This window comes from Gossypium hirsutum, chromosome D08 (assembly GCF_007990345.1).
Source record: "Gossypium hirsutum isolate 1008001.06 chromosome D08, Gossypium_hirsutum_v2.1, whole genome shotgun sequence".
In the NCBI taxonomy this organism is placed as follows: Eukaryota; Viridiplantae; Streptophyta; class Magnoliopsida; order Malvales; family Malvaceae; genus Gossypium; species Gossypium hirsutum.
The window spans coordinates 31,860,222-32,004,400 of NC_053444.1; the positions used below are offsets into that span (position 1 = coordinate 31,860,222).

The 144,179-nt window shown below is 36.3% G+C and overlaps 1 protein-coding gene and 4 pseudogenes across 1 annotated transcript; 1 reads left to right on the forward strand and 4 right to left on the reverse strand.

The window, feature by feature from the left end:
- Positions 1-19,966: 19,966 nt before the first annotated feature.
- LOC107909018 (glutamate synthase [NADH], amyloplastic-like) lies at positions 19,967-99,524 on the forward strand (annotated as a pseudogene).
- A 56-nt stretch (positions 99,525-99,580) lies between these two features.
- LOC107909025 (uncharacterized) lies at positions 99,581-101,840 on the reverse strand. Its single transcript, XM_016836392.2, has 3 exons — positions 101,504-101,840; positions 99,981-100,159; positions 99,581-99,801 (listed from the first exon to the last, which is right to left on the reverse strand). The coding sequence occupies exons 1-3, from the start codon at positions 101,577-101,579 to the stop codon at positions 99,784-99,786; spliced, it is 273 nt and encodes a 90-aa protein (XP_016691881.2). The 5' UTR covers positions 101,580-101,840; the 3' UTR covers positions 99,581-99,783.
- A 3,776-nt stretch (positions 101,841-105,616) lies between these two features.
- LOC121220045 (ATP synthase subunit alpha, chloroplastic-like) lies at positions 105,617-107,346 on the reverse strand (annotated as a pseudogene).
- Positions 107,347-113,139: 5,793 nt separating this feature from the next.
- On the reverse strand, positions 113,140-114,137 carry LOC121220324 (ATP synthase subunit a, chloroplastic-like; annotated as a pseudogene).
- Positions 114,115-115,063, reverse strand: LOC121220046 (30S ribosomal protein S2, chloroplastic-like; annotated as a pseudogene).
- Positions 115,064-144,179: the final 29,116 nt, after the last annotated feature.

Consider the following 144,179-nt stretch of genomic DNA (forward strand, 5'->3'; position numbering starts at 1 on the left):
TATATGGTATGACCCCTAATTATCTCTGGTAAATTTATAGTGAATTTCCAAATGCGGAACAGGGAATCCAGAAACTGTTCTGGCCCCGTTCCACAAGAACCCGAATATCTCTTACTGTACTGTTCATATGATTGTTTCGTTACTTCCATATGAAAGTAGGTTCATCAAGGTTCGATTACATAATTTATTCACTATTTAATTCCACTCCTACGAATTTATGTGATTTTTCAATTCTACACCACTGTTGCTGTCAAAATCTGTTTTCAAGGTAAACTTTACCTATTTTGTGGTTACCATGGACCAACTAGGGTTTTGCCATACATAGGTCCACATGTGATCATATTTAGCCATTCCAATGGCTGATCATTAGCCCAACACTTCCATTTCAAACCATAGTCACATCGTGAAACCATATATATACATACATAAACACAAATGGTCTAATGCCATACTCCACTTCTACAAGCCATTTTCGCATGGCTTTACACACATACATCACAAAAGAACTTAAACAACAGGGGGTAGTCCTATACATGCCATATCCAGAGTTCAACTAAAAGAGTACCAAAAGAGCTTGATAGTGTAGATGACTTCGACTTCGCTGATCCCGAGTCCGATAGCTAACGAACAAAATCTATAAAACAGAGAGCCAAAGCAACCGGGTAAGCATTTTAAGCTTAGTAAGTCTCAAGTAATGAAATCGGCTTTGACTACAGTATTACATTCACATAGCTACTAAGTCACTTTAATAACACACATTCTCATAATCATACTTACTTCACACTTCATCAACATATATACACAAGGTATCAACCTTTCTAAAAGCCGAAAATTCGTTAGCCGATCGCACGAATACTATTTAAAACGAATCGACTTTTCCAATGCACATGCAAACATACCTTATCGTTCGGGTTGGTTGAGCATATTTATTGAATTAGTTACAGCACAAAACGCTCACATTCAAACCCAAGTTTCTTCGGTATTTAACCGAATACAGCCGCAAACACATTTGCCTTCGGGTCTTAACCCGGACATATCAACTTGCATAATTGCCTTCGGGTCTTAGCCCGGATATATATCATCTCGCATAATTGCCTTCGGGTCTTAGCCCGGATATATCAACTCGCATAATTGCCTTCGGGTCTTAGCCCGGATATATCAACTCGCATAATTGCCTTCGGGTCTTAGCCCGGACATATCAACTTGCATAATTGCCTTCGGGTTTTAGCCCGGTTATATCAACTTGCATAATTGCCTTCGGGTCTTAGCCCGGATATATTCCAATGCTCATGCACGCATATATCAATAATCATAACACATCCATATCATTTCTTCGTTACTAAGGCTCAAACACAAAACATTTATTAAACCTTTCAATTTCGGCTCGGTAGCCACACACAAAGAGCATAATTTCAATTGGCTTTATAACATAGTCTCTAAGCACATTCGACTATCCGTCATAGTATGACTATTCATTTCAATATAATTCAAGTAGGGTCATTACTCGAAGACTTACCTCAAATGTCGTCGAACGACTTCAACGGCTATTCAATTACTTTTTCCTTCCCTTTATCGGATCTAGTTCCCCTTTGCTCTTGAGCTTAAGTTCAACAAAATTTAAAATAGTCATTAATCGACTATTCAAGTATTACTTTCAGAAATATATATATATTGATCCGACTTTCACACACATAGATTATAGTAAGCTTTATAATAATCAATAAATAATTCATTGGCAAACTTTCATTAATGTTTACAACAAAATCACATATTCACTACGAGCTGTTTTCATGAGCAGTAGTTACTAAATTATTTATAACTGGAGCTACTAAACTCCAAATCACTTGCCGTTAATTTTCCCTGAATATAGACTCATATATCTTCCATCCATAAAATTTTCAGAATTTTAGGCTTGGCCAATCAATACCAGATTTTTCTTAAAGTTTCCCCTGTTCACTGTTTGACTATTCTGACCACTCTTCACTACGAATCCAATTTCTCACTTTACAGAATTCAAAATGTGTTGTATTTGATCTCATTAGAAACTAGACTCATTAAGGAGTCTAAGCATATAAATTTTATCTTATAATCATTTTTGTACAATTTATAATGATTTTCTAAAAACAGAACAGGGAATCCAGCAGTCATTATGACTCAGCCCCACAATACTTCAAATATCTCAAGATCGGTAACTCTTTTGTTTTTATAGTTTCTTTTGTTTTTATAGTTTCTTTTGTAAGAAAATAGACTCTTCAAGCTTTAATGACATAATTCACTCAGCTTCTAATTCAACTCCTACAATTTATGGCGATTTTCCAAAATCACCTTACTGCTGCTGTCTCCAAACAGATTATTACCAAATCAAATACTAACATTAGCATTTCACCTTAATAGCTAGCTTACCAAGCCTTGATTTAACATATAATTCACACATATCACATTCAGCTATATATATATACATTTATCATATTTATCATTAACAAAATATGCTCATGACAAATTTACTCCCAATCGCATCTCAAAATTCATCAAGCTGAGAACACATTTAATAATTAAATTCGGTAGTTTAATCACTTTGCTAACTACTTATACATATAATTCAATTCAACATTATAAACCATTATCACTCATTTAGCCGATTATAGAGAATTTAAACATAATATCTCTAGGATATACTCTACATGGCCGAATACACTACATTAATTTCCAACATTACCTATGTAATTACCTATAGGTTCTTATACCTTAAATTCACACATTTAGCCTTTTAATGCCTATTGATCATTCCTTTGGTCCTATCAAGAACCATTTAACATGCAAGGAACATAATCATAGAGGAAGAAATTTACATTCTAAATAGACTCAATCTTTGACCGAATGTACTAGGCTCCTCTAAGCCACTCATCCAAAAATCTTTACCCCATTCTAGTCATTCTCCCATTGTTCCATACAACATGAAATAACCCCTAATTCCAACACTTAATCATTCGGCATATTGCTCAATTCACCCTAAGAAATCTCAACTTTCTTGACATTACCAAGAGTGCATCCACCATTTAACTTAGCATATTATAAAGCCAAATCAACAAATTCAAAGCTTACCTCCTAATAGCTAAAGATGAATGCCGAATTGCTCTAGGTAAGTTTTTCCCTTCCTTTTTTTCCTCCTTGTTTCGGCTTGAGGGAGGTATGAGAAGAAGATGAACACCATCCTCCTTCTTCTCTTTTATTTAATTCCTTTTATTTCAATTATTAAATCATTTGTTAATACAAAATTATTTTAATTTTTGAATTAGTGGAGCATATTCTTTCCTTGGCCGGCCACTATGTTTAACATGGGTAAATTGACATGCAAAACCACTCCTTTCAATGCATGTACTATTAGACCATTGTAAAATTAGCCTCTCACTTTCCAACAAAGTTTCATATAAGTCCATATTAATAAATTCACATAAAGATGATCAAATTAATGCATGAAACTTTCACACATGCATTTACTCACATCATAAACACAGAATATAACTTTTAATTATTTATAAGACTCGGTTTCGTGGTCCCGAAACCACTTTTCGACTAGGGTCAACTTTGGGCTGTCACATTAGTCGATTCTAGGACTACGGTAATGCGTTGGGTCTAGCTATACATGCCATTTTATGTGATTACTTGATAGTGTGGTGATTTCTGACAATTGTAAATGTGTTTATTTATAGTAATGGATCCCGATCCCGACCGAGAGGTAGCTGATGATCTTGAGAGTGTAGCGCCTGCTCCCGCACAAGGGACAGCGCCGGCGGACTCTCAACCTAATGCTAGTAACCCGAATGAGGAAGCTAGACAAGCTTTCTATAGCGTGATGAATGATTGGTTCAACCAATACATTCGAACTAATACGGCTGTTCCACAACCTCCCTTCCCGACTAATACAACCCCCGCACCTACAATACCTCCGGTAACTGACCAAATAAGGTCAAATAAGCCCCCAGTTGACAAAATCCGAAAACATGGGGCTACTGAATTTAAAGCTACGGATAGCGACGATGCCGAGCAAGCTGAATTTTGGTTGGACAACACTATCCGGGTACTCGATGAGCTATCTTGTACACCCGATGAATGCCTAAAGTGTACTATCTCCTTGCTACGTGATTCTGCCTACTATTGGTGGAGTACTCTGACTTCTGTTGTGCCCCGAGAGCAAGTAACTTGGGAGTTTTTCCAAACTGAGTTTCGGAAAAAGTATATCAGTCAGAGATTTGTTGATCAAAAACGGAAGGAATTTCTTGAGCTTAAGCAAGGTTCCATGTCGGTTACTGATTACGAGCGAAAATTTGTTAGACTTAGCAAATACGCTCGGGAATGTGTTTCGTCCGAGGCTATTATGTGTAAACGCTTCGAGGATGGGCTGAATGAAGATATAAAAATGTTCGTTGGCGTTCTTGAAATACGAGAGTTCGTAGTACTTGTCGAGCGAGCTTGTAAAGCCGAAGAGCTTAGAAAAGAAAAACAAAAAGTTGATGAGGGAACTGGAGAGTTTCGTAAAAGATCTTCGGGAAAGTCTCTTCAACAGGCATCGAAGAAATTTTGAGATGATGCGGGCCAGTTTAGAGGCACTTCGGGCCTTTTTAGACGAGATCGTGATCGACCCCCTGTGGGTACACAAGGCATTTCGGTCGCCAGTGTTGGGAATGAACGTCGAGACAGAACGAAATGTCGATATTGCGGTAAATGGCATTCGGGGAGTTGTAGATTCCCTGACCGCTCCTGTTACAAGTGCGGATCAGTTGACCACTTCATTAAAGATTGCCCGAGGTTGTTTGAACAGAATGAAAATCAGAGTGGGAAACCGGGTGCTACCACTGCTCGAGGTAGACCATCTGGAAATACGGGCAATGCTAGTGGTGGCCAGAGAGGATCTAGAGATGCTACGACCAGATCCGAGGCTCGTGCGCCTGCTAGAGCTTATGCTATACGTGCCCGCGAGGATGCTTCTTCGCCTGATGTTATTACCGTACTTTTACTCTCTTTGATACTAATGTAATTGCTTTGATTGACCCCGGTTCTACTCATTCTTACATATGTGAAACCTTAGCATCCAGTAAGACTTTACCTATTGAGTCTACTGAGTTCGTAATTCGGGTGTCAAATCCCTTGGGTCGTTACGTGCTTGTCGACAAAGTGTGTAAGAAATGTCCCCTAGAAATTCGAGGTTCCTGTTTTCCGGTGGACTTGATGCTTTTGCCGTTTGATGAATTTGATGTTATTCTTGGTTTGGATTGGTTGACCGCGCATGATGCGGTTGTGAATTGCAAAAGCAAGACTATTGATTTGAGGTGCGCAAATAACGAAGTAATCCGAGTTGAGTCTACGGACTTGGAGGGGATGCCAGCTGTAATATCAGCAATGTTGGCCCAGAAATATGTAAGAAAAGGGTGCGAAGCATACCTTGCGTATGTACTGGATGACAAAGAATTAGACAAGAAACTCGAATCTGTGAATACCCAGATGTTTTTCCTGAAGGATTACCGGGTTTACCACCTGTTCGGGAGGTAGAGTTTGGTATTGAGCTTGTACCTGGGACTACGCCGATTTCGATAGCTCCGTATCGTATGGCACCAACCGAGTTAAAAGAGTTGAAAGCTCAGTTGCAAGAATTGACGGATAGAGGTTTTGCTTGACCAAGTTTCTCACCTTGGGGTGCACCAGTATTGTTCGTGAAAAAGAAGGACAGAACCATGAGGTTGTGCATTGACTATCGTCAACTGAATAAAGTGACGATAAAGAACAAATATCCGTTACCGCGTATCGATGATTTGTTCGACCAACTGAAGGGAGCCTCAATGTTCTCAAAAATAGATTTGAGATCGGGCTATTATCAGTTGCAAATTCGAGATTCGGACATACCCAAAACTGCCTTCAGGACGAGATATGGTCACTACGAGTTCTTAGTGATGCCGTTTGGGCTCACTAATGCCCCTGTGGTATTTATGGATTTGATGAATCGGATCTTCAGACCATATTTGGATCGGTTCATAGTTGTGTTCATTGATGACATCTTGGTCTATTCAAGAGATGAGACCGAACATGCTGAGCACCTGAGACTGGTGTTGCAAATTTTGCGGGATAAGCAGTTATATGCTAAGTTCAGTAAGTGTGAGTTCTGGTTAAGAGAGGTTAGCTTCTTGGGTCATGTGGTATCCGCATCGGGTATTCGAGTTGACCCGAATAAAATTTCAGTCATACTTAACTGGAAACCTCCGAGAAATATTACTGAGGTTCGGAGCTTTTTGGGACTCGCCGGTTATTACCGACGATTTGTCAAAGGTTTCTCGATGATAGCCACACCAATGATGAAGCTACTTCAAAAGGATGTTAAGATCGAATGGACGGAGAAATGTCAGAAAAGTTTTGATCAACTAAAAACTTATTTGACTGAAGCTCCAATTTTAGTGCAACCCGAATCAGGCAAAGAGTTTGTCATTTATAGTGACGCATCCCTACTTGGGTTGGGTTGCGTATTGATGCAAGAAGGTCGAGTGGTGGCCTATGCGTCGAGACAATTAAAGCCACATGAGAAAAATTATCCGACCCATGATCTTGAACTAACTGCCATCGTATTTGCTTTAAAAATATGGCGACATTACTTATTTGGTGAGAAGTGCCATGTATTTTCGGATCACAAAAGTCTCAAAAATTTGATGACTCAAAGAGACTTAAATCTGCGACAAAGACGTTGGCTTGAGTTGTTGAAAGATTACGAGCTTGTCATTGATTACCACCCGGGAAAGGCTAATATGGTTGCGGACGCCTTAAGCCGGAAATCATTGTTTGCTTTACGAGCGATGAATGTGCACTTGTCTATTCTACCCGACAATGTGTTAGTAGCTGAATTAAAAGCCAAATCATTATTGATTCATCAAATTCGTGAAGCCCAGAAAGTTGATGATGAATTGGTTGCAAAACGGGCTGAGTGTGCTCCGAACAAGGAATCGGAGTTTCAAATTGATGATGATGATTGTTTGAGGTTCAGAAGTCGTTTGTGTGTTCCAAGGAATTCAGAACTCATTTCGATGATTCTGAACGAAGCCCATTGTAGCCGAATGTCAATTCACCAGGGGAGTACGAAAATGTACAACGATTTGAAATGTTGGTTTTGGTGGCATGGTATGAAACGAGACATCTCCGACTTTGTTTCGAGATGTTTAATATGTCAACAAGTGAAAGCGGAACATCAAGTGCCTTCAGGATTACTTCAGCCGATCATGATACCCGAATGGAAATGGGATCGAGTCACAATGGACTTTGTGTCCGGACTGCCATTGTCAACAAGTAAGAAGGATGCGATTTGGGTTGTTGTTGATAGACTGACTAAGTCGGCTCACTTTATCCCCGTGCGTACGGATTTTTCATTGGATAAACTAGCCGAATTGTATGTTTCTCAGATTGTGAGATTTCACGGGGTACCTATTTCTATCGTGTCGGATAGAGATCCGAGATTCACCTCGCGATTTTGGAGGAAATTGCAAGAAGCTTTGGGTACCAAGCTGCATTTTAGCACTGCTTTTCATCCCCAAACCGATGGTCAATCTGAATGGATAATTCAGATACTTGAGGATATGTTGAGATGTTGCATCCTCGAGTTCAGTAGTTCATGAGAACGGTATTTACCTTTGATTGAATTCGCTTACAACAATAGTTTTCAATCAAGTATTAAGATGGCACCTTACGAGGCTTTGTACGGTTGTAAATGCCGTACACCATTGTTTTGGACCGAGCTCGGTGAAAGTAAAATTTTCGGAGTTGATTTGATTAAGGATGCTGAACAGGAAGTAAAGGTAATCCATGAAAGTCTGAAAGCAGCCACAGATCGTCAAAAAAATCGTATGCGGATTTGAAACGAAGGGACATTGAATATCAGGTGGGAGATAAAGTGTTCCTTAAAGTTTCGCCTTGGAAAAAGGTACTCAGGATTGGCCGTAAGGGCAAGTTGAGCCCGAGATTCATTGGGCCGTACGAAATCTCCGAACGAGTTGGTCTGGTTGCGTATAGATTGATTTTGCCCCCTGAGCTTGAAAAGATTCACGATGTCCTTCATGTTTCGATGCTTCGACGCTATCGATCTGATCCATCGCACATAATTAGCCAATCAGAGGTTGAAATTCAAGCCGATATGAATTATGAAGAAGAACCGATGCGTATCCTAGCTTGTGAAGTGAAGGAGTTGCGAAACAAAAGGGTTCCGTTAGTGAAGGTGTTATGGCTCAAACACGGGATCGAGGAAGCTACTTGGGAAACCGAGAGCTCGATGAAAGAACGATACCCAAACCTATTTACCGGTAAGATTTTCGGGGACGAAAATTTCTTAAGTGGGGGAGAGTTGTGATAGCCCAAAATTGACCCTAGTCGGGAAGTGGTTTCGGGACCGCTAAACCGAGTCACCGAAATGTTTGAATGTGATATTTATTGTCTAGAATATGTAATTATGAATGTGTGAAAATTTCAAGCTTCGAATTAGTCGATTGCATGTGAATTTAGTCAATAGGACTTATGTGAGAAAATTTTAAAATGTGATAGGTCAATGCGTAAGGACCTATTAGTGCATGTGGAAAAAGGGGGGACTTGCATGTCAAATTCCCCCCCTACTAGTAGTGGCCGACCATGACAAGCATGGTAGACCAAGTGTGATGGGCAAGACATGTCATGAGATGCATGCATATTTTAGTTGTTAGCTTGAGTTCTACCTAGCCCATGGTCTAAATCTTGCTATGTGATGGAAATGACACTCGGCCATGGATGCATCATTCTTGGTTGATGTTTGATGTTGTGGTGATGAGGCATGAAGATGAGTTAAGATTCGGCCTAGGTGGATTTTGTGTTAATGCCATTGCATGCTAAATATGAAGCTTGTTAATGATGCATGTGATGGTGGATTGATGATTCTTGACTCTCCTTTTTAGCATTTTTGAGTGAGCACATATGTGCATTGGTTGCTAGATGGGGAAGAATCGGCTAGCAAGTTGTGTGCTAAGGCCGAATATAACTTTTGTATGTTAATGAGCAATGCATGTGTTAAATTGATGGAAAGGGAGAGGATGCTTTACTAGTGTATATATGTGCGTATTAGCCAAGTTTTGAACTTGAAACAAAAGGGTGTTTAGTCAATACAAGTGACCATACTTGTAGAATGTATTAAGTGTTGAAATCGGCCCCAAAATGGACATGCATATTCGGCCAAGGGGAAAAATTAGCTAAAATGTTGAGTTTGATTCATGATTCCGTACATATGTGACTTTAATGTCTAATGTATAAATATGGGCTAAGTGCCTTGTGTTCCTCTTTTCGATGCTCAAATGATTAAATCAATTTATTTGTTTAATTAAGCTCAAGAGCAAAGGGGAAATAAATCCGATAAAGGGAAGGAAAAAGTGGTCGAATAGCCATCGGAATCGTTCGACGACATCCGAGGTAAGTTCTTGAGTAAGAGAGCTTAAATTAAGATTTGATTAGATCATGTTTTAAGCAAATCAAAATCATGCTCTTTGTGTGTGGCTATTGAGCCGAAATCACAAGAATGATAAGTGTCTTGTGTTTGAGTTTTGCTAACGAAAATGAAACACGAATGTGCTATGATTTATTGTTAAATGTGCATGGTTATTTGAATGATGTCCGGGCTAAGTCCCGAAGGCTTTGTGCTAAGTGTCATTATCCGGACTAAGACCCGAAGGCATTTGTGCGAGTTACTAAATCCGGGTTAAGTCCCGAAGGCATTTGTGGGAGTTACAAAATCCGGGTTAAGTCCCGAAGGCATTTGTGCGAGTTACTATAACCGGGCTATGTCCCGAAGGCATTTGAACGAGGAGCTATATCCGGTTAAATTCCGAAGGTACGTGATTTGGGAATGAATGATCTTGCTGTAAAAATTTCAGTTAATGCTCTAGAAACATCCCAACATTGAGGTATGTTTCGTATGTGCTTGAATTTAGTTGAGCCCTTACAAATAAGTATTCGCTCAGTTGATAAACGAGCTACCGGCCTTTGGCTGAGTTGATCTTTTGTGTATGTACATAAGGGTTGGTATGTGAAGCAAGTATGATATCGAAAATTTGCGCATATGAAATTATCCGTTTAGCTATATGAATGCTATACTTTTGTTGTGCTGGAATTCCTTGCTCAAAACTTACTAAGCATAAATTGCTTACTCCGTTTCATTGCTCCTCTGTTTTATAGATTTGGTTCTCCAGCTATCGGACTCGGGATCTTGAGGTCAAAGTCACCCACACTATCAAAGCCCCCTTTTGGTACAATTTTGGTTGAACTTCGAAATGGCATGTATAGGACTACCCGGTTGTTGTGGGTCGTGGACCCTTTGGACTTGTATAATTTTGGATAGCCATGCGAAAATGGCTTATATGTGTTTGAGTATAATGTTATAATCATTTGGTGTGGATATGCTTGACAAGGATTGGCCATGGGAATAGTTAATCACTTTCATAAATTGTGCTATTTATGCAAAAAGGGCTAGTTGAATCATGGAAACCATGAAATAGGTAAAGTCTACCTTAAAGGCAGATGCTGACAGCAGCAGTGATGTAGATTTGGAAAATCACTAAAAATAGTAGGAATGGAATTAAATAGTGAATAAATTATGTAAACAAACCTTGAAGAATCTACTTTCATAGGAAAGTAACGCAACAATCATACGGACAGTATGTTAAGAGATATTCAGGTTCTCGTGAGACAGGTCCAGAACGGTTTCTGGATTTTCTGTTCCGACTTTGGAAATTCATTACAAATTAACCATAGATAATTAGGAGTAATACCATATATGTATAGATTCCTCTCTGAGTCTAGTTTCTATAGAAACAAACGGCATCAGTATTGAAGCTCTGTGCAGGGAGATATCCAGGTCGTAATGTGCAAAGGTCTGTGTAGTCGATCCCTGTAACATGGGATACTTTGACTAATAAACTGTACTAATTGGCCCAACCAAAAATTCTAGAAAAAAATATGTAGATGGGAACATGAGTCTAGTTTCAGGGAAAAATCACAAAACTGATTTTCGAGTTGTGAAACTCAAGATATGATTTTTAAAGCGACTGGTACGCAGATTGGCAGTATCTGGGAAATATTTTTATAAGGGGTTTAAAGTCTGTTAACACCTCGTGTTCGACTCCGGTGTCGGTCTCGGGTTCGGGGTGTTACATAGATACATTTTAAACCACACAATTAAACAAATTTTCATGGCATTACATGATTGTCACATATCAAAGACAAATGTTCTTGACATTTCCATCACCTAAACCGAACCACTAAATGTAACACCCCAAACCCGACCTAAACATTAGGGCCAAATCTGGTAATGTCACATTGTAACACCTCTTACCCGAATCAACGCTAGACTAGGGTACAAGGCATTACCAGAATAAATACACTTATAGACATATTAATCCGAGTTATAAAATTTTATCCAAATTAAAACTTTCAAATTGTTATTCTTGGGTCGTTAATTAGGGTTTACTTGGCTAAATATACTCACAATCTTTCTCTTCCTCGTTGTATGAATTTATAAATTTTCACTTACTTGTTCAATTCGTCCTGAGTACCTTAATTGATCCGTATAATAACATATTCTCATATCGTCAAATTTTCCTTTTTAACTATTGTAGTATATCAATAGTTCACTATCTCGTAAGCTAATTGTCACATACATTCATTAACCATTCATCTCCCATACAGCTAAAAAATTTAGCCACAAAGATAATACAAATTTTCTCGGTTCGATATAAACCAAAACCTGTTATTTCTTTTCCAACAAACCTTACTAAATATACACTTTATACTAACCCAAGTATTTAACGATTCACCCACGACATAAATGTATTTTATCCATTATTGCCGAATATAGATATGCTTCACAAATCATAATTCACTTCACATAAAAACCAAATTATTTTTTATCATTTGTCAAATAGATTAAAAAATAAGTAATATAACAAAGTATAGATACATTTTAAACCACACAATTAAACAAATTTTCATGGCATTACATGATCATCACATATCAAAGACAAATGTTCGTGACATTTCCATCACCTAAACTGAACCATTAAATGTAACACCCCAAATCAGGCCTAAACATTAGGGCGGAATCTGGTGATGTCACATTGTAACACCTCTTACCCGTATCAACACTAGAATAGGGTACGAGGCATTACCAGAATAAATACACTTATAGACATTAATCCGAGTTATAAAATTTTATCCAAATTAAAACTTTCAAATTGTTATTCTTGGGTCGTTAATTAGGGTTACTTGGCTGAATATAGTCACAATTTTTCACTTCCTCGTCGTATGAATTTACAAATTTTCACTTACTTGTTGAATTTGTCTTGAGTACCTAAATTGATCTGTATCATTACATATTCTCATATCATCAAATATTCCTTTTTAACTATTTTAGTATATCAATAGTTCACTATCTGGTAAGCTAATTGTCACATACATACATTAACCATTCATCTCCCATACACCTAACAAAATTAGCCACAAAGATAGTACAAATTTTCTCTGTTCGATGTAAACCAAAACCTGTTATTTCTTTTCCAACAAACCTTACTAAATGTACACTTTATACTAACCCAAGTATTTAACCATTCACCCATGACATAAATGTATTTTATCCATTATTGACGAATGTAGATATGCTCCACAAATCATAATTCACCTTAGATAGTAACCGAATTAATTTTTATCATTTGTCAAATAGATTACAAAATAAGTTATATAACAAAATATAGATACATTTTAAACCACACAATTAAACAAATTTTCATGGCATTACATGATAATCACATATCATAGACAAATGTTCTTGACATTTCCATCACCTAAACTGAACCACTAAATGTAACACCCCAAACCCAGCCTAAACATTAGGGCCAAATCTTGTGACGTCACATTGTAACACCTTTTACCCGTATCAACGCTGGAATAGAGTACGAGGCATTACCAGAATAAATACATTTATGGACATATTAATCCGAGTTATAAAATTTTATCCAAATTAAAACTTTCCAATTCTTATTCTTGGTTCGTTAATTAGGGTTTACTTGGCTAAATATACTCACAATCTTTCATTTCCTCATCGTATGAATTTATAAATTTTCACTTACTTGTTGAATTCATCCTCAGTACCTGAATTGATCCGTATCATTACATATTCTCATATCGTCAGATTTTCCATTTTAACTATTTTAGTATATCAATAGTTCACTATCTGGTAAGCTAATTCTCACATACATACATTACCCATTCATCTCCTATACAGCTAACAAAATTAGCCACAAAGATATTACAAATTTTCTCTATTCGATATAAACCAAAACCTGATATTTCTTTTCCAACAAACCTTACTAAATATAAAATTTTTACTAACCCAAGTGTTTAACCATTCACCCATGACATAAATGTATTTTATCCATTATTGCCGAATATTGATATGCTTCACAAATCATAATTCACCTCATATAGTAACCGAATTAATTTTTATCATTTGTCAAATAGATTACAAAATAGGTTACATAACAAAATATAGATACATTTTAAACCACACAATTAAACATTTTTTCTTGGCATTACATGATCATCACATATCAAAGACAAATGTTCTTGACATTTCCATCACCTAAACCGAATTAATCAATGCAACTCAATAATATAATCATCCATACATTATTATTATCACACATATATATATCATGACTAAATTTCATAAACAAAGCTCACCCTTTCAATATATAAGCATAAAAATAATTTGAGACAATCTAACATAACTTGGCATTAGCCTAAGCAACAACAACCTTTCAAGTTAGATAACCACATAGCTTAGCAAATCATCTCAAAACATCAGAGCTTTTATGCACACTACTTATAAGCATTCATACTTTCATGCACATGGCTAAGCATATTTAAAACATCATCAACTCATACGTTTTCATATTTTCATAGCATCACTTATCGAAGCATTTGTTGAACATTCCCTTTTCCATATTCGTTGAACCACTAGAATAATATTGGATACTCGAGAATCTCGCACACTATGTGCTAACACATGGTCGAAACCACTACTTTCTCATATCTCATATAAATGCTCTCTCTCAAGCCATAAATGGATCTGCTCACACAAGTTGTCAGTCAAGACGTAGTTACACAGTGTTGCTCATATAAGCTATCAAGTAACCACAACACATGCCAGAAAATCAGCCACCAGTAGGACATGCAAGACCAATCATAACATGGTAACCCCTAATGACATGTCATTTGTATCCTATATATTCCTACAGTTCAAACGGGATCCGAAAGTTGTCGAAACTTCGTTGGATATTTCAGTAGAGTTGTAATATCAATATATATAGCATAAAAGCATTTAAATCGACAGAATTCATTGTTATTTAAATTAACAAACTTGCCTCAAATACGAACGGAGAAACACGATCGATTAATCCAATACTTTTTCTTTTCCCCTATCTAAATTCTTACGTTGATTTTCTTGATCTATATAATCAAATTTAACTCATTCAAATTTCATTCTATTCAATTTAATCCAAAAATCATGTTTTGGCAAAATTACAATTTTTCCCTATAGTTTTGAATTCATTTCAATTTAGTCCCTAGCTCATAAAAATGAAAATTCATGCAAATTAGTACAAACCGACTATAGCCGAATATCACCTAATCCCTTAGCAAGCCCTATATTTCATTTATTTCACATTTCCACTATGGACATTTTTCTATTTTTCAACTTAATCCCTAATTGACAAATTCATCAAAAATCCTTTCACAAAAGTTGTTCAACTATTATCAAACATTCATTTTCATCCAGTAAAAATTAAAAACAACTAACATACATTCATGGTAAAACCCTAAAATTTTAACAGTTTTGGAAATTAGCCCCCGGTCTAACTAGATTAAGCTACAATGTCTCCAAAAAGATAAAAATTGCTAAAAACCGAACAAAAATGCACTTACATGCACTAAGATATGTTGGCCGAATGCTTGGAGGGTCTTTAATAGCATCTTAGTTGCTATATTCGGTTGAAGAATGAAGAAGAAAGATGATACCTTTCTTTTTCTTACTTTAAGTTTGGTTTATTTTATTAATTACTAAATTAACCTTATCATTAAACCATTAAAATCATTACAAGATGTCCACCTTTGTCCACCATTAATATTAATGGTCTAATTACAATTTAAGGCCACTCATCTTTCAATTTCATAGCGATTTGACACCTTATACTAATAGAACACTAAATTTACACTTTATGCAATTTAGTATTTTTTATCAAATTAAGCATGCAAACGATAAAATTCCTTCACGAAATTTTTATACGACACTACTAACATGCTGTAGAAATTAAAATAATAAGAAAATAAATTTTTTGATGTCAGATTTGTGGTCTTAAAACCACTATTCCAATTTCACTAAAAACGAGCTGTTACAACTCTCCCTCCTAGAAAAATTTGTCCCCAAAATTCTTACCAAAAAATAAATCCAGATATTGCTTTATCATAGCTTCCTCGGGCTCCCACGTGGCTTCCTCTATCCCGTGACGTTGCCAAAGAAGCTTTATTAAAGCTATGTTTTTATTTCTTAACTCTTTAACCTCTCGGGCCAAAATTCTGATTGGTTCCTCACTGTACGACATATCAGGCTAAATTTCAACATCTACCGGTGAAATGATATGCGAAGGATCTGATCAGTACCGTCGTAACATGGATACATGAAAACATTATGAATGTTTTCCAGCTCTGACGGTAAAGTTAGCCAATACGTCATTGGCCTTATTCTTTCAATGATCTCATACGGCCCGATAAATCGCGGACTAAACTTCCCTTTGCGACTAAAACGAAGAACTCTCTTCCAAGATGATACTTTTAAAAATACTCTGTCGCCAATTTGAAATCCAATATCTTTACGTTTCAAATCTACAATGACTTCTGTCGATCTAAAGTTGCTTTCAAACTGTCACGGATTATCTTTTTCTACTAAGCTTGGTCCAATAGAAAGGAGTTCGGCATTTACGACCATACAAAGCTTCATACGGTGCCATCTTTATACTAGACTGATAATTGTTATTCTACACGAACTCAACCAACATTAAATATTTCTCTTAATTGCCTTCGAACTCTAATACACAACAACTAAACATATCTTCATGTATCTAAATTACTCGCTTGGATTGACCATCTATCTAGGGATGAAATGCAATACTAAAATGTAACTACGTACCTAAAGCTTCTTGTAACTTGCTTGAAGATCGTGATGTAAACCGCTGATCTATATCTGAAATAATAGAAATTGGCACCCCGTGAAATCTGATAATCTCAGAGATGTGCAACTCAGCTAGTCTCTCAAGGGAGTAATTTGTACATATCGTAATAAAATGTGCTGACTTCGTCAAACGATCAATGGCAACCCAAATGGCATCTTTATTTCTTAGAGATAAGGGTAAACCTGATACGAAGTCTATAGTAACTCATTCCCATTTCCATTCTAGTATCATTATTGGCTGCAACAAACCAAAGGGTACCTGATGTTCAAATTTAACTTGTTGAGATACTAAACATCTCGATACAAAATCTAAAATCTCACACTTCATTCCTGGCCACCAATACATTCGTTTTAAATCATTGTACATTTAAGTACTACCAGGATGAATGGACAAACTACTACAATGAGCTTCATGTAAAATTTTCCAAATTAACTCTGTATCCCTCAGTACATAAATTTTGTCTCTAAAAAGCAAGCAATCATCAAATCCAATTTAAAAATTTGAATTAGGAGTCGACTCACATAATTTTCGTTTAGCTATCAACACATCATTGCATTTCTGAACCTCACAAATCTATTATAAGAACAACGGTTTAGCTTTTAATTCAACTAAAATTGAAACATCAACAGACAATGACAACTGCGTATTCAACGCTCTCAAAGCAAACAAAGATTTTCTACTTAGAACATCAGTCACTACATTTGCTTTTTCTAAATGATAATCAATAATCAAATCATAGTGTTTCAACAACTCGAGCCATCAGCGCTATCTCGGGTTCAAATCTTTCTGTGACATTAAATACTTCAAACTCTTATGATTGGTAAAAATATGACATTTGTCGCCATATAAATGATGTCACCAGATCTTCAATGCAAACACAATAGCTGCTAACTCTAAGTCATGTGTCAGATAGTTCTTTTCATGTGACTTTAACTATTTGGAAGCATAAGCTATCACTTTGCATTCTTGCATCAAAACAAAACCTAAACCATTCTAATACGGCCACGCCCCGGGCACATTTTTAGACCAGCTTCATAGGCATTACTTACAAACTCATGCGAGCTGAATTAGCTCAATTCCATCTCGCTGAGCTCTGTTTAGCTCATTTCCAGCTCAATGGGCTCGAACCAAGTATTCAAGTTGAACCAACACAATATAAGTGTGTTAACCCGGGACTTATAGGAATACTTAGGTAGGTTAAAGGTTGTATGAATGGAAAACGAATAAAATGGAACCTCGACCCACTATCAAAGATGATAGGAACCTCGGTATAATTTTGAACGCCACACTTTGGGTGCAAAGTGATAAGTTCAGAATAGAAAGACGGGTTGAAGCCACAAGGGTTACTTGATAAGTCAGACGAGTCTTTGGAGAACAATGAGAGTTGAAAACAAACTCACAAAGTAATCAGATTTCATATATGATTCAAAAGTATATTGTCTAACTCGAAAATGATTACAAAGCAACTATTTATAGCTAATATTGAATGTCAAACCGAATGGTCACAAAAGGTAGATAAATGGACAGTTTTAATTCAGCTTAATTAAGTTGAACTTAAACTTCCCTTGTAGTTTCCTAGGTCACTTGGCTTAGAAATCTGAAAAGAAATAACTTCTAGAATGAGAGGATTCGGCTGGACATTGATGGAGAACTTTATGGACTAGTCCCAATTCGGCCTTGGTACTTTAAAATGGCTTTAAAAGCTTCTTTGGGTAGTGAAAAGTTCGGCCTTGAAAAGAGTAAACGCCAAGCATGATGTTGGCCGAATGGCTACTTGGAAAAACCAACCAGTAGCCCTTTGTTGTTCACGAAAATAGCACCTGCTTCAGCAGCTCATTAATGGACGTCCCTTGCATGCTGGACAGCTCCTTTAATACATGTTTTTGCTCTTTAATTTCATCCCCATTTCCATGCACCTTCAAAATACATGCATGGCTGGATTCATGTTTCCTTAATGTCATGCAACATATTAAATTCGGCAGCTGCCTCTTTAATGCATTCCAGCATGTTTTCATTAATGTCATCCATGCACCAAGCACACATTAAATTCGGCATCACCCACTTCCTTTAATGTCGTCTATGTTCCTGCAGACAACAATTAAATTCGATCAATTAATACCTGCACATTAAGAACATTTAATCATCAGCTCCTACAACAATTAAATTCTGCTGGATTAAAACATCATTAAATTCAGCAGCCTCCTTTAATACATAATTAACTCATGCATGAAACAAAACAAGTTAATTAACATATTAATTTCGGCTGGAGTAGGAAACATTAAAAACAACAGCAACAAAAACACATTAAGTAGCAGCATTAAATTCATCCAAACATATTTATAACATGTAGTAGCTTGAGACATAATTTAAACACTTAATTAATTAAGTACTTAATTAGGTCATAATTAAAATACTTAATTAATTAGTTGTCCAGATTTTTTTTAAACAAATTAATACCTATCATTTATTTGAGCTGAATTAAATAAATAAACTAACTTATTCAATTTATTCCAGCAAATAAAAATTGTAAGAATTAAAATAAACTCAAAATGAGTAAAACGAGCCCATTGAGCTGGAAACGAGCTAAACGGAGCTCAGCGAGATGGAATTGAGCTAATTCAGCTTGCATGAGTTTGTAAGCAATGCCTATGAAGCTGGTCCAAAAATGTGCCCAAGGCGTGGCCGTATCACATTCAAAAAGGCATCGTTGGAAATTACAAATTCTTTACCCGATTCAAGCTTAACTAGAACTAATGCCTTGGTCAACACTGCTTTCAACTGATAAAACTTTGCTAACATTTCTCGGACCACTCAAACTTCACATCTTTTTGTAATAATCACATCATCGGAGTAGCTATCATCGAGAATCCTTTGACGAATCTTTTTTAATAACCAGCTAATCCCAAAAAGCTTCTAACTTCTGATACATTTCTCAGAGATTTCTAATCAACAAATACTGATATTTTACTCAGGTCAACTCTGATGCCTTCAGCTGATACTATATGTTCCAGAAAACTGACTTCCCGGAGTCAATATTCACATTTACTAAATTTGGCAAACAAATGCTTCTCATGTAGGGTCTGCAATACAATTCTCAAATGCTTGGCATGCACAAACTCATCTCGAGAATAAATCAAAATATCATCTATGAAGACCACAACAAACTGATCTAAATACTGTCTAAAAATTATGTTCATCAAATCCATAAATACTGCAGGTGCGTTAGTTAAACCAAACGACATCACCAGAAATTCATAATGTCCGGCACATCTTAATCTTTAACCCGCAACTGATAATAACCAGAACGTAAATCAATGTTCGAAAATACCATTGCACCTTTCAACTGATCAAATAAATCTTCAATTCACGGTAATGTATACTTATTCTTGATCGTAACCTTATTGTGTTGACGGTAATCAATACACAATGTCATTGATCCGTCCTTTTTCTTAACGAACAAAACTGGTGCACCCCAATGCGAGAAACTAACGCTAGAAATGGTAAGCATGATTTTATCTGGACTAGAGTACAGATATTTGAAAAGTGGAGTTATTCAAGGGAAATTAAGTAATAAGACTAACGTGCAGTACAAGTTGATTCTATTTCTCAAGTAGATTGTTAACATAGTAATTGTTTTACAGATGTATATACTAAGGAGGGTTTCAATGGTTGCTATCCGAGCTGCACTAAACCTCCAACATGGTGGTGTTAGGGACTTCTATATATGTTCTCTTTCATCAAGGTTTGTCTTTAACAAAGCTGAGTTCTGATATCCAAGAAAATTTGCCCAGTGATTATGCACGTGAAAATTATGATCTGGCTTGTGTAGAAATGTTGTTTATAAGGGCCAGTTAAAGCCTGATCAACTACAAAACTACTATTATGCTGATCTTGGCAATGAAAGGTTTACCAGCTACATGGCCCTGGTAAATATTTTATCCATTTACTTTCTTTCTTTCTTTCTCTACTAACAGCCTGGAACAATCAGTAACTGAATAGATGTAAGGTTGAGGGATGACTTCTTAGGCATTGAAATTTGAATGATCTCTTAAGCTCTTCCACTCCCTTGATAACTTAAATGAAATCGTATGCCGATTGAACCGGATCCTACATTCCTAGTAGAGGCGAGGAAATTGTAAATGACAATTCTGATCCTTTTGATGCAGGTACACTCTAGGTTTTCAACAAATACATTTCCTAGCTAGGAACGTGCCCAACCACTATGTGTCTTCGGCACAACGGGGAAACTAATACACTAAAAGGCAATGTGAACTGGTATGTATCCGTGAAGTTTGCGAATTTTGGATTAATTGGTTTATATGTACGGTTTTACTCTTATTTCTGTTTTTCCTGGAATAGTTGAGGATATATATTTAAAATTCAAAACTGATATAAATCTTAGAACAGATGATACTCTTTTAACTAAAGCAACATAATAGTTTCATTTCTATCATAACTTTTTGGTTGTCAAAGTTTTACATCCCACCTTTTGATTTGTCGTTTGTCACCTGCCATTCTGCTCCTCTTCTGGCAACAACTGATGAATGAAACGGATTGTGCATGCTTAACACTGATAAAATTATGGATGAATACTCTAATATATTGAGGAAAAAATTACTCAAAAATTATTTATTTCTCATAAATATGTATAGATATATATACATGAAGCATAGAATCATGTAAAGAAAGAATATCCCTAATTAATATCTCTAAAAATCAACTACAATCCCTAAAAGTTAGCTATTCAATGTTGTCAAATAAATCAAAGATTCTCAACAGTCCCCCCAAGTTGGTGCATAGATGTCTCGAATGGCCAACTTGCAAAGAAGATTATGATAAGTCTTACAGCTAGGCCTTTTAGTAAAAACATCAACCAACTATTTTTGGGATACTAGATAAAATAGACTTAAGACACCACTGCTACTTTTTCCTTGATAAAATGGCAATATATTTCGATGTGCTTGGCCTTATTTTGTTGCACTGATTTTAAGCTATGTTGATGGCCGCTTTACTGTCACAGTACAAAGTTGATCCATTTTTGTTCAACAACTTTAGCTCTTCCAATATCTTTCGCAACCATAAAATCTCACAAACACTTTGAGTGTAACACCCCTAACCCGTATCCATCGTCGGAATAGGGTTAAAATCATTATCGTAAAAACATAACTTTAAAACATACATCTCATACATTAACATTAACATAGCATAATTCATTTATTTACATGCATATCGTCCCTTAATCGAGCCTTCAAGGCCTTAAAAACACTTTAGAAACAATTTGGGACTAAATTGGAAACATTTGGAACATTTAGGAAAAAGTTGGAAAAATTGAACTGTAGGGGTCACACAACCGTGTGACTCACACAGCTAAGACGCACACTCGTGTCTCAAGTCATCTATCTTTCAAAATAGGGACACACGGTTGTGTCGCAACCCGTGTCTATGCCCGTGTAACTCTCTGAGTCACACAACCAAGCCACACAACCATGTGCCAGGCCGTGTAACTCTCTATGTCCCAGGCCGTGTACTACATCATGTAACAGCCTGACTTGCATGCATTAAAACCTTCAACATGGCCGTGTGTCACTGACGGCTGAACCACACGCCCGTGTCTCAGGCCATATGGACATGAAATTGGCCAAAATCAACCCATTTCCAACACCAAATTAAGTATGTACCTAAAAGCATTTTATACCCATGACCAAAGCATAAAAAATTTACCAAAATATGTATGAAATGACCAATTCAAAAAACCAAATCCATTCAACCAATATGCCACACAAGACACCTCAAATGCAGACATACAAACCTACTTAAACATATACATATACTTGACCACATTTCATTCATAATCATCTAGCTCATTTCCATCTCAAAGCATATCATAACTTGACCTATATCACTTTAACATAAACTTACCATTTGAGCCCTACCATTCTTGCATCATATGTACCAAATTGACATAATTCAACCATCATCAAAATGATACCAAAACATCCAACTCATATATACCAAAATCAACATCTAAGCATTCAACTAAACATTAAACACAAGTCCACCTATACATGCCATTATAACCTTGACCAAAACATCAAAAGCTACCGATATAATCGTTGGATAGTGTGATAGATCTCCGACAAGCTTCCAAACCAATCGATTTTCCAATTATCTATAAAACATAGGAAAGAAAACTACGTAAGCACATAATGCTTAGTAAGTTCGTAAAATATGAACATAACTTACCAATTTAATGCATAACTTTAAGATTAAGGATAATATAATCCAACCATAAGTTTGGCACAAGCCTAAGCATCATCAACAACACATGTTAGTGCATTAACACATAATTCACTTGAATTATCATAAGATGAGCTAATTGTACATGAAAATACTATTTTTGAATTCATCCTTTTCATAAACATAGATACACTTTCAGTGAACATTTCCATTTCAATCCTTTTTATAGATTCATGAAATAGTTCAGTTGAACACTTACCGTTCATTTTCTTTTCATGCCCATTGAACCATTTAGAATAATATCAGATATACAGGAAAGCTCACATGAAGTGTGCTAAACATATAACCGTAACATTTCCTTTTCATTTACATCATTGCTTACACGAGCTGTGAAATGGGCCTGCTCACATGAGCTATGGGTTGGAATGTAAGCTACACAATACTGCTCACACGAGTTGTGGAGTATCTGTAACAAATGCAGGATCTCAGCCATCAACATGACATTCAAGACCAGCACCCGAAACATGAAAACCACGATGACATGTCATTTGTATCCTACGAATTCCTAAGGTTCAAACGGGGCTCGATAATCATCGTGACATCGTTGGATATACATCTTTTAGTTACATGGAAAATAACACATTAACATATAGATCCTTATAAGATTAAAAAGATATTTAATCATACAAACTTACCTCGATAACAAAGACGTAGAAACGAAGTCGACTAATTGAAGCTTTAACTTTTCCCTGATCCAAATCCGTATGAGGTCTATCTTGGTCTAAATATACAAATTCAATCCATTTAATATTTCTATTATTCAATTCAGTCCATATTTCATATTTTTGCAAAATTACTATTTTGCCCCTAATATTTTAAATTTTCACAATTTAGTCCTTAAGCTCATAAATTGAAATTAAGCATTTTCATCCTCATTTTATGCTATTTGAATTTATTATGAACCCATATCAATCCATACCATTTATCATTTCACAAATTTACCATGAACTTTTACTACAATTACAAATAAGTCCCTAAATGACATGTTCATCAAAAATCACTTTACAAAACTTGTTTATTTATCAACAAGGACACATAATCTTTCATAAAACAACAAGAATCATGCAAGAACATACATGCCAAACCTTAAACCTTTAACATTTTTGCAAATTAATCCCCAGGCTAGCTAGATTAAACTACAACGATCTCGAAAACATAAAAATCATTAAAAACAGGACAAAATTATACTTACATGCAAGCTAAATTAGTAACCGAAGCTTCAAACCCTAGCTATCACTTCTCCTTCGTTTCCGATGGAAATAAAAGTTAAAGAAGATAATACATTTGTTTATGATATTTTACTTTAATTTATTTATGAATTTACTTTATTAACCTTTCATTTTAACTTACCAGTAACTTAATTTGTGTTCATAAAAGTCCACTCACAAGTTAAATGGTCTTATTACCATCTAAGTCCACTCACATTTAAATTTCATAGCTAATTGATACCTTAAACTAATAGAACTCCACTTTTACACCTTTCACGATTTAGTCCTTTTCACATAATTAAGCATACAAACGTCAAAATTTCTTAACGATATTTTAATATGATCTTACTAACATCCCATAGACATTAAAATAATAATTTACTTATCGGATTTGTGGTTCTAAAACCATTGCTCTGATTTCATTGAAAACGGGTTGTTACAACTCTCCCCCTCAAAGGAATTTTTGTCCTCTAAAATCTTACCAAAAAAGAGGTTCGGGTATTGCACTTTCATAGCTTCTTCTGGTTCTTAGGTGGCCTCTTCTATACCATGATGCTGCCAAAGAATTTTCACTAAAGTTATGGTTTTATTTCTCAATTCTTTAACCTTTCAAGCTACAATTATGACCGGTTCTTCACTATATGTCATATCTGGCTGAGTCTCAACATCAACAAGTGAAATCATGTGTGAAAGATCTGATCAATACCGTCGTAACATGAATACGTGAAATACATTATGGATCTTTTCTAACTCTGACGGCAAAGCTAATATGTAAGCTACATGTCTGATTCTCTCTATGATCTCATACAACTCGATAAACTGCGGACTAAGCTTGCCTTTACGGTCAAATTGAAGAACTTTTTTCCAAGGTGATACTTTCAAAAACACTTTTTCGTCGACTTGGAATTCGATGTCTTTCCTTTTCAAATCTACATAGGATTTCTGTCAATCCGAAGCTGCTTTCAAACTGTCACGTATCACGTTAACCTTTTCTTTAGTTTCTCGTATCAAATCAACACCAAATAAATTTTTCTCACTGAGCTCAGTCCAGTATAACAGAGTTTGCACTTTTGACCATACAAAACTTCGTACGGTATCATTTTAATACTCGCTTGATAACTGTTGTTGTATGCAAATTCAACCAACGGTAAAAATCTCTCCAATTACCTTCGAACTTTAAAACACAACATCGAAGCATATCCTCGAGTATTTGAATTACTCGCTCGGGCTGACCGTCGATCTGAGGATGAAATGAAGTACTAAAATATAATCGTGTACCTAGAGCTTCATGTAACTTGCGCCAGAATCAAGACATAAACCACGGATCTTTGTTAGAAATAATAAAAACTAGTACACCGTGCAATCTAACGATCTCAGCAACATACAAATCTGCTAATCTCTCGAGTGAAAAATCCATACGCACTGGAATAAAATGTGCGGACTTCATCAAACAGTCAATAATAACCTACACAATATCTTTCTTTCTCAGAGATAGAGGCAATCCCGATACAAAATCCATCGTGTCAATTCATGTTTCCACTCTAGAATCATCACTAGCTCTAATAAACCTGAAGGTACCTGATGCTTGGCTTTAACTCTAAGATCTCTTGTTTCATACCTGGCCACCAATACATCTGTTTCAAGTCGCCGTACATTTTATTGCTACCATGATGAATACATAAGCTACTATTGTGAGCTTCTTGTAAGATCTTTTGAACAAGATCAAAATTTTTTGAAACACAAATTTTGTCTTTGAAGTACAAACTATCATTTGAACCCACATGAAAATCTGAATCAGGTGTCGTGTCAATCTGTTTCTGTTTAGTTATCAAAACATTATCACATTTCCGAGCTTCACAAATCTATTGCAGAAACGTCGGTCTAGCTTTTAATTCAGCTAAAATTGAATCATCATCGATCAGTGTTAACCGCGTGTTCAAAGCTCACAAAGCAAATAGAGATTTTCTACTCAAAGCATTCGCAACAACATTAGCCTTTCCCGGATGATAGTCAATGACCAAGTCGTAATCTTTCAATAACTCGAGCCATCTACACTGTCTCAAATTCAGATCTTGTTGTGACAACAAATATTTCAGGCTTTTATGATCCATGAAGATATGACATTTTTCTCCATACAAATGGGGTCGTCAAATCTTCAAAGCAAAACCAATAGTTGCAAGCTCTAAATCGTGAGTCGAATAATTCTTTTCATGTGGTTTCAACTATCTAGAAGCATACGCTATCATTTTTCCCTCTTTTATCAAAACACAGCCCAAACCATTCAATGAAATATCACTATAAATCACAAATTCTTTGTCGGGCTCTAGCTAAACTAACATAGGTGCCTCGGTTAACAAAGCTTTCAACTGATTAAAACTTTGTTGACATTTCTCAAGCTATTCAAATTTGACATCTTTTTGTTACAATCTCATCAACGGTGTAGAAATCGTCAAGAATCCCTTAACGAATATTCTATCATATCTCACTAAACCTAGAAAGCTTCTGACTTCAGATAAATTTTTCAGAGGTTTCCAGTCTACCACAACTGAATTTTTCTCGAATCAACTCTAATGCCATTGGTCGGTACTACATGTCCAAAAAATCTGACTTCTCGAAACCAGAAATCACATTTGTTGAACTTAGTGAACAGTTGTTTTTCGCGTAATGTTTGCAAAAAAATTCTCAAATGTTGGATATGTTTTGTCTCATTTTGCAAATAGATCAGAATATCATCAACAAACACAACAATAAATCTATCTAAAAATGGTCTGAATATTCTATTCATCAAGTCCATAAATAAAGCAAGTGCATTAGTCAAACCAAATGGCATCACAAGAAACTCATAATGTCCATACCTGGTTTTGAATGTAGTTTTTGCAACATCTGAGTCTTTAACCCATAACTGATAATAACCAGAATGAAGATCGATCTTTGAGAATACTGTCGCACCTTTCAATTGGTCAAATAGATCATCTATACATTGCAATGGATATTTTTTCTTGATCGTGACTTTGTTGAGTTGTCAATAATCAATACATAACCGCATGGATCTATCCTTTTTCTTAACAAATAACACATGAGCACCCCAAGGAGAAAAACTCGGTCGACCAAGACCCCTATATGTCAACTCTTGCAACTGTGCTTTCAACTCTTTCAATTCAGTAAGTGTCATTCTATACAAAGTTATCGATATCGGAGATGTTCATGGCATTAACTCAATAGAAAACTCAACTTCTTTGATTGGTGATAACCCTGGTAACTCTTCTGGAAACACACCCATATACTAACATACCACTGGAACCGGTTCTAGCTTCAACTCAGAAACTCTAGGATCAAATATATAAGCAAGATACACTTCGCAACCTTTTCTAACTTATTTCTATGCCAACATAACATTAGATACACTGTCCAATCTATCTGACTCAATTCAAAGCTTTTCATCTTTCTGACATTTCAACAAGATATGCTTTCATCTACAATTCACAATATCATCATGCAGAGTTAACTAGTCCATACCCAAAATCACATCAAACTCATCAAAGGGTAGTAACATCATATCAGCCAGAAAGTTGCAACCCTAAATCATTAAAGGAAAGTTTTTACAAACTTTATCAACTAACATGTACTGATAATTCATTTCATACTGATAACTTTATCAACCCCGAATCATCCTAATCATGTTCAATTTAGCAACCAGAGCAAATCTTTCTTAAGAATTCGTTTCATATGTCTGAATGAATCATTACGCTAATAATTTGGCTTTGAGTCTTTCAATTGAACCGTCAACCTTATAGTTGATAGTAAACACCTATTTGCAGCCAACCATTTTCAGCCCCTTAGGAGGACTAACCAGTTCCCACGTCTCATTTTTTTGCTAAAGCCTACATTTCCTCTATCATGGCCTTCTTCCATCTTGGATCAGTGATAGCTTATCTCCAATCCTATGGAACAGACATAGAGGACAAGGACAAAACAAAAGCTCTATAGGATGGAGATAAGCATAAAAGACACAGTCGAAAATAGGATGTAAAGTGAAAGTTCTAACACCTTTTCATTGGGCTATTGATAATTCTAAATCAGTAGCAAATTCAGGTAAAAAAAACTCACCTAGTAGTGAAGAGTCAGGGCACAAAGTAGATTGTATGATGACATCTTCTTTCTTGCCTTCTCTAATTTTTGTCCTTAAATTAGGCCCATCAACCAACCGTCCACTAGTCTTCTCTTGAACCAAAGACTTGGCTGGAACTAAATTCTCCCTTAGAAGAGTAACAGGGAAGGTGTCATCTCTTAATTTTTGTAACACCCCTTACCCGAGACCATTGCCGGAGTCGAGCACGAGGCATTACCTGACTTAACTTACTAGTTCGGAGTATAAAAATTTTCTTTTAAAATTAATTTGCTCACGTTCAATTAAAATGTCCCTAAAAAGGGCCCTCAAGACCCTAAAACATGCAACAAAAATGGTTCGGGTCCAAACCAGGAGCATTAAAAATGTTTCGTATACTTAAACAAATCAAAATAATTTATTTCACTATTCACAATAAAACTGTCCACTTGCGTGACAGTCACTAATTTTATTATAACTCGAGTTATGAAACTTGAAATTTAGATCCGTAAATTTTTTATGAAATTAGACTCATATATCTTCTTATCATAAAATTTCCATAATTTTTGGATTGGCGAAATAGTATGGTTAATTCGTTAAAGTCTCCCATGTTTCACTGTCAGACGGTTCTGACCCCTATTCACATGAAATCAATTATCTCATTGTACAGGCTTCATATGGTGCTTCTGCTTGTTTCTATTGAAAATAGACTCACTATGGACTTTAGAAATATAAATTATGACTCATAATTCTTTCTGTACAATTTTTCATGATTTCCTAAATTCAGAACAGGGGACTTCAAAAACCATTCTGACCCAAACCCACTAAAATTCAAATATTACAAAATATAAAATTCCTTTGCCTACATCGTTTCTTTCATGTTAAAATAGACTCGATAAGCTTTAATTTTATATCTTATTCACTCTCTAATTCCATTTCTACTATCGTTCCATTCCAAAAACTGTTCCATTGCAAATTCTTACTCTTTTATAATTTCTTTGTATTAACTATCATTTAGGCATAAATAATACCAAAACATGTTCTTAAATAGTCATTTCAATAGCTAATCATTATCGAGTATTTACATGCTATTAATTAGCCATATAATAAGGACACACACTGTAACACCCCGAACCCGAGACCGACACCGGAGTCGAACACGAGGTGTTAACAGACTTTAAACCCCTTATAAAAAAATATTTCCCAGACACTGCCAATCTGCGTACTAGTCGCTTTAAAAATCATATCTTGAGTTTCACAACTCGAAAATCAGTTTCGTGATTTTTCCCTGAAACTAGACTCATATTCCCATCTACATATTTTTTTCTAGAATTTTTGGTCGGGCCAATTAGTACAGTTTATTAGTCAAAGTCTCCCATGTTACAGGGATCGACTACACTGACCTTTGCGCAATACGACTTGGATATCTCCCTGCACAAAGCTTCAATACTGATGCCGTTTGTTTCTATAGAAACTAGACTCAGAGAGGAATCTATACATATATGGCATGACTTCTAATTATCTCTGGTTAATTTATAATGAATTTCCAAAGTCGGAACAGGGAATCCAGAAACCGTTCTGGCCCTGTCTCACGAGAACCTGAATATCTCTTAACATACTGTCCGTATGATTGTTTCGTTACTTTCCTATGTAAGTAGATTCATCAAGATTTGTTTACATAATTTATTCACTATTTAATTCCATTCCTACTACTTTTAGTGATTTTCCAAATCTACATCACTGCTGCTGTCAGCATCTGCCTTTAAGGTAGACTTTACCTATTTCATGGTTTCCATGATTCAACTAGCCCTTTTTGCATAAATAGCACAATTTATGATAGTGATTAACCATTCCCATGGCCAATCCTTGTCAAACATATCCACACCAAATGATTATAACATTATACTCAAACACATATAAGCCATTTTCGCATGGCTATCCAAAATTATACAAGTCCAAAGGGTCCACGACCCACAACAAACGGGTAGTCCTATACATGCCATTTCGAAGTTCAACCAAAATTGTACCAAAATGGGGGGCTTTGATAGTGTGGGCGACTTTGACTTCAAGATCCCGAGTCCGATAGCTGGAGAACCAATCTATAAAACAGAGGAGCAATGAAACGGAGTAAGCAATTTATGCTTAGTAAGTTTTGAGCAAGGAATTCCAGCACAACAAAAGTATAGCATTCATATAGCTAAACGGATAATTTCATATGCACAAATTTTCGATATCATACTTGCTTCACATTACCAACCCTTATGTACATACACAAAAGATCAACTCAGCCAAAGGCCGGTAGCTCGTTTATCAACTGAGCGAATACTTATTTGTAAGGGCTCAACTAAATTCAAGCACATACGAAACATACCTCAATGTTGGGATGTTTCTAGAGCATTAACTGAAATTTTTACAGCAAGATCATTCATTCCCAAATCACGTACCTTCGGAATTTAACCGGATATAGCTCCTCGTTCAAATGCCTTCGGGACATAGCCCGGTTATAGTAATTCGCACAAATGCCTTCGGGACTTAACCCGGATTTAGTAACTCGCACAAATGCCTTCGGATCTTAGTCCGGATTTAGTATCTCGCACAAATGCCTTCGGATCTTAGTCCAGATTTAGTATCTCGCACAAATGCCTTCGGATCTTAGTCCGGATATGGTCACTTATCACAAAGCCTTCGGGACTTAGCCCGGACATCATTCAAATAACCATGCACATTTAACCATAAATCATGGCACATTCGTATTTCATTTTCGTTAGCAAAACTCAAACACAAGACCCTTATCATTCTTGCAATTTTGGCTCCATAGCCACACACAAAGAGCATGATTTTGATTTGCTTAAAACATGATCTAATCAAATCTTAATTTAAGCTCTCTTACTCAAGAACTTACCTCGGATGTTGTCGAACGATTCCGATGGCTATTCGACCACTTTTTCCTTCCCTTTATCGGATTTAGTTCCCCTTTGCTCTTGAGCTTAATTAAACAAATAAATTGATTTAATCATTTGAGCATCGAAAAGAGGAACACAAGGCACTTAGCCCATATTTATACATTAGACATTAAAGTCACATATGTACGGAATCATGAATCAAACTCAACATTAGCTAATTTTCCCCCTTGGCCGAATTTTCTAAGCCAAGACAAAAGCATCAATATGCTTGCCTCCAACCGAATACATGCAACACCAAATCTTCTTCCTATGGCCGAATATGCATGTCTATGTTGGGGCCGATTATATGCTTAATACTTCCTACAAGTATGGTTACTTGTATTGATTATAAATATCATCTTGTTTCAAGTTCAAAACTTGGCTAATACACACATATATACACTAGTAAAGCATCCTCTCCCTTTCCATCAATTTAACACATGCATTGCTCATTAACATACAAAAGTTATATTCGGCCTTAGCACACAACTTGCTTGCCGATTCTTCTCCATCTAGCAACCAATGCACATATGTGCTCACTCAAAAATGCTAAAAAGGAGATTCAAGAATCATCAATCCACCATCACATGCATCATTAACAAGCTTCATATTTAGCATGCAATGGCATTAACACAAAATCCACCTAGGCCGAATCTTAACTCATCTTCATGCCTCATCACCACAACATCAAACATCAACCAAGAATGATGCATCCATGGCCGAGTGTCATTTCCATCACATAGCAAGATTTAGACCATGGGCTAGGTAGAACTCAAGCTAACAACTAAAACATGCATGCATTTCATGGAACATCATCAAACATACCTTAGCCTAGCTACATGCATGGCCGAACCTCTTCAACCTTTCTTCTTCCTTCCTCCTTAAAATTTTTGGCCAAGGATGAACCAAAGGATGAGCACTTTTTTTCTTTGTTTTTCTTTCTAGTTTCGGCAAAATGGGGGGGGGGAGAAACAACCACACACTTTTTTTTGTTTTCATCACATTCCCTTTCATTATTTAATTTCCATGCTCATTATTTTATTTTTTCCACCCATGATGCACCAACAAGACATGTCTTGCCCATCACACTTGGTCTACCATGCTTGTCATGGCTGGCCACTACTAATAGGGGGGAATTTGACATGCAAGTCCCCCCTTTTTATTTCATGCACTAATAGGTCCTTATGCTTTGACCTATCACATTTCAAAATTTTCTCACATAAGTCCTATTGACTAAATTCACATGCAATCGACTAAATCGAAGCTTGAAATTTTCACACATTCATAATTACATATTCTAGACAATAAATATCACATTCAAACATTTCGGTGACTCGGTTTAGCGGTCCCGAAACCACTTCCCGACTAGGGTCAATTTTGGGCTGTCACAACTCTCCCCCACTTAAGAAATTTTCGTCCCCGAAAATCTTACCGGTAAATAAGTTTGGGTATCGTTCTTTCATCGAGCTCTCGGTTTCCCAAGTAGCTTCCTCGATCCCGTGTTTGAGCCATAACACCTTCACTAACGGAACCCTTTTGTTTCGCAACTCCTTCACTTCACGAGCTAGGATACGCATCGGTTCTTCTTCATAACTCATATCGGCTTGAATTTCAACCTCTGATGGGCTAATTATGTGCAATGGATCAGATCGATAGCGTCGAAGCATCGAAACATGAAAGACGTCGTCAATCTTTTCAAGCTCAGGGGGCAAAATCAATCTATACGCAACCGGACCAACTCGTTCGGAGATTTCGTACGGCCCAATGAATCTCGGGCTCAACTTTCCCTTACGGCCAAACCTGAGTACCTTTTTCCAAGGCGAAACTTTAAGGAACACTTTATCTCCCACCTGATATTCAATGTCCTTTTGTTTCAAATCCGCATACGATTTTTGACGATCTCTGGCTGCTTTCAGACTTTCACGGATTACCTTTACTTTCTGTTCGGCATCCTTAATCAAATCAACTCCGAAAATTTTACTTTCACCGAGCTCGGTCCAAAATAATGGTGTACGGCATTTACGACCGTACAAAGCCTCGTAAGGTGACATCTTAATACTTGATTGAAAACTATTGTTGTAAGCGAATTCAATCAAAGGTAAATACCATTCCCATGAACCACTGAACTCGAGGATGCAACATCTCAACATATCCTCAAGTATCTGAGTTATCCGCTCAGATTGACCATCGGTTTGGGGATGAAAAGCAGTGCTAAAATGCAACTTGGTACCCAAAGCTTCTTGCAATTTCCTCCAAAATCGTGAGGTGAATCTCGGATCTCTATCCGACACGATAGAAATAGGTACCCCGTGTAATCTCACAATCTGAGAAACGTACAATTCAGCTAGTTTATCCAATGAAAAATCCGTACGCACGGGGATAAAGTGAGCCGACTTAGTCAGTCTATCGACAACAACCCAAATCGCATCCTTCTTACTTGCAGACAATGGCAGTCCGGACACAAAGTCCATTGTGACTCGATCCCATTTCCACTCAGGTATCATGATCGGCTGAAGTAATCCAGAAGGCACTTGATGTTCCGCTTTCACTTGTTGACATATTAAACATCTCGAAACAAAGTCGGAGATGTCTCGTTTCATACCATGCCACCAAAACCAACGTTTCAAATCGTTGTACATTTTCGTACTCCCCTGGTGAATTGACATTCGGCTACAATGGGCTTCGTTCAGAATCATCGAAATGAGTTCCGAATTCCTTGGAACACACAAGCGACTTCTGAACCTCAAACAATCATCATCATCAATTTGAAACTCCGATTCCTTGTTCGGAGCACACTCAGCCTGTTTTGCAACCAATTCATGATCAACTTTCTGGGCTTCACGAATTTGATGAATCAATAATGGTTTGGCTTTTAATTCAGCTACTAACACATTGTCGGGTAGAACAGACAAGTGCACATTCATCGCTCATAAAGCAAACAATGATTTCCGGCTTAAGGCGTCCGCAACCACATTAGCCTTTCCCGGGTGGTAATCAATGACAAGCTCGTAATCTTTCAACAACTCAAGCCAACGTCTTTGTCGCAGATTTAAGTCTCTTTGAGTCATCAAATATTTGAGACTTTTGTGATCCGAAAATACATGGCACTTTTCACCAAATAAGTAATGTCGCCATATTTTTAAAGCAAATACGATGGCAGCTAGTTCAAGATCATGGGTCGGATAATTTTTCTCATGTGGCTTTAATTGTCTCGACGCATAGGCCACCACTCGACCTTCTTGCATCAATACGCAACCCAACCCAAGTAGGGATGCGTCACTATAAATGACAAACTCTTTGCCTGATTCGGGTTGCACTAAAATTGGAGCTTCAGTCAAATAAGTTTTTAGTTGATCAAAACTTTTCTGACATTTCTCCGTCCATTCGAACTTAACATCCTTTTGAAGTAGCTTCGTCATTGGTGTGGCTATCATCGAGAAACCTTTTACAAATCGTCGGTAATAACCGGCGAGCCCTAGGAAGCTCCGAACTTCGGTAATATTTCTTGGAGGCTTCCAGTTAAGTATGGCTGAAATTTTGCTCGGGTCAACTCGAATACCCGATGCGGATACCACATGACCCAAGAAGCTAACCTCTCTTAACCAGAACTCACACTTACTGAACTTAGCATATAACTGCTTCTCCCGCAAAATTTGCAACACTAGTCACAGGTGCTCAGCATGTTCGGTCTCATCTCTTGAATAGACCAAGATGTCATCAATGAACACAACTACAAACAGATCCAAATATGGTCTGAAGATCCGATTCATCAAATCCATAAATACCGCAGGGGCATTAGTGAGCCCAAACGGCATCACTAAGAACTCGTAGTGACCATATCTCGTTCTGAAGGCAGTTTTGGGTATGTCCGAATCTCGAATTCGCAACTGATAATAGCCCGATCTCAAATCTATTTTTGAGAGCACTGAGGCTCCCTTCAGTTGGTCGAACAAATCATCGATACGCGGTAACGGATATTTGTTCTTTATCGTCACTTTATTCAGTTGACGATAGTCAATGCACAACCTCATGGTTCCGTCCTTTTTCACGAACAATACTGGTGCACCCCAAGGTGAGAAACTTGGTCGAGCAAAACCTCTATCCGTCAATTCTTGCAACTGAGCTTTCAACTCTTTTAACTCGGTTGGTGCCATACGATACGGAGCCATCGAAATCGGCGTAGTCCCAGGTACAAGCTCAATACCAAACTCTATCTCCCGAACAGGTGGTAATCCCGGTAATTCTTCAGGAAAAACATCCGGGTATTCACAAACCACCTGCACAGATTCGGGTTTCTTTTCTAATTCTTTGTCATCAAGTACATACGTAAGGTATGCTTCGCACCCTTTTCTTACATATTTCTGGGCCAACATTGAGGATATTACAGCTGGCAACCCATCCAAGTCCGTAGACTCAACTCGGATTACTTCGTTATTTGCGCACCTCAAATCAATAGTCTTGCTTTTGCAGTTCACAACTGCATCATGCGTGGTCAGCCAATCCAAACCAAGAATAACATCAAATTCATCAAATGGCAAAAGCATCAAGTCCACCGGAAAACAGGAACCTCGAATTACTAGGGGACATTCCTTACACACTTTGTCGACAAGCACGTAACGACCCAAAGGGTTTGACACCCGAATTACGAACTCAGTAGACTCAATAGGTAAAGTCTTACTGGATGCTAAGGTTTCACATATGTAAGAATGAGTAGAACCGGGGTCAATCAAAGCAATTACATTAGTATCAAAGAGAGTAAAAGTACCGGTAATAACATCAGGCGAAGAAGCATTCTCGCGGGCACGTATAGCATAAGCTCTAGCAAGCGCACGAGCCTCGGATTTGGTCGTAGCATCTCTAGATCCTCTCTGACCACCACTAGCATTGCCCGTATTTCCAGATGGTCTACCTCGAGCAGTGGTCGCACCCGGTTTCCCACTCTGATTTACATTCTGTTCAGACAACCTCGGGCAATCTTTAATGAAGTGGTCAACTGATCCGCACTTGTAACAGGAGCGGTCAGGGAATCTACAACTCCCCGAATGCCATTTACCGCAATATCGACATTTCGTTCTGTCTCGACGTTCATTCCCAACACTGGCGACCGAAGTGCCTCGTGTACCCACAGGGGGTCGATCACGATCTCGTCTAAAAAGGCCCGAAGTGCCTCTAGACCGGCCCACATCATCTCGAAATTTCTTCGATGCCTGTTGAAGAGACTTTCCCGAGGATCTTTTACGAAACTCTCCAGTTCCCTCATCAACTTTTTGTTTTTCTTTTCTAAGCTCTTCGGCTTTACAAGCTTGCTCGATAAGTACTACGAACTCTCGTATTTCAAGAACGCCAACGAACATTTTTATATCTTCATTTAGCCCATCCTCGAAGCATTTACACATAATAGCCTCGGACGAAACACATTCCCGAGCGTATTTGCTAAGTCTAACAAATTTTCGCTCGTAATCAGTAACCGACATGGAACCTTGCTTAAGCTCAAGAAATTCCTTCCGTTTTTTATCAACAAATCTCTGACTGATATACTTTTTCCGAAACTCAGTTTGGAAAAACTCCCAAGTTACTTGCTCTCGGGGCACAACAGAAGTCAGAGTACTCCACCAATAGTAGGCAGAATCACGTAGCAAGGAGATAGTACACTTTAGGCATTCATCGGGTGTACAAGATAGCTCATCGAGTACCCGGATAGTGTTGTCCAACCAAAATTCAGCTTGTTCGGCATCGTCGCTATCCGTAGCTTTAAATTCAGTAGCCCCATGTTTTCGGATTCTGTCAACTGGGGGCTTATTTGACCTTATTTGGTCAGCTACCGGAGGTATTGTAGGTGCGGGGGTTGTATTAGTCGGGAATGGAGGTTGTGGAACAGCCGTATTAGTTCGAATGTATTGGTTGAACCAATCATTCATCACGCTATAGAAAGCTTGTCTAGCTTCATCATTCGGGTTACTAGCATTAGGTTGAGAGTCCGCCGGCGCTGTCCCTTGTGCGGGAGCAGGCGCTACACTCTCAAGATCATCAGCTACCTCTCGGTCGGGATCGGGATCCATTACTATAAATAAACACATTTACAATTGTCAGAAATCACCACACTATCAAGTAATCACATAAAATGGCATGTATAGCTAGACCCAACGCATTACGGTAGTCCTAGAATCGACTAAACCGTAGCTCTGATACCAATCAAATGTAACACCCCGAACCCGAGACCGACACCGGAGTCGAACACGAGGTGTTAACAGACTTTAAACCCCTTATAAAAAAATATTTCACAGACACTGCCAATCTGCGTACTAGTCGCTTTAAAAATCATATCTTGAGTTTCACAACTCGAAAATCAGTTTCGTGATTTTTCCCAGAACCTAGAATTTTTGGTCGGGCCAATTAGTACAGTTTATTAGTCAAAGTCTCCCATGTTACAGGGATCGACTACACTGACCTTTGCGCAATACGACTTGGATATCTCCCTGCACAGAGCTTCAATACTGATCCCGTTTATTTCTATAGAAACTAGACTCAGAGAGGAATCTATACATATATGGAATGACTTCTAATTATCTCTGGTTAATTTATAATGAATTTCCCTGTCTCACGAGAACCTGAATATCTCTTAACATACTGTCCGTATGATTGTTTCGTTACTTTCCTATGAAAGTAGATTCATCAAGGTTTGTTTACATAATTTATTCACTATTTAATTCCATTCCTACTATTTTTAGTGATTTTCCAAATCTACATCACTGCTGCTGTCAGCATCTGCCTTTAAGGTAGACTTTACCTATTTCATGGTTTCCATGATTCAACTAGCCCTTTTTGCATAAATAGCACAATTTATGATAGTGATTAACCATTCCCATGGCCAATCCTTGTCAAACATATCCACACCAAATGATTATAACATTATACTCAAACACATATAAGCCATTTTCGCATGGCTATCCAAAATTATACAAGTCCAAAGGGTCCACGACCCACAACAAACGGGTAGTCCTATACATGCCATTTCGAAGTTCAACCAAAATTGTACCAAAAGGGGGGGCTTTGATAGTGTGGGCGACTTTGACTTCAAGATCCCGAGTCTGATAGCTGGAGAACCAATCTATAAAACAGAGGAGCAATGAAACGGAGTAAGCAATTTATGCTTAGTAAGTTTTGAGCAAGGAATTCCAGCACAACAAAAGTATAGCATTCATATAGCTAAACGGATAATTTCATATGCACAAATTTTCGATATCATACTTGCTTCACATTACCAACCCTTATGTACATACACAAAAGATCAACTCAGCCAAAGGCCGGTAGCTCGTTTATCAACTGAGCAAATACTTATTTGTAAGGGCTCAACTAAATTCAAGCACATACGAAACATACCTCAATGTTGGGATGTTTCTAGAGCATTAACTGAAATTTTTACAGCAAGATCATTCATTCCCAAATCACGTACCTTCGGAATTTAACCGGATATAGCTCCTCGTTCAAATGCCTTCGGGACATAGCCCGGTTATAGTAATTCGCACAAATGCCTTCGGGACTTAACCCGGATTTAGTAACTCGCACAAATGCCTTCGGATCTTAGTCCGGATTTAGTATCTCGCACAAATGCCTTCAGATCTTAGTCCGGATTTAGTATCTCGCACAAATGCCTTCGGATCTTAGTCCGGATATGGTCACTTAGCACAAAGCCTTCGGGACTTAGCCCGGACATCATTCAAATAACCATGCACATTTAACCCTAAATCATGGCACATTCGTATTTCATTTTCGTTAGCAAAACTCAAACACAAGACACTTATCATTCTTGCAATTTCGGCTCCATAGCCACACACAAAGAGCATGATTTTGATTTGCTTAAAACATGATCTAATCAAATCTTAATTTAAGCTCTCTTACTCAAGAACTTACCTCGGATGTTGTCGAACGATTCCGATGGCTATTCGACCACTTTTTCCTTCCCTTTATCGGATTTAGTTCCCCTTTGCTCTTGAGCTTAATTAAACAAATAAATTGATTTAATCATTTGAGCATCGAAAAGAGGAACACAAGGCACTTAGCCCATATTTATACATTAGACATTAAAGTCACATATGTACGGAATCATGAATCAAACTCAACATTAGCTAATTTTCCCCCTTGGCCGAATTTTCTAAGCCAAGACAAAAGCATCAATATGCTTGCCTCCAACCGAATACATGCAACACCAAATCTTCTTCCTATGGCCGAATATGCATGTCTATGTTGGGGCCGATTATATGCTTAATACTTCCTACAAGTATGTTTACTTGTATTGATTATAAATATCATCTTGTTTCAAGTTCAAAACTTGGCTAATACACACATATATACACTAGTAAAGCATCCTCTCCCTTTCCATCAATTTAACACATGCATTGCTCATTAACATACAAAAGTTATATTCGGCCTTAGCACACAACTTGCTAGCCGATTCTTCTCCATCTAGCAACCAATGCACATATGTGCTCACTCAAAAATGCTAAAAAGGAGATTCAAGAATCATCAATCCACCATACTGAAATTTTGCTCGGTCAACTCGAATACCCGATGCGGATACCACATGACCAGAAGCTAACCTCTCTTAACCAGAACTCACACTTACTGAACTTAGCATATAACTGCTTCTCCCGCAAAATTTGCAACACTAGTCACAGGTGCTCAGCATGTTCGGTCTCATCTCTTGAATAGACCAAGATGTCATCAATGAACACAACTACAAACAGATCCAAATATGGTCTGAAGATCCGATTCATCAAATCCATAATACCGCAGGGGCATTAGTGAGCCCAAACGGCATCACTAAGAACTCGTAGTGACCATATCTCGTTCTGAAGGCAGTTTTGGGTATGTCCGAATCTCGAATTCGCAACTGATAATAGCCCGATCTCAAATCTATTTTGAGAGCACTGAGGCTCCCTTCAGTTGGTCGAACAATCATCGATACGCGGTAACGGATATTTGTTCTTTATCGTCACTTTATTCAGTTGACGATAGTCAATGCACAACCTCATGGTTCCGTCCTTTTTCACGAACAATACTGGTGCACCCCAAGGTGAGAAACTTGGTCGAGCAAAACCTCTATCCGTCAATTCTTGCAACTGAGCTTTCAACTCTTTTAACTCGGTTGGTGCCATACGATACGGAGCCATCGAAATCGGCGTAGTCCCAGGTACAAGCTCAATACCAAACTCTATCTCCCGAACAGGTGGTAATCCCGGTAATTCTTCAGGAAAAACATCCGGGTATTCACAAACCACCTGCACAGATTCGGGTTTCTTTTCTAATTCTTTGTCATCAAGTACATACGTAAGGTATGCTTCGCACCCTTTTCTTACATATTTCTGGGCCAACATTGAGGATATTACAGCTGGCAACCCATCCAAGTCCGTAGACTCAACTCGGATTACTTCGTTATTTGCGCACCTCAAATCAATAGTCTTGCTTTTGCAGTTCACAACTGCATCATGCGTGGTCAGCCAATCCAAACCAAGAATAACATCAAATTCATCAAATGGCAAAAGCATCAAGTCCACCGGAAAACAGGAACCTCGAATTACTAGGGGACATTCCTTACACACTTTGTCGACAAGCACGTAACGACCCAAAGGGTTTGACACCCGAATTACGAACTCAGTAGACTCAATAGGTAAAGTCTTACTGGATGCTAAGGTTTCACATATGTAAGAATGAGTAGAACCGGGGTCAATCAAAGCAATTACATTAGTATCAAAGAGAGTAAAAGTACCGGTAATAACATCAGGCGAAGAAGCATTCTCGCGGGCACGTATAGCATAAGCTCTAGCAAGCGCACGAGCCTCGGATTTGGTCGTAGCATCTCTAGATCCTCTCTGACCACCACTAGCATTGCCCGTATTTCCAGATGGTCTACCTCGAGCAGTGGTCGCACCCGGTTTCCCACTCTGATTTACATTCTGTTCAGACAACCTCGGGCAATCTTTAATGAAGTGGTCAACTGATCCGCACTTGTAACAGGAGCGGTCAGGGAATCTACAACTCCCCGAATGCCATTTACCGCAATATCGACATTTCGTTCTGTCTCGACGTTCATTCCCAACACTGGCGACCGAAGTGCCTCGTGTACCCACAGGGGGTCGATCACGATCTCGTCTAAAAAGGCCCGAAGTGCCTCTAGACCGGCCCACATCATCTCGAAATTTCTTCGATGCCTGTTGAAGAGACTTTCCCGAGGATCTTTTACGAAACTCTCCAGTTCCCTCATCAACTTTTTGTTTTTCTTTTCTAAGCTCTTCGGCTTTACAAGCTTGCTCGATAAGTACTACGAACTCTCGTATTTCAAGAACGCCAACGAACATTTTTATATCTTCATTTAGCCCATCCTCGAAGCATTTACACATAATAGCCTCGGACGAAACACATTCCCGAGCGTATTTGCTAAGTCTAACAAATTTTCGCTCGTAATCAGTAACCGACATGGAACCTTGCTTAAGCTCAAGAAATTCCTTCCGTTTTTTATCAACAAATCTCTGACTGATATACTTTTTCCGAAACTCAGTTTGGAAAAACTCCCAAGTTACTTGCTCTCGGGGCACAACAGAAGTCAGAGTACTCCACCAATAGTAGGCAGAATCACGTAGCAAGGAGATAGTACACTTTAGGCATTCATCGGGTGTACAAGATAGCTCATCGAGTACCCGGATAGTGTTGTCCAACCAAAATTCAGCTTGTTCGGCATCGTCGCTATCCGTAGCTTTAAATTCAGTAGCCCCATGTTTTCGGATTCTGTCAACTGGGGGCTTATTTGACCTTATTTGGTCAGCTACCGGAGGTATTGTAGGTGCGGGGGTTGTATTAGTCGGGAATGGAGGTTGTGGAACAGCCGTATTAGTTCGAATGTATTGGTTGAACCAATCATTCATCACGCTATAGAAAGCTTGTCTAGCTTCATCATTCGGGTTACTAGCATTAGGTTGAGAGTCCGCCGGCGCTGTCCCTTGTGCGGGAGCAGGCGCTACACTCTCAAGATCATCAGCTACCTCTCGGTCGGGATCGGGATCCATTACTATAAATAAACACATTTACAATTGTCAGAAATCACCACACTATCAAGTAATCACATAAAATGGCATGTATAGCTAGACCCAACGCATTACGGTAGTCCTAGAATCGACTAAACCGTAGCTCTGATACCAATCAAATGTAACACCCCGAACCCGAGACCGACACCGGAGTCGAACACGAGGTGTTAACAGACTTTAAACCCCTTATAAAAAAATATTTCACAGACACTGCCAATCTGCGTACTAGTCGCTTTAAAATCATATCTTGAGTTTCACAACTCGAAAATCAGTTTCGTGATTTTTCCCAGAACCTAGAATTTTTGGTCGGGCCAATTAGTACAGTTTATTAGTCAAAGTCTCCCATGTTACAGGGATCGACTACACTGACCTTTGCGCAATACGACTTGGATATCTCCCTGCACAGAGCTTCAATACTGATCCCGTTTATTTCTATAGAAACTAGACTCAGAGAGGAATCTATACATATATGGAATGACTTCTAATTATCTCTGGTTAATTTATAATGAATTTCCCTGTCTCACGAGAACCTGAATATCTCTTAACATACTGTCCGTATGATTGTTTCGTTACTTTCCTATGAAAGTAGATTCATCAAGGTTTGTTTACATAATTTATTCACTATTTAATTCCATTCCTACTATTTTTAGTGATTTTCCAAATCTACATCACTGCTGCTGTCAGCATCTGCCTTTAAGGTAGACTTTACCTATTTCATGGTTTCCATGATTCAACTAGCCCTTTTTGCATAAATAGCACAATTTATGATAGTGATTAACCATTCCCATGGCCAATCCTTGTCAAACATATCCACACCAAATGATTATAACATTATACTCAAACACATATAAGCCATTTTCGCATGGCTATCCAAAATTATACAAGTCCAAAGGGTCCACGACCCACAACAAACGGGTAGTCCTATACATGCCATTTCGAAGTTCAACCAAAATTGTACCAAAAGGGGGGGCTTTGATAGTGTGGGCGACTTTGACTTCAAGATCCCGAGTCTGATAGCTGGAGAACCAATCTATAAAACAGAGGAGCAATGAAACGGAGTAAGCAATTTATGCTTAGTAAGTTTTGAGCAAGGAATTCCAGCACAACAAAAGTATAGCATTCATATAGCTAAACGGATAATTTCATATGCACAAATTTTCGATATCATACTTGCTTCACATTACCAACCCTTATGTACATACACAAAAGATCAACTCAGCCAAAGGCCGGTAGCTCGTTTATCAACTGAGCAAATACTTATTTGTAAGGGCTCAACTAAATTCAAGCACATACGAAACATACCTCAATGTTGGGATGTTTCTAGAGCATTAACTGAAATTTTTACAGCAAGATCATTCATTCCCAAATCACGTACCTTCGGAATTTAACCGGATATAGCTCCTCGTTCAAATGCCTTCGGGACATAGCCCGGTTATAGTAATTCGCACAAATGCCTTCGGGACTTAACCCGGATTTAGTAACTCGCACAAATGCCTTCGGATCTTAGTCCGGATTTAGTATCTCGCACAAATGCCTTCAGATCTTAGTCCGGATTTAGTATCTCGCACAAATGCCTTCGGATCTTAGTCCGGATATGGTCACTTAGCACAAAGCCTTCGGGACTTAGCCCGGACATCATTCAAATAACCATGCACATTTAACCCTAAATCATGGCACATTCGTATTTCATTTTCGTTAGCAAAACTCAAACACAAGACACTTATCATTCTTGCAATTTCGGCTCCATAGCCACACACAAAGAGCATGATTTTGATTTGCTTAAAACATGATCTAATCAAATCTTAATTTAAGCTCTCTTACTCAAGAACTTACCTCGGATGTTGTCGAACGATTCCGATGGCTATTCGACCACTTTTTCCTTCCCTTTATCGGATTTAGTTCCCCTTTGCTCTTGAGCTTAATTAAACAAATAAATTGATTTAATCATTTGAGCATCGAAAAGAGGAACACAAGGCACTTAGCCCATATTTATACATTAGACATTAAAGTCACATATGTACGGAATCATGAATCAAACTCAACATTAGCTAATTTTCCCCCTTGGCCGAATTTTCTAAGCCAAGACAAAAGCATCAATATGCTTGCCTCCAACCGAATACATGCAACACCAAATCTTCTTCCTATGGCCGAATATGCATGTCTATGTTGGGGCCGATTATATGCTTAATACTTCCTACAAGTATGTTTACTTGTATTGATTATAAATATCATCTTGTTTCAAGTTCAAAACTTGGCTAATACACACATATATACACTAGTAAAGCATCCTCTCCCTTTCCATCAATTTAACACATGCATTGCTCATTAACATACAAAAGTTATATTCGGCCTTAGCACACAACTTGCTAGCCGATTCTTCTCCATCTAGCAACCAATGCACATATGTGCTCACTCAAAAATGCTAAAAAGGAGATTCAAGAATCATCAATCCACCATCACATGCATCATTAACAAGCTTCATATTTAGCATGCAATGGCATTAACACAAAATCCACCTAGGCCGAATCTTAACTCATCTTCATGCCTCATCACCACAACATCAAACATCAACCAAGAATGATGCATCCATGGCCGAGTGTCATTTCCATCACATAGCAAGATTTAGACCATGGGCTAGGTAGAACTCAAGCTAACAACTAAAACATGCATGCATTTCATGGAACATCATCAAACATACCTTAGCCTAGCTACATGCATGGCCGAACCTCTTCAACCTTTCTTCTTCCTTCCTCCTTAAAATTTTTGGCCAAGGATGAACCAAAGGATGAGCACTTTTTTTCTTTGTTTTTCTTTCTAGTTTCGGCAAAATGGGGGGGGGAGAAACAACCACACACTTTTTTTTGTTTTCATCACATTCCCTTTCATTATTTAATTTCCATGCTCATTATTTTATTTTTTCCACCCATGATGCACCAACAAGACATGTCTTGCCCATCACACTTGGTCTACCATGCTTGTCATGGCCGGCCACTACTAATAGGGGGGAATTTGACATGCAAGTCCCCCCTTTTTATTTCATGCACTAATAGGTCCTTATGCTTTGACCTATCACATTTCAAAATTTTCTCACATAAGTCCTATTGACTAAATTCACATGCAATCGACTAAATCGAAGCTTGAAATTTTAACACATTCATAATTACATATTCTAGACAATAAATATCACATTCAAACATTTCGGTGATTCGATTTAGCGGTCTCGAAACCACTTCCCGACTAGGGTCAATTTTGGGCTGTCACACACACACAAAATGACTAAGTCCCTATACATGCCATAGCTTAAAATGTTTCGAATCACAAAATACCGAGATGGTCTGTTGATAGTGTGAAACGATCTCCGATGCCCTTTCGATCCCCGAATTGGCTTAGCGATACTCTAAAAAAAAGGAAAATAAAGGGGGTAAGCATAAAGCTTAGTAAGTTTACAAGAAAATAAATAACAACATTTATCATAAATAATTATACTCATAAATTATCATTAAGTATCATGATCTTTACTTTCTTCTTTACTTACTCTCTTACTTGTTTACTTACTTACTTACTTAAATAACTCATGATTATAACTTACTCCTCTATTGCTGAATTTTTTTCTCAACTAATAACTGAGATATTCTTAACCTTTATAACTCACCTGAATCTATTTATTCTACTTTTACCTGAACTTTCATGTAAACTAGTCTATTTACTAGCCCATTGAACCATTTGGAATACGAAGGATACTCGGGACTCCTGTCTGATAATAACATGCCAAAGCCATGTCCTAGACATGGTCTTAAATGGGATGTTTCCTATACTGCAAATGCCATATCCCAGATATGGTCTTACATGAGAGTTCTCATATAGGTGCCCATGCTATGTCCCAGACATGGTCTTACGGGGGACCTCTCATCTCGGTACCAACGCCATGTCCCAGACATGGTCTTACATAGGACCTCTCATAAACTCAATAATGCCAATGTCATGTCCCAAACATGGTCTTACATGGAGTCTCATCCCCCTAATGCCATGGCATTTGTATCTGTACATTCCTAATATTTCAACAGAACTTTTAACACTAATTCTCTATCATCTCATACTTGAGTCAACATTAAATAATTTCATGAAATAAGTACATAATTGTTGGAAAATAACAACATTAACAATAATTATTGAAATATTGCATTTATTTACCGTAAACTTACCTCGGTACAAAATTCGATCAAATCTACCAACTTAGTCCTCAACCTTTTTCTTTCCCTGGTCTAACTCTGGATTTCGATCCTCTTGATCTATAATAGCAATTTTAGCTTATTTAATACTCACATTCACCAAAATAGTCCTTGACTCAAACTTTGGCAAAAAATATGATTTTGCCCTTAAACTTTTGCATATTTACACTTTTTCCCCAAAGCTCAGAAATTAAACTTCATCCCTTATTCTTATGTTTTATGATATGTTGAACATCTTTCCCTTCTATGGAAACATCAAATTCCCACTCTAACATTTACTTATGAACATTAGGTATTTTTACCAATTATGTCGTTTTACTCGTTTTCACTTAAAATTGCCTAGCAAAAGTTGTTTAACATAATTTCAAACTTCATATTCTACCATAAAACCTCAAAATAAACACATTTCACCTACGGGTATTTTTCCAAATATGAACCCTAACATGAATTAATGTTAGAACAAGCTAAACCGAGCTACGAGGACTCTAAAAATGTAAAAAATTAAAAATGGGGCTTGGATGCACTACTATGAACTTGAGAAAGTGAAGAAACCCTAGCTATGGAGTCTCTTGAAGTTTCGGACCTTATGGAAGAAGATGAGCACATTTTTCCATATTTTTCCCTTTTTAATTCTTTTTATTACCAAATAACTAAAATGCCCTTCATTAAAACTTTAGTTATTTTTATCTATGCATGCCAATTTTTGTCCATGAAAATCTAATGGTCTAATTACCATTTAATGACCTCTACTTCAATTATGCACTTCTATTAAATCCTTTATCAACTAAAGCTCATATTTACCCACTTTTGCAATTAAACCCTAATAAGCAATTCAAACATGCAATCGCTAAAATTTCTTATCGGTATTCTAACACATGCATCCAATCAACCGATAAATCATAAAAATTAGTCACAATAAACTTTTCTATCTCAGATTCATGGTTTCACAACCACTATTCCGTTTAGGCCCTATTTCGAGATGTTACATTTCTCCCCCTTTAAGGATTTTAGTCCCCCAAAATCTTACCTGTGAAGAGATTTGGGTATTGTTTTCGCATAGCCTCTTCGGGCTCCCATGTAGCCTCGTCTACCCCATGCCTGTTGCATAATATTTTCACAAGTGCAATACTTTTGTTCCTTAGTTGCTTGGCCTCTCGAGCTAGAATCTTTACCGATTCTTCACCGTAAGTCATGTCTGGCTTAATCTCAACCTCTGTCTGAGAAATCACATGTGATGGATCTGAACGATAACGGCGTAACATAGACACATGGAACACTTCATGAATCTTCTCTAACTCAGTCGGCAAAGCTAGTTGATATGCTAAGGGCCCAACTCTTTCAGTCACCTCAAATTGTCTAATAAAACGTGGACTTAGTTTGCCTTTCTTGCCAAATCTGAGAACTTTCTTCCACGGGGATACTTTCAAAAGTACCCTGTCACCAACCTGAAACTCAATCTCTTTTCTTTTCAAATCTGCATAGGAATTCTGTCTATCTAAAGCTGCTTTCAAGCAATCTCTTATGACTTTTACTTTCTCTTCTATTTCTTTGATTAGATCAACCCCGTAAATCTGATTTTCCTTAAGCTATGTTCAATACAAAGGTGTACGACACTTACGTCCATCCAAAGCTTCATAAGGTGCCATCTTCAAACTCGACTGATAATTGTTATTATAGGCAAACTCTACCAACGGCAAATGTTTCTCCCAACTACCTTGAAATTCTAAAACACAACATCTGAGCATATACTCAAGTATCTGAATAACTCTCTCTGACTGAACATCGATTTGAGGATAGAAATATGTACTAAAACTCAACTTTGTGACCAAAGTTTCCTACAATTTCTTCCAAAACTGCGAAGTAAATCTCAGATCTCTGTCTGAGATCATCGATAACGGTATTCCGTGTAGTCTGACTATCTCTGAAGTATACAACTCGGCCAACTTGTCAAGTGAATAATCCATATGAACTATGATAAAATGAGCTGACTTTATTAGCTTATCAATCACAACCCATATTGCATCTTTCTTTCTCGATGTCAATGGCAACCCTGTCACAAAATCCATTGTAACTCTATCCCATTTACACTCAGGAACTAAGACAAGCTGTAATAAACCTGAAGGTACCTGATATTCGGCCTTTACCTACTGACAAATCAAGCATCTAGAAACAAATTCTGAAATATCTCTTTTTATTCCTACCAACCAGTACGTTTTCTTCAAATCATTATACATCTTTATACTACCTGGGTGAATAGACAAAGAACTACTATGTGCTTCCTATAAGATCTTTTGAATAAGCTCATCATTCTTCGGTACACATATCCTATTTTTGAACATCAAACAACCATCAGAATCGATCTGAAAATCAGACTCTACACCTGACTCGAACTAAGCTCTTTTAGCTTGCAACTCACTGTCATCTTTCTGAGCTTTACAGATTTCTTCAAGAAACATCGGTTTAGCTCTCAAATCAACTAAAATAGAATCTTCATCTGATAAAGCCAAACCAGTATTCAAAGCCCTCAATGTAAATAAAGACTTTCTACTCAAGGCATTAGCAACAACGTTTGCCTTACCCGGGTGATAATAGTTCACTAGCTCATAATCTTTAATCAACTCTAGCCATATTCTTTGCCTCAAGTTCAAATCTTTCTGAGTCATCAATTATTTGTATGGTCAGTGAATATTCGGCACTTCTCATCGTACAAGTGATGTCTCCAGATATTCAACGCAAATACAATGGCAGCTAGCTCTAAATCGTGCATCAGGTAGTTTTTCCCATGTGCCTTTAACTGTCTAGAAGCATATGTTATTACTTTACCTTCCTGTATAAGTACACAACCTAATCCATTCAAGGATGCATCACTCTAAATCACAAATTCTTTACTCGGTTCTGGCTATACTAAAATAGGAGCTTCAGTAAAAAATTCCTTTAACTTGTCAAAACTCCGCTGACATTTCTCAGTCCATTCAAACTTGACATCTTTCTGCAATAACCTTTTCAATGGGGTAGCTATCATGGAAAATCCCTCTACAAATCATCTGTAATAAGCAGCTAATCCAATAAAACTTTTAACCTCTGACACATTTTTGGGTGGTTTCCACTAACAATTGCTGAAATTTTACTCGGATCAACTTTAATACCATCACCTGAGACAATGTGTCCAAGGAATTTGACCTCTCGAAGCCAGAACTCACTTTTGCTAAACTTGGCATATAATTGATTATCTCTCAAAATCTGTAAAATCGTTCTCAAATGTTCAGCATGTTCAATCTCATCAAGAGAATTGATGCAATCGAGCCCCATGAGCTATCAAGTGCAAACGATGTTTCCCTCGAGCTGCCTAAAGGACCTATTACCCGAGCTAGGGTTAAGAAGTTCAAAGACGCAATTTCAGCTTTGGTTGATCGAGTTTGGGGTGAATCCGTGGTTGTTCTACTTGAAAAATCATGGGCCAGCAAATTAAACAACCCGTGCAATCTACTTCAAGTGCATTCAGCTCAATTTTAGCTCATTGAGCTCACTCGTAGCTCGATCATCTCATTTTAAGCTCATTCGCGTTTATTTTTATTTTGCTGGAATATTTATTTAAGTTGTTAGTTAAATTAGTTAAGTTAATTAATTGAGTCTAATTTCTGGTAAAATAATAATTAGATATTATTAAATATGTCCTAATTAGTTCAAGTGTTTTAAATATGTCCTAAACTAATACATGATTAAATGTGCAGATTTTTACAAGTATTTGCTGCCGAATTTAATTTGTTTTATACATGATTAATTTGCTGTTTTAATTTGGTGCAGGAATTTACCTTGGACGGCAAAGGTGCATGCATCTTAGATTCATTGCATTTGGCCGATTCATGCATGTAGATTCAATGAATGTGAAGGTGCATGTGCAGCTGGTTTAATGCATTAAAGTTGATTAATTTTAGTGTTTTTCAAGGCAACTATTCGGCCAAAAGTGTCCAAGTTGTTCATCCCTCCAAGCTTGGCCGATTCTCTTCTCAAGGGAGCATAAAGGCTGTTCACACCATGGCTATTCGGTTCAGCCATGTTCACACCATGGGGACTCTTCAAAACCGTCCATTCACACCCCAAAAAGGCTGCTCAAGTTCTCTTTTAATGCTGGTCATTTTTCATCAAGAGTTGCCTAATGAATGAGTCAATTAAACTCATTAGGTGAACTTGGCTGCTACATGAATCTCCGAAATTCATTTGATCAATTTGGAAGCTTTAATTTTGGTCACCATTCAGCCGAATCTACATTGGCCAATATACATGGATTTAAGCTGAATTTATTTCAATGTTTTCTTCGATATTAAGTCTTGAACTTGTCTATTCGGCTACTAGTCACTCAAGCTATAAATAGTTGCTGAATTTCTTGTAAAGGGACTTTTGCCATTTTGATTATTGAATTAAGTATTTTTTGAGGAATTCTTCTCTCAATTTCGTCCAAAGACTTAGTTGGCTTATCTACTAGTTAGTGGCGTCAACCTTTGTTCTTTGCATCCCGAACTTATCACTTTCACCCAAAGTGTGGCGTTCATTTGATACCGAGGTTCCTATCTTTGATAGATAGTGGGTCGAGGTCTTTTTACATCCGTTTTCATCCACCTTAAAGACATATAAGATTTGGGTCAACATTTTCCTTAGTGTTGGTTCATTCTTGTTTTTAAGCTTTTCTTTCCATTTCACCTTAAACCGAAAATTCCATACCTTTAATATTTGTTTTCTTTCTTTCTTAGCCGAAATACCTTACCAATAGTTTCCTTTTAACCTTAAATGAACCATAAACACCTTCATTGAACAAATATAACTCTTTGATTCAAGACGAATGAAACTTCATCGTTAGGACGATCGGGCAACAAAAACGACTCGGATTCATCAACGAGGCCGGGGTCGTATCATCTGGTATCAGAGTTACTAAAACGAGGAGTTCAGACGTTCAAGAAGAGCCGGAGTAAGTAGATTTTTGAAAAAAAAAATCGAAAAAAAATCAAAAAAAAATTGAAAAGAAAAAAAATTGAAAAGAAAAAAATTTTTATACGATCTAGGTGCGGACGAAAAGAACGTGAAAGATCCGTAAAAAAAAAAAGAGTCTGGAGACACTTCAACAAAAAATTTTCTAAAATCACATTCTACACTCCTTTATACCCATTTTAGTGAATTTTCACGCTATTAAAAAAAAATTTCCCAATTAGTGAATTCATTTTATACGCCACATCTTTAAACCTTTTCTTTTATTCGAGCCTACCCTCAACCATACGGCTTTCCCTTGCAAACCCCTTGAAGCCGACCCTCTAAACTAAAGATCAAGCCCTACCGAGTCTTATACGAAATTATAAGAGAAGAAACGAGAGGAAAAAGGCACGAGTGTGGAAGCATATTCGAGAGGAGGTAAAAGCCAAAAGAGTGCAAACACGAGCGTGAGTGTCGTTCTTTCTTTCTTTTCTGAGTGAACGTGAGTCTTTGTGGTGAGGAATCTTTATTATGTCTCAAAATCCCGAGCAAAACATGGCGAAAAGGACCGAAAGACAACCGATAAGAAATGTAGGAGGAGGAGTTCCCGATTTAGGTCAACAAGGCCTCTTAAGGGAATTCCAATGAATGCTTCGAACTGAACTTGAATCTATTAATGAGAGACTCGATCGAGTGGAAGGAAGACCAACACGAGAAGGAACCCCTCAAGGACCGAGAAGGGAGCGAGGGCGAGCAAGACCTTTCGTAGATGATCCCTACGAGCCAAGCGAGCTGGAAAGTGACCAAGCGTCGAATCAAAGCGAGAGACGACGAGGTCAAAGGAATAGGGGTCCTAGAGATCGAGGCCAATTTGATGATGATTTAAAAAGTATTAAGCTATCCATTCCTCCCTTTCATGGGAAATTTGATCCGGAAGCTTATCTAGAATGGGAGAGAAAAATCGAGATGGTCTTCGAGTGTCACAACTACTCGGAGAGCAAAAAGGTGAAATTGGCGGCAATCGAGTTCTCCGATTACGCAATGATATGGTGGGATCAACTCACGAGTCGAAAAAGGAACGGGGAGCGGCCAATCTCATCTTGGACAGAAATGAAAGCCATAATGCGTAGGAGATTTATACCTTCTTATTATTATCGTGAACTTTATCAAAAGTTGCAGAATCTTACGCAAGGAAATCGAAGCGTGGAGGATTACTTTAAAGAAATGGAGATTGCCATGATACGAGCGAACATGGATGAAGATCGCGAAGCAACCATGGCTCGATTCTTAGCCGGACTTAATCGTGACATAGCCAATGTGGTGGAGCTTCAACACTACGTTGACATTCTTGATATGGTGCATGTTGCTATCAAAGTTGAAAAGCAATTGAAAAGAAAAAGTTCTAGCCGAACCTTTCCTAGCACCAACAATCCTCAAAGGTGGAACTAAGGCACGGGTAAGAAAGACTTCTCTAATCGCACTAAAGATCACCCTTTGTCTTCTAAGGTGAGTAAACCTGTTGGTGAAACAAGCAAAGGCAAAGAGGTTGCTATACCGAATCGATCACGAGAAATAAAGTGCTTCAAGTGCTTAGGGAGGGGCCACATTGCGAGTCAATGCCCTAACCGAACCAACATGATTGTGCGGGCTAATGGAGAAATTGAATTGGAAGAAGAAGATGACGAAGAACCCGATGAAATGGCCGAAAAGGAGGAAGAGGATGAACTTGAATACGCCGTTGATGGTGAAATTCTCATTATTAAACGAAGCCTTAGTCTTCAAAGTGTTGAAAATGAACAACAAAGGGAGAACATTTTTCATACACGTTGCCATGTGCAAGGCAAGGTGTGTAGCTTGATCGTGGATGGCGGAAGTTGTACAAATGTGGCCAGCACTTTAATGGTTGAAAAACTCGGCTTGCCAACAACTAAGCACCCTCAACCTTACAAACTTCAATGGCTTAACGATGGAGGGGAGTTGAAGGTAACTAAGCAAGTTTTGGTGCCGTTCACTATCGGAAAATATTCCGACGAAGTTCTATGCGACGTAGTACCCATGCACGCTGGTCATATGTTATTGGGTCGTCCATGGCAATTTGATCGCAAAGTCATTCATGATGGTTTCACAAACCGCTACACCTTCAAATACGATGGGAAAAATGTAACTTTGGTTCCCATGACGCCGAGGCAAGTTTATGAAGATCAATTAAAACTAAGGGAGAGTGTAGAGAAATTTCGGGAAGATGTACAAAAAGAAAAGAATGAAAAAGAGAGTGAAAAATATATTGAGAAGAAAAAAGAAAAACAAATGAAAAATGTGAAGGAAAAAAATAAATCAATCGAACAAAAAAAGAGAAGAAAAAGAGCAAAAGAAAATGAGTGTTTATGCGAGAGAGAGTGATTTTAGGAAATCTTATTTGATGCAGCAATTGGTTCTTGTACTTATGTACAAGGAAACTCTTTTGAATACTAACGAGTTGGATCCAAATTTGCCCTCTTCGATTGTTTCTCTTTTGCAGGAATTTGAGGACGTGTTTTCGAAAGACATTCCTAATGGGTTACCGCCCATTCGAGGAATAGAACATCAAATTGATTTCATTCCCGGAGCCACTATTCCCAATCATCCAGCTTATCGTACAAATCCCGAAGAGACCAAAGAATTGCAAAAACAAGTCAATGAACTTATGGAGAAGGGATATATACGAGAAAGTCTTAGTCTATGAGCCGTACCAGTTTTATTGGTGCCAAAGAAGGATGGAACATGGCGTATGTGCGTAGATTGTCGCGCGGTGAATAAGATCACTATTAAGTATCGACATCCGATACCACGACTAGATGATATGTTGGATGAATTGAGTGGTGCTCGATTGTTTTCTAAAATTGATCTAAAGAGCGGATACCACCAAATTCGGATGCGTGAAGGGGACGAGTGGAAAACCGCTTTTAAGACAAAGCATGGGCTCTACGAGTGGCTGGTTATGCCATTCGGGCTTACCAATGCGCCCAGCACTTTCATGCGCTTGATGAACCATGTTCTTTGTTCTTTTATCGGAAAATTTTGCGTTGTCTATTTTGATGATATACTTATTTATAGCAAACCCTTAGCTGACCATTTGTTGCATTTAGAATCTGTTTTGGATGTGCTTAGAAAAGAATCTTTGTTTGCTAATCTTAAGAAATGTACTTTTTGTACTAACAAGGTTATTTTCCTAGGATTCGTGGTCAGCTCGGAAGGACTGGAGGTTGATCAAGAAAAGGTGAAAGCTATTTGAGAGTGGCCTAGACCCACGAGCATTAGCCAAGTGAGGAGCTTCCACGGATTGGCAAGCTTCTATCGACGATTTGTTCCAAATTTTAGCACCTTGGCAGCACCTTTAACTAGTGTGATCAAGAAGTCTTCTGCCTTCTATTGGAATGAGGAACAAGAAAAATCTTTTATTGCTATTAAATCATGTTTAACTAATGCTCCATTACTTGTGTTGCCTGACTTTGCTAAAATGTTTGAAGTTGAATGTGATGCATCAGGTGTCGGAATTGGAGCCGTTCTAACGCAAGATGGAAGACCCGTGGCATACTTTAGTGAGAAATTGAACGGGGCCGTTCTCAACTATCCGACTTACGACAAGGAAATGTATGCACTAATTCGAGCTCTCGAGACGTGGCAGCACTATTTATGGCCAAAAGAGTTCGTCATACACTCGGATCATGAGGCATTGAAGCATATTAAGGGACAAGCAAAATTGAATAAACAACATGCCAAATGGGTAGAGTATTTAGAATCTTTTCCTTATATCATCAAATACAAAAAGGGTAAGGAAAACATTGTGGCTGACGCATTATCTCGATGATATACTTTATTATCACATTTGGATGCAAAGTTGCTTGGATTTGTCTTTTTAAAAGAAATGTATGTTGACGATGTTGATTTTGGTGCTATTTATAAATCCTGTGAAAACAAAGCTGTTGATAAGTATTTCAGGTTTGATGGTTTCCTTTTCCGCGAAAGTAAGCTTTGTGTGCTGCAAAGTTCAATAAGGAAATTGTTGGTAATCGAGGCACATGGTGGTGGACTTATGGGCCATTTCGGGGTGGCTAAGACGTTGTCAACCCTCCATGAGCATTTTTTTGGCCTGGGATGAGAAAAGATGTTGAGCGGGTCTGTAGTCAATGTATAACATGCAAGAAGGCCAAGTCCAAAATCAATCCGCATGGACTCTACAAACCATTGCCCATATCTGACGCACCATGGGTCGATCTTTCAATGGATTTCGTCCTAGGACTACCAAGGACCAAAACGGGGAAGGACTCTATCTTTGTTGTTGTAGATAGATTTTCCAAAATGTCACATTTTATAGCTTGTTCTAAAACTGACGATGCTGTCCATATTGCTAATTTGTTTTTTAGGGAGGTTGTACGACTTCATGGAGTTCCGAAAACCATCGTATCCGATCGAGACACAAAGTTCCTAAGTCATTTTTGGAGAACTCTATGGGGAAGGTTAGGAACGAAGCTGCTGTTTTCAACAACATGTCATCCTCAAACGGATGGACAAATGGAGGTTGTGAATCGGGTGCTATCAACTCTATTGCGAGCAATTATTCGAAAGAATACCAAGTCGTGGGAGGAGTGTCTACCGCATGTAGAATTTGCTTACAATAGAACCGTCCATTCTGCTACTAAACATTCACCATTTGAGGTTGTTTATGGGTTCAATCCTCTAACTCCGTTAGATTTGCTTCCTTTTCCCAATGATCAGCTTGTCCATTTTGATGCTAAGAGAAAAGCCGAATATGTAAAGCAACTACATCAAAGGGTGAAGGCCAACATCGAAGCTCGAACCGAACAATATATGCGAGCTGCAAATAAAGGAAGAAAGCAAATAGTGTTCGAACCCGGAGATTGGGTTTGGGTTCACATGAGGGAGGAAAGGTTCCCGGCCCAACGAAGATCAAAGCTGTTGCCAAGAGGAGACGGTCCCTTTCAAGTGTTAGAACGAATTAATGAGAACTCTTACAAGCTTGATCTCCCAGGTGATTACAATATTAGCGCAAGCTTTAACGTGGCTGATTTATCTCCCTTTGATGTAGGTAGCGATTTGGCCTCGAAGAGGGAGGGAATGATGCAATCGAGCCCCATGAGCTATCAAGTGCAAACGATGTTTCCCTCAAGCTGCCTAAAGGACCTATTACACGAGCTAGGGCTAAGAAGTTCAAAGACGCAATTTCAGCTTTGGTTGATCGAGTTTGGGGTGAATCCGTGGCTGTTCTACTTGAAAAATCATGGGCCAGCAAATTAAGCAATCCGTGCAATCTACTTCAAGTGCATTCAGCTCAATTTTAGCTCATTGAGCTCATTCGTAGCTCGATCAACTCATTTTAAGCTCATTCGCGTTTATTTTTATTTTGCTGGAATATTTATTTAAGTTGTTAGTTAAATTAGTTAAGTTAATTAATTGAGTCTAATTTCTGGTCAAATAATAATTAGATATTATTAAATATGTCCTAATTAGTTCAAGTGTTTTAAATATGTCCTAAACTAATACATGATTAAATGTGCAGATTTTTACAAGTATTTGCTGCCGAATTTAATTTGTTTTATACATGATTAATTTGCTGTTTTAATTTGGTGCAGGAATTTACCTTGGACGGCAAAGGTGCATGCATCTTAGATTCATTGCATTTGGCCGATTCATGCATGTAGATTCAATGAATGTGAAGGTGCATGTGCAGCTGGTTTAATGCATTAAAGTTGATTAATTTTAGTGTTTTTCAAGGCAACTATTCGGCCAAAAGTGTCCAAGTTGTTCATCCCTCCAAGCTTGGCCGATTCTCTTCTCAAGGGAGCATAAAGGCTGTTCACACCATGGCTGTTCGGTTCAGCCATGTTCACACCATGGGGACTCTTCAAAACCGTCCATTCACACCCCAAAAAGGCTGCTCAAGTTCTCTTTTAATGATGGTCATTTTTCATCAAGAGTTGCCTAATGAATGAGTCAATTAAACTCATTAGGTGAACTTGGCTGCTACATGAATCTCCGAAATTCATTTGATCAATTTGGAAGCTTTAATTTTGGTCACCATTCAGCCGAATCTACATTGGCCAATATACATGGATTTAAGCTGAATTTATTTCAATGTTTTCTTAGATATTAAGTCTTGAACTTGTCTATTCGGTTACTAGTCACTCAAGCTATAAATAGTTGCTGAATTTCTTGTAAAGGGACTTTTGCCATTTTGATTATTGAATTAAGTATTTTTTGAGGAATTCTTCTCTCAATTTCGTCCAAAGACTTAGTTGGCTTATCTACTAGTTAGTGGCGTCAACCTTTGTTCTTTGCATCCCGAACTTATCACTTTCACACAAAGTGTGGCGTTCATTTGATACCGAGGTTCCTATCTTTGATAGATAGTGGGTCGAGGTCCTTTTACATCTGTTTTCATCCACCTTAAAGACATATAAGATTCGGGTCAACATTTTCCTTAGTGTTGGTTCATTCTTGTTTTTAAGCTTTTCTTTCTATTTCACCTTAAACCGAAAATTCCATACCTTTAATATTTGTTTTCTTTCTTTCTTAGCCGAAATACCTTACCAATCGTTTCCTTTTAACCTTAAATGAACCATAAACACCTTCATTGAACAAATATAACTCTTTGATTCAAGACGAACGAAACTTCATCGTTAGGACGATCGGGCAACAAAAACGACTCGGATTCATCAACGAGGCCGAGGTCGTATCAAGAATAAATCAGAATATCATCAATAAACATAACTACAAACTTGTCCAAATACGGTTGAAATATTCTGTTCGTTAAACCATGAATATGGCAGGAGCATTAGTCAAGCCAAATGCCATCACAAGAAACTCGTAGTGACCATACCTAGTCCGGAAAGCAGTCTTCGAAACATCTGACTCTTTAACCCGCAACTAATAGTAACCAGATCTCAAATCTATCTTGGAGAACATAGTGGCTCCCTTCAATTGGTCAAATAGATCATCAATTCTAGGTAGTGGATATTTATTCTTTATTTTTGCTTTGTTAAGTTGTCGATAATCTATACACAACCTCATCGAACCATCTTTCTTTTTCACAAAAAGCACTAGTGCGCCACACGGAGAACAACTAGGCCTTGTAAAACCTTTATCAGTTTATTCCTGCAACTGAGCTTTCAATTCTTTTAATTCCAACGGGGACATTCTATGAGTAATAGAAATGGGAGTGGTACCTGGAACCAACTCAATACCAAACTCAACTTCTCTAATAGGAGGCAAACCTGGCAATTCTTCTGGAAACACGTCAAAAAACTCACAAACTACTGGCACTGATTCAATTTTCAACTCTGGATCTTTAGTATTAGGAACACATACAAGCTTTGTCACTACAAATAGGATAATGGTAACCCCACGATTAATTACTTCATTTATGAATTTTTCAATACAAAAGCAAGATAAGCTTCATACCTTTTTCTCAAACATTTCTGAGCAGACATAATAGAAATCATGGCAAGAGAACTATCTGATTCATCTGAATTAACCCGGATAATATCACCATTTTTGCATTTCAACTCAATGTATTTCTTTCCACAATTCACTATCACTTCATGGGCAGTCAACCAATCCATACCAAGAATCACATCAAACTCATCTAATGGCAAAAGCATAAGATCAGCCGAAAAACAATGACCTCTAATCATCAAAAGGAAATTTTTACATACTTTGTCTACTAACTCATAATGACCTAATGGATTCGATACTTTACTCACAAATTCGGCAGATTCTATGGGCATGTTCATACTAGGCATCAATCTAATGCAAACATAGGAATGGGTTGAACCCGAATTAATCAAAGCAATAACACTAGTATCATAGAGAGAAAATGTACCCGTAACCACATCGGAGGAGGATGCCTCTTCATGAGCGTGAATAGCATAAGTCCTTTCGGGTGCTCTAACATCTGGTCTAGTTGCAGAGTCTCTGGACGTACCCCTGTTACTTGCTCCAACTCCTAGATTCCTCTGTGGTCTGTATCTATTGGGAGCATTTCCCGATCTTGCACTCGGTATTGCTTCTCTTTTAACTATTTTGGGACAATCCCGAATAAAATGATCTAGTGCACCACATCTAAAACAAGAACTTTCATTTGCTCAGCACTCACTGAGATGACGTCTACCACATTGAGCACACTCTGTTCTAGGTGGTCCAGTACTACCCACACTTGCGACTGTAGTAGTCTGAGCTCTTGAACCCACAAATCTTCTACCTCTGTTTCGGCTAGGATACCCAGCTGAAAAATTCGATCTAATAGAGAACTTTCTAGGCCTCTTGGATGTATACTGAAATGATCTGCTCATCTGCTTTTTTTCCATGTCTTGAACCTCAATTTCAGCTTTTCCCTTTTCTTTTTCTTTTAACAACTCGTCTGCCTTACAGGCTCTTTCAACTAGAATAACAAACTCTTTTATCTCTAGAACGCCAACTAATAGTCAGATATCATCATTGAGCCCATCCTCAAATCTTTTGCACATGATAGCCTCTATAGACAAAAACTCTCAAGCATAATTGCTGAGTCTAACAAATTCACGTTCATACTCGGTTACAGTCATCTTACTCTACTTTAACTCAAGGAACTCTTTTCTTTTCTAGTCAATAAACCTCTGACTGATATACTTTTTACGGAACTCCTCCTGAAAGAAATCCCAAGTAACTCTCTCGCTCGGTACTACTGACACAAGAGTCTTCCAACAATGATAGGTTGAATCTCTAAGGAGTGAGACAACACACTTCACGTATTCCTCAGGTGTACAGGATAACTCATCAAAGATTCTGATAGTATTCTCGAGCCAAAATTCTGCTCTCTCTACATCATCATCTTTAGTAGCCCGAAACTCTTCAGCCTCTTATTTTCTGATCTTATCAACTGGTGGCATTTCTCTTATAACTGTACCTGTGACTAGGGCAGCTACATGGGGGATCAGAGAATCATGAGGGGGTGGAGGTCTAACGTCGAATTCATACGAACGAACTCGATAAACCATTCATTCATAGCTTGGAAGAAGGATTCTCGAGCCCCTCCTCCCTAGCTAACTGTAACGGGCCTTTCAATACTATCTGGTTGCACCGTTCCTTCTGCGGGAACAGGCGCATTATTCTCTACATCATCTGTACCAACTCATTCGGGATCCATAACTATAAAAGAAAAACATTTTAAAATCATCAAGAGTCGTCACACTATCAAATTACAAGTATGACATGTATAGCTAGACTCTTCTTCATATTGAATATTTTGAGAACTGACTAAACTCTCGCTCTAATAGAAATAAATGTAACACCCCTTACCCGAGACCGTTTCCGGAGTCTAGCACAAGGCGTTACCTGACGTAACTTTCTAGTTCAGAGCATAAAAATTTGCTTTTAAAATTAATTTGCTCACATTCAATCAATATGTCCTTAAAAAGGGCCTTCAAGACCCTAAAACATGCAACAAAAATGGTTCAAGTCCAAACCGGGAACATTAAAAATTTTCTGAATACTTAAACAAATAAAAATAATTTATTTCACTATTTACAATAACACTGTCCACTTGCATGACAGTCACTAATTTAATTATAACTCGAGTTAAAAAACTCAAAATTTAGATCTGTAATTTTTTCCTGAAACTAGAATCATATATCTTCTTATCATAAAATTTTTAGAATTTTTGGGTTAGCCAAATAGTAAAGTTAATTCGTTAAAGTCTCCCCTATTTCACTGTCTGATGGTTCTGACCCCAATTCACTATAAATTAATTACCTCATTGTACGGGCTTCATATGGTGCTTTCGCTTATTTCTATTGAAACTAGACTCACTAAGGAATCTATAAATATAAATCATGACTTGTAATTCTTTCTGTATAATTTTTAATGATTTCCTAAATTTAGAACAGGGGACTTCAAAAACCATTCTGACTCTATCTCACTAAAATTAAAATATTACAAAATATAAAATTCCATTGCCACCACCGTTTCTTTCATGTGAAAATTGACTTGATAAGCTTTAATTCTATATCTTATTCACTCTCTAATTCCATTTCTACTATCGTTGGTGATTTTTCAAACTCACGTCAATGTTGCTGTCCAAAAACTGTTCCATTGCAAAGTTTTACTCTTTTATAATTTCTTTGTATTAACTATCATTTAGGCGTACATAACACCAAAACATGTTCTTAAATAGTCATTTTAATAGCTAATCATTATCGACTATTTACATGCTATTCATTATCCATGTCATAAGGACACACACACAAAATGACTAAGTCCCTATACATGTCATAAATTAAAACGTTTCGAATCAAAAAAATACCGAGATGGTCTGTTGATAGTGTGAAATGATCTCCGACGCCCTTATGATCCCCGAATTGGCTTAGCAATACTATAAAGAGAAGAAAAATAAAAGGGGTAAGCATAAAGCTTAGTAAGTTTACATGCAAATAAATAACAACATTTATCGTAAATAATTATACTCATAAATTATCATCAAGTATCATGATCTTTACTTTCTTCTTTACTTACTCTCTTACTTGTTTAAATACTTGCTTACTTAAATAACTCATGATGCTAACTTACTCTTGTCTTGCTGAAATTATTTTTTCTCAACTGGTAACTGAGATATTCTTAACCCTTAAAACTCCCTTGAATCTATTTATTCTGCTTTTACCTGAACTTTCATGTAACATAGTCCATTTACTAGCCCGTTGAACCATTTGGAATACTAAGGATACTCGGGACTCCTGTCTGATAATAACATGCCAAAGACATGTCCCAGACATGGTCTTACATGGGATGTTTCCTGTACTGCAAATGTCATATCCTAGATATGGTCTTACATGAGAGTTCTCGTATAGGTGCCCATGCCATGTCCCGAACATGGTCTTACGGGGGACCTCTCATCTCGGTACCAACGCCATGTCCCAAACATGGTCTTACGTGGGACCTCTCATAACCTCAATAATGCCAATGTCATTTCCCAGACATGGTCTTACATGGAGTCTCATCCCCCTAATGTCATGACATTTGTATCCGATACATTCCTAATATTTCAACGGGACTTTTAACACTGATTCTCTGTCATCTCATACTTGAGTCAACATTAAATAATTTTATGAAATAAGTACATAATTGCTAGAAAAATAACAACACTAACAATAATTATTGAAATATTTCATTTATTTATCGTAAACTTACCTCGGTATAAAATACGATCAAATCTAGCAACTTAGTCCTCAACCCTTTTCTTTCCCCGGTCTAACTCCGTATTTCGATCCTTTTGATCTATAATAGAAAATTTAGCTTATTTAATACTCACATTCATCAAAATAGTCCTTGACTCGAACTTTGGCAAAATTACAATATTGCCTCTAAAGTTTTACATATTTACACTTTTGCCCGAAAGCTTAGAAATTAAACTTCATCCCTTATTCTTATATTTTATGATATGCTGAACATCTTTCCCTTCTATGGCAACATCAAATTCCCACTCTAACATTTACTTATGAACTTTAGGTATTTTTACCAATTATGTCATTTTTCTCGTTTTCACTTAAAATCGCCAAGCAAATATTGTTTAACATAATTTCAAATTTCATATTCAACCATAAAACATCAAAATAAACACATTTCACCTATGGGTATTTTTCCAAATATGAACCCTAACATGAATTAATAGTAGAATAAGCTAAACCGAGCTACAAGGACTCTAAAAACGTAAAAGAATATTAAATACGAGGCTTGGATGCACTACTATGACCTTGAGAAAGCAAAGAAACCCTAGCTATGGAGTCCCTTGAAGTTTCGGCCCTTATGGAAGAAGATGAGCACATTTTGCCATATTTTTCTCTTTTTAATTCTTTTTATTACCAAATGGCTAAAATGCCCTTCATTAAAACTTTAGTTATTTTTATCTATGCATGCCAATTTTTGTCCATGAAAATCTAATGGTCTAATTACCATTTAAGGACCTCTACTTCAATTATGCACTTCTATTAAATCCTTTATCAACTAAAGCTCATATTTACCCACTTTTGCAATTAAACCCTAATATGCAATTCAGACATGCAATCGCTAAAATTTCTTATCGGTATTCTAACACATGCATCCAATCAATCGGTAAATCATAAAAATTAATCACAATAAAATTTTCTATTTAGGATTCGTAGTTTTGCAACCACTGTTCCGTTTAGGCCCTATTTCGGGATGTTACAATTTTCAATAACTCCCACTTGAAGAGATGGTTGTGATAAAGAAAATTAGGGTTCATCTTCACAAAATGTTACATCCATGGTTACATAATACTTTCTAGATAGCGGATGATAACATTTGTAACCCTTCTATGTGGGAGAGTATCCAATGAAAACACATTTGACTGCACAAGGATTTAGTTTGCTCTCATGTCGAAGATGGACAAAAAAAACGTGACCAAATACCATTGCTGAAACCCGGTAATCTATCTTATCTTGTAAGATTTCAATGAGACTTTCAAAATCAAGGACTCGAAGAGGCATCCGATTAATGAGATAAGTAGCAAGAAAAATTGCATCCCCCAGTAAGTCTTTGGGAGGTTCATAGTGAACATAAGCAGCCCAAAATTGACCCTAGTCGAGAAGTGGTTTCGGGACCGCTAAACCGAGTCATAAAAATAATTAGCTGTCATATTTGATGCTTATTGTATGTATATATGCATGTGTGAAAATTTCATATTTGAATTTTGTTTAATTGTAGGTGAATTTTAGTAAATGGGACTTATGTGAAAAAATTTAGAAATGTGCTAGGCAAATGTAAAGTGGCTTATTAATGCATGTTATAGAAATGGTGGGTTTGCATGTCAAATTGCCCAATATTTGAGCTAGTGGCCGGCCATGCTATGAGTGGAAACATGTCACAAACATGTTATGTTAGTGATGTATGTTAGGAACAATAAAATAAGGAGTATGGGTAATAAAGAAATGGAAAAAGGAAAGAATGTGTGTGATTGTTCTTCCCCTCCCCATTGCCGTGAATGTAAGAAAGAAAACAAAAAAAAAAGTGTCCATCTTTCTTTATTTCTCTTGGCCGAATGTTCTAAGGAAGAAAGAAAAACAAGTTGTGTTCTTTGGTTCTTTTGGCCGAATTGAAAGGAAGAAGAAGGGAGTGAAGCAATCGGTCATCTTAGGTCACTATTAAGGTAAGGAAGTTTGTACTAGCTTTTGAAATTTTAGTTGATATTGAGTGAGTTATCAAGTGATTTTTGTAAACCATGTTAAAATTTTGATTTTGGGGGTGAGTATGGTTCTCAGCTATAAAAGATTAATAAGGGTGATGATTGTGTTTCATGCTAAACTTAGATTAATAATGGTAGTTGCTTACATCTTGATATCTATGAGTTCCTTTCTTGGTTCTACCATAGACCCACGAAGTATATGTTTAGTTGGTGTTGTTGGAGGTTTATGATAGAAGCTAATGAGTGAGAGTTTGATAGGTACTATGAGGTTAAACTTCATGAGATTGTAAGCTTGTAAGTTGGATGATGAAATTCATGCTTTGTGAAGGTAAATGGTGTAGAAGGAGCATTCGGCCATGAAAACAAAAAAAAAGGGAAATTTATGATGAATTAAGTTGGAAGCTATCATAATGTACTTGTGCATTCGGGTATGGGATGAAAAAAAAAACTATGAGATGGCTATAATCAGCCTTGTGATTCGGCTCTTGCATATATATATATATTTGCACATGGTGTATTGGTATGATACATATATATATCATCCCAAGGTATATGTTTATATATGGTGGTGGTTTAGTTATGGAGTAAATGATGGATGCATATTGAGTTATAATATGTAATGCATTAGTTAGTAAAATGTATGTCATTTATATGTGGTACTAAGTATATAATTGGCCTCAACGTAGACATGCATATTCGGCCACATGAGATGGATTGGCGTTGCATGTATTCGGTTAGAGGCAAGCATATTGATGCTTTTATCTTGGCTTAGACAATCGGCTAAAAGGAGTGTGGGATAATATGTTGAGTTGATGCATGATTTCACATGTATGTGACTTTAATGTCTAATGTATAAATATGGGCTAAGTGCCTTGTGTTCCTCTTTTCGATGCTCAAATGATTAAATCAATTTATTTGTCTAATTAAGCTCAAGAGCAAAGGGGATCTAAATCCGATAAAGGGAAGGAAAAAGTGGTCGAATAGCTATCGGAATCATTCGACAATATCCGAGGTAAGTTCTTGAGTAATAGAGCTTAAATTATGATTTGGTTAGATCATGTTTTAAGCAAATCAAAATCATGCTCTTTGTGTGTGGCTATTGAGCCGAAATTGCAAGAATGATAAGTGTCTTGTGTTTGAGTTTTGCTAACGAAAACGAAATACGAATGTGCCATGATTTATTGTTAAATTTGCATGGTTATTTGAATGATGTCCGGGCTAAGTCCCGAAGGCTTTGTGCTAAGTGACCATATCCGGACTAAGATCCGAAGGCATTTGTGCAAGATACTAATTCCGGGCTAAGCCCGAAGGCATTTGTGCGAGTTACTAAATCTGGGTTAAGTCCCGAAGGCATTTGTGCGAGTTACTATAACCGGGCTATGTCCCGAGGGCATTTGAACGAGTAGCTATATCCGGTTAAATTCCGAAGGTACGTGATTTGGGAATAAATGATCTTGCTGTAAAAATTTCAGTTAATACGCTTGAAACATCCCGACATTAAGGTATGTTTCGTATGTGCTTTGAATTAGTTGAGCCCTTACAAATAAGTATTCGCTCAGTTGATAAATGAGCTACCGGCCTTTGGCTAAGTTGATCTTTGTGTATGAATAAAAGGGTTGGTAATGTGAAGTAAGTATGATATTGAAAAATTGTGCATATGAAATTATCCCTTTAGCTACATGAATGCTATACTTTTGTTGTGCTGGAATCCCTTGCTCAAAACTTACTAAGCATAAATTGCTTACTCCGTCTCTTTGATTCTCTGTTTTATAGATTTTGGTTCTCCAGCTATCGGACTCGGGATTTTGAAGTCGAAGTCGCCCACACTATCAAAGCCCCCCCTTTTTGGTACAATTTTTGTTGAACTTCGAATGGCATGTATAGGACTACCCTTTTTGTTGTGGGTCATGGACCCTTTGGATTTGTATAATTTTGGATAGCCATGCGAAAATGGCTTATATATGTTTGAGCATAATGTTAAAATCATTTGGTATGGATATGGTTATTGAGAGGTGTGGATATGCTTAACAAGGATTGGCCATGGGAATGGTTAATCACTATCATAATTTGTGCTATTTATGCTAAAAGGGCTAGTTGAATCATGGAAACTATGAAATAGGTAAAGTCTACCTTAAAGGCAGAAGCTGACAGCAGCAGTGATGTAGATTTAGAAAATCACTAAAAATAGTAGGAATGGAATTAAATAGTGAATAAATTATGTAAACGAACCTTGGTGAATCTATTTTCACATGAAAGTAACGAAACGATCATATGGACAGTATGTTAAGAGATATTCAGGTTCTCGTGAGACAGGGCCAGAACGGTTTCTGGATTCCCTGTTCCGACTTTGGAAATTCATTATAAATTAACCAGAGATAATTAGGAGTCATTCAATATATTTATAGATTCCTCTCTGAGTCTAGTTTCTATAGAAACAAACGGCATCACTATTGAAGCGCTGTGCAGGGAGATATCCAAGTCGTAATGCGCAAAGGTCAGTGTAGTCGATCCCTGTAACATGGAAGACTTTTACTAATAAACTGTACTAATTGGCCGGACCAAAAATTCTAGAAAAAAATATGTAGATGGAAATATGAGTCTAGTTTCAGGGAAAATTTACGAAACTGATTTTTGAGTTGTGAAACTCAAGATATGATTTTTAAGGTGACAGTGACGCAGTTAGCCAACTGCCTGGAAATTTTTAAAATGGATTGTGCAAAGAAGTGATATAAGTCTGCAAACCCCTCGTGTCCGACTCCGGCGACGGACTCGGGTACGGGGTGTTACAATTTTATTAGTATCAGAGCTACGGTTTAGTCGATTCTAGGACTACCGTAATGCATTGGGTCTAGCTATACATGCCATTTTATGTGATTATTTGATAGTGTGGTGATTTCTGACATTTGCAAATGTGTTTATTTATAGTAATGGATCCCGATCCCGACCGAGCGGTAGCTGATGATCTTGAGAGTGTAGCGCCTGCTCCCGCACAAGGGACAGCGCCGGTGGACTCTCAACCTAATGCTAGTAACCCGAATGATGAAGCTAGACAAGCTTTCTATAGCGTGATGAATGATTGGTTCAACCAATACATTCGAACTAATACGGCTGTTCCACAACCTCCCTTCCCGACTAATACAACCCCCGCACCTACAATACCTCCGGTAACTGACCAAATAAGGTCAAATAAGCCCCCAGTTGACAGAATCCGAAAACATGGGGCTACTGAATTTAAAGCTATGGATAGTGACGATGCCGAGCAAGCTGAATTTTGGTTGGACAACACTATCCGGGTACTCGATGAGCTATCTTGTACACCCGATGAATGCCTAAAGTGTACTATCTCCTTGCTACGTGATCCTGCCTACTATTGGTGGAGTACTCTGACTTCTGTTGTGCCCCGAGAGCAAGTAACTTGGGAGTTTTTCCAAACTGAGTTTCGGAAAAAGTATATCAGTCAGAGATTTGTTGATCAAAAACGGAAGGAATTTCTTGAGCTTAAGCAAGGTTCCATGTCGGTTACTGATTACGAGCGAAATTTTGTTAGACTTAGCAAATACGCTCGGGAATGTGTTTCGTCCGAGGCTATCATGTGTAAACGCTTCGAGGATGGGCTGAATGAAGATATAAAAATGTTCGTTGGCATTCTTGAAATACGAGAGTTCGTAGTACTTGTCGAGCGAGCTTGTAAAGCCGAAGAGCTTAGAAAAGAAAAACAAAAAGTTGATGTGGGAACTGGAGAGTTTCGTAAAAGATCCTCGGGAAAGTCTCTTCAACAGGCATCGAAGAAATTTCGAGATGATGTGGGCCGGTCTAGAGGCACTTCGGGCCTTCTTAGACGAGATCGTGATCGACCCCCTGTGGGTACACGAGGCACTTCGGTCGCCAGTGTTGGGAATGAACGTCAAGACAGAACGGAATGTCGATATTGCGGTAAGTGGCATTCGGGGAGTTGTAGATTCCATGACCGCTCCTGTTACAAGTGCGGATCAGTTGACCACTTCATTAAAGATTGCCCGAGGTCGTCTGAACAGAATGTAAATCAGAGTGGGAAACCGGGTCCTACCACTGCTCGAGGTAGACCATCTAGAAATACGGGCGATGCTAGTGGTGGTCAGAGAGGATCTAGAGATGCTACGACCAGATCCGAGGCTCGTGCGCCTGCTAGAGCTTATGCTATACGTGCCCGCGAGGATGCTTCTTCGCCTGATGTTATTACCGGTACTTTTATTCTCTTTGATACTAATGTAATTGCTTTGATTGACCCCAGTTCTACTCATTCTTACATATGTGAAACCTTAGCATCCAGTAAGACTTTACCTATTGAGTCTACTGAGTTCGTAATTCGGGTGTCAAATCCCTTGGGTCGTTACGTGCTTGTCGACAAACTGTGTAAGGAATGTCCCCTAGTAATTCGAGGTTCCTGTTTTCCGGCGGACTTGATGCTTTTGCCATTTGATGAATTTGATGTTATTCTTGGTTTGGATTGGCTGACCGCGCATGATGCAGTTGTGAACTACAAAAGCAAGACTATTGATTTGAGGTGCGCAAATAACGAGATAATCCGAGTTGAGTCTACGGACTTAAAGGGGTTGCCAGCTGTAATATCCTCAATGTTGGCCCAGAAATATGTAAGAAAAGGGTGCGAAGCATACCTTGCGTATGTACTTGATGACAAAGAATTAGAAAAGAAACCCGAATCTGTGCCGGTGGTTTGTGAATACCCGGATGTTTTTCCTGAAGAATTACCGAGTTTACCACCTGTTCGGGAGATAGAGTTTGGTATTGAGCTTGTACCTGGGACTACGCCGATTTCGATAGCTCCGTATCGTATGGCACCAACCGAGTTAAAAGAGTTGAAAGCTCAGTTGCAAGAATTGACGGATAGAGGTTTCGCTCGACCAAGCTTCTCACCTTGTGGTGCACCAGTATTGTTCGTGAAAAAGAAGGACGGAACCATGAGGTTGTGCATTGACTATCGTCAGCTGAATAAAGTGACAATAAAGAACAAATATCCGTTACCGCGTATCGATGATTTGTTCGACCAACTGAAGGGAGCCTCAGTGTTCTCAAAAATAGATTTGAGATCGGGCTATTATCAGTTGCGAATTCGAGATTCGGACATACCCAAAACTGCCTTCAGAATGAGATATGGTCACTACGAGTTCTTAGTGATGCCGTTTGGGCTCACTAATGCCCCTGCGGTATTTATGGATTTGATGAATCGGATCCTCAGACCATATTTGGATCGGTTCGTAGTTGTGTTCATTGATGACATCTTGGTCTATTCAAGAGATGAGACCGAACATGCTGAGCACCTGAGACTAGTGTTGCAAATTTTGCGGGATAAGCAGTTATATGCTAAGTTCAGTAAGTGTGAGTTCTGGTTAAGAGAGGTTAGCTTCTTGGGTCATGTGGTATCCGCATCGGGTATTCGAGTTGACCCGAGCAAAATTTCAGCCATACTTAACTGGAAGCCTCCAAGAAATATTACCGAAGTTTGGAGCTTCCTGGGGCTCGCCGGTTATTACCGACGATTTGTCAAAGGTTTCTCGATGATAGCCACACCAATGACGAAGCTACTTCAAAAGGATGTTAAGTTCGAATGGACGGAGAAATGTCAGAAAAGTTTTGATCAACTAAAAACTTATTTGACTGAAGCTCCAATTTTAGTGCAACCCGAATCAGGCAAAGAGTTTGTCATTTATAGTGACGCATCCCTACTTGGGTTGGGTTGCGTATTGATGCAAGAAGGTCGAGTGGTGGCCTATGCGTCGAGACAATTAAAGCCACATGAGAAAAATTATCCGACCCATGATCTCGAACTAGCTGCCATCGTATTCGCTTTAAAAATATGGCGACATTACTTATTTGGTGAAAAGTGCCATGTATTTTCGGATCACAAAAGTCTCAAATATTTGATGACTCAAAGAGACTTAAATCTGCGACAAAGACGTTGGCTTGAGTTGTTGAAAGATTACGAGCTTGTCATTGATTACCACCCGGGAAAGGCTAATGTGGTTGCGAACGCCTTAAGCCGGAAATCACTGTTTGCTTTACGAGCGATGAATGTGCACTTGTCTGTTCTACCCGACAATGTGTTAGTAGCTGAATTAAAGGCCAAACCATTATTGATTCGTCAAATTCGTGAAGCTCAGAAAGTCGACGATGAATTGGTTGCAAAACGGGCTGAATGTGTTCCGAATAGGGAATCCGAATTTCAAATTGATGATGACGATTGTTTGAGGTTCAGAAGTCGGTTGTGTGTTCCAAGAAACTCAGAACTCATTTCGATGATTCTGAACGAAGCCCATTGTAGCCGAATGTCAATTCACCCGGGGAGTACGAAAATGTACAACGATTTGAAACGTCGGTTTTGGTGGCATAGTATGAAACGAGACATCTCCGACTTTGTTTCGAGATGTTTAATATGTCAACAAGTGAAAGCAGAACATCAAGTGCCTTCAGGATTACTTCAGCCGATCATGATACCCGAGTGGGAATGGGATCGAGTCACAATGGACTTTCTGTCCGGACTGCCATTGTCAGCAAGTAAGAAAGATGCGATTTGGGTTGTTGTCGATAGACTGACTAAGTCGGCTCACTTTATCCCCGTGCGTACGGATTTTTCATTGGATAAACTAGCTGAATTGTACGTTTCTCAGATTGTGAGATTACACGGGGTACCTATTTCTATCGTGTCGGATAGAGATCCGAGATTCACCTCACGATTTTGGAAGAAATTGCAAGAAGCTTTGGGTACCAAGCTGCATTTTAGCACTGCTTTTCACCCCCAAACCGATGGTCAATCTGAGCGGATAATTCAGATACTTGAGGATATGTTGAGATGTTGCATCCTCGAGTTCAGTAGTTCACGGGAACGGTATTTACCTTTGATTGAATTCGCTTATAACAATAGTTTTCAATCAAGTATTAAGATGGCACCTTACGAGGCTTTGTACGGTCGTAAATGCCGTACACCATTGTTTTGGACCGAGCTCGGTGAAAGTAAAATTTTCGGAGTTGATTTGATTAAAGATGCCGAATAGAAAGTAAAGGTAATCCGTGAAAGTCTGAAGGCAGCCACAGATCGTCAAAAATCGTATGCGGATTTGAAACGAAAAGACATTGAAAATCAGGTGGGAGATAAAGTGTTTCTTAAAGTTTCGCCTTGGAAAAAGGTACTCAAATTTGGCCGTAAGGGCAAGTTGAGCCCGAGATTCATTGGGCCGTACGAAATCTCCGAACGAGTTGGTCCGGTTGCGTATAGATTGATTTTGCCCCCTGAACTTGAAAAGATTCACGATGTCTTTCATGTTTCGATGCTTCGACGCTATAAATCCGATCCGTCACATGTGATTAATCCCTCAGAAGTTGAAATTCAATCTGACTTGAGTTATGAAGAAGAAGCGATTCGTATCCTAGCTCGTGAAGTGAAAGAGTTGCGAAACAAAAGGGTTCCGTTAGTTAAGGTGTTATGGCTCAAACACGGGATCGAGGAAGCTACTTGGGAAATCGAGAGCTCGATGAAAGAACGATACCCAAACCTATTTATCGGTAAGATTTTCGGGGACGAAAATTTCTTAAGTGGGGGAGAGTTGTGACAGCCCAAAATTGACCCTAGTCGGGAAGTGGTTTCGGGACCGCTAAACCGAGTCATAAAAATAATTAGCTGTCATATTTGATTCTTATTGTATGTATATATGCATGTGTGAAAATTTCATATTTGAATTTTGTTTAATTGTAGGTGAATTTTAGGAAATGGGACTTATGTGAAAAAATTTAGAAATGTGCTAGGCAAATGTAAAGTGGCTTATTAATGCATGTTATAGAAATGGTGGGTTTGCATGTCAAATTGCCCAATATTTGAGCTAGTGGCCGGCCATGCTATGAGTGGAAACATGTCACAAACATGTTATGTTAGTGATGTATGTTAGGAACAATAAAATAAGGAGTATGGGTAATAAAGAAATGGAAAAAGGAAAGAATGTGTGTGATTGTTCTTCCCCTCCCCATTGCTGTGAATGTAAGAAAGAAAACAAAAAAAAAGTGTCCATCTTTCTTCATTTCTCTTGGCCGAATGTTCTAAGGAAGAAAGAAAAAACAAGTTGTGTTCTTTGGTTCTTCTTGGCCGAATTGAAAGGAAGAAGAAGGGAGTGAAGCAATCGGTCATCTTAGGTCACTATTAAGGTAAGGAAGTTTGTACTAGCTTTTGAAATTTTAGTTGATATTGAGTGAGTTATCAAGTGATTTTTGTAAACCATGTTAAAATTTTGATTTTGGGGGTGAGTATGGTTTTCGGCTATAAAAGATTAATAAGGGTGATGATTGTGTTTCATGCTAAACTTAGATTAATAATGTTAGTTGCTTACATCTTGATATCTATGAGTTCCTTTCTTGGTTCTACCATAGACCCACGAAGTATATGTTTAGTTGGTATTGTTGGAGGTTTATGATAGAAGCTAATGAGTGAGAGTTTGATAGGTACTATGAGGTTAAACTTCATGAGATTGTAAGCTTGTAAGTTGGATGATGAAATTCATGCTTTGTGAAGGTAAATGGTGTAGAAGGAGCATTCGGCCATGAAAACAAAAAAAAAAGGGAAATTTATGATGAATTAAGTTGGAAGCTATTATAATGTACTTGTGCATTCAGGTATGGGATGAAAAAAAAAATATGAGATGGCTATAATCAGCCTTGTGATTCGGCTCTTGCATATATATATATATATATTTGCACATGGTGTATTGGTATGATACATATATATATCATCCCAAGGTATATGTTTATATATGGTGGTGGTTTAGTTATGGAGTAAATGATGGATGCATATTGAGTTATAATATGTAATGCATTAGTTAGTAAAATGTATGTCATTTATATGTGGTACTAAGTATATAATTGGCCTCAACGTAGACATGCATATTCGGCCACATGAGATGGATTGGCGTTGCATGTATTCGGTTAGAGGCAAGCATATTGATGCTTTTATCTTGGCTTAGACAATCGGCTAAAAGGAGTGTGGGATAATATGTTGAGTTGATGCATGATTTCACATGTATGTGACTTTAATGTCTAATGTATAAGTATGGGCTAAGTTCCTCTTTTCGATGCTCAAATGATTAAATCAATTTATTTGTCTAATTAAGCTCAAGAGCAAAGGGGATCTAAATCCGATAAAGGGAAGGAAAAAGTGGTCGAATAGCTATCGGAATCATTTGACAATATCCGAGGTAAGTTCTTGAGTAATAGAGCTTAAATTATGATTTGGTTAGATCATGTTTTAAGCAAATCAAAATCATGCTCTTTGTGTGTGGCTATTGAGCCGAAATTGCAAGAATGATAAGTGTCTTGTGTTTGAGTTTTGCTAACGAAAACGAAATACGAATGTGCCATGATTTATTGTTAAATGTGCATGGTTATTTGAATGATGTCCGGGCTAAGTCCCGAAGGCTTTGTGCTAAGTGACCATATCCGGACTAAGATCCGAAGGCATTTGTGCGAGATACTAATTCCGGGCTAAGCCCGAAGGCATTTGTGCGAGTTACTAAATCCGGGTTAAGTCCCGAAGGCATTTGTGCGAGTTACTATAACCAGGCTATGTCCCGAAGGCATTTGAACGAGTAGCTATATCCGGTTAAATTCCGAAGGTACGTGATTTGGGAATAAATGATCTTGCTGTAAAAATTTCAGTTAATACGCTTGAAACATCCCAACATTAAGGTATGTTTCGTATGTGCTTTGAATTAGTTGAGCCCTTACAAATAAGTATTCGCTCAGTTGATAAATGAGCTACCGGCCTTTGGCTAAGTTGATCTTTGTGTATGAATAAAAGGGTTGCTAATGTGAAGTAAGTATGATATTGAAAAATTGTGCATATGAAATTATCCGTTTAGCTACATGAATGCTATACTTTTGTTGTGCTGGAATCCCTTGCTCAAAACTTACTAAGCATAAATTGCTTACTCCGTCTCTTTGATTCTCTGTTTTATAGATTTTGGTTCTCCAGCTATCGGACTCGGGATTTTGAAGTCGAAGTCGCCCACACTATCAAAGCCCCCCCTTTTTGGTACAATTTTGGTTGAACTTCGAAATGGCATGTATAGGACTACCCTTTTTGTTGTGGGTCATGGACCCTTTGGATTTGTATAATTTTGGATAGCCATGCGAAAATGGCTTATATATGTTTGAGCATAATGTTAAAATCATTTGGTATGGATATGGTTATTGAGAGGTGTGAATATGCTTAACAAGGATTGGCCATGGGAATGGTTAATCACTATCATAATTTGTGCTATTTATGCTAAAAGGGCTAGTTGAATCATAGAAACTATGAAATAGGTAAAGTCTACCTTAAAGGCAGAAGCTGACAGCAGCAGTGATGTAGATTTAGAAAATCACTAAAATAGTAGGAATGGAATTAAATAGTGAATAAATTATGTAAACGAACCTTGATGAATCTATTTTCACAGGAAAGTAACGAAATGATCATATGGACAGTATGTTAAGAGATATTCAGGTTCTCGTGAGACAGGGCCAGAACGGTTTCTGGATTCCCTGTTCCGACTTTGGAAATTCATTATAAATTAACCAGAGATAATTAGGAGTCATGGGATATATATGTATAGTCTCTGAGTCTAGTTTCTATAGAAACAAACGGCATCAGTATTGAAGCTCTGTGCAGGGAGATATCCAAGTCGTAATGCGCAAAGGTCAGTATAGTCGATCCCTGTAACATGGGAGACTTTGACTAATAAACTGTACTAATTGGCCCGACCAAAAATTCTAGAAAAAAATATGTAGATGGAAATATGAGTCTAGTTTCAGGGAAAATTTACGAAACTGATTTTTGAGTTGTGAAACTCAAGATATGATTTTTAAGGTGACAGTGACGCAGTTAGCCAACTGCCTGGAAATTTTTAAAATGGATTGTGCAAAGAAGTGATATAAGTCTGCAAACCCCTCGTGTCCGACTCCGGCGACGGACTCGGGTACGGGGTGTTACAAGCAACCTTCAAAAGATGTCATTTTTTTCTTTTCAGAAACACCAATCTGAGCACTTGTACCAACATAACTAGTCTAATGTAGAATCCATATGATTCTAAATAATCATTAAAGTTGTACTCTGATCCATTATCTATTCGTAAAATCTTAACCTTAGAATCAAACTAAGTAGTAATCAGTTTATGAAAAGAATGGAAACATGAATAAACATCACTTTTGGACTTTAATAAAAAAACTCATATCGTCCAAGTGTAACAGTCAATAAATGTAACAAACCAAATATTACCAGATAAAGAAATAAGGCGAGTAGTGCCCCAAACATAAGAATGAATAATCTTAAAAGGAATAGTACTTCTATTATTACGTAAAGGATAATTGTTTCTTGTATGCTTAGCAAACTCACATGCATCTCAAACTAAAGAATCCAACTAAGTTCTTGAAAGCAAAGTAGGAAATATCTTGGCAAGAACAGTAAATGATGGAGGTCCTAACCGCCTATGCCACTGAATTATCTCCTAGTTGACATCTTTATTCTATCCAAATAAGACTTGAGACATACTAGATGTGTAACACCCCTTACCCGAGACCGTTGCCAGAGTCGAGCACGAGCCGTTGTCTGACTTAACATACTAGCTCGGAGCATAAAAATTTGCTTTTAAAATTAATTCGCTCACGTTCAATAAATATGTCCCTAAAAAGGACCCTTAAGACCCTAAAACTTGCAACGAAAACAGTTCAGGTCCAAACCGGTAACATTAAAAATTTTCCAAATACTTAAACAAATCAAAATAATTTATTTCACTATTCATAATAAAATTGTTCACCTGCGTAATAGTCACTAATTTAATTATAACTCGAGTTACAGAACTAAAATTTTAGATCTGTAAATTTCTCCTGAAACTAGACTCATATATCTTCTTACCATAAAATTTTTAGAATTTTTTGTTTAGCCAATTAGTACAGTTTATTCGTTAAAGTCTCCCCTGTTTCACTACTCGACAGTTCTGACCCCTCTTCATTAAAAATCAATTATCTCATTGTACAGAATTTGGATAATGTTATCGTTTGTTTCTATTGAAACTAGACTCACTAAGAAATCTTGAAATATAAATTATAAATAATAATTATTTATGTAAAATTTTTAATTATTTTCTAAATTTATAACAAGGGACTTCAAAAACCATTCTGACCCTCTCTTACTAAAATTTGAATATCTCATAATATAAAATTTCTTTGCATACACCGTTTCTTTCATGTGAAAATAAACTCGATAAGCTTTAATTAAATATCTTATTCACTCTCTAATTCCATTTCTACTATCCTTAGTGATTTTTCAAAATCACGTTAATGCTGCTGTCCAAAAACTGTTCCATTGCAAATTTTTACTCTTTTATAATTTCTTTGTATTAACTATCATTTAGGCGTATATGACACTAAAACATGTTCTTAAATAGCCATTTAAATAGCTAATTATTATCAAATATTTACACGATATTCATTATCCATATCATAAGGACACACAGACAAAATGACTAAGTCCCTATACATGCCATAACTTAAAAGGTTTCAAACCACAAAATACTGAGTTGATCTGTTGATAGTGTGAAACGATCTCTGACGTTTTTATAATCCCTGAATTTGCTTGGCGATACTATAGAAAAAAGAAGGAAAATAACGGGAAAAAGCGTAAAGCTTAGTAAGTTTACAAGAAAATAAAGAACAACATTTATCATAAATAATTATACTCATAAATCATCATCAAGTATCATGGTCTTTGCTTCTTCTTTACTTACTCTCTTACTTGTTTACTTACTTGCTTACTTAAATAACTCATGATTATAACTTACTCCTCCCTTGCTGAAATTTCTTTCTCAACTGATAACTAAAATATTCTGAACCCTTATAACTCACCTGAATATATTTATTATGCTTTTACCTGAACTTTCACGTAACATAGTCCATTTACTAGCTCGTTGAACCATATGAAATACTAAGGATACTCGGGATTCCTGTTTGATAATAACATGCCAAAGCCATGTCCCAGACATGATCTTACATGAGATGTTTCCTGTACTACCAATGTCATATCCTAGATATGGTCTTACATGGGAGTTCTCATATCGGTGCCCATGTCATGTCCCAGACATGGTCTTACGGGGGACATCTCATCTCGGTGCCAACGCCATGTCTCAGGCATGGTCTTACGTAGGACCTCTCATAACCTCAATAATGCTAATGCCATGTTCTAAACATGGTCTTACATGGGGTCTCATTCCCTAATGTCATGACATTTGAATCTGACACATTCCTAAGGTTTCAATGGGACTTTTTATCATTGATTCTCTATCATCTCATACTTGAGTCAACATTAAATAATTTCATGAAATAAATACATAATTTCTGGAAAATAACAACATTAATATTAATTATTGAAATATCACATTTATTTACCATAAACTTACCTCGGTACAAAATACGATCCAATCTAGCAACTTAGTCTTCAACCTTTTTCTTTCCCCGATCTAACTCTGGATTTCGTTCTTCTTGATCTATAATAGAAAATTTAGCTTATTTAATACTCACATTCATCAAAACAGTCCTTGACTCGAACTTTGAAAAATTATGATTTTGCCCCTAAACTTTTTCATATTTACACTTTTGCCCCAAAGCTCAGAAATTAAACTTCATCCCTTATTATTTTGTTTTATGACATGCTGAACATCTTTCCCTTCTATGGCAACATCAAATTCCGACTCTAACATTTACTTATCAACATTAGTTATTTTTACCAATTATATCGTTTACTCGTTTTCACTTAAAATCGCCCAGAAAAAGTTGTTTAACATAATTTCAAGCTTCATACTCTACCATAAAACATCAAAATAAACACATTTCACCTATGGGTTTTTCCAAATATGAACCCTAACATAAATTAATGGTAGAATAAGCTAAATCAAGCTACGAGGACTTCAAAAACATTAAAAAAACATTAAAAACAGGGCTTGGATGCACTTACTATAAGCTTGAGAAAGTGAAGAAACCCTAGCTATGGAGTCTCTTGAAATTTGGCCCTTATGGAGAAGATGAGCACATTTTTCCATCTTTTTCCCTTTTTAATTCTTTTTATTATCAAATGACTAGAATGCCCTTCATTAAAACTTTAGTTATTTTTATCTTTGCATGCCTATTTTTGTCCATGAAAATCTAATGGTCTAATTACCATTTAAGGACCTCTACTTCATTTATGCACTTCAATTAAATCCTTTATCATCTAAAACTCATATTTACCCACTTTTGCAATTAGACCCTAATATGCAATTCAGACATGCAATCGCTGAAATTTCTTATCGGTACTCTAACACATGCATCCAATCAATCGGTAATCATAAAAATTAATCACAATAAACTTTTCTATCTCAGATCTGTGGTTTCATAACCCCTGTTCCGTTAAGGCCCTATTTTGGGATATTACAGGACGATCGATCCAGAAGATATAAGCCATCACACAATCTACCACTGTCAATTGTCTTCCTTCTTTGGAGGTCCTGAAAGACACAATGATCGAGAAATAATTCAAGTTTACAATTTAAAACTTTAGTGATAGTACTAATAGATAAAAAGTTAACCAGAAATTTAGGGACATGGAGGACAAAAGATAAAGTGATATTGGGAATACAACAACAAAACATGTTCCAGAAATAAAGGTAAGGGAGCTATCGACTATTCGCACACTATCTTTAGATGTACAAGTTGTATAGTTAAATAAGTTTTTGTTTGACCCTATCATATGTTTAGTCACACCATAATCAATAATCCAAGATTCAGAAGTAGATGAAACATTTAAAACAATATCTGATTTCATATGATTAGACTTAGCACTTGAGATAGAGTCCAATTGAGATAAGAGACGTCAGAGATGTTGAATCTCGTCTGAGGTAAAACTCTCAACAGAATTAGACTTTTCCTCTATTGTCACAGAGTCTGACAAAATTGCGTAAGACCAAGAATTACCCCATCGCTTTCCACTATGACCTTAAGCAGGGCAACCATGTAACTTTCAGCACAAATATTTAGTGTGTTGAGGCTTACCACAGTAGTCACACGTTAAGTGATCATTGTTAGACTTACCACCCGATGGACCTTCTTGGTTAGCAATGAGACCAGCTTTCTCAATAGGTGGATTATAGAGCATAACAGCACGTCAACTCTCCTTCTATTGTACATAAGAGTATGCCTCATAGAGAAAAGGGAACAAAGTTTTGCCAAGAACTTGAACCCAAATATGATTAACTCAGTATTCAACCCAGCCAAGAAATCAAAAACTCGCTCCTTCTCCATCATCTTCTGAAATTTCCTGGCATCATTGGTACAAGTTGCCTAAAAATCTTGATAATAATCAAGTTCTTGCCACAAGCTACTTAATTCAGCAAAATATTGAGAAATCGTTAGCTCCCCCAATTTTGTACCATGAACTTTATTATGAATCTCAAAAATTTACTCATCATTTCCAATATGATAGTAGGTGGTAACAGTAGCATTCCAAATTTTTTCCACAATATTAAGTAGCAAATAAATTTTGGAAATATGGGGTTGCATAGAGTTGATAAGTCATGTAATAACAAGAGAGTTCGCTGAATCTCACTGACTAAAAGTTGAATGTGAGTTCAGGTTTCAACATGGTACTTCTGATGTATCCCTACAATCCACGAGCCTTGATAAACAACAAACAAGACCTTGACCAAGCAAGGTAATTACGTCCATCAAGCTTCACAGGACTAATTTGCAATAAGAGATTATCAGTTGTATTAGAAGTTGTGTGACCCAAATTCCTGTTAAACATAAAATACAAGTGGCAATATAGGGGGATCTATGAGGGCGAAAACTCCCGCGGTACGATACAGGCTACACAAGTGGAATCTGTATAGAAGTTTACTTCATTTATTTGGTGTTGAATAGAATAAGGTGTTTTAACCTTACTGCATTACTTCTATTTGACTTTGATTAGAATAAGGTTTTAAACCTATAAATAGACGTAATCGTCTCTCCTCTTATATCATTCGAATTCAACATAGTGAATTTTCTTCTCTTCTAGCTGTGGTTTTTTCCCGAAAGGGTTTCCACGTAAAATTATGTGTGTTCTATTTTCTCTTTTATTTGCGATACACTGCCATTATCGTTGTCCTATTTTCACATGTTGAAATCACGAGCTTCTCGTCTTTCGACATAATGCTGAAAAAAACTAATATCCCAAAAAATCTGCTTGGAAAAATTATAACAAAAACCACTCCAAGAAAACACAAAAGAGATCTCAGGCAAAAAACTTAGTCGAAATACGCCACCAATCAGAGGAGAATGACCGAAAGGGAACGGAGAGCACTGCGACAACGTTGAAAAACACGGGGACAGCAGGCGAAGGCCATTCGTGGCGCATGAAATAAAGAGGCAAAACCTTGTGATGACCCATAAGGCCCACGCATAGGTCTTCTGTTCACCGGACTTTGGAGTTTGGTTGATGAGTGGATTCTGACTCCAATGGTAGGGGCGACAGGAGAGAAAATAAAGGCTAGGGTTGAAAGTACCAATTTAATGTTTATAAGGTTTTTGGAACAAAACTTAAAAAAAAATAATTATCCAAAAAAACGGATTAAAAATCTGATACCATGATGAAATTAGAGATAAATACTCTAATATATTGAAAAAAAACACACTAAAATATTATCTATATATACAAATATATATACATGAAGTATTGAATCATGTAAGGAAATAATATCTCTAAGCTATAATTCCAAAAGATTAAGTATTCAATGCTGTCAAATAAATCAAAGAATCTCAATAAACAGGTATATAATGCCATATGATTCCTGGAATGACAATCTCTGTGTCTACGATATGTTCTTGATGGTTCATAACTTGGGTGCTAACTGCATCTTTATTTTGCCAATTTTCTACTGTTAATTAAGTTTTATCTGTGCAAAAGCTTAAAAATATTTTACTGGCTAGTTTGGTGAAACGGTATATAATAGGTTGTTTTCCTTTCTGTTTGCATCTTTTATGATTGAAGGGCTTTGGTTGAAATCCTTTTATTTTATCAGGATGAAGGCACGTGAGGGATTATTAAAGTGAAAGGAGCTTAGGCTATCGAGGAATGAAATGAAAAAGCTTTTTCCCATTGTGGATGCAAGTTCATCTGATTCAGGTAAACTTCTACATCTTTTCTTGTGGGTATCTCTTAAATATATTCTTGCAGCATGCTTGCATTATCCATCTTCCTATTTCAAAGTTTTGGATGCCAAGCAAATGATTCCGAGTGTATTTAAACTGACATCTACTTGATTATTTTTGTTCGTTTCTTTGGCTTGAAGGGGCTTTTGATTGTGTACTTGAGGTTCTGGTTAGAGCTGGTAGAAGTCTCCCAGAAGCCATGATGATGATGATCCTTGAAGCCTGGCAAAATAATAAAAATATGGATCCTCATCGGAAGGCCTTGTACGAGTATTTCTCAGCTCTAATGGAGCCATGGGATGGGCCTGCTCTCATATCATGTAATTGAGATTACTTGTCAAAAGCCTTAATATGATGCTTAACTTTCTTCAACTAATGAAAAACTTATTTGCAGTTACTGATGGTCACTACCTTGGAGCTACATTAGATCACAATGGACTCGTCTTGGTCGATTTTATGTAATGCATAGTGGACGGGTTATAATGGCCAGTGAAGTTGGTATTGTGGATATCCCACCTAAAGATGTGCTCAAAAAAGGAAGACTAAACCCTGGGATGATGCTTTTGGTAGATTTTGAGAAGCATATTGTTGTTGATGATGATGAACTAAAGGAACAATATTCACTTGCTAGGCCTTACGGTAAATGGCTTGAGAGGCAAAAAATTCAACTCAATGACATAGTTGATTCAGTTCAGGAATCAGAAAGGGCCACTCCAGCAATAGCTGGAACTATGCCAGTAAGTGCTTCATTTTCTTATTATAATTATTTCTTGCATCTTAACCAAGTAGAGTTCTCTTTTTGATCAAATGTCATTGATGTGTGAATCTCTGTAACTTGTGGAGGCTTCCAATAATGATGACAACCTGGAAAACATGGGAATTCATGGTTTATTAGCTCCATTGAAGGCTTTTGGGTATGTAAATGTCATCTGACTTACTTGGACTCGAGTGTAAGTGTCATTCACGAATGTGTCTGGCACAATATGGTCAGATTTTTTAAAGGTTTTCCAGTTATTTACATGATTCTTGGAGGTTATATCTCCATATCCATGTGTGAAACATGAGTGTTGGACACAGGTACTTAAATAATAATAATAATAATAAAGAACTGGAGTAACATAGAATGCCTGTCCTGCTCTGCTACTAACTCTATATCTATCACAATGCCATTATAGAACAATCTGTAATATTCGTCTCTGGTCTTCATGCACATGCATAGATACATTGCTGAGGCTTTGGAGATGCTGCTTCTTCCTATGGCTAAAGATGGTATAGAGGCCCTTGGTTTAATGGGAAATGATACTCCTCTGGTTGTTATGTCCAACAGAGAGAAGTTAACATTTGAATATTTCAAGCAAATGTTTGCTCAAGTAACGAATCCTCCTATTGACCCTATTCGAGAGAAAATAGTGACATCTATGGAATGCATGATTGGTCCAGAAGGAGATCTAACGGAAACAACGGAAGAGCAATGTCATCGTCTTTTACTGAAGGGGCCTCTTTTATCAATTGAAGAGATAGAAGCAATTAAAAAGATGAATTACAGAGGTTGGCGCAGTAAAGTTCTTGACATAACTTATTCAAAGTACCATGGGAGGAAGGGATTAGAGGAAACCCTGAACAGGATTTGTGCCGAAGCACAAGATGCAATTAAGGATGGCTATTCTTTATTGGTGCTTTCTGACAGAGGTACTACATCTTTCCCAATAGTAAATGATAAAACTAGAGTTTATGTGGCACGGGACTCCCCTTCCATTTTTTCCCTTCCCATATATTATGTTTCACGTATCATACTTAAAATGTACTAATTCCCCCACCCCCACCCCCAAAACCCCACTTTGAATGTGTAGCCTTCTCACTGAAGCGTGTTGCTGTGAGCTCCCTCATGGCAGTTGGTGCTGTTCATCACCATCTTGTTAAAAAACTTGAGTGTACATGAGTGGGACTAATAGTTGAATCTGTAGAACCACGTGAAGTGCACCATTTCTTCACACTGGTTGGATTTGGTGCAGATGCCATATTCCCATATTTGGCCATAGAAGCCATTTGGAGATTGCAGGTAGATGGGAAGATTCCTCCAAAATCAAGTGGTGAGTTCTACTAAAAGAATGAGCTGGTCAAGAAGTATTTCAAGTCAAGCAACTATGGAATGATGAAAGTTCTTTCCAAAATGGGGATATCTACTTTGGCCTCCTATAAGGGTGCTCAGATCTTTGAAGCACTGGGCCTTTCTTCAGAAGTGATTGAGAAGTGCTTTGCAGGTGCTCCAAGCAGAGTTAAAGGGGCAACATTTGAGATGCTGGCTCGTGATGCGCTTCACTTGTATGAGTTAGCATTTTCATCTCGGGCTTTCACTCTAGGAAGTGCTGAAGCTGTAGCGCTTCCCAATCCTGGAGATTATCATTGGAGGAAAGGTGGTGAAGTTCACCTGAATGATCCTCTTGCTATAGCAAATCTGCAAGCTACCATGAGTAATAGTGTTGCTGCCTATAAGGAATATGCCAAACATATTCATGAATTGAACAAAATCTGCAATCTACGCGGGATGTTGAAGTTCAAAGAGGTAGAGGTGAAAGTTCCATTGGATGAGGTGGAACCTGCCAGTGAAATTGTGAAACAATTTTCTACCGGGGCCATGAGTTATGGATCAATATCATTGGAAGCACACACAACCCTAACAATTGCTATGAATGCAATTGGGGGCAAATCAAATACAAGTATTGTTAGAAAAGTGGTTCACATAGAATGTGCACATTCTAGATCCCTATGTCCAACTTTTATTCTAAAAATGGTTACGAACCTATTTTGCGGAAATTTTGTTGTTTTAAGTCCTGGAATCTTACAAAATATTCTTATCTCGAATGCACATTTTTTTCTTCATCATTTTTTTCTATGTTCTTATTCAAATTTTGCTGAAAGGTGAGGGTGGCGAGCAACCATCTCGGATGAAACCTCTTCCTGATGGTTCAAGGAATCCAAAAAGAAGTGCTATCAAGAAGGTTACAAGTGGAAGGTTTGGAGTTTCAAGTTATTACCTTACAAATGCTGATGAACTACAAATAAAGATGGCTCAGGTATCAGTCTATTATATTGTTTATGGTATATGTACCTATTGTATGTTGTTTCGGTCGCCGCCTGTCTATTTGTATTTAGTGCTTGTATTCCATTTGGAATAGAGGTTCCTCTTATTTATAGATTTATGTTCTTGTCAGATGATACTGTATCTACAATGCACTTCTGAATGATTTTGCATCTTTAACTGATACCATATTTAATATTTGGTGAGATTAAAAGATGGAACTAAAGTAAATTCTTATCTGTAGATTGATTATTTTTAACTTCAATTTTCTTTGTTATATAGGGTGCCAAGCCTGGTGAAGGAGGTGAACTTCCAGGTCATAAGGTTATAGAAGATATTATAGTTACTAGAAACTCTACAGCTGGTTTGGGACTTATCAGTCCACCTCCCCATCACGATATCTATTCAATTGAAGACCTTTTGCAGCTAATTCATGATCTTAAGGTAAGAGCATCTACATCCTTCTATTGTCCTTTTTTTAAAACAAATATTTGAGGCTACCGGGGATTTAATCCTAGTAATTTGAACTATGAATCTATCACTATTCAACGAACCACAACGTCGTTGCATTTTCTGCTCTTTCACTTGTTTCTGCATGCATTATTCATATATGCTCTTCAAGCATATTATTTTTCTCCTTTCTTTTTCAAAGTTGGTTTATGGTACTCGTTTCCTAGGTGCAATTTTCTATGATGTCAGTATTCAATGGTTATTCTCTGGTTTTTCAGAATTCTAATCCGAGGGCTCGAATCAGTGTTAAATTGGTATCTGAAGCTGAAGTGGGAGTAATTGCTAGTGGGGTTGTCAAGGGGCATGCTCATACGATCACGCCCTGCGCAAGACCTTGGCCAAGCTTCCCAAGTGAGCATTCTAACCTTTTTCTAGTTGATCAGCTTGATCCTGACTTGTTGAGCTTGATTCAGCTCATATTTTCGTTTCTTGAGCTCAATTCAGCTCAATGTTAGCTCATTGAGCTCGATGCAATTTTATTTTAATTTATGCATTTCGTAGTTGCTGGAATAATTTCATGCTTTAGATCATGCATGAAATTCTGGAATAAAATAAATGCATTTAGTTAATTCGGTTAGTTTAGTTTAAGTTAATAAATAAGTGTTAATAAATTTGTCTTATTAATGTAGTGTTAAATGTGTTTAATTTTTAATACATGTTTTTAATATGTCTAGCTACAGCATTTTAATATGTCTTAAGCTGAACATTTTAAGTGTAGATTTTAAATGTGTCTTAGTTTATTTCTGTTCAATATGTCTTAGTTATTAATAGCTTTAATTTGTCTTAGCTGAATGCATCATTTTAATGTGTTTTTAGTTGCTGAATTAATGTGTCTAAAAGAGAATTAATTTGTTAAATTTATTTGCTTCAGGTACATGCATGAACGGTATGAATATGGTGTGCTGGTGATTCAGTTTTTCCAAGCACCCATTTGGCAAAAGAGCTGCTGATTTCTCTTCCCAAGCTGACCATTTAGCTGTTTAATTCTTTTCACATTGCTGGAGGTTCTTTTCATATGGCATGGTTGTTTGATTTTGTGCATTCACACAAAAGGGGATGCTCACATTCAGCTTTCACACCTGATGGCCATTGGAGTACTCAAGACACCATTAAAATCAACAAGGCTATTCAGCTAACTAAAGCAGCACAATTAAGCCATTCAAGCACTATGACCGAATCCAGCAACCTCATTCAGCTCCATTCAGCACCTCAATTAATTTTGTTTAATTCTAGCTGATTGAAATCATCAAAGACTTGTCCATTGGCGTCACCAATGTTGGAGAAACTTCCAGGAAGTTGCTAGGAACCTTCAAGGAAGTTTTAGCTCTTTTAGCTGAATCACAAGCTGTCCATTCGGTTACCTATGTGGCTAATCATCTCCCATTCATTCCAATTAATTCCAGTTGCATGAAGACACCTTAGAAGCTGTCCAATGACGTTCTCAAGGCCAGAGAAGTTTCATGGAACCTTTATGAATTTATTCTGGAATTTTTAGCTCATTAAAAGTTGAAATCAAATGTCCATTTAGTTACTAAAAGACTATTCGGCTAGCCTAAGGATTTTTACTATAAATATTGTGTTATTTGCTGGTTGTTTAGACTTTTGCTCCTTTGATTAATATTTATAACATTTTGTGAGTTTTTCAACTCTCCTTTTTCGTTTTAGACTCAGCGTGACTTATCTAGCTTGCTAGTGGTGTCATTATGTTTCTTTCCGAACTTATCACCAACCCTAGTGTGGCATTCGTCCATCTAAATATACCTTCGGTTCCTACTTTGCTAAGTAACGGGTCGAGGTCCATCATCCTTTTTCCATCATTCCCCTTAAGCCATATATGTTCTGGGGCGATACTCGCTATAGTATCAAATCATTCTTGACGCTTGAGCTCTAACTTCCGTCTCCACCTTCTATCTTATCTATTTTTTTTTATTTGCTTAGTCGAATACATCACATATCTTACTTAGCCATTTTGAACCTATTTTGGAACCTAAATACCACACTTAGCCGAATTTAACCCCTTTGTTCTAAATTGAATGATACTTCTCATTTTAATGATCGGGTAATCTAAACAACTCAAATCTTCACCGAGGAGAGATCATATCATGTGGTATCAAAGCTAGCTAAAATCGAGGAGTACGGACGTTCGAGCATCACGGGGTAAGTTTTGAAAAAAACAAAATTTTGAAACAAAAATATAAAAAATCGTGTACAACGAAGAATCTATATACATTCAGCATTTTAGAAAAAAAAAGAGAAATTTGAAATTTCAAAAAGAAAAAGAAAAAAAAGTGTTTTGAAAGTGTTCATAGTTTCTTTCGATCGTCAAAAGTTCTTTCCTACCAAAAACAAACCAATTGCCACACTTAGCACCATAATCTTTCTTTCAGCCTACCTAACACCCAAAAATGTCAACTACCCTTGAAACCTTTTGAAGCTGACCCCTAGACTAGCTTGTAAGTCTAAACGAGTCTTCTACAAACTTCGAGAGGAGAATCGAGTGGTAAAAGGCACGAGAGTTCGGTGAGATTATTAGAGTGTTGAAAAGCTGAATTGTGTGAATTTTCTTTGAGAAAGTAGTGTGAGGTTTGTTGTGTGATTTAACAAAATGTTAAGAAGTTCCGAAAGGATTGATGATTATGGCGATGTCTTGTCAGACCTAACATATCAAGCAATTATTCACGAGGTGGGTCAAATGCATCAAAGAAAATTGGAACCCGTTAAAGAACGATTGAAGCAATTGGATGAACGATTCCAATGGGAGTGAATTTCTTCAAGTTGAGGGAGGAAAATAAGATCATCAGGGAGACAAATATCCAATGATTTGGTGAGAAGAGATTCATATCATGACTCTTATTCAACGAGGAATTCAAGACGACGCAAAGCAAGTTTCGAGTTTAAATCTTTTCAAAGTGACGAACAAGAAATCACAAGTAATCCTTCGTATGCACCAAGGTACTCGTCCACCGAGAATCAATCTTGAAAAGGTGATCATTTTTCGTATGTACGTCATTCCATACATACCCAACAAGATTCTTTCCATTCTGATTCATTTGTAACATCTCCATCTTGTAATGAAATGAATAGACAAAAAGAAATAAAAAGAAAAGAGAGGCAAGAGTTGTTAATAAAGGAAAATGAGTGAATATTGTAACACCCTTACCCGAGACTGTATCCGGAGTCAAACTCGAGGCATTACTTTACTTAACTTATTAGTTCGGGGCATAAAAATTTGCTTTTAAAATTTATCTCACTATTTATGATAAAGCTGTCCACTAGCGCAGCAGTCACTAAATCATTTATAACTCGATCTACGGAACTCAAAATTTAAATACGTAAATTTTTCCTAAAACTAGACTCAAATATCTTCTTACCATAAATTGTTTAGCCAATTAGTACAGTTTATTATTTAAAATCTCCCCTGTTTCACCACTCGACTGTCCTGACCTCTTGCCACTAGAAATAAGTTTTCTCATTGTAAGATTTTCATATGGTGTTCTCACTTGTTTCTAAAGAACATAGACTCAATGAGAAATCTATAAATATAAATTAAAACTCATAACTATTTTTTTTTTATAATTTTTAGTGATTTTCTAAACTCAGAACAGGGGACTCCAAAAACAGTTCTAACCTTGTCTCACCAAAATTCACATATCTCAAAATATAAACTTTTTTTTGCTAAACCGTTATTTTTCCATGAAAATAGACTCAACAAGATTTCATTCTATATATCATACACCCTCTAATTCATTTTATACTATCCTAAGTGATTTTTCAAAATCACGTCACTATTGCTGTTCGAAATCTGTTTCTTTGCAAATTATTACTCTTTCATGATTTCTATGCAAAATTTATGACATGGACATGTATAACAACAAACACCTTCATACTTAGCCATTTTCACAACCATTCATCATTAGATATTTACACATCATTCATTAGCAAAATCATAATACAACATTCAAAATAAGTAAGTCCCTATACATGCCATAGTTCAAACATAGTTCATCATAAAATACCGAGTCGTTGTGGTTGATAGTGTGGACGATCTCCGACGTCTTAAGGATCCTCGACTTTGATTAATAATGCTATATAAAAAGAAAATAAACAAATTAAGCATAATGCTTAGTAAGTTTACAAGTAAATAAATAGCAACATTAAACACAAATAATAATAACCAAGTAACATAATCTTTAATTTCCTCTTTACTTGATCTCTTATTCATTCACTTACTTGTTTACTTAGATAACTCATAATTGTGACTTAATTTTCTCTTGCTGAAATGTTGATTCTCAATGGGTAACGTAATATACTCTTAACTCTTATAACTCACTTGAACTTGCCATTTATGCTTTTAACTGAACTTTCATGGACATAAGTTATTTACTAGCCCGTTGAACCACATTGGAATAATAAGGATACTTGGGTCTCTTTCTGATAATAACATGCCAAAGCCATGTCCCAGACATGGTCTTACATGGCATGTTTCATGTACTACCAATGTCATATCCCAGATATGGTCTTACATGGGAGTTCTCATATCGATGCCCATACCATGTCCCAGACATGGTCTTACGAGAGACCTCTCATCTCGGTGCCAACGCCATGTCCCAAACATGGTCTTACATGGGACCTCTTGTCTCGGTGCCAACGCCATGTCCCAGACATGGTCTTACATTGGACCTCTCATGATCTCAAGGATGCCAATGCCATGTCCCAGACATGGTCTTACATGGGATCTCTTTACCCAAATGTCATGACATTTGTATCCAATACACTCCTAATGTTTCAACGAGGCTTTTATCACTGATTCTCTGTTATCTCATACTTAAGTCAACATTAAATAATTTCATGAAATAAATACATAATTGCTGGAAAATAGCAGCATTAATAATAATTATTGAAATATTGCATTTATTTACTGTAAACTTACCTCGGTAGCAAATATAGCCAAACTTATCAATTTAGTCTTCAACTTTATTCTTTCCTCGATCTAACCTCAAATTCCGTTCTTCTTGATCTATAATAGCAAATTTAACTTATTTAATACTCACATTCATTAAAACAGCCATCAACTCTAACTTTGGCAAAATTACAATTTTTCTCCTAAACTTTTACATAATTATGCTTTTGCCCCAAAGTTCAAAAATTAAACTTCATCTCATATTCTTATGTTATATAACATGCTGAACATTTTTCTCTTCTATGACAACATCAAATTCTCACTCTAACACTTACTTATGTACATTAGGGATTTTTACCGATTATGTCAACTTACTCGTTTTCGCTTAAAATCGGCTAGCAAAAGTTGTTTAACATAATTTCTAGCTTCATATTCTATCATAAAACATCAAAATAAACACTTTTTACCTATGGGTATTTTTCCAAATATAAACCCTAGGTTAAATTATTGCTAGAATAAGCTAAATTAAGCTATCGGGATCTCAAAAATGTAAAAAGCATTAAAAACGGGACTTAGAATCACTTACTATGAGCTTGAAAAAGTGTGAAAACCCTAGCTATGGTGTCTTTCCAAATTTGGCAGCAAGCTATGGAGAAGATTATATTTTTGCCATCTTTTTCCATTTTTATTCTTTTTATTATTCATTTACTAAAATACCCTTAATTAAAACTTTAGTTATTTTATCTATGCATGCCTACTTTGATTATGAACTTCAAATAAATCCTTTATCATCTAAAATTCATATTTACCCACTTTTGCAATTAAGTCCTAATAGGCAATTTAGGCATGCAATCAATAAAAGTTCTTATCAATACTCTAATACTTATATCTAATCACTCGATAAATCTTAAAAATTAATAATAATTTTCTCTTTAAATTGGATTTGTTGTTACGAAACCATAAATTTTGATAACCTTAAATTTGGGTCATTACAAATATGGAATGAAATTGAGAGAAGAAAAATGAAAGAAAAAGAAAAAGAGTGTGAAGAAGAAAAGAAAACAGAAAAAGAGAGTGAGATTGAAGAAAGAAATGAGAGTGCAAAAGAAACGAGTGTTATGGAAATAGAGAGAGGATTTGAAAATGAGTTAGAAAAAGAGGTAAGTGAAAAAGATGGAAGTGAACAAGCAAGGAACATTCTTACTAACCAACATATGAGTTTTCCTCGTGTTGCTTCTTCTCAAGTTTTTAAAGAATCGATCGATAAATTCCAGCTTTATTACCTTTCTGGTGAGAGGCGATTTCGATTGATCGAGACAGGTAAGAACATCGATAACCTTAGATCCCAAGCGTCTAAAGGTAATCTCAACAATTTTGTTTGAATGGTATTGATGAGAAAGTCGGAGACTTAGGGTGTGAAAGAGCTACTCATCTTGATTTGGTTGATAAATTCGTTTTAAGTGGAGGCATAAAAAGTTGTTCACTTGATGTGTTTTGTGTTGAAAAATCTATTGATGTCGTTCGGTTAAATCGGCGAATACAAAATATGATCTTGTTTGATAATGAGTTTTCACGTAAAGTGATTAATTTGTTTGAATGTGATGTTAATGTGAACTTTCTAAAGTTTCATATAGAATCCTCATGTATGTGGAAGAATTTTAAGAGGTTTGACTACTTGAATTTGTTTATGCCAAAATCTTCTCTATTTGGCATGTGTGATTTCCTTGTGAAAACAAAATTCTTGCTGCATTGTGGAACGAGTGACCAAAACTATGTTTTTAAGCCCAGAGTATGCGAACCTAAGTTGTTGCTAAGTAAAGGTGAGTGCTATAATTTTGTTTGGAATAAATGTATTGAACTTTCTCATCTTTTCTGAATTTTATTGTTATGTGTGAAGGCAAAGCATGTGAATATCGTTGGCTTGCAAAGACAAAATTCGATTTATGATTCTAGAAATTGCTTCATATTGTGGTTTAAGGGATTCGAACATGAATTGCATACTTATAACTGTAGTTTGCTACGTGTTCCTACCATGCTGCCAGCCAAGAAATATTCAAGTCAATGTGATATGGTAAGCAAAAACTTCGTTTTTGATCCCGGTGATTATTATTCTTTATTATTGATTGAAGGATTTGAACCAATGGATTTTGATTTTCATGACTATAACTATCGAAGGCTTTGTTATTTTGGATCATTATTGAGATCAATCAAGCACTCTGAATTTCATGTGAATAGATGTGTGAACCATTTGTGCTTGCTTGATGTTATGACTTTAAAACTGAAAATGAAGATGTGGAACTATGGTAAGTTGCAAATGCTAAATCAAAGCTTTGGTTCTACATTGTTGTTCAAAGGATTTGAGTCATGGACTTTTTTTCTCCAAAATCATAATTCTCGAACGCTTTATGTTTCTGTTTTGACGTCAATGATAGGCCTTTTTATCCATTGTGAAACGGTAAGGCTAATTCATATTTTTTATCCTGGCATCGATTCATATGTTTCATTTTTTAATGAGATTACAGCAAGTATTTTTGAGCCTACAATCTATGCTACCGCTAATCTATTTAAATTTCGTGTAGGTGGCACGTCAAAATGGATCCCTCCTAAAAAGGGAGGGCCCGCAAATAACCTGACTTGTGTTCAAGCTAAGTGTGAATTTTAGGATATCGGGAGCAACGTTGCCAACTTCGTCAACCAGGGGGGCTATGACGATGAAAATTTTTTTTCGAGCAAGTGGCCCGATTTGAGGACAAATCGCCTTAAAGAGGGAGGGGATGATACGATCACGCCTTGCGAACGACCTTGGCCAAGCTTCCCAAGCGAGCATTCCAATCTTTTTCTAGTTGATCAGCACGATCCTAGCTTATTGGGCTTGATTCAGCTCACATTTCAGTTCCTTGAGCTCAATTCAACTCAATCTTAGCCCATTGAGCTCGATGCTATTTTATTTTAATTTATGCATTTCGTAGTTGCTGGAATAATTTCATGCTTTAGCTCATGCGTGCAATTCTGGAATAAAATAAATGCATTTAGTTAATTTAGTTAGTTTAGTTTAAGTTAATAAATAATTGTTAATAAATTTGTCTTATTAATGTAGTGTTAAATGTGTTTAATTTTTAATACATGTTTTTAATATGTCTAGCTACAACATTTTGATGTGTCTTAAGCTGAACATTTTAAGTGCAGATTTTAAATGTGTCTTAGTTTATTTCTGTTTAATATGTCTTAGTTACTAATAGCTTTAATGTGTCCAAGCTGAATGCATCATTTTAATGTGTTTTTAGTTGCTGAATTAATGTGTCTAACAGAGAATTAATTTGCTGAATTTATTTGCTTCAGGTACATGCATCGACTGTATGAATATGGTGTGCTGGTGATTCAGTTTTTCCAAGCAACCTTTTGGCAAAAGAGCTGTTGATTTCTCTTCCCAAGCTGACCATTTAGCTGTTTAATTATTTTCACATTGTTGGAGGTTTTTTTCACAAGGCATGGCTATTCGGTTTTGTGCATTCACACACAAGGGGTTGCTCACATTCAGCTTTCACACCTGATGGCCATTGGAGTACTCAAGACACCATTAAAATCAACAAGGCTGTTCAGCTAACCAAAGCAGCACAATTAAGTCATTCAAGCACTATAACCGAATCCAGCAACCTCATTCAGCTCCATTCAGCACCTCAATTAATTTTGTTTAATTCTAGCTGATTGAAATCATCAAAGACTTGTCCATTGGCGTCACCAATGCTGGAGAAACTTCCAGGAAGTTGCTAGGAACCTTCAAGGAAGTTTCAGCTCTTTTAGCTGAATCACAAGCTGCCCATTCAGTTACCTATGTGGCTAATCAGTTCCCATTCATTCTAATTAATTCTAGCTGCATGAAGACACCTTAGAAGTTGTCCAATGACGTTCTCAAGGCTGGAGAAGTTTCATGGAACCTTCATGAATATATTCTGGAATTTTCAGCTCATTAAAAGCTGAAATCAAATGTCCATTTAGTTACTAAAAGACTATTCAGCTAGCCTTAGGAATTTTGCTATAAATATTGTGTTATTTGCTGGTTGTTTAGACTTTTGCTCCTTTGATTAATTTTTATAACATTTTGTGAATTTTTCAACTCTCCTATTTCATTTTAGACTCGGCGTGACTTATCTGACTTGCTAGTGGCATCATTCTATTTCTTTCCGAACTTATCACCAACCCTGGTGTGGCATTCGTCCATCTAAATATACATTCGGTTCCTACTTTGCTAAGTAACGGGTCGAGGTCCACAACCTTTTTCCATCATTCCCCTTAAGCCATATAAGTTCCGGGGCGATACTCGCTATAGTATCGAATCGTTCTTGATGCTTGAGTTCTAACTTCCGTCTCCACCTTCTATCTTATATGTTTTTCTTTATTTGCTTAGCAGAATCCATCACATATCTTACTCAGCCATTTTGAACCTATTTTGGAAACTAAATACCACACTTAGCCAAATTTAACCCCTTTGTTCTAAATTGAACGATACTTCTCATTTTAACGATCGGGCAATCTAAATGACTCAAATCTTGACCGAGGCGAGATCGTATGACATGCTGACCATGTCTTAATATCTGGTCATGATGTGGGTACTGGGGCTGCTAGATGGACCAGCATAAAACATGCTGGGCTCCCATGGGAACTTGGTTTGGCAGAGACCCACCAAACTCTAGTCGCCAATGATCTCTGTGGTCGCACAGTTCTCCAGACTGATGGCCAACTTAAAACATGAAAAGATGTTGCCATTGCAGCATTTCTTGGTGCTGAAGAGTTTGGCTTCAGCACTGCCCCTCTCATAACTATGGGTTGCATCATGATGCGAAAATGCCCCAAGAACACCTACCCTGTGGACATTGCTACCCAAGATCCTGTGCTTAGAAAAAAATTTTCTGGAGAACCGGAACAAGTTATTAACTTTTTCTTTATGCTAGCTGAGGAGGTCAGACAAATAATGTCTCAACTTGGTTTCCGAACACTTAATGAGATGATTGGCCGGTCAGATATGCTTGAAGTTGATAAGGAAATCCTTAGTGATAATGAGAAGCTTCAGAATATTGACCTCTCCTTGCTTCTCAGACCTGCTGCTGACATTCGCCCTGAAGCTGCTCAATATTGTATTCAGAAGCAGGATCATGGCTTGGATATGGCTTTGGACCAAAAGCTCATAGAGCTATCTAAACCTGCTCTAGAGAAAGGTTTTCCTGTATACATTGAAATACCAACACACAATGTGGACCGTGCAGTTGGAACAATGCTTAGCCATGAAGTTACTAAGCGTTACCATCTGGCGGGACTTCCTGCTGGTATGATTCATATCAAACTCTTTGGAAGCGCAGGGCAGAGCCTGGGAGCTTTCCTGTGCCATGGTATCACGCTGGAGCTTGAGGGTGATAGCAATGATTATGTTGGAAAAGGATTATCAGGTGGCAGAATTGTTGTTTATCCTCCAAAAGGAAGTCATTTTGATCCTAAGGAAAACGTAGTAATTGGTAATGTGGCTCTCTATGGAGCTATTATTGGGGAAGCATATTTCAATGGAACAGCAGAAGAAAGATTTTGTGTTCGTAATTCAGGTGCCAAAACAGTTGTAGAAGGTGTTGGTGATCATGGTTGTGAGTACATGACAGGTGGGACTGTTGTTGTGCTTGGGAAAACTGGCAGGTATTTTGCTGCAGGTATGAGTGGTGATATCGCTTATGTCTTTGATTTGGATGGGAAATTTCAATCTCGATGCAATCCTGAGCTGGTAGACCTTGATAAAGTTGAAGAAGAAGAGGATATTTTTACTCTTAGAACGATGAGTCAGCAACATCAGCGTCATACAAACAGCCAGTTAGCCAGAGAAGTAGTTGCTGACTTTGAGAATCTTCTGCCCCAATTCATTAAAGTCTTCCCCAGGGATTACAAGCGTGTTCTAGCAAAGATGAAAGATGAAGAAGCCTCCAAGGAGGCACTTGAACGCGCTGAAAATGAAGATGAGGTGGAGTTGGTGGAAAAAGATGCTTTTGAACAACTCAAAAAGTTGGCAGCTGCATCCTTGAACGAGAAAGCAAGTCAAGTATGTATTATCTGTTCTTATTTAAGTCATATCTCTTTAAAAGGTCTATGCTTTTGCTTCTTGAATGAACAACTCTTTCCGCATTTTCCAATTTAAGTTTTTTTAAAATTAAAATTCGTGTTGATGAGGTAAACCTGCCTTCTTCCTCTTTTCTTCTTTCCCCATTTCTTTTGCATTCTTTATTTTGAACTTTTGTGTTAACTTATTTCCAAATGTTTTCACTATTTTCAACATACTATCCTGTTTTTACCCTGCGCTATATGTATTTTTACATACTAATTTGACTTTGTGGAATTTGTAGAAAGTAGAGGCTGAACCAGTCAAGAAGCCTACTCAGGTTTCAGATGCTGTGAAAAATCGTGGTTTTATTGCTTATGATCGTGAAGGCGTTCAATATAGGGATCCTAATGTTCGGATGAATGTCTGGAAGGAGGTCATGGAGGAATCAAGACCTGGCCCAGTTCTGAAAATACAGTCTGCTCGCTGCATGGACTGTGGTACTCCTTTCTGCCATCAGGTATTACTGTTTTTTACTCTTGTTCGTCATTTTGGAAATTGAATTGAACGAAAGATAACTTAAATCTAAAATGCAGGAGAACTCTGGATGCCCTCCTGGAAACAAAATACCAGAATTCAATGAGCTAGTGTACCAAAACAGGTGGCGTGAAGCACTGGATCGTCTTCTAGAGACAAATAACTTCCCGGAGTTCACTGGCCGAGTATGCCCTGCACCATGTGAAGGGTCATGCGTTCTGGGTATTATTGAGAACCCTGTGTCCATCAAAAGAATTGAATGTTCAATCATCGACAAGGCATTTGAGGAAGGGTGGATGGTGCCACGACCTCCTCTCAAGAGAACAGGGTACGGCCCTGCTTTGCCCTATCTAGAAGGCTATGCTATTTCTATACTTGTTCACTTCAAACCACTACATTTGGTTTTCGTTAGTGGTATTCACATTTAAAAATCAGTTCCTCGGCATGGTTCAGTTGAGATGCGTGCTGCATTGCAAGATTGATGTATTTTTGAAGTTTAAGCATTTACTAAAGACTAAAGAGTATGACTTGAATATATGACCACAGCAAAAACATAGCTATTATTGGAAGCGGACCGGCTGGTTTGGCTACTGCTGATCAGCTGAACAGAACGGGTCACTCGGTGACTGTATGAGCGTGCCGATAGAATTGGGGGGCTTATGATGTATGGAGTCCCTAACATGAAGACTGACAAGGTGAATATCGTTCAGCGGCGGGTTAACATTATGGCTGATGAAGGAGTTAAATTCGTGGTCAACGCAGATGTTGGAGTTGACCCGTCCTACTCCCTTGACCGGCTACTAGAGGATAACGATGCCATTGTTTTGGCAGTTGGAGCCACAAAACCCAGGTAACTATTAGAGGGAAGAAAGCTGTTGATTAGTGATAATCTTAGGAGATGTTTTTCATTTCTTTTCTAATAGCTTCTTTTTTTTTTTGTTTTTTTGAGTTCTTTATTGTCTCCAGTACTCTCCACAATCAGATGATGGTGGATTGATTAGCCACAAAGAAAACTATATCTTTAGATAGTCAGTACTTGATATTCATTATTTTTTTATGGTTGAATAATTTAATGCACTTATCTGCATGATGCAGGGACCTTGCTGTTCAAGGGCGGCAGTTATCCGGTGTTCATTTTGCGATGGAATTGCTTCATGCAAACACTAAAAGCTTGCTAGATAGCAATCTCCGAGATGGTCACTATATATCTGCTAAGGGCAAAAAAGTAGTGGTCATTGGTGGAGGTGACACTGGTACAGATTGCATAGGGACATCCATCCGCCATGGATGTAGTAGTATTGTGAACCTAGAGTTGCTTCCTCGGCCGCCACAAACTAGAGCTCCTGGCAATTCCTGGCCACAGGTTACAGTTTATCTTATTTCTCCAACAACAATATGGGTAAAAGTATCATCGAGGCCCCTACATTAGGAGTCACATTGCATTTTATCTTCTTTATTTGAAAAATAGACAAATTAGTCATTGTACATTAGGTGAATTGGTCTTTTTGTTTCGTCAGCATGAGGTACTCATGGCACGTCAAATGTCATTATTAGTTATTTTGTCAACAATGCCAGTTTTTAATAGTATAAATGGATTAAATTTTTGATAGAAATGATTAATTTATTCTTTAATTTGATTTATAGGAATTAATTTGTCTTTTTTTAATAAAGAAGACAAAATTCAATCTAGTTCTTAATACAAAGAGCTTCACAATACTTTTATCAAATTATATGCTATACCTTCGGATGTGAAATGAAAGCTCGTGTTAGACTAATAATGATGACAGAAATTGTCATTTATTTTATTTATTTTCATTTTCCTTTTTTGCTTAATCTTTGTAGACAACCAAAATGTATTAAGATGCTACATGGAATAGCATTTGAAGTGGAATATTTGATCTTCTGCGTTTGTTTCCACTTCTTGTTGGAACTGCAGTGGCCTCGGATATTCCGTGTAGACTATGGGCACCAAGAAGCTGCAGCCAAATTTGGAAAAGACCCAAGATCGTATGAGGTTTTGACAAAGAGGTTCGTGGGAGATGAGAATGGAGCTGTGAAAGGGATAGAGATGATACGTGTGTATTGGGAAAAGGATGCCAGTGGGAAGTTTCAATTCAAGGAAGTTGAGGGCTCCGAGGAAATAATCGAGGCTGACCTAGTCCTGCTAGCCATGGGTTTCCTTGGGCCTGAGTCGGTGAGTATTAAAACTTTTACAAATATTAAAAAAGGGAACAGCATTGTTAATTCATTGAACCATTCAAGATCCAGCTATTGTACGTAATTTGCTTTCTTTTAACAGACGGTGGCAGAGAAGCTAGGTGTGGAGCAAGACAACCGATCAAACTTTAAGGCAGAGTTTGGGCGTTTCGCAACCAATGTGGAAGGAGTGTTTGCAGCTGGAGATTGTCGACGAGGTCAATCATTAGTTGTGTGGGCAGTCTCAGAGGGAAGGCAAGCAGCTGCACAAGTTGACAAATACCTCACTGCTGTTGATGGCACCAAAAGGTGATCTTCATTGTTTTCGAAAACGTGCTCAAACAGCTTCCATGGGGAATTAACCATCGTCTTGTGGATAAATCAGATGGGATATTTTAGTAGAGATAAATGATTTGGGAAGGTTTCGTAGGGTAAAGAAAGGTCTACCATAATCAATAAACATCGTCCTATTTATCATCTTTGTTTATAGTTTTTGCCCAGCTTGTTTTAAGGTTTGCAGCTCAGCAGTATGATGCCTAAAATATAGAACTGATAAATCCTGTATTTCTTTTGTATTTATTCTATTTTGACGTGTTAATAATATTAACCCAGGTATTTGAGTGGTACTTCATATTTGCTGCATAGGAAGGAATAATACTTAGAAGATCAAACAGAGTCGAAATAGAAATAGAGTTTCCACATATTATTTCACTGCGAATGAAGTCTCATCCCACAATGATTTTTTAAGACAAATTTTGATTCTTTTGAGCTTTTTAAACTTCAGTAAACAGTTCTTTACATATCAGAGAACTAAGATGGGAGAAAAATAACAGATCAGAAATTTTATTTCGAGCTTCGGGAAAGCTAGCTTTGACAGCTGAAAATTCAGAAGCAGCCGCCTAACTGCAAGGTGGTAAGATTTAATACATGTTAGAATCATCTATAAGCCTTAATTTGGTATTTAAAAAGTGGAAGTTCACGAATAAGAGAAGAGATTGTAGAGGTTGAGATTTGAATTTCGAAAAGATTAGCTGCATTTACGATGATGAGAGGCGGCTTGTCAGGAGATCAATTTTACTTACCAGAATAGCCTCGATTTCCCTCTCAGAGACAGGAGTACGTTTTGGCAAAAGAGATGCTTTTCCTCCTACAGCAGTGTTGCTGGGCGGAGCAGGAACATCTGAGCTCAACCTTGACCTTGCAATGAAGTTACCAATGACATCTCCATCTTTGCGTGTTACTTGTGTTTCAGAGATTGAACCTATACAGCAACACAACCTTAAAAGTGGTTTCAAATATAAAATGGCAACTTAAAGACCACATGCCACTACAGGGACTAAAATATCCTAATTCTATCCTGTTCAGTCGACCAACAAACAGAGCAAAGCTCAAGTAAATGTGGTTTCAATCTGGTTCTGCTGTTAGAAGTAGAGGCGATAAACAAACCCCAATTTCAGAAAGCTCAAATCCAAATCCAAAACTTCATCCCATACAAACCCAAACTCGAAAAATAAGCTAAAGTCAATACATATTCTATAAAAAGTTCAAAAATGATCTAACAAGCCTAAACACAAATCCCAAATCCAATCTGAGAAAAAAGTAAAAATCTAAACTTGAGAAACCCGAAAAACAATTGGAAACCACCTAGGAACTTGCAATACCACTAAACTTATCCCAATAGCCCATCCTCATCCAAAAAGAAAAGTAATACTATCACAGCAATGTTTCAATACTGTAGGTAATTATATCTGCTTTGAAGGAGAAGATTATCTTTATGCTTTTGTCCTTTCGAGAAAAGCCAATGATGATGAAAAGGTGACCCTTGCTATATGTAGCCACAGTCCAATCCTTATTAGTAGACCTGACCCCTAGACAAACTATTACGCCCCTTAGCTCACCTTCATCTTGTAGGACGCTCAGCAGCTCCATTTCAACTTACAGGTCCAAAGACTCGACCTCTAGCTCAGCTCTCTACCAGAAGAAGTGTAAACAAACGACGCTGCCTGTGGTAACGTGTCTTGGATCCATCCAGATCTCGACAGTTCACTCGCTTACCTAAGAGGCTAGTTTTGAGAGGGAAAAACAATCCCACATCGACTAGTTAAGCATTGGAATGTGGTTACATAGAGGGAGGGACATCTTCCCCTCACCATTTTCAAAAGAATAAAAGCATGAATTCGATCTTCAACTCTGACTTCATCGCCAATGCAGTCCAAAATCCTCCCATCAACAAAAATCTAATTTGGAATTCGACCTTTAATCAAATCTATCCCACTTGTCTCAAGCTCTACTGTGCATACCATCTAATTTCTATCAAAACGATCAGTATATGCTGTTAGCAAATATCCATCTCATCTGACTCGCTCCTTCCATCAAAGGCACAAAAATAGCAAGTCCCAAGAACGAGACCGAAGAAAATAAAATAAAAAAAAAGAAATAATCTAACTCAGTATATACTAAATTCAGCATCTGTACTTCACGTTTGCAACAGATCAAAGAAACAAAGAACAAGCTTAGTACCTTGACGTTGAAATTCAGAAGACAAAGCAAGAATTAAAACAAAAGATAATAAATTCAATTAAAAAAAAGAGAAGAGAGGAGCAACCTGAAGGCGAGGGTTTAGGGTGTCTTTGAGGAAACTTAATGCGTGGAATTCTCTTCAGTGCTTGCTCTGCTCCCATCTTCACTTAACCTTTAGTTTTCTCTATCTGCTCTGCTTGGATGTCGGAAATTGGAATAATCATTCTTTTTATTCTTTTATCTTTATCCAGTGAGTGAAAAGTAAAGTTACCAACTTTTCTATTTTAGCAATAAATTAATATTGATCAAATTTATTGGTTTTTTCAAGCACAATTTTTGGCATTCACCGCCGTTGTTTCCTGTTCTGTTACTTTATTCTTCTTTTGAAACTAGACAAAGGTCAAAAGGGAGAGGTTCTGCTGTGAGTTTCTTTACCGAATATTTTTTTCATTTTATTGTGCAACTTATTTTAAAAATAAAACTTACAAAAACATATTTTTATATAATGTTCAAGTCTGATTTTTCTTGTTTTCTTAACTAATATGAGATATGAATCTATATTTTCACTATAAGTCACACAAACAAAAAAGATATTAGGGACAAAAAAATACTTCCAATTGAAGTATTTTTTTTTATTTATCAATACTCTCTATAAGCGTTTTCGCTATTTCAGCCTAATCCTGTAATTTTTAAAAAATACTTTCTAATTCAATAATTATTTTAAAAAACGATATTTTAAAGAAATTTACTTGAGTAACTTTAGATTTGGATATGGTTATTCTGATATATAAATAGAGTATAGTTCAGAATAGATGGCTAAAATTAGTACCAAGACAATGGCAAAATAGAGTCAATCAACACTATCTAGCTCAAAATAAAGATTTAACAAAATGAGATTTAGATGAAAAACACTGATTAATTCATTACGAAAAAAATGAATTTCAAGCGAACTCATTACTGACCCAAGAATATGCTTTGGGACAAAAGGATTCAAACCTCCGTATAGCGGGACGAAAATTCGTTGCCTTACCATTTGGCCACGCCCTATTTAGATTTCTATTTCAAACTACTAAACACTAATATGGGTCTTCCTTGTTCGTCAATTCCAGTTCCAAATAGCTATAGCTATGGAATAGATTCTTGCTACGCTTTTTGCACGTATGGATAGAGAATTAAATCGAATTAAGATATTGTATAAAAGTATGATTTCTTCTATTCTCTTGTAAGAATTGAAGGCTTTTTGATTGGGTGAGTTCAAAGAAGTATTGTTTAGTCTGCCTTATTTTCCTTTCTTCATTTTTTCCTTCTATCAAAAAACATATTAATAACTCAATCAAAATTATCTCCAAGAACAAGATTTTGTTATGCTTAATATATTTAATTTGATCTGTATCTATTTTAATTTTGCCCTTTTTTCGAGTAGGTTTTTATTCGCCAAACTCCCCGAGGCCGATGTTTTTTGAATCCAATCGTAGATTTTATGCCAGTAATATCAGTTCTCTTAGCCTTTGTTTGGCAAGCTGCTATAAGTTTTCGATGAGATCCTTAATACTGTCCTAGAAAAATTCATGAGTGATTCAAGAAAAAAAATTCTAACAATTGAAAATATCAGATAAGTCTTAAATTCATGAGTGATTCAAGAGAAAAAATTCTAACAGTTGAAAAGATCAGATAAGTCTTACATTATGAACGAACCCTCAATTCAAAGATTAAAATTCTTAGATAGCCCTGATAAATCTAGATCATCCCATTTCCTCATTCTGACCCTTTTCACCGAAGAACCCTATATAGATTAGAGTCCGCCGCAATATATAATTGTTGGTATGAAAGAATTTTCTTTTGTAATGAAAATCTCAACTCTTATTACAAGTGAATTTCTGAAAATTCTTTTTGATTTCTAGAAATTCTAGAAATCACTTTATTTCTTAGTGCTAAAATCAAAAGAAAATAGGATATGTGGTATAAAAACGGGGAATCTATTCTCTTTTTTTTCCAAAAAAATGCTCTTGGAGATTGTGTAATGCTTACTCTTAAACTCTTTGTTTACACCGTAGTAATATTCTTTGTTTCTCTCTTCATCTTCGAATTCCTATCTAATAATCTGGGACGTAATCCTGGACGTGAAGAATAAAAAAGGGAGAGTTCCTTGCTTCATTTTTAGAAATGGTATTAGAATTTGATCTATTACACTACCAAAAACCGAAACGGAAAGAGAGGGATTTGAACCCTCGGTACGAATAACTCGCACAACAGATTAGCAATCTGACACTTTAGTCCACTCAGCCATCTCTCCTAATTGAGAAAAGATAATTACTATGTTACAGCACGCAAAAGAAAGGCTTGAAAAAAATCCCTTTTTTACTTTGTTATATAAATCATGTTATATAGATTATTATTTATCTGTATAGAGTATTATTAATCCATAGATATATAGATTCTAAATTTTATTATTATATAGATATAGATTGATTATATAGATATATCCAACTTTTCTATAGAGATATAGAACTTTTATCAGTAATTCCATTTCATTTATATTATATTCTATATCATTTATATTTTTAAATAAAACAATGGCTCTAAAGAAATATCTCAAATAAATAAAAAAAGAATATCGCTTTGATTTCACACAAAAGGGACTTTTTAATTTCCAATTTCCACAGACCGGCTTGGGTAGTACCCGGTCGGGCTCATTTTTTTATTTTCAACTCAAATAAATCATTTTTTCTATGATTCTACGATCTGACTTGTTGTAACAAAAAAATCTTGTTATTGCATTGAATCAACAATCCGAAGCAGAAGAAGTCCTATTTTCGTTCCTATGATATAGAATCAAAATATTATTTCTATTCTTTTTCTTTCTTCCTATTTCTTTTTCTTTCCATTTATTTTATATTTTACTAGAATAACTAGAATAAATAATAATAATAAAACTATGGATTTTTGCACAATCCATTTTTATGTTATTTATGTTATGACTAAGTCCTTTTGTCGAATCCTATCTATCAAAACTCCTATAACAAAAGTCTTCTGACCAAAGGTGGCAAGGCCCTAATTTTCAGGATTTTTTAAGCTCCTATCTTGTAATCCTATCTTGATTACGCCCAATTCCCCTGTTCGACAAAGGGTCCATTTATATACAATAAATATACAATAAATACAATAATCGCATTCTAGCGGGTATAGTTTAGTGGTAAAAGTGTGATTCGTTCTATTAATCCCCCTAAGAGTTAAGGGGTCCCTCAGTTTGATTCATATTTTGAGCAAAAACTTTATTTCTTAAAAGGATTTAATCCTTTACCTCTCAACGAAATATTTAAGGAAGAATATACATTCTCGTGTTTTGGATCGAAGGGTCAATTAAATTATATATAATTTTTTAATTATACTAAAAATTGAAAAATTAGATTATGAAATTACGAAACATAATTTTTTTTTTCAATTGGATCAATACTTCCAATTGAATAAGTATGAGGAAAAAATCCATGGATAAAGATAGAAAAATGTATTTCTAATCGTAACTAAATCTTCAATTTTTTTTTAATGAGATAGATTGAAGCAAAATAGCTATTAAATGATAACTTTGGTTTACTAGAGACATTTACATCTTGTTTTAGCTCAACGGAAACAAAATGTTTTTCCTAAGGATTTTCTCAAATAGAAATAGAGAACGAAGTAACTAGAAAAATTGTTCTATTCTAATCCCACTCTTCTAGAAGGATCATCAAGAAAGCGAATTATTTTGAATGCATTCAGACAGAAAAGCTAACATAGATGTTATAGGCCGAATTCTTATTTCATTCGTTCCTGCCTTATATTTATCTTATTTATATTCTATTTTATTTATTTATTTATTTTATCCATCTTCTATAAAGGAGTCGAATGAAACCAAAATTTCATGTTCGGGTTTGAATTAGAAACGCTAAAAATAATGAATCAACATCGACTATAACCTCTAGCCTTCCAAGCTAACGATGCGGGTTCGATTCCCGCTACCCGCTCAATATTCGAATTCTATCTATTCTATCTATTTGAATATTTATTAATTCAATTCAACGATGCATTAGCATCGTTGAATTGAATTAATAAATACAATGCATCGTTGAATTGAATTAATAAATACGCAATTCCTAACAATACAATTTTTCACATGTTCTTTAGTTTTTCCAACCAAGAGAAAAGAAGAAACCGAACAAGAGAAAAAAAGTCAAAATGTCAAAAAATCCTAATGAAAAACGTCCATTGTCTAATGGATAGGACAGAGGTCTTCTAAACCTTTGGTATATGTTCAAATCCTATTGGACGCAATTTAGAATCAATTTCTCTATATTCCATTAAGTTAGAATTTCCTATTTATAATTGTTCCTGAAGTCGAAAACGTTCCATTTGGTCCTGAATAGCGTCTTTCAGAAGCGTGTCCGCTTCCTCAGTGAATGTCTTGGTAAAAGATATGATTTCTTGGAACTGAGGTTTATTCATTTTTAAGTAAGTACGTAACTCAACGAGAAATTTCCTTGCTTGTCCAATTTCTAATGAATCAAGATAACCATTCGTTCCGGTATAAATAGTACTTACCTGTTCTGCCACTGTAAGAGGAGCTAATTGGGACTCACGTAATCATTGACCTCGTGCCAATTGATTCTGAGTAGCTTTATCAAGATCAGAAGAAAATTGTGCAAAGGCTTCTAATTCGGCTAATTGGGCCAATTCCAATTTTGATTTACCAACGACTTGTTTCATAGCTTTAATTTGAGCCGCCGATCCTACTCTGGAGACGAAAATCCCTATTAATAGCAATTCTGATTCCAGTATTGAATAGATTAGCGGATAAGAATATTTGTCCATCTGTAATGGAAATCACATTAGTAGGAATATACGCTGAAAATTCTCCTGACTAGGTCTCAACTATTGGTAAAGCAGTCATACTTCCTTCACCTAACTGAGAACTTGATTTAGCGGCTCTTTCTAAAAGACACGAATGCAAATAAAAAACATTTACTTCATGAACCGACGATCTTCGTAATAGAAGAGACATTTGGCGATAAACCTATGCTTACTTGGAAAGATCATCATAAATGATTAAGGTGTGTCGTTCACTATACATAAAATATTCAGCCAAAGCAGCTCCTATATAAGGAGCAAGGTAATGTAATGTAGCTGGGGAATCCGCCGTTTCGGCTACCACAATAGTGTACTCCATCGTTCCCCTTTCTTGGAAAGTGGTCACTACCTGAGCCACAAAAGATGCTTTTTGACCAATAGCTACATAAATACATATTACATTTTGCCCTTGCTAATTGAAAATCGTATCTGTGGCTACTACTATTTTACCGATCTTTCTATCCCCAATAATTAATTCTCGTTGACTACGTCCTATAGGGATCATCAAATCAATAGCAATAAGGCCTATTTGAATAGGCTCATAAACGAAACATCTTGAAATAATACCTGGGGTAGGAGATTCAATTAACCGAGATTCAAAAGCTGAAATTTCACCTCGACTATCAATAGGCTTAGCTAGGGCATTTATAACACGACCCAAATAAGCCTCACTCACTAGTATCTGAGTAATTTTTCTTGTTGTTTTTACAAAACTTCCCTCTTGTATCATCAAACTGTCACCCATTAATACAACACCAACATTATTTGATTACAAATTTAGGGCAATGCCTATAGCACCCTCTTCAAATTCTATTAATTCACCTGTCATTACTTCATCAAGACCATGAATACGAGCAATTTCGTCGCCCACTTGAAGAACGGTACCAGTATTTACAATCTTTACTTCTCTATTATATTGCTTAATATGTTCGCGGATAATATTACTAATTTCGTCGGCTTTAATAGTTACCATGAGCATTTCCTAATTGTTTTTTGGAAGAAAAAAAATAATGCCTACAATCTACAATAAAGTAAAGGGTAAAAAAAGGGCTAATTAGTTATTTTTTTCATCACCCCAAACAAGCCAATATTAGCACTAATGGAGAACTATTCAGAGTTCCTAGAGCTCCTTGTAAAGCTTGTTGGAAAACCAGTTGTCGGATTTGATAAATCACTCTTTGTTGTTCAAAATAAATGGTTTCATTTTTGTAATTTTCTAATTGTTCCAAAATCTTATAAGTTGAATTCATCAAATTCAATTTTTCTCGTTCTATCTCAGAGTATCCATTCACTCGAAACTGATCCGCCTCTATTTCTACTTTTCGTAAGCGATCCTGGGCCTTTTCCAGGAGTTCAATAGCCCCCCGCGTAGTTCTTCTAAATTTCGAATAGTATTCAAGATCCTCTCTTTTCGATTATCTAATAAATCACTTAATGAAATTAGATTATCTTTCCATTCATTTTTTTATTTCAAAAATTCCATGATCCCTTCCCGAACCAAACATGAACCTTTCGATTCATTTGGCTCTCACGCTCAATTATTGTGATAGCCCTAAAGTGACCCTAGTCGGAAAGTGGTCTCGGGACCGCTAGACCGAGTCACCAAATTATTTGAATGTGATAATTATTGCCTAAAATATGTGAATATAAATGTGTGAAAGTTTTAAGCTTCGATTTAGTTAATTGCATGTGAATTTAGTTGATAGGACTTATGTGAGAAAATTTAGAAATGTGCTAGGCAAATGCAAGTGGCCTAATAGTGCATGTAATCAAAGGGTGGACTTGCATGTCAATTTCCCCCATTTAAGTACTAGTGGCCGGCCATGACAAGGGATGATGGGCAAAACATGTCATGAAACATGTTGTGTTAATGGAAAAATAAAATAAGAAGCATGGGCAAAACATGTCATGAAACATGTTGTGTTAATGGAAGAATAAAATAAGAAGCATGGGCAATAAACTAATAAGAAATTGAAGGAAGAAAACAAAGAGAAAAAAATGTGTTCATCATTCTCATGCATGACCAAAAAAAAGAAGAGAAAAGCTCTCATGTTGTTCTTGGCCGAATAGGAGAAAGAAAAAGAAGGAAAAAGAGCTTTGAGGAAATCGGCTATGGTGGTTTGATAGACTAAGGTATGTTTGATGATGTTCCATGAGATGCATGCATGTTTTAGTAGTTAGCTTGAGTTCTAAATAGCCCATGGTTCAAATCTTTACTATGTCATGGAGATGATATTCGGCCAAGGTGGATTGGTGTTGATATCATTTGCATGCTAAAAGTGAAGCTTTGTAATGGTGCATGTGATGGTGGATTGATGATTCTTGAATCTTCTTTTTAGCATTTTGAGTGAGACATTAAGTTCTTTGTTTAACCATGACCAAAAATTGAAATGGTATGGTGTTGTGATGCAATCGGCCCCAACATAGACATGTATGTTCGGCCACATGAATAAGTACATAAGTTATGTGTATGTTTGGCCATAGGTAGCCTATTGATGGCTTTAGCTGGACTTAGAAAATTCGGCTAAGGGGAAATATTAGCTAGTATGTTGAATTCGATTCGTGATTTCGTACATATGTGACTCTAGTGTCTAATGTATATATGGGCTAAGTACCTTGAGCTTCTCTTTTGATGTTCGAATGAGTTGTATTAAATTGCTTGATGTGATTAAAAATGCGTATGACCATTGTGTATTTGAGCTAAAAGGTGGCCATATGACCTATCAAACTCCTTGTCATATTCGGCCATAAGCTAGCAAAATGAGACTTTAATGAGTTAAATTTGTTTGAATTAAGCTCAAGAGCAAAGGGGAACTAAATCCGATAAAGGGAAGGAAAAAGTGGTCGAATAGCCGTCGAAACCATTCGACAACATCCGAGGTAAGTTCTTGAGTAATAGAGCTTAAATTATGATTTGATTAGATCATGTTTTAAGCAAATCAAAATCATGCTCCTTGTGTGTGGCTATTGAGCCGAAATTGCAAGAGTGATAAGTGTCTTGTGTTTGAGTTTTGCTAATGAAAATGAAATACGAATGTGTCATGATTTATTGTTAAATGTGCATGGTTATTCGAATGATGTCCGGGCTAAGTCCCGAAGGCTTTGTGCTAAGTGACCATATCCGGACTAAGATCCGAAGGCATTTGTGCGAGATACTAATTCCGGGCTAAGCCCGAAGGCATTGGTGCGAGTTACTAAATCCGGGTTAAGTCCCGAAGGCATTTGTGCGAGTTACTAAATCCGGGTTAAGTCCCGAAGGCATTTGTGCGAGTTACTATAACCGGGCTATGTCCCGAAGGCATTTGAACGAGTAGCTATATCCGGTTAAATTCCGAAGGTACGTGATTTGGGAATGAATGATCTTGCTGTAAAAATTTCAGTTAATACGCTTGTAACATCCCAACATTGAGGTATGTTTCGTATGTGCTTTGAATTAGTTGAGCCCTTACAAATAAGTATTCGCTCAGTTGATAAATGAGCTACCGGCCTTTGGCTAAGTTGATCTTTGTGTATGAATAAAAAGGGTTGGTAATGTGAAGTAAGTATGATATTGAAAATTTGTGCATATGAAATTATCCGTTTAGCTACATGAATGCTATACTTTGGTTGTGTCTAAATTCTTTGCTCAAAACTTACTAAGCATTTAATGCTTACTCCGTTTCTTTGATTCTCTGTTTTATAGATTTTGGTTCTTCAGCTATCGGACTCGGGATTTTGAAGTCGAAGTCGCCCACACTATCAAAGCCCCCTTTTGGTACAATTTTGGTTGAACTTCGAAATGGCATGTATAGGACTACCCTTTTGTTGTGGGTCATGGACCCTTTGGATTTGTATAATTTTGGATAGCCATGCGAAAATGGCTTATATATGTTTGAGCATAATGTTATACTCATTTGGTATGGATATGCTTAACAAGGATTGGCCATGGGAATGGTTAATCACTATCATAATTTGTGCTATTTATGCTAAAAGGGCTAGTTGAATCATGGAAACCATGAACTAGGTAAAGTCTACCTTAAAGGCAGATGCTGACAGCAGCAGTGATGTAGATTTGGAAAATCACTAAAAATAGTAGGAATGGAATTAAATAGTGAATAAATTATGCAAACGAACCTTGATGAATCTATTTTCATATGAAAGTAACGAAACGTTCATATGAATAGTATATTATGAGATGCTAAAGTTTTCGTGAGACAGGGCCAGAACGGTTTCTGGATTCCCTGTTCCGACTTTGGAAATTCATTATAAATTAACCAGAGATAATTAGAAGTCATGCCATATATGAATAGATTCCTTTTTGAGTCTAGTTTCTATAGAAACAAACGAAATCAGTATTGAAGCCCTGTACAGGGAGATATCCAAGTCGTAATGCGCAAAGGTCAGTGTAGTCGATCCCTGTAACATGGGAGACTTTGACTAATAAACTGTACTAATTGGCCCGACAAAAAATTCTAGAAAAAAATTTGTAGATGTATATATGAGTCTAGTTTCAGGGAAAAATCACGAAGCTGATTTTCGAGTTGTGAAACTCGAGATATGATTTTTAAGGTGACAGTGACGCAGTTAGCCAGCTTGCCTGGAAAATTTAAAATGGATTGTGCAAAGAAGTGATTTAAGTCTGCAAACCCCTCGTGTCCGACTCCGGCGACGGACTCGGGTACGGGGTGTTACAATTATTTCTTATTTATTGGGAATTAATTCCCAATATCTTTTTTTTCTAATGTAATGAGCTTACCCTCTCCTTCTCGTCTCTATTCATATTCCAAAATATCAAAACTAATTGCTAATCCAAGACCAGAATATTCGGAGGATTCTTCTGACCAAAATAGAAAATATATCAAAAAACTAAAAAGTATAATAAAAAATAAAAAATAAAAATTTTACATATAATTTGGAATTTCTAATTGGACTTAGAATTGTATAATGTATAATTGTAATTTTTCAGCAAAGTTGTTTCTTTTTTTTTTTCAAATTCAAAGAATTCTTCTCCCTTTATACATAAGTCATCGATTTAGCATTGGAAAAAGGGGCTCAAATCGTTTTATCGACATGAGTGTTTTATATCGAAAAAACATTTTTGTTTTGAAAATATTTCTGTATTTAGTAACATAGTAGTAGAAAGAGTACCCTACTACATCTGAACTTCACACGGGTTTGGCCTTAACCATGTTAATGGTCCTAGATTGTTGGTTAATAAAGAATCAAAGTCGATGTACCAATGAATCACGAAATGCTATGGTTCTATAATATGATTTTAAAAATTTATTCAAAAGTAATTCGCGAGATCATGCACTCTTTTCTTTCCTATTTATAATGAAAAAAAGTACAACTGAGTGAATCCAGCCTATTCTTGAAATAAACAACTCACACACACTCCCTTTCCAAAAAAGATCAATATACCAAGTACTACACTTAGATATATTGGATTTGTTATTAAAATATCGGTATTAACCCCGAAACTAAGAAGGGGAAGGAAGAAAGCGAGTCAGTGTGATAATTCCTCATCTTCAAATTAATCCTTCCCATGGATTATTGTCCCCAAAAATAATTAATTGTAGGGGTGAAATCTTGATAGAATTCAAAAAAGCGAGGAGTAAGTCCCAAGCTATAAAATAAGAAAAAAAATACAAAATTCTCATGTTTATAGGATTAAACAAAGGGATTCACAAATAAGAGTGCCAATGCTACAACCAACCTATAAATTGTTAAAGCTTCCATAAAAGCCAAACTAAGCAATAAAGTACCTCGTATTTTTCCCTTCGCGTCGGGTTGTCTTGCGATACCTTCTACAGCTTGGCCCGCAGCAGTACCTTGACCAACTCCAGGTCCAATAGAAGCAAGCCCGATAGCCAACCCAGCAGCAATAACAGAAGTAGTAGAAATCAGTGGATTCATGATATGTTCCTCACACCAAAATAAAAAAATGGTTAATGATACAATCATCTAATGAATTTTGACTTTTTTATATTATTCCATCGCTAAGATTTAACCTGCCGAAGTAACGAAGAACTTTGAATGGAAGTGAGAAGATTATTGAACCGTCTGAACTATTTCGACATCTTTTTTTTAGGTCCTATCCGCTAGATTTTTTTGAATCTGCACATACTTTGTTATTCCCTTTCTTTTTTCCAACCCATTCTTTGCTTTGAATTATTTGTTTTCGTCTTTATTTTATCTCTTTATTCATTCAATTCAGAGTCAAAGACGAAACAGAGGAACTTCTATTCTTCTATTGGAATACCCATCTAAATCCACAGTAGTAGGTTGGATTAGATATATTTTGAGTTCGTATATAATTAGTCAATATCTAATATCCCATATACATGTGTTTCTTACATAACATAAACCAACTATTCATGTCTTAGATTCAATTGGATTCTAGAATTATTCCTCAAAGGATAGACAAGAGTTGTTTTATAGCGATTAGATCCCATATACCTAATTTTACCCCCTTTCTTTTCCTAATCATTTTTTATATCGTTTTTTTGTAATGTAAATTCGTCTCTTCCTTTTATTTTTTATTTACCATTATCTCACATGGATACAATCTAAATGGATGGATTCATTAGACCAAATCATTGTATACAAATAAAACATCAATATCAGTATTTGATTGAGCTAAGTTCATGCAATGTATTTTATTATTTATGAAAAAAAAATTCTTTTGGTCAATCATTGAATTGAATGAAGAAATTGACTGAAATGGAAATCATTCTATATAAAGAACAACTTTTTAAAAATCATAGACCCTAAATTGATATCATAAGAATTCCTATTCTAATTAGGACTCATAATATTAAAATTGAATAAACAAAAACAATATCAAGATAAAGATAATATTGATTGAAGGTAAATATGATATAAATATAAGTAATAAAAAAATGGACCAACCCTGAATTTTAGGAAAAAGATCTTTTCAATTAGATCTTTTTCCTTTTTTTATTACAATTCTCTAATATCGTAATATTTTTGTAATTACTCTAGATCGTCGTATTTGTATATTTATGGTCCCTAAGTAAGTAGATTATCTTGAGTTGCACATACATTGGATTGGACCAAGCTAAGCTAAAAAAGGGCTAGACTATTTCAAAAACAAAAACTAGTCAATGATAACCCTCCGTGGATTCTCCTATATAAGCCGTAGCTAAAGTTGCAAAAATAAGAACATGAATCCCACTTGTAAATAATCTAAGGAACATGACAGGTATAGGGACGACTGAAGGTACTAAAGAAATAAGAACAACAACTACTAATTCATCAGCTAATATATTCCCGAAAAGTTAAAAACTAAGTTATAAGGGTTTTGTGAAATCCTCTAAAATGTTAATAGGTAAAAGAATTGGAGTGGGTTGAATGTATTTACTGAAATACCCCAATCCTTTTTTTGAAAGACCCACATAGAAATATGCTACTGACGTGAGTAAAGCTAAAGCAACAGTAGTATTTATATCATTCGTGGGTGCGGCTAACTTTCTATGAGGTAATTGTATGATTTTTCAAGGTAATAGAGCACCCAACTAGTTAGAAACAAAAATAAATAGAAACATAGTTCCACTAAAGGGAACCCATTGACCATATTCTTCTCCAATCTGAGTCTTGCTTATGTCTCAAATGAATTCAAGAACATATTCGAAGAAATTTTGACCGGTGGTTGGAATGGTTTGTCGATTCCGTACAGTGTTAACAGTGGAACCTAATAAGATAGCAATTACAACCCAAGAAGTAATAAGTACTTGAGCATGGACTTGGAAACCTGCTATTTGCCAATAGAAATGTTGGCCTACTTCTATATCAAAGATATCATATAACCCGTTTAGTGCGTTTGATATACCATTCATATTGCCCTTTAACAGAAATAGAACTTTACTTAAAAAAAAGAATTATTTTGATTCAATCTTCTCTTGCCTACTCAAATTCTATATTTTTTACACCGACGAAACTAATCACACAATATTCACAGTTTTTTTATCTCTTTTGTGCGATTCAAGATATAGTAACCGGTTCCATAAATCTATGTAGTTCCAAAAAATAATTTATTTATCTTATTATTAATCAAGGATTTCGTATATAGCTAGAACGACCCTCACAAATTGTGACTACTAATTTGTTAAGAATTAATCGAATTGAAGCTATAGCGTCATCATTGATGGAATCGAAATATCTGCGAGATCGAGATCGCTATTTGTATCAGTTACATAAATTGTTGGAATTCCCAATGTGATACATTCTCGCAGAGCCGTATATTCTTCTTGCTGATCAACGATGATTACAATATTAGGCAATCTCATTATATATTTAATCCCACCCAGATATGTTTGCAAGCGAGATAATTGTCTCTTCAACATAACTGTATCTCTTTTCAGAAGATGGTTGAGTCCCCCCATCTTTTGTTCTGTTCTCAAGTCCCTGAACTTATGAAGTTCATTTCTGTAGTGGGCCAATTTCTTAACATACCACCGAGCCATTTTTTATTAACATAATGACGCCAAGCCCTTATTGCAGCCTGCGCCACCAAATCAGCGGCTTTATTTTTTGTACCAACAATTAATAATTGTTTTTCCTTACTTGCTGCATCAAAAACTAAATCACAAGCTTCTAATAAAAAACGAACGGTTCTAGTCAGATTTGTAATATGAATACCTTTACGTTTTGCAAAGATATATGGTGCCATTCTAGGATTCCATTTCCTAGTACCATGACCAAAATGAACTCCTGCTTCCAACATCTCTTCCAAATTTGTGTTCCAATATCTTCTTGCCATTTCTGTTTTCACTTCTCTCCTCCCTCCCTCTCTCTCTTTCTCTCTCTCTCTCTCTCTCTCTCTCTCTCTCTCTCCTCTCTCTCTCTCTCTCTCTCTCTTTAAGTAAAAAAAAGAGAGACAAGACACCCTAAAATAAATAATAGATCTAATGGAACCTTTTCTTCTACCGGGGATTGGTCGTTTATCTACGAGCCAAGCCATTACTTTCTATTCATTATTCTCTTTATTACTATTAACAAATTAACAACTCAAATGACCACAACAAATTATCTTAAGAATCATTAAATTCTATACCTATAAAAGAGCGGCCTGATGTATCATGTAAATTGTTTGAAATGCAAGAGTCAAATAATTCTGGTGGTGGAAGAAAATATCTCTCATTTCTACCCCGAAAAAATTCTTTTTTTTTGTTTCCAAAAGAATGTTGTTATGTTGCTGTGACCTGTACACTAATCCTTTGAATCCGGTACCGGCGGGTATCATACCCCCAAGCACAACATTTTCTTTCAGGCTTTTCAACCAATCGATACGACCCCGGAGAGCAGCTTTTGCTAAAACTTGAGCAGTTTCTTGAAAACTTGCTTCATATATAAAACTTTGAGTGTTCAAAGATACTCTCGTTATTCCCAATAAAACGGCTCGATAACAAATAGCTTTTTCTAAAGCACGCCTCGTTCATTCCGCTCGCAATAATCTAATCAATTCCTCGGGTAAAAAAACATTAGACATTCCATCTCCTGAAACCAATACTTTTGATATTATTTGACGTATAATAATTTCTATATGCCTATTATGGATCTGTACCCCCTGAGATCGATAAACCTTTTGGATCTTATTAACCAAAGAGAGACGACTTTGCATTATAGTTAGCTCAACACCAATCACGAATCTCCAAAGAATTCCAAGATTCTTGTTATACATTCGTTCCAACCCTCAATTCTCTGTTCTAGGTTCATCAATATTAAATCAATTGAACGCGCTTCTAACACTTGTTCCACTTTTGGAAGACCCTGCGTTATATCACCAGATCTCGATTTTTCATATATAAATGTAACTATCGTATCTTTTTCGTAAAATATTTCTCCATAATGCCCATGGACAGTTGCTCCTGGAGTTGCCAAATAGGGCTTAGCCGATCTTATTACTATAGAATCAGCTTGAACAATAAAAACTTAACCTGATTTTAGGCGTGGTCCGCTTTTGGCTATACATACATTTTCACAAATAAACTGCCCAAGACTAATTATTGTGGACGTTTCTTCACAATAATTATGATAATAATGATGATGGGGAAATACCAATTCAAATTGACTGCATTCAAAAAGATGTTACGGCACGGATCGAAATTATAAATTCTCCCATTTTCAGCTATTAAATAATAGTTAAGTACTTGAAAAGCCTGTTTTAAATTGTCAAACTCCAATTATTTCGCTACCGAGGTTTGATTCTGAGTTATTAAAGGGTAAAATGATGAATAAAAATTTACAATTTTGGGGGCTGTTCCTAAAGGACCTAATAAATTCTTAATTGGAATTAAAGGATCTTTTTTAATTGATTGTTTTATCATATTGTGATATTTTACATCGTTAAATGGGCCCATGCGAAAACAATTAAATGATGACAAAATTATCAAATATTGAGATTCCTTATTTCTGTTCAAGAGCGTATGAATAGTTTCGTGATTTTTGCTAAACGATTGTTGAATCCTTGCGTTGGAATAAATGGAATAAAACGGATTTTTATTGGTACGATTTGACCTATTACCAGAAATCAATTCTGAACCTGACGAATTATTTCTTTTTCTAATATAAAAAATATGAGATTTCACTAAGTTGATTCTTAGGAAATCTCGAATCAGACCATTTGTCCTTACTTCAACAAAGGAAGCACAGACCACTTCGGCGAAAGAACTTTTGTTGTCTTGGTCCCAACTCAACACTAAACAAGTCTGAACTAGTTGAATACTTGTGAAGTTTGAAGTAATAATCGGTATATTTGTATACTCATAATTTTTTTATTCCAATTAAATATTTTGATAGTTGGTTTGGTATGAGGTATAATTTTAGAATAAAATAAAAAATTATTTTAAATATTAAGAAATTTCAATGAAATTTTATAACGAAAAAATTTATAATTTATAATTCTAAAAAATAGTAAAAAAATTATATTTCGTGATAATTTTAAAATATACGAAAAATTAAATAAATGCAAAAATTATTGTTATGACCTTTCATGTTATTTGATATTTTCATAATTTTTTGTATTTCTTCCTATTTTTTTGATACATTCTCATATTTTTTTTGTTATTTTCTCATATTTTTAATATTCCGTCATAATTTTTTTTTTATTTTTTTGTATGGTTTGGTACATCCTTATAATTTTTTGCACTTCCTCATTTTTTGGTACTTTCACGTACCTTTTCGCACTTTCTCATTTTTTTGTACTTCTTCCGATTTTTTGATACTTTCTTATATTTTTTTATACTTTCCCATGTTTTTTTTAGTTCCTCGTATATTTTAGTATTCTCTAATACTTTTTTAGTACTTCCTCTTTCATTTTTTTTTGTGGTTCTTCAAGTTTTTTGGTAGTTTCTTATATTTTTATGTATTCTCTCATAATTTTTTATATTCCCTCAAAATTTTTTACTCTCTCAATTTTTTTGGCACTTGTATTTTAGTATACCCTCAAAATTTTGGTTTGAAATGATGATTTGGTATGAGATATAATATTAAAATAAAAAATATTATTTCTAAATATTAAGAAAGTTTAATGGGATTATGTAACGAAAAAATTGGGTAACTTTTAAATTATTATTTTTCATGCTAAATTTTATAAGGAAAAAATATATTTCATGATAATTTTAAAATAGAATAAAAAATTAAATAAATGAAATAAAGTAAGAAGAACCAAAATTGGTATACGTCAAATTTTTTATATTCCCTTATTTTTTTGGGTGCTTTTTAATGTTTTTTTTTTACTTGGGTGAGTATAAAAAATTATAAGAGAGTATCAAATATTGATTCATCTTATAAAATTTTTTTTTAAATTTTTTTTTTTAAATTTTATTAATATATATTATAAATTTTACTAATATGCAAAAAAAATTAAAATTAAAATTAATTTATCAAGTCAAGACTTTATTTTAAAAGCAAATTTTGATGGCATATAAAAAATTACAAAAAAATACTAAAAATTATGAGAGACTAGCGTGCCCAAAATTATAAAGCAATAACAAAAATGGAAAGGAATTTTCTTTTTAATTTAAACTTTATGAGAAACTCATTGTAACGAACTTTTCCTAGAATTTCCCGTCAAGAGGTAAGTAACGGCCAGCACCCAAGTTTAACGCTGTTTAGGGCATTTTGGATATTTCAACATCAAATTAATAAATAAACGGGTCATTGTGTCAACTGTTTGAGAATTATTTTATTATCTTTTCCTCAACTATTACTATACTCACCTAATTTTGTGTGGATCTATTAATTACTGAATTTGGCCTTTCAAATGATTTTGACAATTATAAATTATAAATTATAAATTAATATTGATTTCAACTTGGTAATTTGAATATTTTTATGGCATTAATTTAAATTCGAGTGATTTTACTACTTGGGCTATGGTTTGGGCTTTCACCCATTGCTACATAATTTTTTTATTATATTTTGTTGAATTATAAAATTTCAAATTATGTAAAAGAAAAAAAAATACTATAAACAAGCCCCTGCTTTTACAAGATTTGTAGATAGGTCCCTTCTCCTAGCATTTGTCAAGTGCCATCCCTTCCTATGTGCATGACATTGTTGGATCTAGCGTCCTAAGTGTAGTATTTTTGTCAATAGACACTAGTAATTTTTTTGAACAGATTGATTAATAAAAAAATTTCATTTATTACATTAATATACTTTGCATAATTATCCTCATATGATTTTTGCACAGAAAGCAAAATGAAAATAAATGTTGCTCATTGGTTGCATAAATGTTTAACTAATACTAAGCGGTATTACATGGTTGTATTGTAGTACGGAAAGACAGCCTGTATTAGTAAACAAACCTAAACATGTCCTTAGTCTAACTGGAAATGAACAAACCAATTAAAAGACTAATATCTCGTCTATCAGGTCCAATTGGGGAGATGCCTTGTCTTCGGCATTGGAGCGGATGACTCCCAGAAGATAGAGACATAGATGTGACTGATTGGACTAACATGACCCAAGCAAAATAGATCCTGAATCCGTTTATGGACTTATTCGCTTGTGACATTCATAGTGTTGCATACCTAAATCTTGAGTGGTTGGCAGACTATGTATGTCTGACTTGTACACTTTGAAGTAAATAAAAGCTTAAATTCAAATAGATAATGAATCGAAAGCTGGTGCGTTGGGTGTACAACTTCTGTAGTATGTAGTGTCATTCACAACAGTGGAATTCATAACCCAAAACATAAGTAAATGATATCCTCTCATTGGCATTACATGGTTGATGAAAAGTAAATGTGGCCATAGGACATTTGTCTTTTTGATGGATGACTTGATCACTATTTAATAGTAATTGACTTTTCATGAAGGAAGATGTAATGATTACCATGAAATAAAATATGATTATATTGGGAGAACGAATATTATCCCAAAGAGATCAAGGATATCCTATGAGGGTAACACACTTATGACAAGGTCATTAGACAACATTGAGTAGTTGCTTTCGTAATGGTATGCCATTCGGGAGAGCTCAGCCACGATACTACAGTGGAATGAATTCGTGACTAAATGAGTTTATAATTAATAGGCGAAAAGTTGAAACTTAATTATAAATCATTTGAGACTCAACTACATATGACCAATCGAACCCTCCGCTAGCTCATTGACACCAGAAATGAATTGCGTGTTTGAATAGAAATGAACGAAATGAATAGAAAAGGAGAAATGAGAAACATTCAAGAATTATTATGGTTTTCTTCGAAATGGAGAAATGAAATCATTTGGAAATGAATGTAGGTTTTCAAAAATGGAAATGGAAATTTGCAATCCTATATAGGATTACTTAAAAAAATGATGGAAGGATGAGTTTATGTTTTAGGACTGTTTTAAAGCACGAAAATAAAAATAAATCATTCAGTTATAGTGAACATGTTGAGTTGTGACATATTGAATGAATTTTTCTGAAATTTTACTAGGGGTAAAATTGTTAAAATTTTATTGGGATAAAATTGGGATGAGAAAATAATTTAATATGAAAATATTAAAATTTATTTTGGGAAATAGAAAAACTGGATCGGGTTGGATCATATTACAGAGTACTGGGTAAAAACGACCCAAGAAATACTCGTAAATAAACTCGATGTGAGAGATGCCAAAATCCCCTCATATAACATGAAAGGGACGACAACTCTAGTAGAAATAAAATGGTGAGTTGTTCAGCCCTCTCTTACTCTAAGTAGGATGTTGTTTTTCTATTTAAAGTAAACTTCTACAACTCTGTAAGAGTTCTACATTCTCTTCCTATAAATAGATGACATCGGTAGAACTATTAAAAATAACTTTTAAGAGATTGTTATTCTGCCGAAAAATAAAGAGAATTGATTCTAAACTTATAAATATATTTTTTAGAATAACAATTTTACCTGTTTCTATTATAAAGGAGAGAATTTTCGTTTTCACTCTAAAGGAAAACTTTTTTTTAGTTCTATGTTTTGATTTAATTTGTTCAAGCCCACACTTGAAGCAGTTCGTGCTACAAGAATAGGAGAGAAGATCGTTTGGTTGAAAATCGAAAAACATTAAGGATTCGCTTATCCAAAAACACAAGTATGATTTTGGTCTAAGGTTTATTGCTATAAATATCACAAACCAGGTTTATTTTCAAAATTTTAATTTTTCGTTGTGCTAGAAAATCGTTTTCAAATCGGGTTTTTTTTTCCAACAGGCACCCTACTGATGTTGATTCTTGCTCCAAATATATCTGGCTTGATCCTTCCTCGAGTTCCTTATCCAACAAATCTTGCAATCATAGGCCAAAGCATTTATCAGTTCAAATGAACTTAGTGGGTTTCTTCGGTACTACCATGCATAAATTCACCCCTTTTTAGCTGGGGTATTAACTTAAAAGAAAATAAAATACTTTAACTCCCAGTTTTACTCAGACTTTTGTGTCGTGCTTGAACTGGTGGGCTCTCATACTCTTTTTGCCTTTTCTTATTGGCGATTCGATTGCATTACTATAAGTATCGGGTTGAGCTTATATCCTGATGATAGGGTTTTGGTGGTTTCGAAATGTTTTGTTACCTTGGCAGATTCTCACTTTACCTACATACTTCTAGGAATTAATCATCGGTTCCCATTACCCTGATACTAAGTTCTGAAATTTTAAAGCTTATTGGGATGTACCCCCATCATCCTCTTAAGGATGGGGCTCATCTATATACTACATTCTCAATAGATCTCCTAATACACTACTCTCCCTTTTCTGAGTCTCTTATCTCATGATAGTTTGACGTATTTATTGCCATTTCTTTAATACGGCTACTAGTAAGTCCCACTCCACACTGGTTGATTTAATCTTATCTTACCTTTCTTTATTCTTCCCTACACTTGGGTTACAATGTTGTTTGGATTACTCATTGGTAATCCACCCTGTTTTCTATACCTTTCCTTTAAGGTTAAACACATTCGTCCGCAGGGAACCATTCTGGTCGTTAGCTTCCATCAGACGGTTATCTCAACAACCGTACGAGTTTGCAGTTTCTCTTATGCGAGGGTTTCCTTTTGGAATTAACTCCGTGTCAGTTGTACTTGCAATTGATCCTCCTCTAAGAAGAATAGTCTCGATAGACATATCTGTCACTTGGTACCTTTCCCTCGCATAACAAATTTATTGAATGCCTTTTAGCGGATCGTCATCTACAATCCTTGGATTTATCTTCTCTAGCTTGTCTTTACCCCAGTCATTATTGGCACATCATTTCCCCTGTCTAAATCTTACTGGGTTATCACCTATATGCCCTTCCGACTTTTCTAGGTAAACACAAGAATTACGAGGTGTAAGACCATAGCTCGGCTATAACGACCAATATAGTCCATTGGGACAGTAAACACAGGGTATTCTGGTGGGATAGTAAACACGGGGTAGTCCACTGGGATAGTAAACATGAGGATTACGAGGTGTAAGACCATAGCTCGACTATGACAACCAATAGAGTCCGCCAGGACATTAACATGGAACCTGACGAGTAAGACCGTAGCTAGGCTATGGTAGCTTCTAGAGTCCACCGAGGCACTAAAGACAGGGTAGTCTGCTGAGATAATGAACACGGGTAGTTAATTAGGACGGTAATCATGGGAAATTCTGCAAACAAGAAAAAAGGGTTAGAAGGAAAATAGAAGTATGGACAAGTAATAGTTAGCCAGTGGGTCGAAGAAATCTGTCAATGACTGAGAAATGCGATGAAAGTGGAAAAGACTGCTAGAATAGTAGTTGTGAAAGCTAGTAGGGCATATGGGTGGTAACCCAGCAAGAAATAGTCACGGGAGATGGTACACCAGTGGCACTTGGTGTACAAGTGGACCAAAAATGGTATAACCAATGATCATAGATAAGGATCCACCATTAAGAACCGCCAGAGGGTTCTTAGAAAAACTATGTAAGCTATAGATTAAACATAAAGTACGTCAGTTAGTCTATAAGGAAAAGAGGGGTTAATTAAGAACCATTGATAGATTTGGGAGAAAACTATAGAGAAAGTACCAACCAAATGGCTTGTTCCATAGGGACCAGCATATTGGAGAAATCGTGAGCACAGATGACCACTCTGATGATAGTTTGCTGGGTGCTAAAGGCCAAAGCGATCCACAGTAGACGGGCATGTTACACTTAAAAGCAAGGTGTCGTGAACAAGACAGGTTACAAGGAAGTAATCAGAATACTATTCAACCCAAGTGGAACTTGTTCCGCTAGAGTGGCTTGGGTCCTCATTAGTTAGCCCAATGTATGGAATGTCAGCAAGTCCTTTAGGACTATGGCAAGAAAATAAGTCCGTTAAGGACTAATTAAATGCCAAATGTTTTCCAATAAGGACATAACTAAAGGGGTCGTTAGGAGGGTACGCTAAAGGACTACCTTATAAGCACATAACGAAAAGAAAAATCCAACACCAGGAATAAATGAAAGGAATAATGCAAGTACAGGAAACACAGAGTCCACTAATATGGCGGGACATCCAAGGGAATGTAAGAATTAGCCAAAGGGTGATAAGATTTTTCAAGGAAAAATCACTTAATGGTCTAATCGCCACTTCAAGGTGAGGAACATTGCCCCTAAACCAAGTAGTGAGTTAAATGTATCTAGTATCATTTCATCTAATACCCTTATGAGACATGGTTTATGTTTGAGTAGCATAGTGCAGAAACTCACAAAATTTGGCTTATGTATACAGGACTAGTTAGATAAGGAACTCGATGAGGGACTAAGCTAGACCGTGTTAAATCCAGGATCATCGTTAGAAAGGTGTTATGCGCATAAGAAGGGGGTACCTTCAAAGGTTTCACCTCGAGGATGAATATTTTTGTAACTGAATAGTTTTCCTTAGAGTCTGAAAAAAATTAGATAACAAACTTTTAATTTAAATTTAGGGTTTCCATTGTAAGAATATTTATTAATGAGTAATAAAGTCTATCTCTAAAATTTGTTAACTTTAAATCTGTTGTTAGGACCAATCTAGTTCAATAGTAACACTCCATACCCGGTGATGCAATCCCAGCCGCATCATGTTACGACACAACTCGTCGACACCGAGATTGGCCTAAATGCGAAGGGCCCAAATGCAAAATGAAGTTTTTTTAATTTCAGTTTGTTAATTTGGCTGCTGGAAAATAAGGACTTTGATTTATTAATTTTTAGTTATTTTAGTTTGTGTTTTAATTATGTCATAATTTGCACATCGTTAATATGTGTTCTGCATTTAATAAAGTCATGCATTATGTAACTTTCATGTTAGTTAAGGTTGCATCATTAAATTAAGTCATTTTAGTTTAATTATATAACTTTCATGTTAGTTAAGTTTGCATCATTAAATTAAGTCATGTATTAACTCATCTGTTCATTTAGTTTACATCTTAATTAAATTATGCATTTAAACATCTTAGTTGTATGAATTAGAGTGTTATTTAATTTGGCTGTTACTTTTTAATGCATAAGTTATAGTGTGTTTAATTTTTCTTAAATAAATTAATTCTTTGTTTAATAGTTTGTTGTAAGAAAGTTCAAAGGGCTGGACACATTTTTATAAAGCTACACTAGGGCTGTTCGTTTGCCAAAAGAATCAAATGCTGTCACATTCAATTGGCTGTTCAGTTTTGACATTAAAGGGTGTGCATTTGGTCACTTAAATTACTGGTGCTTAAAGGGAACTTTTTTGGTGGATATTGAAGTACTCAAAGCTCATTATAGTGGTTGTTCAAATAGACCAAGAGTGACTCTTCAAATGTGATCAGTTTTATACACTTAAAGCTAGTTATGGTGCACATTAAAGAGATGAATGCACAAGTCTTTTGACATTTGTTTTAAGGGAGATGAAGGGACACCAAACAACACATTAAGGGTTCATTAAGTCAACAATAATGTGAAAAGACATGTCTTTTCATCTACACCAGAATCAAGTGAAGAGACATGACTATTGGCTTCCATACATGACTTTAAAAACGAAATTAAAGTTTCTTAAAAAACTTAGTTATTTTATAAAGGTGAAAGTTCACAAATAGGCATTTGAATAGTCATAATAGTGCTTATAAATAGATAGTAAGAAGACATTATTTTGTTGAAGATGACTTTTTGCTAAGTATATGAACTTTTGTTCTTTGTGAGAATTCTACTCTCATTGTTCTTTCTTAGACTGAAACGACTTATCAAGTTCAGCTTGTGGCATCATTCTTTCCTTGTTAAAACGAACTTATCACTTTTCTAAGTATGACATTCAACCATACCTTTGGTTCCTATCTTGCATAGATAACGGGTCAAGTTTTTTATCAAACTATCCCTTATCATTTCCATCGATTTCACCTAAGTGTTGTTTAAGACTCGGGTCAACAATCATCCTTATTGTTGGTTCATTCTTAGCATTAGCCGTATTCACCCATCCATCATTCCTAATATCTTTTAGCAATCTCGTTTTGGACCTATCTTTCAGTCTTCTCAAGCTTATTTTTGAAACAACTCAAACTTACTTAATTTCACGATCGGGAAATCTAAACGACTCGAATCATTCCGAAACGAGTTCGTATCACCTAGATTCGACATTCGAGTCAGGTAAGGCTATTACAGCTATTCTAACCCTATTTTGTTGCCCAAAAAACTATTGAACAAACATTCAATGATTGGTTCTTTGATTGGACAAAGACTACACATTGTCTTAAAATTTTTCCCCTCACCGATGTTGGTATCGCGATACCCAAGGATCAGACATCGTGATACTATTGGTAATCTTGAACTTGGGGTGCTCCTTGGCAAGTGGGTATCACGATACCACTGTAGGTGGTCTTTATCTTTAGGGACTTTTGGAGGTATCGTGATACCAAGGCCAAGAAAGCACTTGATATCATGACGAGGAGTTTCCTCTCGTCACAACGACGTAATGAAAATAAGAAGGCATTCACAGTGGCGACATCGTGAGGGGGAGCCTTTCCACGTCATGATGACATGACGATAGCAAGCCAAGCCCTCAACCTAATCCGATAAACTGGATCCGAATATTAGATGTCACACCCTAGACCGAGTGTAACTAAAAAAAAATTCTTTGCAAATGAAAATTTCTATTCTTGTCTATTAGAAATTATAGGACTTTGAATTGATTCATCAAGTATGTGCAATGAATGGTTACAAATTCGATTAAATTAAAAATGCTATCTATTTTTTCAATTCTGTACTAACATAAGTACCTTAACACACAAATTTGCAATCATAAATTTTGTTATTTTGTTCATGCCATTAATCTCGCTTTCTATGCATAATAGCCTAACCCACTGCTCCCTTGGTATAGCCTTGGCGTCGTCCCTCCTGGCATAGACTCATATCAGCTAACTTGAAAACACAATACACTGAAGTAAGTTCATAAGAACTTTGCAAAGGGAAACTTTATTTACCTTAATAATACTTTTCCTTTGCGACATATGAACCATCCTACCGATCTTATCGTTCATGACCCTTAAACTCTTATCTTTGGCAAGTACCTTTGCACAATCTATCTTTCCTACATCAATTTCCTACTTCTGTCTAAACCTTCATATACTTGTACTAGTTTCCTTTCTAGAGGTACACACATCTATTACGTTATTGTCTTTACAGGATTAATTATAGACCATCGTATTATCACAATCGTGCTTAAACACGTCACAGGTGGCTAAGACCTTCTTCGAGCCTATCTGGAGTTAAATTCTTATTTAGATTTCCCTCTCCCTCTTTTTTTTTTATTTCCTGTTATTTCCTTATGATTCCTGAATTCGTTGTTTCCGTTCGATTCTTGGTCCTATGCATTACTTAACCTGAAACTGATAGATACTTTATATCATACTTAAATCACTAAACACTCTCATGAACCTTAATAATCAATCTTTTAATAAAAAAGGCCCTCTCGATGGAAACTCATATACTTTACCAACTTCTTCGGGTGCTCATTATCTTCATATGGTCTTTACTTCAAAGTCTTCAACTATCTTAATCCATTCCAATCTTTCTATTTTTACTATATGGCCATACAAAATACATCATAAGAACTCTACATCCTGTAATCATCGTATGGATTACTCTTTTCATTACACCGCAAGAAATTTCCCTCAAGCATTTCTGCGAATACAATAGTTTTAGAATTCACCAATAGTTTTATTACCTTTGAACTCACCATATACACTATTCCTTCAGGGTTCATTACCCTTACCGTACCTTCAGAGCTCGCCATATATATTTATTATTCTTTTAGAGTTCATAGTTCATATGATTCCTTCAGAGTTTACTATACATACTTATACTTTCAGAGAACCATACACGTCATTCTTTCATAGTTTGCCAAAATCCCTTTTATTTCGTTCAAGGATCACCATAGAGATGTTCCATTCTAATGGTAGCCATAAGGGCTTTCATGTTCAGAAATTTCCACAAAGGCTTTTCTTCTAGAGGTTCACCATGAAGGCTTTCCCTTCAGAGGTTCGCCCAAAAGGCTTTCCTTTCAAAGGTTTGCCATAAAGGCTTTCCTTTCAGAGGTTCGACCAAAAGGATTTCCTTTCAAAGTTTTGCCACAACGACTTTCCTTTTAAAGGTTTGCCATAAAGGCTTTCCTTTTAGAGGTTTGCCATAAAGGCTTTCCTTTTAGAGGTTCTCCATAAAGGCTTTCCTTTTAGAGGTTAGTCATAAAAGGCTTTTCTTTCAGAGGTTTGCCTCAAAGGCTTTCAGTTTTCTAGTGTTTCTATGATAGGGATTTGCCTAGACTCACATTACGGGAGGTTTGCCCCTCATCACCTAGGGTCACGCAGAGAACCCCCTTTAGTTCTTTCCATATGATGCCATAGCCTAACTATGGTCTTACATGATATGTTCCTTTTTATTATGGTGATTGCCATGAAATTTTCCTTTTAGAGTTTCATGTTTAAAGTCCTGATGAACCCTTTAGACAACTCTTGAGATAGACACAAACTCATCATACATTAACTCATACATGACAAACATTTTCATGTTTTTCTAGACACATATACACATTTGAATCTTTTAGATACAAGCATATTTTAACCTCAAGATTTCTATTACACACTTAGGCCATCAGATTTCATGCAATCCATACACATGAGTCCATAAATCATATATTTCTCATCAGATATGGAGGTTGGTAAGCAATATTTTGTTTAACTGGGTTAGGATCGTTACCTCCTTGATTGCCGCCCCATCTCAAATTTGGGTGATCTCTCTAGTTGAGATTCTAAGTAATTGAATAGGAATTTCCACCCCTATTTTTTATGTAACTTATGTTTTTGGTTGGGTTCTCAGGACACTAGCTGGTTGGTCTATCTGCATTATATATTGTGAACCTACTAGATGTTGACTCAATCTGGTTAAGTCTGTCCAAAATTTGTTGATACTTGTCTTCCTCGGTAACAACTTTAACCTTACATGATCTCTAGCCATAAGTAAATCGCTCATTTGGCCATTGGCAGGAATTCATTGCCATGTTTTCTATCAAATCATACGCATCCTTGTATGTTCGGTTCATCAGGGCTCCTTATATGGCTCCATCTATTCCCGATCTTGATTGTGCATCTAGTCCATTATAAAACAGCTGTAATCGTAACCAGTCAGGTAGACCATGGTGAGGGCATCTTTGTACCAAGGACTTGAATTGCTCCCAAACTTCGTAAAGGCTTTCTCTTTCTAATTACTTATACGTGACAATCTCTCTCCTTAGTTGGATCGTCTTGCTAATAGGAAAGAACTTGTATAAGAACTTTTCTACAAGTTCATTCCATGTTGTGATGCATCTTGATGCCTATGAATCTAACCAAGAGAAAGCGTTATCAGTGACCCTGTTAAACTTAAAAGCATCACACAGTTGGAGAAACCATTTTAGATGCTAGCTCGAGTCATCCGTCATAGTTTCTCTGAATTGTAGGTCAGTTTAAATATTTTGGATCATTGTCGGCTTTATCTGAAAATTATTTGTTGTTATGGCCAGCCTTGCGATGCTACCGTGTACTACATCAATGTTTGGAAGTGCATAGTCTCTCAGCGTACGTTCTTCTCAAGCAATTTGTAGTTCTATCGATAATTGTGGTGGTGGTGGTGGTAAATCTTGTAAGTTAGGTTCATCGAAGAGCAAATTATTACGTGGTGGGTTCACCGCAACAGGTGGGTTATTTTGCATCTGCTGTTGTTGTTAATGTCGATGATTTCAACAAATAATTCTTTCTGGATTAGTAGCTGACTCTCTAGGTGTGCCCTTACTTTGAGTCATGAACTGAAACAATAAAGAAAAGTAAAAACATTAGTAGAGAAAAATAAAAGTAAATAGAAACAAAAGGTAAAATCGCATCTATAATTTAAGAACTCCCTAACTATATCCTTTTAAATGAAAAAAATAAAACTAATCTAGTGGCATTGCCTCCCTGACAACGGCGCCAACAACTTGACTGCCTTCGGACGTACTAACGTCTAGAGTGTAAATCCAGCAACCAAATATAATCCTTAGGCGATTTCTGCAAGTATACGGGTTAGGTTGTAATATAGATTTATACAACGAAGTATTGGAGCACTCCAAGGATTGTATCCAAGGGAGGTGAAACTAAACTAATCCTTCTCTTACGTTAACAGATCTAATATAGTAATTAAATTAAATTAAATTATGATGAATCCTAAGGTGATGAAAAATTATATTTTATAAAATAATTAAAATGCATAAAAAAATACGGGAAAGTAGTTACAGACTTTATCAATTCTAAGGACGGAAGACTAACTCGCTTTGGTGGTCATAACTAACTCCTATTTCGAGTTCTATTCAATCAACTAGTCATTAACCTAACAAGATCTCTTAATCTTCCATTAAACTAATAAGTCGGCAAGAACTACTTATCTCTTGACCTCACAGTCTAGACCGGATTAGGGTAAGGTGTTCACGGATAGGCAATACCATTTTTGGGTTCATTCCCACCTAGATGACTTGCTCAAGTTATCAGGCCTAGGATTATAAGTTCTTCCTATCCCAACCAATTGATCCACTAAGAAACCCTACATAGAAGCTAATTACTCTCACGTCCACTCGCTAATCTCCCATAAAAGGATTAGTTCCTCATGGATCTAATACACATCATAAACTTAATTGAAAAGATAAACATAAAGAACATATTAAGTAAAGAATTTAAGAAGAATCCTGATATATTGATTTAGCACGAATGATAATCCACAAAGAGTTGATTTTTTCCACAAATCAAATTCTCTGAAGAACGACATAGAAATGGAAGTGAAATTACAACGATAAAAGAAAACCTAAGTACAAAATAAACTAGAAAGAAAAAAATAAAAATAAAAATAAAAATAAATGAAAGTCGTGTACTAAAAACCTAAAAAAAACTATTTATGAAGTGTTTAGAGCTGTCTATTTATAGGCTTAGGGTTGGCCATCGTCCATTGACCTAATTCGGCTGACATTTTTGAATTAAAGTTTGTTTTTTGGACCAAAACACTTTTGGCTTATTAATTCCCCTCGTCAAGGTGGTCTCGCGACATCTCCTGGTTTATGTCACGAAATTGATGGCAGTTTATAAGCTCAAGCTGGATTATATGCCTGTGTCGCAACAAACTCTATCTATGTCACAACACTAAAGGCAGTTTGCTCCTTTTGAGTGCTCTGCTCACTATGTTGCGGCATCAACACTCCGTGTTGCAACATCTCGACCAGTCTCGTGTTCGTATGCCTCCGAATGATGTCCTGTACACTTACCAAATGTGTTAGCCTTCCTTTAGGCCTATTTTTGCCCCTAAGGTCAAATAAATGGCTCAAATTACACTTTTTATTATTTATTAACTAAAGATAAAAAGTAAGTAAAAATATAACTAAATTACATTTATATGAGATCCTTAAGTACGAAAAATGGTTTAATCTGCTACAACGAATTGCGAAAAATCACTTAACCATCCATGCTATAATATTATGGTCTAAATACTATATAAGTCCTCCCACTTTTACCAATTAAACCATTTAATTAATAAAAATCAATAGTGACTAAATTTTACAATTTTTACGATTTAGTCCTTTTTCATTAATTAACTATTAAATCTTCCAAATTATCGAACCAAATTTCGATCCACTTATACAAAAACTTCATAAATATTTAATAAAAATATTTACGAGCCTGTTTTAGGAAAACTCTCGAAACCTTATTTTCCAAAACAATTGACTTTCAGTACGAACCACTTGTACCTTGACTAACTGACCAATTAATATTTTCTACCAAATCAAAATTGACAATAACACTATAATTAACTTGTAAATATTAAATAATAATATTTACGGACTCACTCATGAGAATTGTGGTCCTAAAACTATTGTTTCAAATACCATTGAAAAACGGGCTGTTACAAATCTTTTTGGGATCCACACAAATTCCCTAAGCTTATATAACATGTTCAAGAAATACAACTTCCGATAACCAAAATTCACATTTTCTAAGCATCCCATTTCAAGAAATACAACTCATCGAGGTAAGTTCGTACGTTTAAATAACATTTTAATATTATTTTGATATATATTTTATTATGTTATTTATCATGTAAAGAAATGATGGAAATCCAATGATGTTACGAGGATTAATAGAGAGTCTCGTTTGAACCTTAGGAATATATAGGATACAAATGACATGCTGGTCTTGAATGTCCTACCGATGGTTGAGGTCCGGCATTTGTTACGGATACTCATCAACTTGTCTGAGCCGTATCGTGTAGCTTACATTCCGACCGTCAGGTTGTGTGAGCAGACCCATTTATCGGCTCGAGTGAGCAACGATGTAAAGGAAAAGGAAAGGAAAGGTTATATGTTTAGCACAGTTTGTGTGAGCTTTCCCGCGTATCTGATGTTATTCTGAATGGTTTAACGGGCATGAAATGTAACACCCCTAACCCGTATCCGTCGCTGAAATAGGGTTACAAACGTTATCATAAAAACATAACTTAAGTCATTCATTTCCAACACTTCATAATCATTGCAAAATCCAATCAAACACATGCATAATGTCCCAATTCGAGCCCTCGAGGCCTTAGAAACACTTTAGAAACGATTCGAGACTAAATTGAAAACATTTAAAACTTCATAGAAAAAGATAGAAAAGTTTACCCTGCAAAGGTCACACGGTTGAGACACACGCCCATGTCTCAGGCCATATGGACATTCAAAGTAGGGACACACGGCCGTGTCCTAGCCCGTGTCTGTGCTCGTGTAACTCTCTGACTTGGTTCACACAGCCAAGCCACACGCCCGTGTGCTAGGCCATATAACTCTCGAAATGCAACCTTTAAAAACCTACAGGGGATATACAGTCTTGTCGTATGGCAGTTTGTCACACACGACTGAGACAAATGCTCGTGTCGCATGACCTTGTGTTACACACGATTGAGACACATGGCCTTGTCACATGCCATTTCTCTCACCCAAAACATGTTCATACATACAAGTCATTTGCTCCTATTTCAATCATTAAAAATATACCCAAACATGCATTTCAAGACCAATTTAAATGGGTCATTTATCCATAAAACCAATATGCCAAAATGCACCACAAACATAATTCATCAAGTCAACCTAAACATAGGCACATTTACCATTTATCAACTAATTTGCTTCCATGCCAAAAAATATCACAATTGATACATATCAACCATATCATATTAGATTCATGCCATATCAAAATAACCATACCCTTTTGACCATTCCTCACAGGCATCATCAATCCACCTAAATGACACAAACCAACCATTTCCAAATGGTACCAAACAACCGACATTTATATACCATATTTACAGCATGCACATCTAGTTTAATACCTTTCCAAGGTAAACCATATTCCATCCATATATATATTGCTTAATTGAATAACAAGTTATACCATAATTGATCACAAGCCAAATTCACATTCAAACATACCAAATGGTTCATAATTCAACCAATTATACTTAACTAAATTCCATATCAATTCATGCCCTAAATGATCATTTTGCAAACATGCCAACACTTACCTCTTTGGTCATAAAAACCATGCATCAATTTGATCATATAAACACCAACCATTAAGCATCAAAATGCCAAAAGCACACCAACCGTCAAGGCATCAAAATAACATAAGTTTCACAAATTCATAATAGTATTACATGCCAATATCATCAACTAATCATTAGACATAGTCCACCTATACATGCCATTATAACGAAAACCAAAGCATTAAGATCAACCGATAAAATCGATGAATAGTGTGATGGATCTCCGACTAGCTTCCAACCTGATCGAGCTTCTGATAATTTATAAAGTAAAGGAAAAATAACTACATAATTAATGAATGCTTAGTACAAACTTTAAACATAACATTCCATTTTAATAATAAACTTTATAGAATAAACATAATCCTATGCCAAGCTACAAGATTCATAAATCTATATAATCATCAACTCACAAATAAGTAAGTTCATTAATGTTACCTATATTTATCATTCATCACATGATAGGACTTTATGGAACTTAATAGATAATCATCAACCTTTCTATAAGATTGACACTTTTCAATTTACTTTCCTTCCATTCCATTCTCAATGCTTATCCTAAGCCTAAACAACATTATCAATTCCCAACTTAGTGTATTTATCCATAATATAGGTATATTCATCCATAGTATACGTAAATTTCTCACATATAATACATCACTCAAACTTATCATTCCCTTTTCATCAAATTTCATTTCAACTATGAGTTTACTGTTTCATTACCTTTCCTTGTCCGTTTCATATGCATAACGTACAAGTTATAAGCATAAAATCAACCATGACTACAAGCTAGTGCATTTAAACATAGCTCTTTTGGAATCAACTACATAATCAACCATTGCATAAGAAATTACATACTTTGATTTATTCCACCTTTCCATGGACATAAGCACGTTACTAATTGAGCACTTACCGTTTCAATGTATTTTGTTAAGATTAAACATGATATAATTCAATCATAAACTTGGCACAAGCCTAAGCACCACCAACAACACATGATAGCATAATTGAATATAATTCATGTGGACTTAACATAGATAACCATTATACTTGAGCATGATCCAATTGGATTTATCATCCTTCATAACATATCATGTTTTCCATGTATCACCATTTCAATAAGTTTCATACACACATGTCTTGGTTCATATTGAACACTTGCTATTTCATTTGCATAACACAAAAGATATAAACATAACATTTACCATAGTTACAAGCTAGTCGTTAAACACATAACTTAGCAATATCATCACATGGTAAGGGATGGTATGGAAACATGGCACCACTTAAATCATACCTTTCATAATTATGAGTATTTATACTTTGATCATTTGTACATCATACATTTCCATAATTATCGTGGTGAAGTCAATCAGAACCCTTACTGGAGCTCACATAAGTGTGCTAAACGATGGTCGTAACCATCCATTTTCATATTCGATCGTCGCAATCCCTTTTCATATTCGATGGTCGTCACCATCCTTTTCCATATTCGATGGTCGAAACCATCCCTTTCCATTAAGTTGTGGTCGGAACCATCCCTTTTCATTAAGTGGTGGTCGTCACCATCTCTTTTCATAATTGATAGTTAAAACTATCCCTTTTCATATTCAATGGTCGTCACCATCTCTTTTCATAATTGATGGTCGTCACCATCCCTTTTCATATTCGATAGTCGAAACTATCCATTTTCTTTAATCGATGCTCGTCGAAACTTCATTGGATTTTTCTATTGAGGCATGATATGATAACATAACATGATAGCATTTAAAACAACAATTTAAAATGCTATTTAAACGTACAAAAATATTCGAAAATATTCAATTTACTTTTATTCAATTTAGTCCCTGAGCCTAAAACATGCAATTTAACCATTTTTATTGAAATTTGAAAATATTTGAATATTTTTAGCTTTCAATAAAACCTATATTTGCAACAATTTCACATCAAATCCTTGTAATTTTACTATTTCAACAATTTAGTCCCTAACAAAAAAATTCATCAAAATTACTTAACAAAATACTTTTAAATCTCATCGAACATTTCACATTCATCCTTTAATAACTAAAATCATATAGTTTCATAAATGGATTCATTTAAAATCTTTAATAGTTTCAAAACCGAATGTACGAGCTAGTTGGACCTAGTTACAACGATCTCAAAAACATAAAAATTAAAAGAAATAGATGAAAAATGGCTTACCATGCAAAGGTATAGCCATAGATGAACATTGAAGCATTTCCATGGTGAATTCGGTGGTGGAAAAAACCAAAATGAAGAAGAAAACCTTATGTTTTCTTATTTTAACATTATTATATTATTTTAATATTAAAAATAATGTATAAAACATATATAAAATTAAAGGAAATTAAAACTTAAATCGTCCACCATCTTAGGAATGGGTAATTTAGCCATTGAGGCCATCTAATTATGATTCTTTGCTTAATTAAAACCTTTAAATTAGTAACGATTAAATTTTCAAGTTTTACGATTTAGTCCTTTTCGCTTAATTAACTATCGAAACGTTAAAATTTTTTAATGAAACTTTAATACCACCTTAATAAAATTCCATAAATATTTATAAAAATATTTACGCCTTTGTTTATAGGAACGAGGTACCGATACCTCATTTTTTAAAACCACTTGACCTTAGGGTCTTACCACTTGAACTTAGTAAATCGCTTATATAACATAAATTATCAAATCGAAAACCTTTTTAATACTATATTTAAATTGTAAATATTAAATAACAATATTTATGAACTTACTCGTTAGATTCGGTGGCCCCAAAACTACTATTTCCGACACCACTAAAAAACGGGTTGTTACATGAAAAGGGAAGAAACGGTAAGTGTTCCAATCGACTATGTTATGAACCTATGGAAATGTATGAAATGATAATGATCAATGAATGTATATTTATGTTTATGGAAATTATGAATTCAATGGTATTATGTTCATGCAAATCTACTTTACCATGTGATAATTCAATTAAGTTATGTGTTAAAGCACAAACATGTGTTGTTGATGATGCTTAGGCTTGTACCAAGCTTATGTTAGATTGAATCATGTTTAAATTATAAGGTTATGCATTGAAATGGTAATTTATATTCATTACCTACAAACTTACTGAGCATTATATGCTTACATAGTTTTCTTTCCTATGTTTTATAAATTATTGGAAGCTTGATCAGTTTGGAAGCTTGTCGGAGACCTATCACACTATCCAGCGATTATATCGGTAGTTTTTAACATTTTGACCAAGGTTATAATGGCATGTATAGGTGGACTTGTGGTTTATGTTAGTTGATAAGTTTGGCATGTATATGTGTTATGATGGTTAGTACAATTTTTGGTACTTATGTCATCTTGTTGATGTTTGTTAATATGGTTAAGTTGAAGCATGTTTCACTAGCCAATTCGGTATATGATAGAGTAGATGCAATTGGGTCAAGTATGGTATGTTTGGTTATGGGATTGAGTTAGATGTGTATGATTGAAATATGACCAATTATGCCTAACTTTAGGTATATTTGTTTGCTTGTGATTGAGGTGCCTATATGGCATATTGGTTGAATGGAATTCGGTCATTTGAATTGGTCATATTATGCATGTTTTGGTATGTTTTGGTTCCTTGATCATAGGTGTAAGTTGTTTGTAGGTGCATGTTTGAAATGGGTGATGTAAATGGCTTGATTTTGGCCAATTTCATGTCCACACAGCCTAAGACACGAGTGTGTGTCTCAGCCATGCGTGACACACGGTCATGCGACACGGTCGTGTGTCCCCTATAGTTTTTAAAGGTTACAAGTCAGGAAGTTACACGGCCTTGCACAAGGGCGTGTGGCTTGGCCTTGAAACCCAACTTAGAGAGTTACTAGAGGACTGACACGGGTTGGGACACGGCCGTGTGTCCGTATTTCAATTGTTACACGGTCGTGTGATCCCCGTAGCTCAATTTTTCTAACTTTTTCTTAAATGTTCCAAATGTTTTCGATTTAGTCCCGAATCGTTTCTAAAGTATTTTTAAGGCCCCGAGGGTTCAATTAAGGGATGATATACATGTATATGAATGGATTATGATTTGTTTCTATTAAATTTTGCAAATATATGTTTTAAAGTTATGTTTTAACAGTAATGCTTCGTAACCCTATTCTTGCAATGGATATAGGTTAGAGGTGTTACAGTCAAGTTGTGGATTGACCAAACGGATCGACTGAGAGCTCAACTATCCAGCCAATTTCGTAGTTTTTGTATTTCGTTTTGGGATGTGGCATGTATATAGATGTGCTGTTGTAAATGTTATACTATAATGGTGTTCCTAGTGAAATTTTTGGTTTTGAATATGTGTTTAAAGTGTTTTTGGTTGGATTGGTTCTTAATGGTCAAGAGCAATGTGGTAATACTTTGGAATGATAAGTTTTGAGTATTTTTGTACTTTGGTTAATTAGGTTGATGGTTGAGCATGTATAGGTGTTTAATGCAAGGTGCTTACTTAGCTAAATTAGTAATTGAATGATCTTTAATTATGGTGCCTTTGAATGACATATTGGTTAGGCATGAGATGAATGAAATTTTACCATGTATTTGATGATTTAACTGTGTTTTTGAACCTAAGAATTTATCTAAATATGTCATGTCTTGTTGTGCAAGGAAAAATGCATGACATTGCTTAATTTAGGGGTAAAAAGGGTGCACATGGCCTGGGATATGGGATGTCGCACGGCTACATGCCACACAAAGTCACCACGCACAACCGTGTGTAATTATTGATTATAAATGTAGTATCCACACGGCCTAGCACACGACATGCAACACGGCTATGTGAGCCAAAATAGATTGTTACATGGTTTATCACACGACCATGTGACCCAACTTCGAATACACAAATGGTTTGGCACACAGCCAGTGACACGGTCGTGTGACCTTATTTCAAATAATCACATGGGCAAACACCTAGGCTGGGACACAGTCGTGTGTTCTGACATCGAATGTTCACACGGCCTGGGCTTTGTCACATGGCCTGGCCACACGGCCGTGTGACCCCTGTTTTCAAATTTTGCAAGTTTCTTTGAAATTTTCTGATTTGTTTCGATTTGATCCTAGATCATTCCCAAGTTGTTTTTAGGGGATCGTAAGAGTATATATACCATGATTTGATCTATTTATTGTATGATTAAAAATTAATTGAATAATTATTCTGAAATGTTGTAAAATGTTTTGTTTCTCTTGGTAATACTCTATAACCCTAATCCAGTAATAGAGACGGTTTAAGGGTGTTACAGAAGGTACCACATTGAGCATTTTAAAATTCATACAATACCATGGGTCTTTGCCACATGGTCTTACCCATACTTTCATGTCGTGATTTGCCAATCCAGTCCGCATATCACTAGAGCCATCAGCATGAATGTCATCTTTCAACATGATCTGCCTGTCTGGTTAGCCATATTCTGGCCTTCCTAGAGGCATCACAAATGGATATCGATTTATCCTGCATATATTATACTTACCTAAATCATCTTCATGCTTGATCTGTTCATATTCTCTTCACAAAATTCACCTTTACTTATCTGATTTCATTTGCGACTACATCTCACGACATTTTGATCATACAACGATTCCTTTATCTCTAAAGTGAACATGTAGTGATATTATTTTCATTTACACACTTACAAGTTTTCCATGACTCTACCATCATGTATACTTTACTTGAACAATTCCTAATAGATACTCAATAAGACTGTAGCTTGGAGTTCCAAAACTTAAACATCCCTCTCGAACCAGAAATAAGAATTGCTTAAAGAACATTGAACCTCCATTAAAACCTTTTTAAAGATAAATGCCTAACATCTCAATCATAGAAAACCTACATGCAAGGCCTTATATTCATAACCTACTGTTCATAAGCTTCTTAACAACCTTATTCTTTCAAAAACTTAACATGCAGAGCTATTAGACTTACCAGGAGGTGAAACATCCACTCATTTGATTTAAAATCCTTAGCTTCTAGAGAACAAAACATATAAGTTCTAAGAGGAAGAACCAGAGAGTATTATTAAGGGAAGAAAAACCACCTACACTAGTCCACTTCAGAATATATATTTCCAGTTTCCCCTTAGTGGAACTTGACAAGTGTTGATTGTAGCTAGAATTTGTCCTAATAAATGACCTACAGAGTCTGATAAAAATATAAATGAGGATCCTGTACAAATATTATTTGACCAATCAATCCAGTTGGTTCCTAACCATATCATATTACAAACCCATTTAGCATAGTGCTTAGGCAAACTAGGCGTACTATACATTTGGTGGTAACTCTTACCAAGCTTACTCTTTACTTGACACATTCTTTTCTTAAATAGCAGAATGACCCGAGATAGAATCTTCAATTACTTACATGGGAGGTACCTTATGCCAATTTCTTATTCGCTAAAAATTACAAATAGGCGGACTATACTATGCCAAACAGGTTAGAACCACTACTCGCAGTAGAGGTCGTGGCAGCCATGACTCTACCAGTCGAAGTATTCTTCCCAGAGATAATTTTCCATTTAGACCCAAAGGTCCTGAAGGCACCCAATGAGTAGTCATTCAATATCAAGATTGTACCACCACTAACGAAGAACTAACTCGATTCTTAGGGGCAAGGGAATTCTATGTTCAAATTATGCTTTTGACTTCCAAATCATTCAAAGAGGTGTCATCTGGGAGATAACACCGAGGAATTTATCCTTTTTTGAGGCTGGGTTTCATTTACCTCTTCATTTCTTCTTTTGCTCATTGCTAAATGAGTATGGCATCACTCTAAGGCAACTTCGTGCTCTTTCTTGGAGGATGCTGGTGGCTTACTTCCTCGATTGTTGTATTCACAATGAGCCGACTATTCTTGGCGTATTCAAAAGGATATACTTATTAAAAGTAAATAGGAAAGGAACCTTGATTGGAATGGCCCATTTCAGTACACGATAAGGCTTCGAGCCGATCATCCAAAATTGGTCTTCTAATCTTCATCTCAAAAAGAATAAATTTGTGAAGGTCACTTGCAAACTTCAGATCAAGTTTGGTTTCCCTACTTTATGGTCCATTCCTCGTGAAGACGTTTTCCAACAAAGTTAGGGGGTGGATTCCTTGGTTGTTTGGGATCAGTATGAGTGTTTTTGGTGGAACTTGTTTCTGTTCGGAATGTTTTTCAATATTTCCTAGAAGGGCTGAGTCCCAATGGTCATTGGACACATGGCATTCTTCTATGGACGATCTCTCATCGAGTTCCTTCAGCTGAATCAACCTGGCCACATAATTCCAATGATGACTTGGGACAAGTCTTAGTGGGAAGATGAATGGAACTCCCATTTTATTTCTATGACATCTATGGGCTACGCCTACGAAACTGAAACATTATTTGTCATGGTACTACTTCCACGCATTCCCCTAAAAGGCTAACCTTACTATTACTATTGTTGCAGGATCTAATTCTTATTCTCAATCTTCTAGCACACCCACATCAGCAGGTGACAAGGACATTTTTGCACTAATGGGTGAATCTTGAAAGAATGAAAGGAACACTGATGATCAATCTAGAGCATCAACTGACCAAGCTTGAAAAGGTCAAGAGTGGAAACATGTACTAAAACTAGTGCCCCCTTAACACTGAATACTCACTATAAGCTTACAAAAGAACCTGCTCCTATGAGAAGTATCACGTCTCCTATTCTTGCACTTGCCCCTTTACCTATAGTACCAGCTGGTTCCACTAATTTCTCAAACTCTTCAATACATGTTGCGAACCCTCCTATAGTAGAGACTACTCCTTAAATAGTTCACCGAAGTCAACTAGAAGTTTGTCTTGATTTTTTACTTGACTCAACCTTTTCTGGTAAAATCGAACATCTTTTTTTGGGGTTAGACATTTTTAAACTTGGACAATACCCCTTCTCTCTTAGCGTCGTTCAACAGCATCTGAGTGCCAACTTGCCTCAACAAATAAAAGAGGCTTTCCTCTCATCTCTCACTTCCAATCCTTAACAATCCTCACTCTCCTTGTTGATGGGGTCTTTCCAAATCTTGGTGGCCAAATATACGCTCATGAGTTGGGCTCTTCAAAAAACATTTAATCAAACTAATGCTAAACTATTAAGATTTAAAGAGGTCATAAAATTTGGGGAGTAGTCTTTGGCTCAATGTCGGGTGTGAATATGATATGCGAATTGTGCAAGTATACACATCGAAGCAAGTAATAAAGTGATAAGTGAGATCATCTCCACAAGGATCGAATTAGGTATAGAAATGGTATGATAATGATTAATAATATGGAAAAACTGAGTTAAGTACGCAGTGGTAAATTAAAATAATAAGGATAAGTGCAACATGTGTACTGACTAATATTGGAAAATGTTAAGGCAAAACAAGAGTAAAATTGCAATGGCAATTATGAAAATAATTACGTGAATAAAATGAGAGCGAATAAAAAAAATAACTAAGAATGTTATGACAAAGATACTGTGACAAAGGATAGAATGTCTACGATGTTGATTAGAAGGTTGGGATTACTAAGAATCTGCCCTTACTTCCAATAATGCCTCAGCAAAATCGTACTTAACCTACTGCTCAGAAGAGACCTAAAGTGGCATGCTTCTTTCGATAGCAAAATCTCAAGTTACCTGGCTTGTGTCTATAGGCCTTAACATGGCAACCTGTAATATTTTGCCTTCATTTATACAAACGCTACTCTATGTCTAGAGTCTGCTGCAAGTATTCAGTCGAATACCTACTTGTATCATTCACTTTCAGTCCAACTAATCCAACCTTTTCAAAATTAGATTCAGTTTATGTGCATGCTGCACACTCATCTATGTCTAGAGAATGTACGCATATAGTTAGGAAATAAAAGAAATTGAAATTAAATTAGATATATGCTTCAACCATTAAATAAAATAAAAGTTTCATCATGTAATCCCAACCCTATGAGATTTAATTCATGGGTTGGTGATTAAAATTCAAGCTCAAAATAACATCCAGTATCGTTTTGATCAATTCAACTCAAGGGAGAACAAATTAAGAAATAATGTAGAACTTAGGAAGATGGCTATTGCCAAACCAATCCACAATCCAATACCACAGTGTCCTGTGGTGGCTGAGAGGGACTGCTTTAGCTTCCTCTTTCTGTCTCTACTCAGCCGCTACCCTCTATTGTTGCCTCCAGATCTCCACACCTTTTAGGGTTTCCTCCTTTGGCTTTTTATAAGCATTTCTTCCTAGGATAGCTCCAACAACCCACGATATCCTCTCTTATTTTTTAGGTAGATTTTTTTGGTACAAGTAGACTTAGACTGAGGCTGGTATACATTAAGTGTTGACTCAGTTATGTTCCTGAATTGCCACGGGATACAAGGTGGAAAACTATCCAACCTTTTTCCCTAGCAAACCTTCACTCCTTTATTTCTTTCTCCACATCCTGCACCTACCAAACCACCAAACACAACCCTTCCATATGTAATTAAAAGTATTTAACATGCAAACAGAGTCCAAGCTCCTAATGAAAATGATAAAAATACTAATAAAATGTCCTAAAATGTCACTAAATAGACCCAAGTACAAGCAATTAGCTAGGTCTAAAGAAATGAAATATAACTCTTTTCAAGAGTTATCACACCCCCAAACCTGAGTTATTGCTTGTCCTCAAGCAGAATATGCATAAATGCATGTATGTAAAAGCATTGCCAGTGCATGTACCCATTTTGTACTTTCAATCTAATAGAAGACCAATATATACATCAGTTCTCAGCCATCTTCTCTCATTAAAAATCTGTTCGGGTTTCAAAGGTTTGATTTAACAAAGGTAGTGTAGAAAATTACTCCCTAAAAAAAGATTTTCTAAGTTCCATGTATGTTCTGGCATAGAAAAATATCTCCTAGCTTAGTTAGTTCATTTGTTACCTAAAGTCTAGTCACTCTTGCTCTAATCATACTTGTACAAACCATTTACATTTGTGTTTTTATTAGATTAAAGATAGTATAATAGGGGATTTAGCATATCACAAAATTATTTGACTTGATAATCACAATGGAGCATACACTGAATTTCCTAGTACTCAATCATGTCACAATTTAAACATTAATCAATCTTGAAGATAAGGCTTTTGACATAAAAGATGGATAGAGCAAACAACTACCTTCTTAGCTACTCAGCCCTTTACTATACCGAAGTGCCACTAATTTATTTACTTTCTATTACACACTATTACTTAAACTCACCTTTCTAGTCAATAACACTATGAAGCAAACAAAGTGTTGCTAACTTACTCGATAATTCTAAGCATTAGAGTGCCTATTGTCCTTTATTTAATAATGCCAAGGCAAAATGACTGAATTTTGGGTTCAAAAGTCCCTAAGTTCATTAGAAGATACTCACTACAACCCGAAAAAACTGAGTATAGGACATCTCATTTTTAGAAATTAATTTTCAAGCAACCAATCCTAAGCTAAATTTACCCAATCCACTGTCACATGTTCTAAGTGTATTGAAGAATCTTAGCTCATCATCAAACATCATAAGTATAGATTGTACTCCTTATAGGTAAACAATACGTAATAGTTACATTGTCGTGGCAAAGCAGATTTAACTAAACTAAAATGACTATACTAAAATGATCATACATTCTAAATATAACATGCAACCTAAATGCACAACACCTCTAAAACCTAAGGGATGCATTTTCCTCAATGCATGATTAGATATAAGAGAACAACCAAAAGAGAAATTTTTACAACAAATGCCATAGCAAAATAAATGAAATGCAAGATGCATGGAAGAAAAAAAACACTTAGCTGGCTTGGACTAGCATGTAAATACTTCATTCTACTCGATGAGTGGATTTCCAGGTGATGACTTTGTACCACCACTTCCTCTTTTTAGGGGTAATTTCTTCCTATTCCTTGTTAGTTTTCGTGAGTTCATCTATCAGAAGATCAATGTCATGGTCTTGTACTGATACGAGGCTGACGGTGAAGGTGGAATAGGGTCTTTCTCTTTGGTGGTCGCAGTGCTGGAAGTATCATCCTTTTCCCTTTCTTTCTCATTCTCAGCATTTAGGGATGCCATCTTTTCGAGCTTTTTCGCAGCAATTTGAGTAGGTGCTTCAGTAGTAGGTTAAGTGGGTGCTTCAGCAATAGCTTCAGTGGGCTCTTTGGCAGCAACACCAAACGGGAGAAAGGTGGTTAGGAAGATAGGGAATTCTGGCATTGGGTTTGTAAAATTAGTTTGTAGGGATTTACTTAGTTCCAAATCCCTACTCCTCATATAATCCCAATATTCAACTTGCTGCTGTTAGGCCGTGCCATCTCCTCAACCAGG

What these genes read in the sequence shown, in the direction of transcription:
- LOC107909025 (XM_016836392.2), bottom strand. Translation starts at nt 101,579, where the DNA reads ATGGGAGCAGAGCAAGCACTGAAGAGAATTCCACGCATTAAGTTTCCT. An exon ending in CCCTAAACCCTCGCCTTCAG is followed by an intron (nt 100,160 to 101,503) that starts GTTGCTCCTCTC and finishes GTTGCTGTATAG; the next exon opens with GTTCAATCTCTGAAACACAA.